Source organism: Lepidochelys olivacea, assembly GCF_965140295.1.
Source record: "Lepidochelys olivacea isolate rLepOli2 genome assembly, chromosome: 26".
Lineage (NCBI taxonomy): Eukaryota > Metazoa > Chordata > Testudines > Cheloniidae > Lepidochelys > Lepidochelys olivacea.
Window position 1 is genome coordinate 1,429,983 of NC_140436.1, and position 144,179 is coordinate 1,574,161.

Genomic DNA, 144,179 nt, shown 5'->3' on the forward strand with positions numbered 1-144,179 from the left:
CTAATTCTGGGTGCTAAGCACTTGAAAATGTGTCCCATGCTGTTGTTCCTGTTTTTTGACTGGCTCTCTCCCAAGTTCCCTGGGAGATTCCAAGCCAGTTGCCTGAATACATCTGACATGAATACTTGTGATCTTGTGCAAAAGCACATTTGCACAAGTATTTACGATCCTTCCCCTTTCTGCGAACAAAATGGTGCTTGCACAGATTATAGAAAGCAAAAAGTAAACACAAGTAAATACATGTGAACACCCTCAAAATAAATTATTTTATTTTATTCAAATGAGACAAAGAGGATGAGGTTTTTCTTTTATTGGACCAACTTCTGTTGGCGAGAGAGAGACAAGCTTTTGAGCTACACAAAACTTTTCTTCAGGCCTGGGAAAGGTGCTCAGGGTGTCACAGCTAAACACACGATTACACAGATAGTTTAACACAAGGAGTTAGGGCATATTCTAAACGTATGTCTACACAGCAAAGACAAAGTGGCCAGCTTTTCAGAAGGGGTCAGCACGTTGGGTCCTGAGGCCTTTTAAAACGACTCGGGCTCGTGGGGCCCAGGCTAACGGGATGTTTCATTGCTGTGCAGATGTCTGAGCTCAGGCTGGACCCCTAGCTCTGGGACCTTCCCACTCTGCAGGGTCCTAGATCCCGGGCGTCAGCCCAAGCCCAGACGTCTACCCAGCAATGAAACAGCCCTGCAGGCCGAGGTGGCTAGCACAGGCCAGCTGAGGGTGTCTAGTTGCTCTGTAGATACATGCACCCTAAGAGACCAGTCTAACTCCTTGTGCTAAGTTACCCATTTGATCTTGTATTTAGCTGTGATCCTCTGAGCACCTTTCCGAGGCCTGAAGAAGAGCTCTGTGTAGCTCGAAAGCCTGTCCCTCTCACCAACAGAAGTTGGTCCAATAAAAGATATCACCTCCCCCACCTTGTCTCTTTAATATCCTGGGATTGACACAGCTACAACTCCGCTGTTGTTCGTATAAACGTGTGTAACAAAGAGTTAGACCTCCCAATCTGTGCTTTTTCATTAGTCTAGCCAATGAGTTTGTCTCTTCTAATTATTCTCTGCTTTCCACTCCCTTCTCTGCTGGAAAGCGCTGGTTGATGTCTGTTAGTATTTCAGACACTGGGCTGGTCACACTTAGCAGGAACGTCTGTGGGTTCTGCTCTCTTAAGCAAGGCTCCGATCAGCGTTCTCACGGAGGTGGCCACTTTCTGCTGGATTTCTCTTTCAATATTTCCACATGCAGCACAGAAATGGCATTTTTCACAGGCGCGCTCAGACTACCCCTGCCAACTCTTTTTTCCTTTTTCTTTCTGGCTACTTTGCAGCGATTAAAACGTTCCATGGCCTATTTTTAGATCAGGCCATCTTTTGCAGACCTTGTGACGGCACGAAGGCCTGGGTCTGAAACAGCCCTGTTTTCTACGAGCAAAGTCACATGGGAGCGGATCATGTGGGCACTCCTGATATAGCTATAGAATCTGGAGCCTTTTCTCTTTTCGCCCATAGCTGATAGGTTTTGTTGCCACTACGGCTTACTATCCCTCTCTCCAAAGGGACAGGTTTCAGAGTAACAGCCGTGTTAGTCTGTATTCGCAAAAAGAAAAGGAGTACTTGTGGCACCTTAGAGACTAACCAATTTATTTGAGCATGAGCTTTCGTGAGTTACAGCTCACTTCATCGGATGCATGCCGTGGAAACTGTAGCAGACTTTATATATACACAGAGAATATGAAAAAATACCTCCTCCCACCCCACTGTCCAGCTGGTAATAGCTTATCTAAAGTGATCACCATATGGCCCACCTGGTGATCACTTTAGATAAGCTATTACCAGCTGGACAGTGGGGTGGGAGGAGGTATTTTTTCATATTCTCTGTGTATATATAAAGTCTGCTACAGTTTCCACGGCATGCATCCGATGAAGTGAGCTGTAACTCACGAAAGCTCATGCTCAAATAAATTGGTTAGTCTCTAAGGTGCCACAAGTCCTCCTTTTCTTTCTCCAAAGGGAGTTTGTGTATCTACATATAACTGATCAATGATCCCATAGTGGCACCAAGCCTCAGAGCCCCCAGCTCCCCCTTCTCCAGCCACTGGGGGTGAGGGAAGCAGAACAGAAACTCCCTGATGAGGGTGTTGCGCCAGCCCCCTGGAGCAGCAAAAACTTCCTCAGCAACAGCTGGGATCTGCAGCAGGGCAGGGAGAAGCCCAGCCAGAGCCCCCTGCCTCCCTCAGCACTCTCAGAGGTGGCTGCCCCTCTGGAGACATCAGGTCGAAACTCCCCATTTCCCCTTCCTCCCCCCATGGATTGGCAGAAACAGAACTTGGGGGGGAGGGGGAGGCATTGGAACCTTTCTCAGCAATAATCAGGAGGAGCAGCAGGGGCAGGCAGGGCAAATCCCAGCTGGTGTGGCCTACTTTCTCCTTCCACTTTCCCCAGGCCATCCTCGCCCCTGGGGCACCATAGGAATTGCCAGGCTGGATCAGACTCGCGGTCCAGCTAGCTCGGTATCCGGTCTGCGTGTGACAGTGGTCAGCGCCAGATGCTCCAGAGGAAGGCACAAGAACCCCACAGTCAGCAGATGTGCAATCCGTCCCCATCCAAACTCCTAATAGACATTAGCTTAAGCCTTAAAGCAAGAGATTTTATATCCCGTCCAAATTTTTTATTAACATTAACTGTTATAACTCTGGATAGTCTTGTTAGCCATAGAAGTGTTCAGTTCCTCTTTGAATCTTGCTCAGTTCTTGGCCTCAATGGCATCATGTGCAGTCAGCTCCACAGTTAAGTATGTGTTGTGTTAAAACATTTTCTTTTCTCACTTTTGCATTTGCCACTTTTCAGTGTCGGTGCATGTCGCCTTGTCTTGAGTTCTGAGGCAGGGAGACTCAGCAGACTTCACTACAGTCTGAGCTCTGGACATGATTTTCTGTTGGCCCCATACTCTATTCCCAGCCTCCCTTCCCCTGCCTTCCAATATTATTATTAATGGCTTCCCGCCATTAGTATTACTGATTATTTGTATGAGTATAGCACCACCAAGCCCCAGTCATGGACCAGAACCCCACTGTGCTGGGCGCTGCACAAACACAGAACAAAAAGACAGTCCCTGCCCCAAAGAACTTACAGTCTAAGACTAAGACGAGACAACAGCTGGATACAGACAAAGTACGAGGAAACAATGCGACACTCTTGGACAGCAGTCCAGCTTACCCTCTCGCCTTTCTCTCTCTCCCCTTCCTTGTTTTTTTCTTTGCTCCTACTCACTTGCCCCTTTACCTTATCCCAGTCCCACCATACAATAACTATGACAATACAATAGATACAATTCACAAAGAAAAGAGAAATGTAGCTAAGCAAACTTACTGCCATTCCAGTAGTGCCGACTCCAAAATGTTCACAAGTCATAAGTCCGCTTTCACTTGAAAATCATGAATCAGTGCTCCCCCACCATGAGATTGGCTTAAATATGATGGGATTTTAAACAATAATAAATGAGTGTGTGTGGGGGGGGTCTGTTTGTTTGTCTGCTTGTGTCTTTAGGGTTCAAGTTTTCAAGCTTTCCCCCACAATCATGATGTCTAGAAATGTCCCCCCTTTTAAACAGCAGCTGAGATTCTAAGATAATAACATGACTCCAGGAGCTAGGGCTTTAATACAATCCCCAAAATCACAAGTGTTGGCACCCCTGCCATTCTCCCCCAGTCACTCTGTTTGCACATTGTGCTGCTTATCTCCACCATGGGTCGGCTGTTTATCTCTTAACACTGTAAGCTTTTCAGGGCAAGGCCTGCACGGGCCTATGGGTTTGTGCATCACCCAGCACAATGGGGCCCCTGATCCCAATAGGGCATTAAGTGTTACCACAATATAATAGATAATAATGGCCACATGCTGCATGCAGAACACACCCTTCATTATGGGTTCAAAGGCACAGTATGGTGGGAAGAGGAAAAGCGAGATCTCCCAGCAGGGCTGATTGTAATAAGCAGAAGCTGAATTAGTCACCATGAAAGTTTAATCTCTTTAGTCTCTGTGGACACACAAAGTGCTACTTGTTCAGGGCTGTGTAGCTCATATGTCCACGTAACATGCGCTTAGAACTGATGCTTCAAGCTCCTTGCGACGAAGAGCGTCAGCTCTATGGAGCCATCTGGCTCTGGCTGGGTGGGGTGCACAGCAGAGTCACATCCTCCAATGCAGCATACGGTGATGGGTGTGCCCAGAGCAGACTCAGGGGCCATGATTAGTTCATACCCAGGTCTGGGTATATTTATAGTCTAGCCCAGGCCCACAGCTATACAATCAGGGAAAGATAAACCCATCCTCAAAATCCTTGAGTAAACCTGAAAGAACATCCAGCTCTGCATAGGGTTGGCAAGTCGGGGGGTTAAGGGGCATAACCCCAGTGAGACTCACCTCCCTGGCAATACCCAAGGCCTTTGCTGTCCATGGCTGACATTTGTCCTTTTTATTGATTCGTTCTAGAGGCAGGATGTCCAGTGGTTAGGGTACTAGCCTAGGACTTGGGAGACCTGGCTCCAGTTCCCTGCTCTGCCAGAGACTCCCTGTGTGATCTTGGGCAGCTCTATAAACTGTGTCCACGCTGTGGGTACTTTGCTGGCACACTATATGGTCTAGCACTTCTCATATAGACCTGGCCTGAGTGAGCTCCTAGTTGCCAGGGAGGATAGGGAAGCAACTTACTCAGGACCGGTTATATTGGTAGCTTATGGCTTAGCTGTGAAATGAAAAGCAGTATCTTTGAATGTGCTTTTCAACTGCAGAGTTTATTTGACTTACGTCTGGCTTGGTCTCTTGAGATTTAAACAGAAAACAATCTGAGACCCTCTGACTCTAGTGCAAAAAGAAATTAGGGCAAACGTATCAGCTGCTAAACGGTTAGTTTTAACAACATCCAGCATCACAGTATTACAGCTAGCAGGTACGCTGGTTTAACAGCTACTGGTGTATTTCACATTTCCTTTATTGTTGTAACAGCTGAGCTTTCGTAATGAAAAGCATGACACTGCACGGCATCACGTCACAGGGAACTCAACAGCAATTTACCAACAACAGCCACTGCAATGAAAATGGGATAGTGAAACTGTGTTGAATCCCCTGCGTTCCTTGTCCCAGCGCTGGAGCCTCTCTGGGGCCCATTGCAGTCATCACTGAAACAGCATTCCAGGGTGGCCCCGCTCGCACTCCTGTACCAAGCCTGGTCACAGAAGGACTTGTAGGAACAAGACTTAATGACACTATCTGAAAAGAAACACACGCGTATAGGCTGTTACATATTGTCATGGCAGTAGGCTACTGGATTGAACAAACTCTTTTTTCCTGGGTTAAGCTGATATGTCAAGTCCCATCACTGAGTAAGCTAGAGATCTCCTTTATGCTTGAGAAGTGGAGTAAAAATGTCGCCTTCCCTGCTCCCAGAACTGATTCTCTGCCAGGAGATATATCAGCTGAGACAGTTGAACAGCCATGCAGAACTGCACAGTGAGCCTGGGGAATAATCCACAGAACTGATATGGGTTCAAAGCCCTCCAGAATCAACTCTCAGCCAACCCACTATGCAGTAGGTGGCGAAGTATTGTTCACAGCCACACTGCTTGAAAGGCCAAAGCTAGACAGCGAACCAGTGGCAGAGCCCGGGTTAGAATTCCGGCCCATCTGCCTTCCAACTCTGTGCTCTCTGCTCCACACCGCACTGCTGTCCCTCAGCTCCTGGGCTGGAGGGAACTCGGTCTTTCTGGTGTCAGACTGTTGTTTCTGGAGGACCAGAACAGCGCATTGTAAAAAGGACTTTCTCCAGGGCAGAAAATTCTTGCTGTGTATCTCAGACCACATGTGATTCTTTCACAGGATGTCAGTGCCCTGTGCACTCACTGCTGAAAGCAGAGAATGCCACCAATACCCACAGCAGCTGCTACTTCTTAGCCAGAAGTCAGCATCAGAGCTGCGACTGTGGGCAACAATTATGGAAACTGCTGGGAAAAATCCCAGTTGCACAAGAAGCAAAACGTTTTGGAGTTTTGCCTTAATTTTATCTTTACTGTTTCCTACAAACCAACAGGTGATTGCACACAATCAAGACCAGCACATCTCTGCTTGGGATACAATTATGAAAATGCATAGGATATGGAATTCTTCACTGAATGGAGTTTCCCCAGAAGAAAATCTAGGGGAAGATGGTGAGATTTTACTTTTGACCAAATTCCCATGAAAATATCAGTTCCTGCACACAGACATTCTCCAAGTGATCATTTTCCCCAGCTGTCCTCTGGTGACCTTCAGAAATTCCTATGGCTTTTAGGCTGCTTTCATGCCAAAGGATTGGAAACATCACCACTTGAATTAAACTGTACATATTTCTGCATAAGCCAGCAAAAAATAAATACATTCATTTCTTCTGCTCAGACTATTTATGTTTTCATAACTGGAAAGGAATCTCCTTGAGCCTGGACTATTTTACGTATTTTATTTATTCACCTTTATGCTTTCCTGGAGCTCTCATTGCTGTACTCTCTGAGCTCCTCGGATATACTAATGGAGTTTTCTGCACATCTCTCAAGAAATACTTTCTCCATTAAACTGAGCCACAGCAAGGGTAAGGCCCCGATTCTCCAATGTACTGAGGTACTTAAATATCTTTAAGTATCTGGGCCTACGTGACTTGCTGAAGGTCCAGCAGTGAATCTGTGACAGAGATTAGAATGGGGCCCAGCTTCTCTGAGTTCCTTACCTGCAAGCCAGCCCATCCTTCCTCTGACTGGTTCGTTGAGCTAACAGTGTTGCTTGATTTGAATGGCTCCTGACAAAGGCAAGTCCCAGTGGAATGGTATCATATTGACAAAAGCACCTTGTTTTTATGCATGGTTCAGTAATGGGAAGTTTTTTAAAGAGCCAGGCTAATTAGCCATTGGTAAGCCTATTTACCGAGGGATGTGGTGGATTTTTTGTCACTTGGAGTCTAAATCAAAATGGACATCTCTCTAAAGGAGGGGCTCTCGCTCAGCCAGAAGGTCTGAGCTGGATGCAGGAGCCACTGGGTACAATTCTCTGGCTCGTGCTATGCAGGAAGTCAGCCAAGATGTTCAGAACTGGTCCCTTGGGGCATTAAAAATCTCTGAATCTGTGAGTTTTGGCTCAGCGTAAATGAACCCGCTGATTCAATGCAGATCAGACCTCATCCTTGTTAAAGCTGAGCTGTGAACTAACCACAACACACTTTTACTACCTATAAGCAGGCTCACCATTCTCCTTACTTACCCTGTGCAGTGAACAGAGTCTAAGGCCCCTGCTGAGCACTCTGCTTACTCCCTCCCGGCCTATGAAGCCATGTTAGCTGTTAGGTCATTAACACTTCACTATATTGCTTCTTAGTGGAAATAAAGTCAAACCAATTCCAGGGATGTTTCTGGCAAGTCTGCTTAGCCCCAGGAGACTGGTTGGCTGTTTGCTGTCGCATTTCAGCAGATTTCTCCAGCCTGAACATTGACAGCAGCTAGACATCTATTTAGATGTCTCACACAGGATCTATGGACTTCCAGGATGGCCCAGGACCCAGGACTGCTGTTTTCCATTTGGCCTTCACTGTGACTTTTACTCAAAAGCTTGGAAGCCTTTGCTGAGTCCTTCCTGCCCGGCTGCCGGCGCTGAACTCCCAGTACCACAGGAGCAGGAGAAACACGTGCAGGCTCTGCCAAGCCTCAGTTCTTTGATCTTGCAATCTGGACGAACCCTCCTGCTAGGACTGCCTCTGACAAGCCCTTTCTGTGCATCAGCTCCCCTCTCAGCAGCAGACTCTGGACATTTGCGGAGAATGCCCTTGGGGAAAGTGCTGCGTCTTTTCCTGGAACCAACTGAAATCTAAAACGGACATTTTAAAAATAAACTCCTTGCTGGGGAAGGTTTCCCCATCTCCGTTTCTGAGCTCTTCCTCCTTGGGTTCTGCCGGGGACCCTTTCTCCTCTATAGCATGTATCCATTATTCTACCTTCTGCTCATTTTTTGGGGACTATTTTTTCTCTGCCCAGAGTCATCCCCATTCTCAGTCACCTTTGCTGGCCTCCTAACCGCATCCCCCCAGTTCTCCCACCTCCATCTACTGCTACCTACTCCCCTCCTTCTCAGCACTGTCTGCCCCTCCCATCTTACTCCAAATCCAATTCAGAATTGCTCTAATGGCTTTGGAAACACTCTCTGCCTCACTCCAACTCACTTCTTCAAGCCTGGATCCATCACCCCGCCTTCCTAGCTCTCCCCAGGTGATGACTGAATGCTCCTTCATGTCCCTAAACCTCGCTCCTCTTCCTCCAAGACACTGTCTTTTCCTCTTAAAGTCTCTTTTCTCTTTAGCTTGCGGCTGACTTTTTTAAAGAAGTAATTGATGCTGCTGCGTGTGAAGTGTTATGTTCCTGGTATACGCACATGGAGAAGTGAGATAAAAACAGAAATGCTCTTGCTGGAAGGTTGCAATGTAACATGACTTTATGTCTTAGAATTCAGAACAATAACACACAAGAAGCCACAAGACAACAACACACAAGAGCACACAAGAGAGAGACAAAGCAAGCTACTCCCTAAAACACAGAGGCACAACTCACTCCACCATACCTTAGGTGGTAAGGCCCAGATCTCACCTGTCCCTGCAGATCCCAAGCCTGTAAGCAGGCCCAGAACCCGCCCGACACCTGGCAATTTAAAATGATAGCCTACACTTATAACAGAGTTTTCGATACACCACATAAAGGTCACATTGTAGGAAAACTGTGCGCTGTGGAGCCTTTTGGGCCTGACTGTGGGCTTGCTCCCCTAGACGCTATTCACTAGCGATTGCTTTGTACTTGTCGACAGGGACTTACCTGTTGCAACGATGGTGGAGCAGGCATCTGCATAGTGAGGGCAGCCGTGGGATCCCTGCTGGTTGCAGTCATCCTCATTCGATGCAATGCAGCTGTGGCACTTGAGAGCCTTCCCTTGGCAAAAAGGACAAGAGATGAGCGTGAGTGGAATTGTGTTGCATGTCCTTCAGGCCCAGCCTGCTTTGTGTTGCTTTTCTGATCAAACAGCAAAAGTATGTGTGAGGGTTGTAATGTAATACTATCAGGTGAATGCACCACTGGTTGACAGCCCATACTCAAAGTATAGTTATCCATAGTTCACTGTCCAACTGGGAGTTTCTCTTTCGTGTGGTGCTGAAGGGGTCTGTACTGGGTCCTGCACTATTCAATATTTTCATAAATATCTCAGATAATGGAGTAGAAAGTACACTTATAAAATGTGCTGATGACTCAAAGCTGGGAGGGGTTGCAAGCACTTTGAAGGACAGGGTTAGAATTCAAAACGACCTTGATAAATGGGAGACTCAGTCTGAATTCAGCATGATGAAATTCAATAAAGACGAGTGCAAAGTACTTCACCTAGGAAGAAAAAATCAAATGCACAGCTACAAAATGGGGAGTAACTGGCTAGGTAGTCATACTGCTGAAAAGGATCTGGTGGTTGTAGCGGGTCAGAAATTGAAAATGAGCCAACCATGTGATGCAGCTATGAAAAAAAGCTAATATTCTGGAGTGTATTAGTAGGAATGTTGTATGTAAGACAAGGGAGGGAATCGTCCCGTGCTACTTGGCACTGATGAGGCCTCAGCTGGAGGACTGTATTTAATTCTGGGCAGCACACTTTAGGAAAGATGTGGACAAATTGGAGGGAGTTCAGAGGTTAGCAACAAAAATGATAAAAAGCTCAGAAAACCTGACCAATGAGGAAAGGTTAAAAAACTGGCCATGTTTAGTCTTGAGAAAAGACAACTGAGAGTGGACCTGTTAACAGTCTTCAAATATGTTAAGGGTTGTTCTAAAGAGGACGGGGATCAATTGTTCTCATGTCCACTGAAGGTAGGACAAGAAGTGACGGCCTATTACTGCAGCAAAGGCGACTGAGGTTAGGAAAGGTTTCAGAGTAGCAGCCGTGTTAGTCTGTATTCGCAAAAAGAAAAGGAGGACTTGTGGCACCTTAGAGACTAACCACTTTATTTGAGCACAAGCTTTTGTGAGCTACAGCTCATGATGCATCTGAGGAAGTGAGCTGTAGCTCACGAAAGCTTATGCTCAAATAAATTGGTGAGTCTCTAAGGTGCCACTAGTCCTCCTGCTCTTTTTGAGGTTAGGAAAAACTCTCTAACTCTCAGGGGAGTTATGCTCTGGAACAGGTGGTGGAATCCCCAGCACTGGGGCTGGATTTGATGCCCTTGCAAGGGCCCTTCCAGCCCTACATTTCTATAATTTGATTTGAATGTCTCCCACTGCAGTGAATTTATGCGATAACCTCGTTATCACACAGAACTGTGCCCATAGTAAAGACAATTCTCTCTGCTATGTGACATGCTTGATTCTGTCAGTCAGTGATTGATTGGGAGGAAACACCTGACTGGTGCTTGAGCTAATTAACTGTAGCTTTTCTTTGCAGAACCCATCAAAGGTGCTGCTCTCAGGAAGCAGTAAAGGGGAGAGAGTATGAAAGATCATTTATAGCACTATAGCAGGCCGTGTGGTCCAGTAGATAAGGGCCTGGCCCAGGAGTCAGGAGATGTGGGTGACCTTGAGCATGTCACTTCACCTCCCTCTGTGCCTCACCTTGTGTGCGCGAGGGGGAGTGCTTTGAGCATTGTGGGTGGACAGCTCTAGATGAGAGCCAAGTCTCTCTCACACATGCAAAATATATTCAAATAAGCTTCCAGAAGTGACTCCAGCTGATGAAAGCAAAGCTAAATCAGACTCCCCGTTCCTTCCCAGTTCTTGTGCTGCAAAGTCTTCCTGACGTTACTCTTTCCCCTATTCCCTTAATCTTACAAATCACCAAAAAGAACATTTTAATTAAAAAATTAAAATACCCATTTATAACTCTCCATGGCCTTTGTGACAAATTCCGCTCTGATGCAACTGTTTATGGTTGCGTTTTCAGATACCACGGCAACAGGCCCGATATACAAACCTGAACAGCACAGACACCCTTGCAACCAGCAGTTTTACCCGGAAAATCACGGCACAGGAATTGCTGTGATGATGCCGTGGCCTCGGCTGCTCTCATAGGAGAGTAATAGCTGTAAGGAACGATTGAGCAGGGGCACTGGTGCAGTTCTGGTTTCCAACGCAAGCGCCATGCTATGGGAAAGGCCCAAACGCTACACAGGAGCCTGAAGATATGGGTTAATCCAGCCTGTTAGTATATAAGCATGTCAACTTGGACTCCAACACTGGGGAGGCCCGTCCATTACTCTAACACATCTCTATGAGCTCCTGGGGCAACCCTCCCATGCATCACTCTCAGGCTTTTACATGGTGCCTTCCAAACAGCAGAGAAGAAAGCCTTGTGCTAGAGTAGGACGTGCCATGGGTTGAGGCTCTCTGCTTGGAGAATAGGAACAAAGTCCCTCCATGCTTCACCCAGCAATCGGTGGTGCTCTGGCTGCAGCTTCTCTGACCTCACACCCCCACAGGGGCTCTAACCACCACCTCCAGAGTATTCTCAGCTCCTGCCAGCTGTGCACACAGCAGCGTGTTTGGAAATTAAATCCATAACCCCAGGGTTGGCCCAACCCCGGCCACGCTGGCATGAGGCTCTACGGCATGCACACTGGACATGGCGTGCGTTTGAATGAATGAAGCTCTGTTGCACGTAGCACCTTGCCTATAAGCTGCATCCCAGTGGGCTGTACAGGACGGGATTAAACACAAGGGTACCAGACAAAGTGAACGGAGGATGTGATGTTAAGAGGCAAGGCACAACGATGGCCTTTCGATTTTGCGATGAAGAGGGCCTGGAGAGTTGATGAGGTGACAGATAAGGAAAATAGCCTTGTTGGCTGGCTGGGGGTTCCATTTATCTGGCGCGATAATGTCAATAGCAGCTATTTGACCCACTCCTTTCCCTGCGGAGTATCACCTGACACAGACCCGCTGAGAAGGTGTTAACATGTTTGTGTCACTTGGGGACGACAATAGACTTTAAAGCACAACACTGGTTTACAACACCTGCAGACCAAAAACCTCAACAAAAACTCGAGAATCCCGTTTGTGTCTAAACCTTGGTATCTACGGGCGTTTGATATTGAATCCTCCCTACCGAGATATCATGTATGTGGTCGGCTGCGCCTCATGTCCGTACCCACGTTCTCAGCAGAACAGAGCCCTCTCGTGGCCAGAAAAAGAGCTCCGGGTACCACTGGGAGAGCAGCTGGGTTTGAATAATCTTGGCTGCCTATTTTGTTGTTGCTGATGATGTATTACAAGGGTCACCTCAAAGGAAGTGAGGGACTGGATTTCAAAAGGGAAACAGGACAGTAAAGGGGCCAAATGACAGTCAACACTTGCCAGATTCCAGTTCATGAAGCCCTGGCCCATTCCCTGTGGTGCCATGCAGGGCGGGCGAGTCCTGAAAACCCAACACTTCTGCGTGGAACCACGTGGAGGATTGGTGGTGCCGCCCTCCTGTGCAATGAGCACCCTCTCTGTCGGGGAGCAATTCCGTAGTCAGTGGGAGCTTGACTTGTGTAAAGACCGAGTCAATATTGAGTATGGACATCAGGATTTGGCCTTATAGGCTTGGATATGCCCCTGACCTGTGCATCTGACTGTATACTGGCCCCTGTATATGCACTGCCTTCCCCTCCCCTGGCATGTGCACCTGGCTGTATCCTGCCTCCTCACCCCCCAGTATATGAACAGCTGGATACTACACCCCCCACCGGTATAGGCATAGTTCTATGCTGGCCCCACATACTGCACAGATCTCAACCTCTCCTGTCAGAGAGAGGAGAACGTTTTAAAATATCAGCCATTGCAAATCACAACATTTCTACAACTTAGTGCACAACACGAACAGCCGTTATGGCAGTAACAAGTTTCCATCTGCAGTCCCAGCCATCCCTCCTGAACACTGCGGTGTGAATCTGGTTGCATTTACAGAGGCTCTTGCCTCATTGCTTTAAGGTGTCACCCACTTGCAAACCAAACAGCTCCTTGGTTTCTGAGTATCTAATTGTATCTCCCCAAGACGTCATTGTAGAGCTTCTCCGAGCCCACCAAGATGACTGCCAGCCCAGGCTAGGGAGGCAGAATGAGGCTTCCAATCTTCCATCGGAGAAGTGGTCAGAAAAGACTCCCCGCCATCACTGCCTGAATGGGAAGGGAGCTGGCAGGAAGAGAGAACTCTTGACAGGGGCCTTTCCTGCTGGGAGGAGAAAACATCCTTGGAAAAGGTTCAGAACAGCCTCTAGTGAATGAATAAAAGACGCCAGCATCTGTCCTGTGAGGTTGTCTAACAGCTAGACTTACCCTCCAGCCTTGTTGCCTTTGGTTCTGCCGAGAAGCAAGTCATAAGGCTGCACTCGACTATAGGAGCCGTAAGTCTACGTAACACATGGCATGGCACCGTCATCAGCAAAACAACTTCTCTGCCTCCCTGCTTCAAAGTAGCTTTTCAAAGGACTGATACCAAAGAGCTACGTTTTAACTTGCAACCAACATCCTGGCAGTGAAAACGTCACCCTAATCAGGGAACAACTTGGATGATCCAGATCTCCAAAACACAAGGAACCAGCCATCTCTCTTGGGAGAAGCTAGTTCTGGAGTTTCCATATGGTGCAATGTGGATTTTACGCCTGCATTGAAGAGGAAAGTGTGAAGGGAGGTTATTTCCCTTTGAGCCCTCTCCGAAAGAGAAGCCACTTTCCTCTGAATGAAAGTGAATTCTCTGCTGGGGAAGAAACGCACTGTCCGACAGGTGAGGTATTATGCTCTACAGAGATGAAACAACAGGACATAAGACAGATAGATAAGCTGGCAGATAATAAGCAGTGCAAAGTTATGCCAAGAGCTGTTTCTTCTACCATCAATTTCCACTACATGGCACTTACTTTCTGCTGCCAGGCACATGAAGATGACCAGTGCCAGGAGGGTCTTCATAGCAGACATTTCCTGGAGTCTCTGGAACGTTCAGGACAGTTTCTGGTTTGTATTAAGGTCTTCCAAGTAATCTGCCAGAGTGATGGGCTCAGCTGTCCAAGGATAACATACTTAGTGCACAATCTGTGGTTAATACCTTCTTAGCCACATAGGACAGGAGGCAGAATCCAAGGGCACTGCCAGACCTGCATACAGGGAAGGGTTGAGTGTAGGCTGTACTCTGGGCATCTCAAGGCATAACTTAGTTTTCAAGGATTTTTTTATCCTGTGAAAGAATGAATCAGGAACAGTCAGTGACTTACTTAATGCACCACGGGTGGCTTTGGAGGGACCTCAGTTTTAGCAAAGCACCTGACCACAATATTCTTCCATCAATTTAGACGTAAGCTCCTTAGGGCAGAAACTTTGTCTTCATGCCTGTCAGTATAGTGTCTAGTACAGGTAGCACTATACAAAAGACAAATGACAATGATATGCCTGGCTTAGAGGAGTACCCCTGTCCCTGTCACTTCTAACCTCTAGAAAGCACAATTCAGATACTTCTCCTTTGAGTGAGTAAGCATTTGGTGAAATCAGGCTCATTTAGATGAGCGAGGTCTATCTCCAAATCACTTCTTATAATCACTATGAAAAACAATCCCACAGGCAGGAACTGAAAGCTAGGTTCCCTACTTTATCGGGGTTACCCCTGGATCAAGGGTCAGAATAACACATGCCGAAAGACGCAGCATTGTTTAGTGGTTCATGCAGGCAATTATGAGACAGACTACTCACAAGCGAATCCTGTACCACTGGGACCTTGGCCAAGCTCAAATAATGTGGCTGTGTGTCTCAGTTTTCCCACCTGTTCAAAGAAAAGGGGGAACAGTGACACTGCCCTACCCTTGCCAAAGCATTCTGGGATCCTCACACAGAGAGGAAAAGTATCAATGATCATTTATTTAAATCCCTTTAACATGCACCTCCCCATTGCTCTGGCTGCATGTACGAGATTTACTACCCAGCTCCAGCAAACTACACAGGCTTGTTTCCAATCTGGGGAAGTCTAATGCAAAGGATCCAGTTGTTTCTCAGATGGGGGAGACGGGGGTACAGGACTCAGAATGGCAGGGCTTTGGGCAGTTCAGCAATTGTACACACTACTGAAATGTTCTTCTTCCCTTAGAGAGCTGTGTCCTGGCAAGGTGAACTGAGCTGCTGGAAATACAGCATGGAAGCAACCTGGTGGGGCACGGTACAATGTTCCACTCGTTTTTGCGTACAGAATGCTTCTCAGCTTCTGGAAAACACTGACGTTGCAGTGGGTTTTTAAAACGCTGGTAAAGCTCGATCTACGGTGCTAAAAAAGGAACCCACCTCCTCCCATTTGCTGCAGCTCAGGCTGGACACAGGTCTCCCATTCCCAAATCCCCCACCTCCATTTACTTTGAAACTCCCCCAGCCTGAGGGTTATCAGTGATGAATATTAACACTGAGCATTTACATTGTGCAATGCTTCCTTGTCCTTCACGGCCCCGCGGTCAGCCTGGGAAACACCTGCCTTTTTACAGATGGAGAAGCTAAAGAGGAGAGGTTAAGTGATTTATCTAAGTCCATCAAGGGAATCGGCGTCAGAGCTGGGATTACAACTGAATCCTGTCTCCTGATGTACGACAACTCTCTATTCACCCTTCTGCAGCCAGCCCACCCGCCCAAAGTCTATGCCACCATGTGAACCCACAAAATAAGGGGAACATCCCCTCAAATTACTATGAAACTATAAAGCACGTGACCTAAGGGCACTGGAAATTAATCAATTTTTAAATTAATTTTGGGTGCATTTTATAGTCCATAAAAGCCAGTCTCAGGATTTGATTTTGATCACACTTGCACTGGTCTAAATCAGGAGTAACTGCATTGAAATCAATGGAGTGACACCTAACCCTGTGTAAATGAGGTCAGAATCAGGTCCTCAATACACATACAATAAACATGATTTCTGATACAGGAAAAGCATCCTAGAATGGTAAATACAGTTTTTATTCAGGCAATGAAACATGGAAAAAATATATTAGTAATCATTATTATAATCTCATTTGTGTGAGTATAACTCTTACAAATATTTACCTGACATATAAAAGGGAAATTATTGTACATATAAAATTTATGCAGATGGCAGTTACATACACTGTACAAAGCAATCCTGATAGTAGTCAACGCAAAGAGTTCTTCTTCCTGCCTCTGGGAGGGAAGAGACTGCACGAGGGATGCAGTGGAAACAGATTTGCAGTCAGGATGGTCATTAATTGGCACTTTACTGCAGACAAGAGATCTATTGCAAATGTACACTTGTAGATGGCAACATTAATAATTTTACAGGCAGGCAACTTTGACAGTTAAAAGGGATGGTGCAATTCTACTGGAAAAAAGAGAGAGATCATGCTTTGAACTTGGTGCATGGCCATTTGCAAGTTTCCGGGTATTAGCGATACATCTTGGCTTGTTCATCAGGGAAGGAGTTTTGTGTTCACAAGACACTTGTAAAAATTACTCAGCAAAGCTCGAGTATTGCCATTATCTCCCTGTACAGAGAACAGCAGCAACTTTCAGATCTTCCTGCAAATGCTGCTGAACAGCAAAAGATGGAGCGGCATCTTTGCAGACCTGAATAGAAGGGTCTTCAGATGATGAGCCAGTCTAGACCAAAGCTTTGCTTCTGGGTCTGGACACTATAAAGCAGCATACAAGATAAAACAGTCTCACTGATTTAAAGTTCCATACATCTTCCATTATATATAACTATAACCATTATATATGTAACTATAACCATATTATAGTTAATAAATCATTCCTTAGGAATCTCATTTGCCCAAATTCTAAGGGCATGCTGAGAGGCACAGAAATGGAACAACACTCAGATGATAGACACAGTGAAAGTGCAATCACTGGACTCTGGGGAACAGATACAAATGGGAAAATGCTCTCAACTCAGATTACTACTGATGGGGAGGAGGAGCTCTCTGCAGAACTGTCTTGCATTTCAGCTCTCTTACCTTTGGATGAGCAGGAGGTTTGTTAAAGATTTACTTTGTAATTTGCAAGCTACAGTTCTATAGAGATACTGAGACTCATGACTGTATTTTATGGAGTGGTGTTCTCTGGAGTTTAATAAAACCTCTCTGCAAGGACGCATCATCTCAGAGCAACGGAGCAAAACCTCAGAGAGAGACAGCTCCCTCCAAACATGCTACAATTTGAGGAATCAGTCTCCCTGAGCCCTAATGTGCTGCATCTCCAGACTTTAGCCCTCAATAAGCAAACCTTTCCTGCTTTTCGCTTCTCTTAACACAGGTGGGAGTGAACATGAGTGGCATAGTATGGGGCATCATATCTGAGGGCAGAGATCACATCAAACGACTATTCATAACAAAGGAAGAGTGCACTAATGGACATAATTTAAATTTTTTTATGTGGATTTTTTTGGGGATGAGGAGAATCTGTGCTGTAACTCAAACATAAAAGGGGTTTTTATTAAACATGCTTTATTAAGAAAGCTCTTCTCAGTTCTGTGGCAATCTCTTGTTTATTCTTAGGCTTTTCTAATTGGGTAGTAGAATAATGTTTTACAAAACCTCAGATTTGGTTCTGGAGCTGCCAGGCAGGTTTTCAATGCCATTTGGTTACTATCTAAACCAGTGGTTCCCAAACTAGGGGCGCCGCTTGTTCAGGGAAAGCCCCTGGAGGGCCGGACCCGTTTGTTTACCTGCCGCGTCGGCAGGTTCGGCCGATCGCAGCTCCCACTGGCTACGGTTTGCTGCTCCAGGCCAATGGGGGCTGTGGGAAGGGCGGCCAGCATGTCCCTCGGCCCACACCGCTTCCTGCAGCTCCCATTGGCTGAGAACAGCAAACTGCAGCCACTGGGAGCTGCGATCGGCTGAACCTGTGGACGCGGCAGGTAAACAAACCGGCCCGGCCCGCCAGAGGCTTTCCGTGAACAAGCAGCGGCCCTAGTTTGGGAACCACTGATCTAAACTCTGCTACAACACGGACACTGTTTGCAGAAAGCAGCTCAGCCCAGGATCCTGGCTACTCTTTTATAACCATGTCTATGAACGGCTTTACTGAAAACTCAACATTTTGAGCATGTTGGGTGAAATTCACACCTGTGCAGAGGACTAGCCCACTCAGTACTACTCAAGTCTCACCACAATCCTAATATGCGACATGAGTGGAGCATGGATCTTGTGCTGGAATTTTGCCCATTGTTACTAGGGGAGAGTTAAATGGATCCTGATAAAATAAAAAACAACCTGAAATTAGCGCCCAACTCAAAACTAACCCAAATTAACGAATAACTTATTTTGGGACCTGAAAAATACCTGATAACTCTCCTTCCCCACACAACTTTTTTTCCTCTACTTTTTACCCATCCCTGCTGGGGCTGGAAGTGGAGATGCCGAGCTCCTCCCAGAATGGTTGCTCTCAAATCTGCAGACCCCAGAGGTTCAGAGCTGCATCTCAATGTTTGACTTTTTTCCTAAACAGAACCTTTGGGGGCTCACCCTTCATTCATCTATTTGCCATCATCCACTTGTAGTAACATCTAGCTACCACCTGCCAAGAAAGATTTATTATTATTCAAGAATCACAACACGATTTAGGTGCGTTCTGGAAAGGGCTAACCTGGAAACGAGTGAGCTAAAGAGAATGGTCCTACTTCAGTCTGGCCACACCTAAACTATGGTATAACTTAGGGACAATCAATTATTTTTTGTCAAGGTCCAAAATTTCTTGGTTAAGGTATAGTCAAGGTCTAGACTCCAGAGAAAATATTTTTAAAAATAACAATAATAATGATAATAAATAAATTAAAAGATTCTGGCATCCGTTCTAAAGCATCCGGCCATCCGGATTTGGCTACCTCTGGTGTAACCTGATCACTGAGGTTGACAGGAAGAGGAGCGTCATGGCCGCATGCTCTCCTTTGTGGTTGGCTCACGTACTGCCTGGACAGAGGTGACCCATCTCCCTCTGAAGATTATCTGACCCAAGCTTTCCTACCAACATGCTTGAGAGCTGTGTAACTACTGCACATGGGGGAACAGCACAGGAACGGGGGGTTTCCCTTCCTGCCACCACAGAGAGCTCAATATTCGCAAAAAAGCTGGGGGTCCATATCCCACCAAGGGAACTACCCCTGGGCTAATTTCGGAGGGACCTTCTCCAGTGCACAGAAGGACACTACTTTAAAAGGGGGCATGCTAGACTGTTCCCATTAGCTCGTCATGTACTAGGGGCAGGTTGTCACCATCTTGGTCTTGTTAAATGTATAATAATGATCTCTATACAGAATACATTTCATAAAGTATATTTTAGAACTATGGCTCATACAGAAAGACGTGTGCTCTGCATGCTCCATGTTAGGAACCAGAAAATAGAATGGTTTGATTTTGTTATGAAATGGTAGCAGCCAAAAGGATTGCTAAACTTTTATATCTGCCACTAGCGAGGGCTCAGCTCCAAAACAGCAAATCCTTCCCTGGTTTGATACTTCACCACTATCCACCCAGGACTTTAAAATAGGACCCACTGGCCCCACACCTGTTGTCTAGCACAGCCCATGGTTTGTTCTGGAGTGGTGTCTGAAGGTCAGGACTGGTTTGCACAAAACCTCAGACAAATGGTTCCAAAGCATAATTCCCTGACCAAGAGAAATTAGTACGGACAGAGCAGTTCATACAGCTTGTGAGCATCACTGCTGTCAGGCTGGGGGTACTGCACCCCAGTGAATACCACATGGATGAGACCAGCTGCAACTCTGCAGGGTGGGAAAGCACTGCCAATGCGCAAACAGGTAAAACTCATTGCTAATGTTGGCTCATGCAACAGTATTCAAGTAAGGTACAAAAACAATCTACATACAGTTAAATATATGTCACCCTGCAGAACTTCTGGGTCTCTACTGCAGTATGAAAGGTGCTTCAGCAATTCTGCATTGGTGCAAATAAAGGGAAAATGCACACTACAGTTCCACTGAGTGGTTTGCTTGCATAGCTAGTATGATTCGGTTTCCTGCCCATTTGGACCTGCGAGTTTATTTAATAGCGGTTTGCAGCAGACTTTGCTTGTACTAGTTTCTGATTCTTTTAGTATTCGAAAAACTGCAAAGGCATTTCTCAGAGCAAGACACGGTCCAGAGCATTTTGCATCGTTTTAAATGGCATTCTGTATTGACTTGGAGAAAAGGATTTTAGGATATTCACCATATGCATAAATTAGGGCCTGCTCCCTTTCTTCTGCAGTCCCCAAAGGGAGAGGTCACTCCTCTAATCTCACAGCAGCATTTTGAACCAATAGCAAAGAGTTTTGCTTTGCATATTTTGAATTACTATTAAAATACTAATAATAAATATCAGGAAATGATGGTGCTAGAGGGCAGCACGGGGAAGTGGTACAACCCCAAGAGGAGCTGTATGAAGTATGTTACCAAATATGCACGCACACCTGTCTGGACGGAAGATCCAGGTGTGCAGCTGTGAGGAAGGACCTACCAAGGCTGAAGAGAGAGAACAGAAAGCCCTAGTGCAAGGACAATAAAGTGCACTGACCAAGGGTACCTCTGAACTGCAATCTGAGGCGTGACTGCAGCTCAGGCTGACATGGCTAAAGATAACGATGTAGATACGGCAGTACAAGCACACCAGGGTACCTACGTGCATTGCTGAAGGCCATGCTGCTGCATCTACATTGCTATTTTTACCCATGCTAGCGCAGGTATGTCTACCTGAAGGGCAATCACACCTCAGATTGCAGTGTAGACATACCCAGAGAGACACTTGGGCTTCCCTCCCCAGCTGCTGGCAGGTCATGGGATCAGGACTTGCTATGACATGTTACATGAATATACACTTGGATCAGCATATCAGAAATTAATCAAACCACTTTCAGGCAAACCATTTCACCTGTAGGATTAACCAATTAATCAAAACCACATGCTGTGGACGCCAGGGTGTGTGTGTGGGATGAAACTGAGCTGAGCCCTAAAAACCTGGGGCTGCAAACCCTTTGAAACGATCAGACTAGAACCCTTTGGGACACTTTGCCTCTGGGGTGATGGGATCCTGCTGCCAAGTGGGGCAGGAAGCTGTGCGCATGTGCTTTTCTCTGCTCAGGGGAGATTATTCCTGGAGAATAAGGCAAGGTGCTCAACATTACAAAAAAAACAGCCAAGTGCAGAGTGTTGGACAAAGGGTGGCGAGGCTCAGTCAGTCTTTCCCATCTTTGCAATCAGCTCGTCACAGATCTTGGTCAACTCTTCAATTTCTTGGTTCTGAAAGACAAACGGTCACATGGAGATGAAGAGCTGAAGTTCCCCGATGGCCACGTGTAACCAGTGAGTGATCAATTCCTGCCCCTTTTCCCACCAGTAATACAAATAAATCATCATCATCATAAAAGGGAAGGCACGGCCCCTCGGGGGGAGGGGGGAAAGGGAGGCAGAGCCAATCTGCTTCTACTGCTGACTCTCTGCAGGGCCTGGCATGCTATCGCGTGGCGTGCTGGGGCCAATGAGACTGCTCTGCAGTTGGCATTGTAGATCAGGGCATTCACTTCTGCAAACAGGATTATGGCTACTAATCCCTCTGTAACGCCATCCACTGCATTTCTAAAGCAGCTATCCTTGTAGTATGCAGGCACTCTGGCATGTGCCAGCTGAGTGAACGGCAGAGAAGCATGTAGAAAAAGAGATTCACTATCCACGCTGATCCCCAGGAGATCTGCTCCCTAGAACGATGCCGGGAATCCGCATTCCAAGATAGTCCTGCAGGATCTGCTGTTTAGGCTGATGCTGGGGGATCCTAATCACAAACTATCGCTCTCTGGCTCTAACTGCCCACAAGCTCAGGTGACCCAGGCCCCTGTCTAGGAGCACAGTCCTGATACAGCTCAAGGCGAGTATCAGCTGGGACACACACTCTATGGTGCATGGGGGTTTAACAGCCGCATGGAGACACCCCGGTTATCATTTATCGTCTGGATTTCATGTCCCCAAGTGGACAGTGCAGCTTGAAATGCAGCTGTTCCCCATAGCCACAGCAATAGTTCAGTGTGATGGTAAGTGGATAACAGGCAGAGATTTCAAGAACAGAATTTATATTCCTCCCCTCCTCACTCTGCCTGGCTCCGGGCTAGATTTTCTAAGACCCTCTCTCTCACGCCACCTGTGATCTGAGGAATGATCCCAAGATCAGCAGGAGACACTTTAATGGCAACTGTTTCCACTGAAATCAATAGCTAAACCAACAACGGGGGCGGTGCCCGAAGGGCCTTTACCTTCTGTTGGAGGGCTCTCTCCAGTGATTCCACCTTCATCTGCTCTTTGCGTAGCCCAGCATGGAGAGCTGCACTCTCAGCTTTTGCTTTTGTGCGCACCTGAGCAATTTCTTCATTGGCTCTGCATTGGGGTTGAGAGAGAGAGAGTGCGAATATTTATCGCATTGGCCACAGCCCCACAGAGTAACATGACACAGTACCACAGCGTGCAGTTATCTAAACACCTAACAGAGCAAAGGATAAAGTCACCTATTAAAGCAGCCAGTAACAGCTGCAGTTGCTGGGCTGGCTCCAGTTCTCCTCCATGCTTATGAGCAATAGATTCTGAGGCTGTGTCTACATGGGGAAGTTGCAATGGTTTAACTTAAATTGGCTTTTAAACTGGTTTATTTAAGATGGGGCAAACCCCTGTGTGGACACACTGCTTTCAGTTTCAGAGCAACTTTTCTTGGGGTAGCTTAAGTCAACTGCAACAGGTTTAAGATGAACCAAAATAAGCTCCTTATACCAAAATCAGACTGTCGACACAGGGGTTTGACTGGTTTAACTACATCTGTTTAAATTCACACCTTAAGTCAAACCAGTGCTATTTTCTCATGTAGCCAAGCCCTGAGTGATGGGTAGGGGTTCTCTGCCTTCCCGCTTTAAGACCAAGAGGCCCCAGTGTCCCTGATATTCTCTGCCTCTGGACTTTAGGAAAGCCAGTCAGCATGTGCTGCCCCGTGATAACACTTTAAGTAGTAAGGATATCTCATCAAAATAATTGCCAATAATATTGTAAATAACTGGCTGCTTTAGGACCATTCTTAACTCACAATCTCCAATATTATAAGAGTGCAGTATCATCCAGGCCTCCTCACTATAAAAACACAAATGATAAGAAAGGTAGATTTGCAAACTCTGTTATGCAGATTGCTTTAGCCTGCAGGAGTTCAAATTCCTCTAAACAATGAGCAGGACCCTTCTCAAGGTTACAGATTCTTTCAAAGACTCTGGTCTGAATCTAATTTTTTATTTCTAAACCTGGCTGAAAGACTGAAATTAAAACTCATTCTTGTGTCTCCCAAAGTTCCAGACTCAGTCTTCATTCTCCAGAGCCCACATCTGGGATTCTTACTTGTCTAATTTTTCTTCTGCATGGATTTTCAGGGCTTGATACCGCTGCTCTTCCTGTTTGACCCGGGCTAAGTAATCCTGAGCACATTTTTTCAGAGCTTCTTCATTCTGGAAGATAAAAATTGCAAAAACAATGGTGACTAATTTGAAGCGGAGTTGAGCATGTCACAACTACAAAACTGACACCCAGATGGAAATTGAGGTTCACAACTTGGAAGTATTTTTTATTCTTCTGACAGATTGCTCATTTATGCTATGACCTTTTACTCTGATAATGTAAACAGGAGTCAGACCCAGTGTTTTTATAATGCCTTGCCTTTGCTCCAGCCCTTTGCTTGGATCCCTCTGCTACTTCTGATGTCTATTGTTCACAGAGTACAGGGAGAATGTGACTGTAAAATCTATAAAGAGGAACAGGCTCCCTGCTGCGATCAGCTCCAGCAGCTCTTATCACTGGCTTCCTGTGACATTTACAGCCAAGACAGGTACCCTGCTTATTCATCACAATGTTGACATATAAACAGGAGCACCAGAAACATCCTTCAACTGAGGGCAAGGAGTAGAGCTGGGCAATTTTTTGACTTGTTTTTGGTGAAAAATGAAGATTTGGTGACATTAAAACAATTTGCAAATTTGTGTCCATTTTGCCAGATTGTTTCAAATGAAAAAAATTAAAACATTTAGTTTCAACATTTTAAAAATAAACCATCTTGGTGTTTTTATTTGAAATGACTTTTAGCTTAGAAATGTCCTTTAATTTTATTATAAAAAATGCTCCGTATCAAACCAAAACATTCTGGTCAACCCGAAATGAATTTTTGTTACTTTCTGATTTGCTGAAAATTTCAAAAAATTTCATTTTCCATTTAACCCAAAACAATTCCGTCCTCTCCCCCCCCCCCCCGCAAGAAATCTTTGCCTTGCCAGTGTATTGAGAAATCTGTTATTTGCCCAACTCTACCGAGGAGCATTGATTCAAAGAGGCGTTGGGGACATAAGACGACCAGAGCAGTATTGGACAAGAAACAGTAATATCCTGTGTGCTTCTATAACCCCTTAACCAGAAACCATCGGACAGGACATCACACAGGCAGCACAGGAGGTACAACAAGGAAGAGGAAAGACCAAGAGAGTAAAGGACCTTCTTAAATCCTTCCAGAATGCCCTTCAGGTTCTCGTATCTCCGAAACAGATCCGACAGGGACCTTTCTACAGAGTTCAGGTCCGCCAGGGCCTGTTCCTTTTCCATTGTGAGCTGCTGAAGACTCTTCTGGGAGGCCATGTTTGTCCTCTGTTCATCTTCTGTGAATTAGAAGTAAATTATATTTACATCAAAACTCTCCTTTTCTGAAATGGAGACTGTTGCAGCCAAGGCCCCGCGGGGGGTCATTGCTCCAAATTGCCACGTGACAGCCCTGGCTTGGGTTCCAAGTGGGAGGGACTCTCAGGAGCAAGCAGGGATGAAAGCACAGCTGGCATTACTGTAGCGATCCTCACTGGCCAACTTGGGATGTTGCTGATGGCTCTTCCAGAGGAGCGTCTGTCAGCCTACCTTGGCTGGACCATACATCGTCGCAGTGCAAAGCCGGGGCGGGTGGGGGGGGTGTCTAATGGAGAGGAACCTCAGGGCTATGGGAACACGTGGAACCTCCCACTTAGAAAACCTCACGGTCATTTGTCAGGACGGAGTGAAGCTGGTCAGGGCAGGTGGTGGAGTGGGAATAAGGGATTCTGCTGCACGCTCCTTATGGAGGCCAGTCCTGGTTGTAACAGCAGATGGGCACTGAACTAGGGGAAGCTGATGAAACTGGGTACATTTTTCTCTGTGTTGTTACTGTGATCAGCATCCCACAAGCCATCCCGAGGCCACCAACTTCCTTACGCTAGTGACGGCTGCCACCCAGAGAGACCTTACCTATCATCTGGGCAATGGTCTTTTCATATTCAGCCACGATTTTCCTAGAACGAAAGGGGACAGGAGACATTTACATACAGTCTGGGGTTTTGTTTTTATCTGTGAAGCTCTGTTGCTGGCAAACAGAAGCTGGTACGCTGTTGCCAAGCACACTTCTTAAGGCTTTGGGAAACAAAATGACACCAGTCAGTTCCAGAGGCAGCCTGTGTGCACAGTCTGAAACTGTATGTATGTACTTTCCCCAGTATGCATCCGATGAAATGAGCTGTAGCTCACGAAAGCTTATGGTCAAATAAATTGGTTAGTCTCTAAGGTGCCACAAGTACTCCTTTTCTTTTTGCGAATACAGACTAACACAGCTGTTACTCTGAAACCTGTATGTGTAGTCACAGTCTAGATTATAGTTCTGATTCCTCTCAATCACCTCCTCTCTTCTCCAGTAATATCTGCCTTCAGCTTCCACCCAGCTGACCTGGCCTTCCCCTGGGCTCTCAGACATGCACAGTTAATAGGATTTTACTCTTGCTGCAAAGAAAATGACAGACTTGTTACAGTCTGAGCATGATGAGCTCATGGCTTGTAACATGTTCCATCCTGAGCATGGCTATCCATGTTATCTTATTACCACCAAAGCTAACTAAACCACAAGAGTTACAAAAGAAGAGAAGCATGAGCAGCATTTCAGTACCAAGCAATTCAGCACCCCAAAATCAACAGCTTTGCTTCAATATACCCCAGTGGCTGCAGGGAAAGTCCCCCAAGAGTCAGGCGTGATTTGATCTGTAGCTCTGTGTGGAAATGCTAGAGGATAACATGGGGGGTGAACACCTAATTGCTCAGACCTGCTGCAGATTTTTACCTCATTTCCAAGACTTCTTGTCGGCTCTCTTCATATTTTTTCTTCCATTCATTTGCTTCCATCTCCTTAGTGATTATCTGCATTGTAAAGGAAACAAAATGCAAACTCTAACTCTCTACCCCCAGGCATTCATGGGCTGTCTTCCGGGATGTGGAGCCCTACAACCTAAGCTCAGCTTCAGACTGTGAACTGGGAATGCCATAGAGTCAGAGACATTAAATCCAATCACTAGCAATGCAAACCCCTAACATTTTGATATTAGCTGAAGAAAGCTCTTTAGAAGATTACCAGCAATGGGCAAAGATTTAATCTAGATTCCACTGCTGGCTCAAAACATTCAGAGCCTCTAATTGCAAACGTTTATGAAGCATTTCTGCTGAAAATTACATGCTTATGTCACTTGAAAAATAATTTTAAGTGGCAAACTTGAGGCATGAGGAGATGATTGCCCCAAAGCCTGCCACCGCATATCAACACAGGTGCTCAGCCGGGGGTGTTTTATGTAAGGAACCTGTGCAGATCTTAGGTAAATTCATGGCTATAAAACTCTCCCTTTTTGGAGTCTCGCTTTTGCCACAAGACGATGGAAATGTGAGAATGGTGGGGATCTGCTGCTATCTTCTTTGCAGGCACCTTCCGCGTGCTAGGAGAATTGCTGGCCAAACAGTGGGAGGGGACCCAAGAGGAACAGAAAGATTACAAACTACAAAGATTCTCCAGCACTTGATGCTTTAAAATCCAGACTGGATGCCTTTCTGGAAGGTGTGCTTTAGCCAGACACAAGATTCTGGGCTCAATACAGGGTAATGGGGTGAAATTGTAATGTCCTGTGCTATACAGGAGGTCAGACTAGATCTACTGTTCCCTTCTAGCCTTAAACTCTAAAAACCTATGAATTATCCATCCCCTGTCGCACCGTGTCCACTGAGAATGTCACCCTGCAGCATCTCTGCCTCTCTGGGAGGCTAGCTCCCACATCCTGGATACACCTGTGATGCGGTGCACGTGGGGCAGCAGAGGTTATATTATTAGTATGTCGCAGTCCCTAGAGGCCCCAGTGGAGATCAGGGCCTCCTGGTGCTGGCTGCTTCACAAACACGGACTGAGATGAATTCCTGCTCCGGGTGTACACATTTTACTGCCCTGAGCAGGCACCAGCCCTGACAGTGCTGAGTCACCATTACCTCCTCTCTTATTAAAGTGAGCACGGCTGTTTTGTCAGATTCACTGAGGCAAACGCTTTCCAGAGGACTTTCACTTCCACTCGCTCTGGTCGTCATGGCTTTGTCCTTTGAGCACTGTCCAGAATCGCCCTGCGGTGACAAGAATTACCGCTCAATGATACATTCGATCTGCAGCTTTTCTGCCCAGCTGCCTGTATTTGGGGTATGTCTCCACATTCTCAAGTCCTTCCTCCAGGCGCCCACCCATCCTGTATTTGTACATTGAAAATTCAGAGGCCCGTCTCCATTGTGGGAAGGAAACAGTGCAGTGTCTGGTCTGGGTACAAGCCCTATCACTCCGGTGACGCCCAGTCCCCTTCAGGTCTCATTGTCTATTGAGCCAGTTCCACCCTCTGTTGAGGCTGGATGTGTGGTTCCCTCCAAAGTCACTTGAAAATGCAGCTTCCATGGGAGAGTGAGGTGGTGTCCTCCTCTGGATGCATGCTCTAGGAGGAGCAGGAGCTCACAGGATGTGTGCACGGTGAAAGGAAAACGGGCCCCAAGGGAAGTCTCTTCCTAATGCACCTGACGGGCAAAGGTTTGAGTCCCTTCCAGGTCAGCCTGGCCTCTGTCTCTAAGCTACCACCCGTTATAAATCCAATAAACTTTGAGTCCTGAATAGGATGCTACATTAAAACCAAACGTAGAAAGGACAGAAAGCCCATTTCCCAGGGCCTATATCAGACAGTTTCTAATGAAGATGCTGCCAGAGTCAGATCCCACAATACCATCACGATCCCTTTGCTACATGCCCTGTGCTGCTACCCATTTAAAACAGCTCCAGGCATGTGAGCTTTGCTAAGTGTTGTTAATTGCAGCAGCCTATGTCAGGGCCTGCAGGGGACAGCGTATCCTGTGCCAGTCACCTCCCATTTAATGCAAGATTCGCTACAGCCGGCAGCAGTTGTATAGACGTTTGCTCAGCCTGGGTTATTTTGCTGGGCTTCACAGGTGGTTCTAGGGTCAGACAGCCTTCACGCAGGGAGCAGTGTCGATTGTCTGTCTCCACAGAGCAGCCATCTAGCTGACACCCCGTGCAGACAGGGTCCAATCATTGCCTCCCTGATCAGGCACAGATCACCCTCCCCTTCCCTCTGGCCAGCGGGATATTTAACATGCTTCCTTAGACCAGGAGGTCATTGGGTAGGGCTGTTACAGTCTGTGTTCTCTGGAACGCTTGCTGCATATTCTCTGACCAACTACCCAAAGCAGCCTCATCCGGGACACACGCCATGAAAACCAAAAGTCTCTCTTGCCAGAGAGAACTTCTATCTAGTCTCCTAAAATGTCCTTTTCTTAATTTTCTGCCACTAATCCTAGCTACACTCGCTTCCCAGTTAGCTGCTTGGCCACAGGCCATAAACAGAGAAGCGTTATACTGAGGAGCTAGTCAAGATTTGTGCAGCATTTTGTAAATGAAAAGCACCCTTTCTCTGAGCAGTAAGTTCTAGTGGTTTTCAGTACCAAGCCAGACGCAGAATCTCGCTTGGTTTGTGAGGGTGAAAGTTCTTATCGTGCAGCACAGTGGCAGGTGAGTGAATACAGCACCGGAATGGGAGCGGCGGCTGCTCTCAGCACAAATGCTCTTAGACCGCAAGCCGGTGCAGGTGGAAAATCTCTCTTTAACGCCACCCCTGCCCAGGCCCATGCAGCGCACCAGCAGACGAGCTCCCTGGGAGTAACAGCTCTCGGTGTAGCTTGGAGACTCCCCACGGACACCCAACACTAGGGCACACGCTCCTGAGCACTCAGCAAGTAACAATCCCCCATGTTCTCCCATCCCAGAATCAGCTGCTCCCCTTCCTGCCAACCTCCCAGTTCCAAGGAAGAAACAAGCTGCCCTGGACACGGACCGTGACTTGTCTGGCTGAGCGGAGGGTCTCCCTCTCGTGTGGCCGAACCCCCCCGAGCCCTGCATGCCCATGTCCACCCCAGAGCCTCCCTGTATCGACTAGTGCGCATTCCACTGAACCCTTAGAACGGCCGCAGGGCTCTGGAGACCTGAGCTGGGAATCCCCACAGAAAGCAAGTACCTTCCCCTTGCTTTGCTTTACTAACGTCCTTGGGAGGCTTAGGGTTGTTAAAGCTGGCGTTAATCTCATTGTCGTCTGCCTGCCACCTTCCTCTCTGAGCTGGCGTAGCACGTCCCCTTGCCCACAGCTCTGCTGCAGTAGGGAAGGGATTTTATCTTCACGCCGGTCACCACTCCGACACTGCTGCCAGGCTCCCAACAGTGCTGCTGGGCACGAGGCTAAAAGAGCAGGACACAGAGCGACTGATGGGAGGACACGGCGTTTCATCATCAGCAGCAGTGCTCTCCGTCTCACCAGGGCTGTGTGACCGCCTCCCCATTTCGGCGGACACCATCCTGGCTGTAGGGAGGGAGCAATCGAGCTGGCTTCCAGAAGCAGAGTTTGGGGCCCTTTTCGATAGGGCAAGAGAGCTCACTTCCCCGTCGCTATTCACTGTGACTGGTTCCAGAGAGGCACAGGATTTTTATTCGCTCCACCCGTCTGTGTTTTCTTTTGCTCACTTTTCCTCTCTTCTCCCATCCCCGGCAGCCCCAGGGGCAGACGCTGCTGCGGCACGCTACAGGCCAGTCCAAGGCTCAAGACCACGTCAGCTCCATGCATCGCCCAGCAGAGGGAGCCATGCATGCAGCACAGAGGGGGTCGTGCATGCAAGAGGGGGTCATGCATGCAGCCCATCGGGACAGCAGACTATCTGTGCGTTGAGGGGCATGTCTGGCAGCTTCCCACCAGCTTTTAAAAGAGCCTCTTGCAACATGAATTCAATTCATGTTGCAAGGGGATTACACTGCCGGTCTGAGAGAGTCCACAAGAGCGTGATACCACCTGCCAATCTCCCCGGGCACATGGCAAGGGGAAGGCAGCTGGTAAGGACACAGAGACAGTCCGCAGGCAAACACAGCAGCTGTCACTGCCAGCACCTCACAGCCACCGTCTGTCCCTGCGGAGAGTTACTGCGGCTGTCGGGCTGCATTGCCTGCTCTTCAACACAGGCTTCCACGTGATGGGGACAAGACTCTCCCTTGTCACTGGTCTGGTCCCCCGACTTCCCTTCCACTTCATTCCAGTTGTAAAGCTTCATATCTGGGCATCTTAAAAATGCTCCGACAGCACCTGCATATGTCTCCACTGCTCATCTGACTCTGGGGACCATGAACATCCACTTGTTCATCGCTCAGTCCTGACCATGTGTGGCTCACACTCCCACCTGTCGGGATTCCTGGGTGTACAAAGTACCATCCCCTCTGCCGACTGTTCGCGTGCCCCTGCCTGTCCTCGCCTACCTTCCTATTCCAGCATCATCCCATCCGCCTGCCTGGACAAGGCTTCAGGCCGCAAGCACAGAAGGAAGGCCTCTCTCTAGAGTGCACTTCAGGGGCTGCTGTGAAATCAGGATTGGTTAAATCCCCAGTTCACAATTTTAAATACATTAGCTCCCAAAGCAGCTTCTCCTGAGGTGCTTTCAGAAAGACTTCTCACCACTGTGAGGCTGATCCAGAGGCCACATGGCCATTTCTGCAGTGCCCTGAAGGATTCAGGCCTGTATCAAGGAATGTGGGATATTAGCAGTCAGAGAGCAGGGATTTGGGGTGATCACTTAGTATATTCAGCATAGTCTCCCACTTTTCACTGTGTATGCAAGTGTCTCAATATGCTGGCAGAGGCCCAGCTCGTACTCACAAAGAGCACTTCTTACTCATGCAAACAGCCCTGCTCAAGTCAAGGAATGTGAGTAAGGGCTGAAGAATCAGACCCGTAGGGAATCACAGTGTTTCATGGGGGGTCACTGGCACAGGAGAAGCCACGGGAGGTCAGAGTAAAGGTGAAGCTGCACTTACCAGGGTGCTGCTGGGCCCATCCTTCTCCTTCTGTTTGGATGTTTCTTTTTCGAACCCTAAAACACAGGGCACAAGGTGTTACAGCTGCCTTGAGAGCATGACTGTCACCCCAGCCCAGAGATTTGCTGGAATAGAAGAGTTTAAGGCCATCTCTTCCAGTCCCCGAGGCTCAGGATCCCAGGCTCTGCGGGGTTCCTGTCCTTACACGGATGGACACTTTTATTTTGGGTCAGCATATGGTCTGTCTGTTTTCCTCACACACAGGGAAAGCCTGCCCAGGGGGACCCTGGCAGCAGCAAAGGAGGAGTTACCAGCACCTGCTTTCCACAGGAGCTGGCAAAGTATGGGGAAGACAAAGCAGCAGCTCTGTGTAGGTACCGGTGCCAAACCATACTGATATTGAATAGGGGCCCCAGGGAGGATCACAGCTCACAGCAGGAATGAGACTCAGGAGACCCAAATCCAGCTCCTCACCTTGGACAAACCAATCTATCCTGTGCCTCAGTTCCCCATTCGTACAATGGGGATGAATGATACCTCCCTACTGCATTCGTGCTGTGGGGATACAAGCCATTAATGACCAGGAGGCACTCAGATACTGCGGTGAGGGGGCCATACAACTCCCTAGATAAGCTGCGCTAGGTGCTGTACAAATACACATGAAGATGAGATCTCGAACTTTTCCTGTTTTCTAACAGGATTTACTTGAGTGTCTACAATCACAGTCATTATCCATGTACTTTGTAAACTTTGGGGTGTTCTTTGGGATCCTTTGGCTTGGGAAGTGTCAAATCAACGTAACAGAGAATCACAGAGATGTAGGGCTGGAAGGGAGCTCGATAGGTCATCTAGTCCAGTCCCCTGCACTGAGGCAGGACCAAGTGTTATCTATCCTGGCAGGTGTTTATCCAACCGGTTCTTGTCATGGATTGTTCTAACATATTATTAGAATTAATAGTCCCTACAGGATAAGGTGACATGCCGCATAGCTAGCAACTGCCCACCCTGAGAGCTCTGGGTCAGGCACAGAGGTTTTGCTCCAGCCCATGGCACAAGACAGGAGTAATGGACGGGCACAAAGGAGATCAGAGTTAAGGCGAAACCCATCACGTGATGGAGCTTAGAAGGGATGAACTGCTTCACTCCTTCAACATCCTTTGCAGGCCAGTCTGGAGAGAGGTCCTTCAGGAGGCAAGGTGGTGCAAATCTCACTCTTTGGGTATGAGACTTACTCCCTAGCATGCTCACTCACTCTCACACACGATCCTAAGCTTCTCTCACTCGTTTTAAGTAAATATATAGAGATTTAAAATATTTTTACTCAGGCACTGCAAGAGACAACAATAAGCTTGGAAAGACACTTCCCAAGCTTGTGTACTGTGGTAACCATGGAGACTACAGGCCCTTGTGCGATATGTGTGCGAGAAGACAGAGGAGGCTAGGTGGGGGGAAGGGTGCGGGGTTGCGTGTGTGAATAGTGGACGGTCGAAAAAATAGGAGTTTGCCCAAAAAACGAGTAGGAATTGATCAAAAGTTTGTGGGTTCTGCAAAGTACAGTTCCAAATTTAAACTGCATTGAGCAAATTCAGTTTGCTCTCCAACCATCCAGGTTTTTGTTCCACCCAGCAAACAGTTGTTTTGATTAAAATCCACTGGTTTGCACGGCAAATAGAATTCTCACGCACCCTAGCCTTTAGTGTGAATTAGGACAATGAAGCGTTTCCTATGCAATATTAAGCAGTGTACATTTTAAAACAAACTATTAAGTGCTGGTTGGATTAAACACCTGGACTATTGGATGTCACCAAGGACCAAAGACGAGAATCCCTGTCTTAAGCAATGACCTAGCACACGTCCTGGAAAGTGTCACTCTTTGGCCTTGACCCTCACTCTTAAGCACAGCCAGCCCTTGGCATCTCTGTACAGGGCTGGTGTCCATCTGCTCGATGGGGGTGGGGATAAAGAGATCCACATAAGTGCAATCAAGGGAGTGAGGACTCTTCCCCTCCAAACGAAAATCACTGGCCCGCTCCCAACAGGGGCACCCAAGAACAAGAGTGGCAGGAAAGCGGTGGGCTTGCTGATTCAGTGTTACCCACCCTGCAGGGCTTCCCTTCTGTTGCACTCAGAGCAAAGAGGGGAACAACTCCCCCCCCCACACACACACACTTTTGTGGCCATGCCGCAACGTGCCTTTATCCTTGACAGGTGCCATTCACACCACTCTCCTCGGCTGCTGGCTCCTGACCCTGGACAGGGACAAGTCATTTTCAGTGAACCTCCCAAGTTTCGAATTCACCCCCATCTACATCATATTGTTGGTAAATGTAGGGAGACTGTAGGACATTTGAAAAAGAAATAGAGCAGTTGGGAGTCAGGACCAGCCTTGACCAAATTTTTCCTCTGGTGTGTGTTCACAGGTTTCCTCTGGCTTCGCATGCCCCAAGGCACACGTCCCCTCACTGTGCTTTGGCCTCAGAGCCAGCTCTGTCCGAATAAGCATTTAAGGGCCGGGTTTTTCCCCACCTTTGTGCTTGACAAGACGCTGCCCTGATGGCCCCTTTTCTCCATCACCACTTACAGTAGCAATGCTGGGCGGTTTCCTGGAGGAGGGAGGGAGGTGCCCACCATGCCTTCGTCCCCCATATTCTCCCCTGCTGCTATTGCCACTTGGAGGCACCATCACACGCCAAGAGGTGGAAGGGCAATTTCAGTCCCCCAGGGTGCTGCTTCTGAGCAGTTTTGACCACAGCCCCTGACCTTTCCAGAACTACACTCAGTGTGGCGTGTGTACAGGATCCTCTTGCAGCTTTCCCCCGCTCTCCGTCTCCACAATCTGGATTTGCACAACCATCAGCAACAAACGTGAGGCTGAACACTGACTGGGTGCAAGATCCTTCACTCCCTACGTGCTACCAAACAGGTTAATAGATTCTGCAGCCAGAAAAGACCACTGTGCCCCTCCAATCTGAATTCCTGTATAACACAGGCCATAGGATGGCCCTGAATTCATTCCTAACTAAAGCAGATCTTTTAGGAAAACGTCCAATCTTGATTTAGAAATGCCAGTGATAGAGAATCCACCACAACCCTTGGTAAATTCATTCCATTGGGTTAATTACTGGTGCTGTGTTCCACCTCAGAGGTGTCTGCATTTCAGTGATGGTTGAAATGGCTCACATGTATATAGTGTTTGTAAAGTGGAGGGATCATTTGGGATGAAAGGCTGTTGATATTGCAGGTGGTGACAAGCAACAGCTGTTCCCCCCACTCTGAATAACACAAATATAAGCCTCACACCAACTGGGGCTGATGATCTGTCAACAGAGTGGTTCATGTGTCCCTTTCTATTCTCACCAGCAGCAGAGGAGAGTAGACAAAAGCTGTCTCCTCCAGTAACTGATGTCTGAGTATATCCTGCAACTCTAAAGGACTGCAGTATATAAATTACGAGCCCTATGTTCCTAAATTACACTTTGGTGCTCTGTGAATGTGACTGGCTCTTCACTCACTAATAAGGCAAAAGCAAATGTACCATCAGAATACAAGGACGACGGAAAGCAGGAAGTAAAGAGCCCACTCTCCACTGCTACAAATTCTGGTTCATTTTCTCCACTTGGTCTATTGTTATTTTTTATTGTCTAGATTTCCAGTAGGCCTGATTCTGCATTGCCCTGCACCGTGGCCAATCTCTTCCCTCAATGGAAAGTGAGTGCAGAATGCAACGAAATCAGAATGATGGGAAAGGTGTAAGTTTTGCACTGTGACACATGGCTACCCAAGGAGCAAGGCGCTGGGGAATCAGGCCCTGCGAGTCTACAAGAACAAATGTGTGAAATAAAAGCTTTTCTCCTTATCCCACGAAACCTTTATTTCCCTGGAATACTCAATAACTCGTGGCTCAGTTAATTATCAACGGTGACCACCCGTGTAGAGAGAAGTAAGAATTCTCTCTTCCAGGAAATATGCCCACAGAGACTATTACAGCTTTTTCTCACATTTCAGGAGAAATGATTAATGTGTAAGAAACAAAACTGGCCAGGAGATGGCTGTAAATTTTCAGTGTGGCAGTTTTTGCCATTCTCACCTGCAACTTTGACATTGATTTAACATCACCCTTGCTGACTTTTAATGATTTCAGAATGGATTGGCTGGAGCTGCAAATTCAATAGAAGACAAAATACCGCCACGACTGTTTCTACAGACCTTGCTTAGCAAATCCAAATGTCCTTACAGGCACGTATCCAGAACAGTTTTCATTTATATGATTCTTTAATATACAGATCTACATGATCTAGTAGACAGGTCCTGGAACTAAAATCTAGGCACATCCAAGTTCTAGTCTAACCCAAATTAATGTGTGACCTTAGGCAAGTCAGCTTAACCAGTCTGTGTCTCAGTGTCCTCACCCGTAAAATGAAGAGAATACCTTGAGGGACTACCTATCTTATTGGGCTGTGTGAGGACTAGTTAACATTTGAATAATGCTTTGAACACAAAGTTGCTCACGCTTCTTCTAATTACCATTACTAAATATCAGTCCACAAGTTACCGACTCTCAGTCTCCCCACACTCACGCTGGGCAGGTGTCAAAAAGCAGAAAAGCACACATAGGAACTGATTTTTGATTCACATTTGATTGTTCTGAAAGAGCACAAGCCGGTTTGCAGCTTGACAAAAGGCTGGTCCCACTTCACCGCATTGGATTCATGTGACAAAACAGACTCATGGCTTAGACAGGGAATTTGCAGAAGCAGCAAGGCACCAGCAGAACCAGCATCATGGGAGAGGGGACTGTTTGTGATCCTGGATTTATTCTGCACATCCACTGTCTGAGCCAGTTTCAGTCAGTGGCGATGGAGATGAACTTTCTAATGTAATGCCATCAGCTTCTATATAGCACTAAAATAAAAAGGGCCTACATAAAAACAACCTACAATCACTGATTTTTCATAATGTAAATAATACAGATGAGCAATTTGAGCCTTTAACTAGAACATACTGTAGCTTCCTGCCCAATTAATGTAAATAAGATGTGGGATGCTGCTGCTCAAATGGCTCTGTTTGCTGTTAGAGGTTATTTTGAGGTCACTTGGATTTCATAGAATATCAGGGTTGGAAGGGACCTCAGGAGGTCATCTAGTCCAACCCCCTGCTCAAAGCAGGACCAATCCCCAATTAAATCATCCCAGCCAGGGCTTTGTCAAGCCTGACCTTAAAAACTTCTAAGGAAGGAGATTCTACCACCTCCCTAGGTAACGCATTCCAGTATTTCACCACCCTCCTAGTGAAAAAGTTTTTCCTAATATCCAACCTAAACCTCCCCCACTGCAACTTGAAACCATTACTCCTTGTCCTGTCCTCTTCTACCACTGAGAATAGTCTGGAACCATCCTCTCTGGAACCACCTCTCAGGTAGTTGAAAGCAGCTATCAAATCCCCCCTCATTCTTCTCTTCTGCAGACTAAACAATCCCAGTTCCCTCAGCCTCTCCTCATAAGTCATGTGTTCCAGACCCCTAATCATTTTTGTTGCCCTTCGCTGGACTCTCTCCAATTTATCCACATCCTTCTTGTAGTGTGGGGCCCAAAACTGGACACAGTACTCCAGATGAGGCCTCACCAATGTTGAACAGAGGGGGACAATCACGTCCCTCGATCTGCTCGCTATGCCCCTACTTATACATCCCAAAATGCCATTGGCCTTCTTGGCAACAAGGGCACACTGCTGACTCATATCCAGCTTCTCGTCCACTGTCACCCCTAGGTCCTTTTCCACAGAACTGCTGCCTAGCCATTTGGTCCCTAGTCTGTAGCTGTGCATTGGGTTCTTCCGTCCTAAGTGCAGGACCCTGCACTTATCCTTATTGAACCTCATCAGATTTCTTTTGGCCCAATCCTCCAATTTGTCTAGGTCCCTCTGAATCCTATCCCTGCCCTCCAGCATATTTACCACTCCTCCCAGTTTAGTATCATCCACAAATTTGCTGAGAGTGCAATCCACACCATCCTCCAGATCATTTATGAAGATATTGAACAAAACCGGCCCAAGTACATTGTACAAAACCAGCATGTACATTTCTGAGTGTACATGCTGTATGTCTATAGATTTAGAGAGAGAGAGAGAAATAGAGATATGCTTCCATACCTGCTTCTGAGGATGAAAACGCATGATTTATGGTAGACACGGGAACATTGGAACATTCAAAGTACTCCAGGTCGTCTTCTGGCTCACCTTTCACCTCTGGCCCGGATGGTTTCTGACTGGAGGATGTAGATGCCAGCTTCTCTTCGTCAGTAGCGTGACCATCACAATTTGCAATGTCTGGGATTTTTGAGATCAGTGCTCCTTCATCCTGTGGGATCAAGGCAGGCAATTCAGCAGGGCTAAACTAATCCATAGGGATCAGACAAATACGTCATCAGAACAGCCAACGGAAAACAACAGAAAACTCGTCAAGTGGGCAAGCGGCTCCTATCGGCATCTCAGGAAGGTTTTGGAAGACAGAAACACATGGCAGAGAGGAATGGACAAAATCCATTAAACGGTGTGATCACAAAACCTGGCACCTCACCACTGCCCCAGAAATGGACAAGGGACACTTTCAAGGCATTGCCCCGGTTCCGACACAGAAATGTAGAGTCCATGATTTCATTTATTGGCCGAAAAACTTAGCAGGGCAGGGAGGGGAAGGATTATTGGATAGTTGCACATAAAACATCTCCATCGTGGATTCTTCCAGCTCCTCCTCATGTTGTTTACCTCCTCCCAGAAGCCAGGATTTGGGGATGTTGAGAGAGATTTTCATCGGAGAAGGGGGATGTAGTACAAACTAGTGTTCTCAGGGATGTCTGCTGGCTGGTTCTGGGGTGTTACAGGTAAATAAATATCAGTTTAAAGCTAAGCCCCCCCCCAAGCTCTTCTCATGATTATGTCCCCCCTACATCAGACCAGTAACAGGAAAGACAACCCCAAATCAGGACTGCAAATCCTCCTCCTTCTCAACATGCTCACTTCCCACACACAAGCGCCTGCTGGCCTCTGAAGAACACAGGTGAGTGCCATTTGCTTAAATGTACCTGAGTGCAAACATCCAGGACCAGGGATTGCATCTCATATTTCTTCACCTTGCAGCCACTCCTGCAACAAGAAAGAGAGACAGATTCAGTCCCGGCTTTGCTGTTCTCATCAGGAGGAGGACAGGTGGAAGGAGAAGCATGTGCAGAGATAGGCTGAAGCAAATGAAGGGCAGCATTGCACTCTGCTGATTGGACAGGTCCAAGCACTTATTAGGAAAATATTATGGCAAAGCAAGTTCTAAAAACAAAACAAAAAAACAACCCAAACCAACCAACCGTTGTGTTCTTCAGAATATTTATTCCTCTGCAAAGGTAAAGCCCAGAGGAAGCATCTCCAGTCAGCTCTCGCCTGCTGATGGAGAGGATTACAACCAACAATGAGCTTGGTAAGCAAGGTTTCTCTTACTAGGTCATTGCCCTGAATCTCTAAAGCTTTATCTGGAGATATTATCCAGGGGTTTAACATACACGTTGGCCTTCTGGCAGGATGAACAGTTTCAACAAAGAGACCCTCCACAAGCACCAGAGCACATCTTCTGAAGCCATGTGTTACTCTGTTCTATCTACCTTGCGGCTCCACATGGCTCTCATCTCCACAGTATCCATGCCTTTTCTAGGCAAGTCAGATCTGCATAGCCAGGCCCGAACAGACTTTATGGGGGTCTTCTGCTCTTCTCCTTTCCCTCGTTGCAGTACACTCTGCTTGGTTTGAAAGGCAGAATCATTTCGTTCCTTTGTATTTTAATTATCTATCCAGCGACGGTGAAAACGATGTCTCAAAGAGGAGGGTGCTGCAGCATGCCCTAAAGGCTAAGCTCAGGGTGACTCTGAGCTCTTCTTGTGGCTCATTCCAGATATGGATCCCCTCAAATGAGAAATGCTTCATCTCCAGCTCTCGGGCATTTAGTTCTGGGTTTTGCAAGCTGCACTATCCATAGTAACTCCTGGATGGAGATGTGGTTATATCCGTATCTGGGTCTTAACACACTGATGGCCAAGGCCTTGAATTAACTCTGGAAGCAGACCAGGAACCAGTGGAGAGACCACACCATGGGGTGGTGCGTGGGGTGGTGCGTGTTCCCAATTGTCAGCCCATTGAGGAGCTGGGTAGCTGCATTCTGCCCAATCTACATTAAAATCCACATTCAGCGAGTGTGGCTTCACTTTCCCACCAGGTTGTATCCTTGCTTTAGGCCCTGCACTGAGCTTTGCTTGGGTTAAGGGTCTGTTTTTCTTTGGACTCCATGCTGATTCATTTCAACCAATGTGTTAAACAAATTTAGCAGACAGCACTGATCCAGAGCCAGATCCAGCAGAAAATACCACGGGCTTTCTGAACTGCACAGTCAAACATGCAGGATCTGAGAGGCACTATCCTCATTCTGGCATTTGGCAAAACAGACTGGCCATGTCCCATGGAACTGGAGCATGCCCCAAGGGAAGTGGAGGCAGGAGTCTCTGGGGCACAAGAGGAAATGGAGGCACCTGCCTTGCAGCAGGATAACATGCACAAGTGCATTCATCTCTCTCACACAGCACAGGAAGTCATGGTTCACCATCCTGGCGGGGAGTAATGGTTCACCACCACCTCACTGCCTCAGTTAGCAACCTGTTGTTCCAGCCCTTGGTTTTTGGTTCTCCAGAGGACAAACAGTTGCCGAGCTTAAAGACAGATCTTGTGAGGGTCCATTACAGACATTTATAGGAAGGCTCACTGCCTCCAGCTTTCTCAATGCTCCTTACCAGCAATTCTGCAATGGTGAAGTATGAAAAGATTTGCACTGAGGCCCTACTCCATAATCATCCCCTTCTCCTCCCCTCAGTTCACTCTCAAATTGCTCTGTTCTGTTTTTGTGCCTCTGCCCACATGCACACGCTCCATGCAGGGGTCGCTCGTGCTCCTACAGCGCACAATGAAATCTGTTATACGCTGTGTCTGTGGGGGAACCTGATCTGGAGGCTACCATTCACACCTGTGTCTGCCTCAAAACCCCACTCAACTTCACTCTTCTCCGTAAGATTCGAACGCAAGCAGTTGAATCTCAGGTCCAGTGGGGCTTGGCAGATTGCTCTCTCCTTAGGTGCAGAAGTGGGCCACCATGCGACCTGCTGGGGAGAGGGTTCTCATACCATCTGGTAGCCAGTCTGATCAGAGTACCCTATCCCCTGGTTCGCTATCCACAAGCTGCAGGGGAAGGAGAAGAACCAGGCTAAGCTGCTCTCAGCCGCAGCTTGCTTACACACATCCCACTAGCCAGCTGAGTTTTGCTTCTCTCTGCTAGACACATTTGTGCTCTTCTGTTGTTCTTCTAATCCTGGAGCATGAATATAAAGTGACCTGCTTCTGTAACCTCCAGGGCTTTAAGTCAGCAAACCCTGAGGCTGCCAGACTCAACGGGGATATGGGACTACACAAACTAGGGAATGCAGGTCATGAAATACCCTCTTTCTACAGTGTATTGAGTGCCAGTACTTAGGACTCAAACTAAAGCAAAGAAGGTTGTATTCAGCTCAGGAAAATGCCTGGTAAATGGATTCCTAAATATGTGTACAATAGGAAGATCCCTAGTTCATAATCCTGATTGAAAAACTAAACAAAACACCAATAGTACAGAACGGCTGGTCAGTTTTCAGTCTGAAGGCAAATGCCAACGCTTGCATTCAGTTTTGTTGAACACTGTCCAGTATTGTACATACTGTAACTGACCCTTTCTGTGCTGGCATCCCCAACTGAGAACTACGCAGACAATAAAGGCATAAAAGGGGTGACATAATGTAAATAAACTAAGTCTCCCGTTCCAGCTAGTTCTGAATTTCCCTAAATCTACTAGCATAATGTACATGAATCCTATCTCCACTGCTGCTCTTCGGAGTGGGTGATGGCGGATGTTAGACAGTCACGAGTAAGATGAGTCCCCCTGTTCCAGGAAAGTAAAAGGACCCTAGAAATCTGGTGTCGTGCGATCTCTGTTGCTCTCTTCCTTACTACAGGAAAGCACAGGGAAAAGTGCCGCACTTCCACAGAGACAACACAAGGGAAAACACAGCAAGGGGGAAAATACTTTCCTACAAGAACACACAATATTTCACTGGTCTGTTGTGGCCGGGGTGCTCATGCAGAGTGCTGCAGCGTACATGACGAGTTTGTTATGGTCAGGCTGATCTCACATGCAGGCTGAGCGCACCGGTTTGTTACAGTAGGGGGCTGATGCTTGCCGGGGTGGCACACGCTGGTTTACTATTGTAAGGGTTTGTGATGGGTCCAGATGTGGCTTAGCCAGGTGAGGGACAATACCCCAGCGTATTTAAGTCTAACTGGCTGCCCTTGGCTACCCTAACCAGGCTTTTGGGGCTCAGTTAAAATAGGTAGACAATCAAAAAGGTGTTGCCCCAAGGTGAGAGCTGTAAACTAGGCGTGCAGACAGCTGCCCCCTGACCAGTCACTCAGTAGAATTAACCAGAAGAATGGTTTTGTGCCGTCAATGTTTCAGTCCAACAAAGGCAGGATTCTCTCCCCACTTGCAGCCAGCCCGGGCCCAAATGCCAGCTAGCTAGCTCAGACTTTTCAGGGCACGTCCCGCTGACGGTGTGGGGTGTCATTCATCATGGCCAGGTCCTGAACAGGCTGCCTGATGTTCTAACCTAACCCTAAGATAACGAGACAAGGCACTGGACTGGCAGGCAGAAAACCTGGGCCTTATCCCCGGCTCTGCCACCGACCTGCGGTAAGACTTTACGTTACTTCTGTTTTCTGTTTCTCCTGTTACCCTTTGACTGTCCCGTCTATTTAGATGGTAAAATCTCGGAGGCAGGGATTGTCTCTTACCATGTGTCTGTGCAGCAGATAACAGAACAGAGCCCTGATCTTGGCTGGGCTCTGGGTGGTACTGCAGTACAAATCATTAACTTTAATCTCTGCACTGAGTGTTCAGTCTCCACACTGCCTAGAGAAAGGCGTTTTACCTTCTCCTTGCCCATCACTGGATAGGGCCAGTAATAGTTAATAAATAATGCTAATACTTCCCTTGTTGAAGGATGCTATTCTTTGCAATTGATTTTTATTTATTTTATTGTGCAGGAGAATTGCACTGAGCCAGGTAAACCCTCCCCAAGCCCTAAAGACATGACCACAGGAAGTTATGAAAAAGAAACGTTTCAGAGTAGCAGCCTGTAGTAGTAGACTAAGTAGTAGACTAGACAGAGTAGTCTGTATCTGCAAAAAGAACAGGAGGACTTGTGGCACCTTAGAGACTAACCAATTTATTTGAGCATAAGCTTTCGTGAGCTACAGCTCACTTCATCGGATGCATACCGTGGAAAATACAGTGGGGAGATTTATATACATACAGAACATGAAACAATGAGTGTTACCATACACACTGTAACGAGAATGATCAGGTAAGGTGAGGTATTACCAGCAGGAGAGCGTGTGCGTGTGCGCGTGCGTGCGTGTGTCTTTTGTAGTGATAATCAAGGTGAGCCATTTCCAGCAGTTGACAAGAACTTGTTGAAAGAATCTGTTAGTCTCTAAGGTGCCACCAGTACTCCTTTTCTTTTTATGAAAAAGGAAGTTAGGTTTTGAGTCCCTGGGCTCCTGGAGGCCTCTGTGAAGCTATTGTCTCCTGCCCTTGGAGCCACTCCTTCAGTATACGCTGCCTGCCTCACTACTTTACAAAGACTAGTCACATGGGGAGACATCCCCCCAGGGGAAAGATTCACCTGCAGGACAAAAACCACATTTGTCTCTACAATGTATGGATCCAGGAGAAGAGCCCCCTAACCCAGTGGTTCTCAAGCAGGGGTATGCATACCCCTGGGGGTCCATCCACTCAGCTAGATATTTCCCTAGTTTGACAACAGGCTACATAAAAAACCCTAGAAAAGCCAGTACAAACTAAAATTTCATACAGACCATGCCTGGTTTATCCTGCTCTATATACGATACACTGCAATGTAAGGACAATAGTTCTATTCCAATTGATCTATTTCATAATCACATGGTATAATTGCAGTAACAGTGTGCCGTGGAACTTTTGTTTTTTAACGTCTGATTTTGTTTTTAAGTGAGGCGAACCTTGGGATAGGCAAATCCAGCCTCCTGAAAGGGGTACAGTTGTCTGAAAAAACTGAGAGCCTCTGGCCTCACCAACACATTGATTTCATACCCTTTTACGTCATCCAAACACACTGGAAGTTGACATGCCATGGGAGCAAGCACAGACACACACCTGCAGTACCACCGCCGTCTCCCTTTCTCATTCCTTTGCACACAGCCCATCGCAAGGCTAAGCTCTCTGATGAATAAGGTCTGAGAGAGGTGAACACGAGTCAGACAACGGAACTCAAAAGGTAGGAAGGAGCCTGCATGCCATGGAGAGAAGAGGGATTGGAGAATGCTAACAAACAATAGAAACAAATAAAGAAAACAGAAGAGAGTACTTACAACAGAAAACAGAGAAATTTCACTTGTTCAGTAGTCCTGATGCATCAAATAATAGACAGGAAAGAGACAGACAGATGGAGAAAAAAAAAAGCACATGAAAAGACCTGGATATTATCTCTCATTTGAATAAATGTAAAGAGTTGCACAGTTCTCTTTCTTGGGGAGGAGCATGCAGACAGGAGACAGTCCAATTCAGTGTTTATTATTATTGGAGAAGAAATGAACATTCATGCAAAAATCCAAAACCCCAGGGACCCAGGTGCCTGGAGCAGCCTACTCTGCTCCTAAATAAGGAAGAGATGGAACCTGAAACTTTAAGTGATATTCCATTGTCTCCTAACTCTTAACCACTTCAGAGTCAAACACAGACGAGCACAGGAGTTTAACAGATCCACATAGATTCCTTCCAAGATATTTCTGAAAGATGTCAGAGAGACCAGGTCATTCAGGTTTGCCAGGTTTTCTCCATTCTCTCTCAGTTAAAATCCATCCTCCAGGTTTCCCCCCTCACTAAAAATTTCACCTGGACAACATGTGAGCAGAATGGCAGCTTGTTTCATTTTTAATGTCAATTCAAGCACAAACTGTGTGCTTCCTACACTTCCCCATTTAACCTGTTTCCTGCCTCTCCTTTCGCTGCTGGTTCCACCTGTCCCTTTGGCCATGTGAATGTCAGTTAATAATTACAAGAAAAAGGCCCAAATATTTAGTGGGAAATGACTCTCTTACACAATAATCCTTTCTGCCTTCCTGCCTGTTCACAGGCTACATATTGGGGTTATATCAAAAGATTAAACAGTATTGCGACATTTTGTTTCTGGTGTTTTGTATGTTGCAACTTCAAACTCTGGGGCTCAAGTCACCTGGAGACATCAAGAAGGCCCAGACCCTGCTCGGAAGAAACCTGAGACACAACAGGTGAAAGGCTTACAGTGACATATGCACTCCCAGAGAGTGGATACAATTCAGCCTGCATTCCCAGTTGGCACTGTGAAACCTCAGTACTTACATGACCATTTTAAATAGCATGCTTTAAGAACTAAATATGTATTTAAAGAATCCCACATGTACATGTACCAAAATAGTCCTGCAAGGGAAGGCAAACTGCATATGCTGTCTGGGCAGATGTGATACAGCCAACAGAACAAATGGCCTGACTGTTTAACCGTACTTCTCTTCATTAGCTATGAAAGAGGAAGTTCCAGGAAGACCTGAAAACAGTTTTAGCAATACGTGATGAAACAGACATCCATTTGCATTGAGTGGAAGAACTACAGATCCCGCGGTGCACCCGCAGTTGGAAAGCCCCTTTTTGCCCAACCCGCAAAACAAATCCTGAATGTGAATAAACCATTTAACAGCAGGTGATTTTAAACTTCATACACTGGAACCTCAACCACCTGTTCTCTCTACCACGCCAGGATCACAGGTGATTCTTGCGACCAGGTCCCACTAAGAGTTGTTACTTGCTATGCAGCACTAGCTGGTAGCTGAGTCTCTAGGCTACTTGGCTGTTGTGACTAACACATGCACTGCTGAGTGTATTTGGCTTTCTCATCCTGTCAATTCATGAAGAACCACTGGATGAGAAAAAAAAAGAAAAGATACAGCACCTTTGTGCAAATACAACAGGGCAGGAACAAAATGTAGAATCTGGCTGCCTGCCGTAGGTGTCTATCTTGCAGCTCATTCACCAGCAAGACTAGCTTAGATGAGAACAACGTGGCAGGAAACGAACATTGCTGCAATTACTCCCAAGGCATCTGGGAAACAAACAAGCAGGCTGCCATCCCACAAAGCAAACCTCCGGCTGCCTGACCCCGCAGAGAGCACAAAAAGCAGCAAACCCAGCACGCGGCATCACTCACGTTATCAAGCGTGACTTGGCCTTCTTTGGAGAGGCTTTGCCTATCGTCAGCTCCTCGCCCTGAACCTCCAGGGTCTGAGACTCCAGGATTTCATTGAGATTGTTATCAGCTGTGGGGCAGGAGTCAGCAGCTGTGCTAGCTAAGCTCTTGGTGGGTTTAAAAGGATCCACTGAGTCAAAGTTGTTGGGGTCAAAATGATAGGAAGCTTTTGGGAGGGGTGGGGAGTTCTGCAAGTTCGAGCTGCTGCCAAAAGGGTTGAAGTTAGGATCATCCCACTGACTGGGATCCACCGGGTACAAGGCTTTGGGGAGAGGCACCTCTGCTGAAGCCTCTTCCGGGCCATCAGCACTCATAGGTTTGTTACCAGCTTCTCTTTGTCGTCTCGGAGTTAGTTTGCTGGCAGGTTTCCTGCCGATTTTCTTGGGCAGGGCTTTCTTGACCTCTCCGTTCTCCGCCCCATCTGTAAAATCAAATTCCAGCTTCAGAGCATGGCCCCTGGACTCCTCAGCCAACTCCACCCCCGAATCATTGGTATCACTGTTTGAAGCCATGAAGGTTTGCTGAGCTGCAGGAGGAGAGTTTTGTATTTTGGAACCTCCCATCACAAAGGGATTTATTTTCTCATCATACTCAGCTAGATTGAACTGGTAAGATGCTTTGGGGACAGGGATGCCCTCCGTGACGGTTTCCGTTTCTGAGGTCTCTCCAGCTGTTTTCTTCCTAAGGGAAGATGGTTTCACTTTCTTGAGCTTGCTCTTGCTTGGCACTGACTCCAGGGCAAAAGTTTCAGCCTTTGGCTCAGCATCAGCCAACCCTTCGAGAGTGACAACCATGTCTTCTTCTGACATCACCCACGCTTGGGTAGCTGTGGGTACATTGGATGACAAAGTCTGGTCTGGAGCCGACACTACTGAAGATGGAGAATCAGTTTCTTTTGTGAGTGCTGAAGAAATACCCAAAGGCGGCTCTGCTTCTGGTGCAACTCGTGTCACGGATGAATCTTCATCAAGTTTGCAGTCAGTTTCTGCTTTAGAATTCTTGTCACCTTGACGAACTGCAAGAGGCGATTGCACCTCATCCTCGGAGTGCTTCTGGGGTACATATGTCTCAGAAATTTCAGCTACCAGCTGTTCATCATCTTCACGTAATTCTAAAATAGATAAAAGCAGCTATTAAAACCATGCCTGCTCTACAGCATTCTAGCATATTCTGCACCTAGACATCAGCTGAATGGGTTATGGATTGGCTTCCCTACGATCTTCCTCTTCTCAAAGCTGCTCCAAGATTCACAGACACAAAGATCAATGTATGTATTTAGATTTATAATTTATCCCCAGCTGCAGATACGTTCTGTAGAGTTTAAAGTACACAATCCAGAATCTGAAGGTCACCATATGAGAGAGAATGCCCACACACAGACCATAGCTACTCACCTACCAACAAACCTATAACGTCCTCTCCCTATGACCCACTACCACCCTTATGCCCAAGAAGAAAGATTGGCTTTGCAACTTGATTGGAAAGTCAACAAGTCTGAGTTGCAGAGGACCCCTAGCTAGGACTGGTCAGATAGTGTTGATTGCGACTCCCAAGTATAAAATCTAGGTTGTAAATGTAGAATAAAACAACAAAATGCATTATTGCCCACCGAGATGGGAAGTAAAAAAGACAAATCAGTCTAAAGCAACCACAACTTGAGAAAACAACCTAGAAGTTCATTTGAAATAACATAATTTTACTTTATTTCACAGATAGCGGCAAAAGGGGCAGGTCTCTAGGAGGGGCAGGTGATGTTGGGATAAGTGTTAGTACAGATATTGTTATATTTTGTCATTGAGCTAATATGTGACAGGGAATTTTTTCAAGTCCTGCTACAAATGCGCACCTTGTGCCACGCTGTTATTCCACAGCCCTAGCTTGACACCGATGAAGTGGCTTGTTCAAAAGAACGTGAGAAGGAGCAGCTATGTAATTTGCCATTTGGACACAGCCAGTTAACAATGCTACCAGCAGCCGTCTCATAAGCTCCAGGCCTTTTCCCACATCTTTACTTCCCATCCCAATGAAGGGAAGTGTCCTGTCAGCCGAAGAGGAGTATACTGCCTTCAGCCTCAGCACCATTTCACCCAAGTCCGTGGGATTTACACGAAGGCTGGTTACACTGTTCCAGTGTTCAACGATATCTGCTTGAAGGCCCCATTTCATTGCCAAAAAGCTGTCTCGTGGCCTCAGTGTAAGAAAATTAGTCTCGGGGTTTAAAGGACAAATTACAGGCTGCAGCCTGAGTTGCAGGGGCAGCTGTGCAGAGACGGACGGTGCTATGGTGATTTGACTGCGAGTGCACATCTGGGTGTCCATACTTCACCGAAAGGAGGGGGGTTAACTGCAGGTAGTGTATGTACACAGTTATTTACTTTTGTACAGTTCCACTTTGAGCAGTAAATGAGTGAGGCACCCAATTCCCTACGCCCCTTTGAAAGCCTCAACCTCGTGTCTCTCCTCTAAGGCAGCCTTTGCTGGGTGAATGCAGATTTCAGGCAAAAAAACAAAAACAACAAAACAAACAAAAAACAACCCGAGGAAAGAGAGCACCCTAAAGTCTGTAACATAAACTCAGTTTTTGCAGTGCAGTCTGTGCACGCCCAGCCCACAAAAGCACCGTGTAACTTTCGTGCTGGGTTGGTCTCACGATATTCAGCTGAGATATTCTGAGTAAGTTTCCCAGGCCTGAAGAAGAGCTCGGTGTAAGCTCGGAAGCTTGTCTCTCTCGCCAACAGAGATCAGTCCAATAAAAGATCTTACCTCCCCCACCTTGCCTGCATTTCAGCATTCCTGCAGGTGAAGGTGCTGTTCACGGCAGCCAGGCTGAGCCTTGAGATGATGGTCCCAACTTTAACAACTCCCATGGATTCCAGTCCTCTCTCGGCTCTACAGACACTCCTAAAAGTATCCTGCGAACTTACAGGGAAGCTCTGAACATGATGCAGACCAAGGAAAATCCCTTTGTCTGTAGGTCTCTAATCTCCAGCAATGACCAGTGTGTAACCACTACACCCGCCTTCCTGCAGAGTGAACGGTGCTATGCAACTCCCCCGCCCACTCCAGCACACGGAAAAGCCACGAGGCCTGAATTTGTCACAGTGTCGCCAGCAAGGGGGATGCTTGTTTAGGTGAGGCACCACCCGCCCTGAGTAAGGGTGGCTGGATCAGGCACACAGTAAGCATTGAAAGGTTTCCTAAGGACTCGTATGCTGAGCCCCACGGCGAAGCAGCTGGTCTGACAACAGCTCTGCTCACTTCTGACATCCCTGTGTTTGCTCTCCAGAAACTGTCTTATTAATTCTGACAAGCACAGCAACCACTTGGGGGCTCATCAGCCACCAAAGAGCCCTCCTGTTGCGTAACGCTCCTGAGATCAGTGTGGTGATGCTGTGCCCCTTCTGGGGGGGGGCTGATCCAAACCAGGAAGCCAAGCTAAGCTGAATTGTCTTAACCTTTCACGTGCTGTCATTTATTTTATGCTCCCATTCCCCTTTGAAGGATTCTCTATCTTCTTGATCGTCATCTTCCTGGGAACTGGCTGTGATCTCAGAAACACGGGGCAGTCCCCTAACAAGTCAGGTACTGGGGAAGGTGATTATCTGAAGACAGTTTTTGCAAATATTAAAATGCTGTGTCTGAATCAGCAAAGGAGACGTGATCAGTCAGTAGGTTCTCCAGTTAGTATTTTAAACGTCTGCTATAGCTGGTTCTCTTTTGTTTACCCAAAATACATGGCTCACGTCACCGAGATGTATAAATGTGAGACGCCACAGTGCAGTGAAAGCAGACAAGCGTATATGCTTGAGGGGAAAAAATACAGAAAGCAGGGTCTGTTAGAAGAACAGAGGGTGTGTTCAAAATGATAGATTTAGCTCACAACCAACCAACCCAGGAATATCTCTGAGTTTTTCTAGAAGATTCTCTCTCCCCATCCCTGGAATGTTGCCTAATCTCATTCTCATGGCAGCTAGCCCCCTCTGCAGAAATCCTGTCTACGTGTTCATATCATGCTCAACACTATGCTATCCGAGACCCTTAATCATGGATCCTGACCCACGATTTAATCACTGCCGGCCACAACTACTGCAGTTCCCTCCCTCCGTTAGTCTTCCTAAATCCTTTACTTTTTAACCTTTTCCTCTCTTTCAGGGGATCCTCAACTGCTCAGACACCTTGAAAACGACAGCCGTCAAGTGTCTAAGCGCAGAAGGGACCATACTGCTGTGAGCTGGGCTGGGAAGGAGGGAGCAGGGAGGGAGAAATGCCCTGGGTAATGAAATAATGTAATGAAAGCCCATCCTCAACTCTTCTGCATGCCTCTTGCATTTTGGCAAGGGGCATTTGGCCAGATTTCCCAGTACTCAGCACCCATAATTGAAGTCAGAGTTTTGAGTGCTCATCTCCCATTGTAACCCCTACCCCAAATGTCCCGGATGCCTCTGAAAAATCTGTCCTTGGCTGTGGTGTGCAGAGCTTGTCTGAAAATCTGTAATAGCACAGGAGACTTCAAGGCACAGCGCTAGTCCTGGGAAGCCCCTTTTCTACAGCCAGTACAATGGCCTATGATTTGGTCTCTGACCAGCCCGTGTAAGTGCATCATGTCTGAAATAATGCAACTGTTAATACACTTTCACAAGGGGGATATGAATTATGGTAGGCAGGGCAGCCCACCTGACCTGCTAAACACCAAAGCACTCATCTTCGTAAGGACTTTATGTCTATCAAAGTGAGTTTGTTACTGTTCCATATTTTCTGGCTACCGAGTGCATTATGGATCAGCAAAAGAAGATAAACATGGAGCAGAGAAATATCCACATTCCTGCACTAATCCAGGATGCTGAACCAAGCCTGACTCAGCTGGTGGCTTCTGATTTGCATAATTGATCCTCAATATGCTAAAAACCATGGAAATGAAGCATGAAGGACGGTCTGCACCCCAGGCTGGGGAGGGAATGTTCTCCGCTAGAAACTACCTTCCTGCCCCTGTGAAATATATTACCAAACACAACCACAATGAGACGACCTTTGTGAAGCCGTGACTGTGTAGCTCTTCAAGCCAGCACTGGGGAGGGTCTTCCTCCCACTTGTTAACAGGATAACCCTTGTTAAAGCCCACAGTACTTTACTATGCCTGTTGTACGATACAGTGTTTCAGGCTACTGCTGTGGTACCTGTTCCTAAGGGATGATCTGATCCTGAAATTAAAGGGACACAGGACAGCCACATTGTATACCCTGGGGCAGTGCATTCTCCTCGTAGCTAGTGTGCTGACAGCCATAAACTTAAATCAGTCTAAATTCATCTACCTTGAGTAACTAAAAGAACATGCTACTCCATTTCCACGGAGGTCGCCTCTCTGACCTCTGCTGTGACCCACCCCCCCGTGTGAGAGTCGGTTTGGGCTCTGCGTATGAAGGACACTTTGGTTACCATCATTTTGAGCTTGGATGTTGAGATTGGCTGGGCTCTCTCATAAGAAATACTGGTGAACTGACTCTTCTGGGAAGGCACCTTGATTTTGTAATTTGCTCCCTACTGATGCCCGCCAGAGTCCAGACTTGCTCACCCTGCAGGCTGTGGCAGAGCCCACCTTTTCCCCACGCACGTGGGGAGCTGGGTTATACTGGAAACAGGAGGTGTGCATTAAGGACATTGACGGGCTTGCGGCAAATTCCAAATGGCAAGAGATGATCACCGCAAGGCACTGATCGTCTGGGTGGAGGACTGTCTTAACTTGATGGGAGGGACAGCGGTCACTAAAACCTAAACAACTGCAGAAACAAACGAATGCAGGGCTGGGGTCAGAGTCCCCAGCAATCGCAGGGCAACAGGGGATGCAGTGCTGGGTCTGGGGAACACCCCATGTAATAGAGAAAAGCCAGTGGGGCAGTAAAGAGCCACCTTATCTATGCAGTCAAAATCCCCTCTTCACAGTCCCCGAATGCGCATGCCACCCTGCCTCTGAGGTAATCCTGGATTCCAGCTGCGTGGTCTGGCTACCTTGTTAATACCCCGCAGGGGACAGCGGGTATTGGCTGTCTACAGTAAGGCGGCAGACGATCCTTGTACACACAGCACGTACCCCCTCAGCTGTGTGAGGCCTGCAAAGGCAGAGTATGGCTCGGGGCCCTTCAGAACTTGCCCACTCTGACAGCAGCTTTGACTCTCACCCTGCTCCTCTCCACCGTGTGTCTGAGGGGGTGTGAGGCTCCGTGCTGATTATGTGATAAGATTATTATACACGCCATCGGTTTTCCCACATCATGGCCAGGCTGTACACAGCCCACAGTCCCCTGGTGGATCCTAGGCCCAGCCAAACTGCCTCGGGGTGTGCTGGCTTATCCACAAAGCCCTGTAGCTGGGAGGAGGCTGGGATGGGTAACCATTGCTCACCCAAACAGCGCTGTGTAAGCACAGGGAGCCCGGGAGTTTGCAAATGCCCCTCGCCACAAGTGTCAAACAGCAACATTATCTCAAGCGTGGGGGCAGTTTGCTGCCATGAGCCATCGGGAAGGCCATTCACCATGGCGGGTTCCCCTGCGCAGGATGCATACAGGCGTACTGTTCTGTAGGGTGTTGGCTGCATAGTTCAAATTCCCCTGTGTAGCCAGTTCATGGCCAGAGCTCACCTCCTCCCGCCCAGGGGCCCACCCTCTGCAGAGAATCAGTCAGAGGCCAGGGGAGAGGATTAGCCTAAAGAGTTTTGAAATGAGAAGATGTTCCAACAACAACAAAGCCCAGCAGCCCCGATCCAGGCACTGCTCAGTGCAAGAGACCTCTGCTAAGCTCCCAGCACCAGCCAGTTTCTCTGTTCTGTTTCCATTGATTTGATCTGGGGCAGGGGAGGGAATAAAAAACTAGTCTCCCAACACTTCATACCTGGCTGTGCAAACTGGGCCAAATTCATCCCTCTGGCTTTACTAGCCACTATGCAAACCCACTGCAGCCTAATCTGCCTACCCAGTGGACAGCTCCTCCCCCAACCTGGCAGCTGCTCTTCCTCCTCCCTGCATTTCCTTTGACTCCAACGTGCTGGCTGATCAGTGGCCAGAAGAATGACATGCGTTTTTTACGAACAATTACACAGGATGCAAAATGCAAGTGACCCACAGGGCCTTCCCTGCACTCCGGAGAAGAGTCTCTGCAGCAGCAGACGCACGTTCCTGGCAGTCCGTCTACCCACACCTCTCCCCCCCCACCCCCAGCTAGCCGGGAATGAGCCATCCCAATTGCTGCAGTAAATGCAAGCTATGCCTTTAGGGAATGCTTTCCAGCACTGCCCGTGCATGGAACAGGGATGGCGCGTGCTGCTCTGCTCCTGACTCGGAGGCGCCTCAGAGGCCTGGGTGTGCATTTACATTCCGATGAAGTGAGCTGTAGCTCACGAAAGCTCATGCTCAAATAAATTGGTTAGTCTCTAAGGTGCCACAAGTCCTCCTTTTCTTTTTGCGGATACAGACTAACACGGCTGCTACTCTGAAACATTCCAAAGAGAGTCTCTTCTGCTGCACAGCCAGCCCCACGCCGCGGCCGCGTGAGTCATGTTTGGAGAATGTGCGTGTGGGCTGTGCAAAGCCCACCACGCTCCCCGTCCCTCATGTGGGCACAGCAGAAGAGCCCCAGTGCGGCACACTCAGCCGATGCTCCTCTAAGCCCAGCTGCTTCACCAGCCCGACTGCGTCGTGCTGGTTTGTATTTAAACTCTACCAAACGCTCCAAAGTGACTTGGAAGGAAACAATTTTACGATTGACTCCCACGTGAGCCAGGTGGCGGCGAACACTGACCCGCTGAATGCGGCCAGACCATGACTCCTTGGGGCAACTCTTCGTGCTGGCTCCTTTGAACGTGAAAAGGGCACCCTAACTCTTCTGTACAGCACATCAGAGCCACGGCCATTCCCCGCAGCCCCAGAGTGGAAACAGGCCATGCCATTCCCTGTGGCTCTGGAATCCACTGCAGGCCTGGTCACTTTCACATTGCAAGGCAAGATGAATCGTTTTGTTCAGGCTTTTCACCCACTGTAGATGGTGAAGCCTCCTGCGGCAGTCAGACCCACAGCTTGGGAGAAAGGCTAGTTTTGGGATTGAGGCATGGAGCTGAAATCCAGGAGATGTGGGGCCGGACTCTCCACTGCCCTGCACCTTGGAAACTGGTTGCAGAATGCTGCCATTCTGACTTGAGACCATTCCATACCCCCACTGCACTGGTGCAAATCACTGCACAAGGTGCTGGGCAGTGGAGAACTGGGCCCCTGCGGTTTATCTCCAGCTCTGCCATTGACTTCCTCCGTGACCTCCGGCAATTCATTTCCACTCTCGGAGCCTCAGCTTTACCATCTGCAAAACGCAGCCCCGATACTCCCCTAGCTCAGGGGCATAAGGGCTGGAACAGTTTGTATAGTGGGCCATTGAACCAAACTGTAAACCCTGTATATGATGGGAACCACTTCAAGCCAGGGGGTGCTACCACACCCCCAGCACCCCTAGTTCCAGCACCCACGATCACTCAGACGGTGAGGCTTAATGCATTGGGGTTTGGCAAAGCACTCTGAGGCCCCCGCGATGGAAGGTGATATCGAACTGTAAAGCGTTTTGTAAAGCAGGGTTTCCCCACCTTTTTGATACCAGGGACCCGCTTGCTGCCTTCCTAAACGGTGTCAGAGAGACTGGTGCCAGTCCATGGACCGGCCGTTGGGAGACACTGATGTAAAGGATTGGCTGTGGGGGTGGTGAATGCTGTGCACATGCCTAGCAAGGCCGCGGCAGTGGTCCTGTCAGGGTAATTGGTTTGCAGGAGGGAACTGGTGAGCAGGTTCCCTGTTTTATACTCTCTTGAACAGAATGTACACAGAGGGCACTGCAGTGGTGGCCACCTTATACACACATATAATAACACTAGTACCCGCTGGTCTAGGGAATGAAATACACCTACTGACTAACCCAAGCACAGCCCGAACATCCTATCCTCTGCCCTGTCCAAATGAGTCCATAAAAACTGGCAGCAGCAACACGCTGCAAAGACCTTGTTCCCTTTTTATTCTACACATTCCAGCCAAATGAACCAGCAATGATTCCCCACAGCCCTGCATGCCAAGTGCCTAGCAGAACAACCCTTTACTATCTATAGCCTTTACATTTGACTCATTCTTTGTGTGCTCCATGTATCACACATGTCCCTCTTCTTTGGCTGGGCTCAGACACAGAGCGAGCACAGGATATTTGGACTGCAGACTCAGCTCATACTTTTAAAGCTAGACTTTTCTCTGCTGTTTTTTCACTGTTGTTTAACAGACACTGGTCTGTTTTAAGTCTATTTTGCTGTTAAGCATTAGGATACTTGTGAATGGTGCTTTACAAACCAACCAGTGATAATGCTGTTAATATACAGTATAACATGAGCTTGAATCACGGGTAACAGAAGTAAATGCTGGTGAGAGCTGCTACAATCCAGGATCTGTTTTTAGTCCTTCTGCTTAATTCCTTGTGAAAAATAACTCTCTAGCAGAGAGGGAGGAGGTGTCTTTAGAGAGAATAGGGCAGAATTAGGGTCTCTCTAGTCCTGGATGATAAAGAAAAAGAGTTAAGAAAAGATTTTGTGCGGGAAGAGAGAATGAGCGCAGTGGCCTGGCCTGAAAGTGAGTGGGACGTTCTGTATCTCTGACTGTGAACATGCAGGGTACAATGTATCTATCCTAGTTCGACTGTCTGTGCAACAGGCCTCCCCCGTTCAGTGCTTTTGTCCTTACAGGTTTCATAACCTAATTTTATTTCTACATACTGATGATATCACAATTTTATGTGGATAAATGAGTTTCTATTCCCACTAACGCATCTCAGTACTGGGAACGGCCGTGGCATGTCTGTGCATGCAGCTTTTACGGACAGCAGCCATTTCCCAAACACTCTGGGCACCCTGATCTTGCTATCCCCGATACCTCTGTTGTTTAAACACTGATAAGCAATCATTAAACTGGACTGATTCCTGATTATTGTATCGATGACAACTACCACAGCTCTTGAGCGCCAGGCCACTCGCATGCAGACTGTGCTAAGTACACTTCCCTCCCAGCCTCCCAGGGAACCAAGATGCATTGTTATGAGGAGGGTTTAATGTCTGCATTAGCCAAAGATCCAGTAGTCTTATATCCCAGGAAGTCGTCTGAGCATAGTACATGCATCATGAGAGGCCTCACTCCATCGTTTCAAGAGCCAAGTATGTCACAGAAACTTTGCTGGAGGGCAATGGATGAAGCCTCTTGGAAACACAGGCTATTTTTCAGCTGCAATGTTCAATGTTGCATCCGATGAAGTGAGCCGTAGCTCACGAAAGCTTATGCTCAAATAAATTGGTTAGTCTCTCAGGTGCCACGAGTCCTCCTGTTCTTTTTTGCAAATACAGACTAACACGGCTGCTACGCTGAACAATGTTCAATGTGATACTAAGAGCTTGTCCGAAGAGAGACAGTGACTGCTTCCACTGCCGCATACCTGTGCCTGTCTCACTCCACCAGCAGTTCCGAATTGCTCCCTGGCCAAGAGTTCCAGAGACCCGAGCCCAGGTGGCTGGAGTTGGGTTTGTGCTTTCTAATGGATCTATTTCATCTAGAGCCCGAGGCAGACACAGCGGGCAGCAGCTGAACTCAGCGGAGACTACATTCATCCTGAATCGGTTCCCCAGCACCCTGCCCCGCTGATGTGATCTGCCAGTGTGAAACTGTCACGGACACTGAAGATAAAGAAAGGGACAAGCTTGCCAGGAGCCTTCCTTGCAAGGTGACCTTCCAACAAGACCTTGGTCTATGTGCCACCCATGAGGAGCTGGCTCTAGCAGCCAGTGTCAAAACCGCTCCTGTTTACCAGCAGCAGCACCGGTATGTCGCTCGCCCCTGACATTCAGCTGTCAGGGAATGAGAGCATAAACGCAACACGTCCTAGACAGTGCAGCTGGTTACCCTGCCTTCTCAGCAGCCCTAGCCCCATGCCCTGCAGTAGGGCCCAGGAACACTGCAGCCTTTGTCTGGGATACCATGAGGAGCCCGTTCATTTGCGCACTGAGTTTTGGCCTAGGCAGTAGTTTTCAGGAATAGTTCTTCCCAGGAAAATCAGGGGCAAAATGCAGTTCTCGGAGATATTTAACATGTTGAAGTGTCTCCCTGGAGACTTGTGCCATGTGCTTCCTTGAGCCAGAGTCTTTGTAGAGATGATCAGAAACCCGGCAAGGAAAATCTCCTGAGAAATCCCACCCTCTACGCCCCAGAACATCAGCCTACAAACGGAGTAACCTTTGGCTTTTCTAAAAAGCAAAGGATTGCCCTGCTAGCCCTTGGCAGTAAGAGTGGCCTCCCTGCCCGAACCTCTCCGCTGAGGCAAACAAACAGCACCTGCTGCCGGTCTAGCTGGACTAGCACTAGGGTCTCTGCCCCAGCAACAACAGGAGACCAGGTTCACTAACGATGGATGGTCCCTCTACTGAAAAGGCCTGGCAGCAGATCCCAGCGCTGACTGCATTCACCTGGTACTGTGGTCCGATGGTGGGCTGGAGTACAGGGCACATCACAGTAAGGAGCAGCTCCAACTCTTGAGCTCTGAAGTGAGTTGTAGCTCATGATTAAATTTGTTAGTCTCTAAGGTGTCACAAGTCCTCCTGTTCTTATAGCCAAGAATGTTTCCACCAGTCTCAGCGCCCCACTGGCTGAAACAACAACCTAATGGAACAGAGGTAATCAGCTGCAACTCGAGGGAGGTAAATTACAAACCCAGCATAAACAGACTGAGCAATCAGCAAACGCCTGTGAGCGAAACACCAGGGCAACGAGTCCCTGTTGGGTGAAGAAGGGCAGAGACTAGATCAGGTCACCAAGCCAGCACTATGTGCCCAGTGAGAGTGGCTAGTCCCAATGTACGCTGTGTCCCCAGCTACCCTCTCACCCAGAGACACTGCACTGGGCTTTTCCTACCCTCCTGCATATGGCCTTGGAGGTCTACAAGTCACCATGCTCTGACATGATTCAATCACCTGCCCTGCAGATTGGATGGATGAGTAGGGTGCGGGGGGAGGTCCCACAGAATCCTTTTCATCGATAGCCTTCCACATTCTTTACAAAGCCACCACACTGCAACAAGAAGTAGATGTAGACACAGGAACTGACAACAGCACCCAGTCTGGGCACTAACCCTGGGGGCATTAACTCTGATTTCCACTTAGAAACTCAATCCGGGAGTGTGAAGGGCTAACAGGGCTGGCTAGCACTCAGCATTGTGCAGGGAGGGAGTGTGTGGGAGAGAGCAGATGACTGGAATGAGATATATGGTATCACTAACTGCATCATGGGATCCTGGTTGACCGCAGCCATAGAGACACGAGAACCTGACTGGGCAATGAAGCCCTTGGTTCTCTGCAGCTCTCACTGGCTGTTTCTTTAACAACGAGGATCAGAGATTTTAAGTTTCTAAAATTTTAACAGCGACCATACTGGGAAGAACTATGAAAAACTGTTAGTGCATGCAGGAGAGGTATGCACATTTCAACCCCTTCTAGGGCCAGCATTTTAACAGAGGTAAATTCAGATAGGATTCCTGGCATTCAGAACTAACATGGCTGTTACTCTTTTGCAGTATATTCAACCTACGGTTTTCTGTCAGAGCAGTGGATTCTGACTATTTCTGCACACAATTTATATGCAGTACCATCCGCACAGCGTGAGGTTCCTTGTAGAGCTCTGCCAATGCCCTTCCATGCGGGCCGGTAGGTGCCCCTTCTGTTTCAGTGCGAATTCCCCAAGCCCCACCCCAGCTCTGCCAGTACACCTCAGCCATCACCTGGTTTTCTAGATCTGGGCTTACAATGCACAGCCTATCATGTCAGATTGTCCAGCTGTGGTTCTGTTACCTGGACACATGCCCAAGAGCAATTAAATTGAGACACCCAAATCCACTTAATCAATCAGTCCCAGATGTCCAGAGGTCAACTCCTGTTCATCTCCGCACTGTGCCACTGACATTATAAAATCCCCTTTACCCAGGCAACAAAATCTCAGCTTCAGACAGTAATGAGGAACGGTTGAGGGATGAAACATCGCATCAGCTACTGTGAAAGAGGGCAGAGTTGTGCCATCACAAAGGGCCTGCCTGCTCTACAGCACCCATCAATCAGCTGACTGTCAAGTGACTCCCCGAGCCAACAAGAGACATATTTACCCCGGCAGGGTTTTCAGGAAGAAGTCAGGGAGGGCGCTTCGAAAAAGAAGAGTCTGAAAATACCCTTTGCTCCCTTCCATTAGACCGAGCAGCTTCTGGCTGCATGCTGTGGTCTCCACTGGGCCGCGGGAAAAAGCCTCAGCCCCTCGGGGTAACTCACAAAACCGGCTCTCTAGACATCTTTGCCATATTGCCACATTCCTGCTGGTTCTTTATCGCTGCTCCAGGGGTAGCGGGTGGGTGTGACCAACTATTGCAAAACAGCCTGATTATAACTGCGCACCGCGAGGGCGCAAGCTGGGGAATCGAACTGACTCAGTCACATGTCAGTGCAACCCTTGGCCCCTCAAAACTGTCCAATAAATCAACATTTCACTCAACTTAAAATGGCCCTTTGCAGCAGGTGCATAGCCCTGAGCATCTGCATTTAAACTATCCTGCCCAGGAACTGCAAACGCCTGGCAAGCATTATTCAAGAAAACAACTTCCCCTCCCCAGCCCCACCCTGTTTTCTGCATCCAAAGCAAAATAAAATGAGACCAGAAAAGATGCATGCCATCTCTTTACCTTGGGTCCTGGCCTCGGCCACATCCAATCCCAGCGATGGGTCACAGATCTCCTTTACAGGTGACCGGATTGGGGTTTCTGCTTCAGGGGTCTCAAAATTGCCTTCAGAATCCGAGCTGCCAAGGAGGGGAAAAGAATGAAGAATTACCACTTTCAAGGCTAGCTCTGAAGTGCTTCACAGACGTTCCCTAAATATCCAACCAGACTGGATTCCAGCTCCCAGGCGACCAGCAAATCAACCGATCCGCAGATGACATCCCATGGCTGGGAGTGATTCATTCCCAGCACACCATGCTAACGAATGGAAAAGGTAGAGGAGGTGAAACCATGTTACAGTCAATTCCCCTTGAAACTTCCCTTCCAGCCTCCCTCCCCCAGATGCCCATCTATCAGAGATTAGTCACATAGCACCATTACACTTTGGTCCCTTTTGCACAGATTGTTTTTACGTGAAAACACACACCAGCTATCTCAGCATGGGTCAGTGACCCCTGGGACATGGCACCTCCGACTGGAGTCCCTTCCTCTAAAGCTCCAGCTGGATGTTGGGAAGTTCAGAAAATAAGCCTTTACCTGCGTGTTTCATGTCTGCTAGCATTTGCACTGAGACGAGAGAGCGCCATGTCAGAGCAGCTGCCGGGGCCTGCAGGACTGCTCTGCCACAACTCCCTTCCCCTACCATTGCTGCATCTCCGTGGGACTAAGGGTGCCCGAAATCCACGACGCTGAACGTTTCCGAAAAGGAGTGCAGGTCCCAGGATGCTGGGAATTAATAATGCTAACGCTACACACTGTGTCTAGGGAGCCGAAGGGAAGGGCAGAATTAGCAAAGGCAGATGCAAATGCTGAACATTCAATGCACTGAATAGCCAACAAGCTCTTGAGGGAGAAGCTGACAAGCAGGGCAGATGCAGTACATGGGACTTCACCCAGCCACAGCAGAGCATGTTGTCCCTGGAAGGAGGCATCCTGCTATGAATGCCATTACACGTGCGAGTCAGCGGGGACTGGAGATTAACGGGACTGTGACAAGTTCAAAGGCCGAGTCCTCGCACGGCAGAGGGATGCTGCATACTTGCCTGAAACTCAATGATTTGGTCTCTGCCTGCGAGTCGTCCTCCTCTATTTCTTGATCTGCCCCGCCATCCTCACCGTCACCAGCACCCCCCCCTCGCACAGCAGACCACGTCCACTTGGCCCACTGGACTGGGGAGAGGATCTGCCAGGGGCTAAACGCCATGAGAACAGCTTTCCCGGCTCCGGGCTTCTTTTCAAAATGGAGGGAAACGGTGACAAACGCCTGTAAATATTTCTAGCTGAGGCACGGATGTGGTTAAAAGTGAACCATCGGATCCCCGCTCTCGGCAGCTTCCTCTGGGGCAGGCTGCCTGCAGAGACGCTTCCAGATGCTGCGCGCCCCTGTCGCCGAGACTTAAACAGCGGCGCTGACTTGCATTTCCGAACAACGGCAACGGAAAGGAGCGACTTGTCCCAGGTTTCCAAGGCGCGGCACAAACCCGTGTCAGCAGAACCTGCTCCCCCGCCTCAGCCGCCTGCGCTCCATCTGAGCCCCCTGGCTGCTGGAATCAGCTGGCTGCCAGAGAGCAGCCTGCTCCTTCTCCAATGAGCCGCCCCCTCGGGCCGTACTACTCTGGCTGGCAGGGAGGATGCCTGGCTCTGCGCCTCCCACCCTCGCCGCCCGGGAAGCGCATTTCCCCTGCGGCTTGGAGACTGGTTGTGACCCATTTGCGGGGTGAAGCGAGCAGACTTCAGGCTTGCTAAGTTAAAAACACCAAGGGGAGAGGAGAATTCAGAGTAATTTCCCACCCCGCCATGCCATGGCAACAGAGCATCCGCTCTGGGAGTGAGTAACCACTGCCTTTGATTCTGTCACTGTTTATCCTCCCTCCGGCTCGCTCCAGCGCAGATCTCCTTAGGATCCCAGCTCTTCCAGGTACATGGTAGCTGCACTCAGAGCCCCCCCAGGGCACGTCGAGGAATCTCAGGCTCCTCTCACAGTGGCTCTATTTATCAGGGCACCCAGGGGGTCAGACGCAGTTTGAGGAGAGATGCTGCAGCCGATAGAGCTGCCTTGTATTTTTTCATGCTGTTGTTGAGATGAACTTTCATTCCCGCCCCCTGCTCCTCGCTTTCCCTTCTGCTTTTGCTGGGGTTTCTGTCGAGCAGGCGTTTCTGAAGCGAGGTGGCTGACTTGTTAACCATCAGATCCTCTGCATTTCTGACGGGTGGGGGGAGCAGCTGGGCTTCCCGGTTCTCTTTTCACCATGCGGCATGTTTGCAGCTTTGCAGTTCCACTCTGATAGCATCTGACACCCATGTTGCAATGGTGTAGAATGAGTGCCCAAAGGCAGAGGAGGATTGGTCCCACGGAGCGGGATTCTCCTCTCACTCGCACCAGTCTAACTCCGCTGAAGTACACCTCGTTTACACCAGTGTGGGGCAGGTGACTCAGCCCCGGGCACTGTCTGTGTCCTGCCATGATGCAGCGGGAGGAACCTGATGAGCCCAGAGAGCCCTGCCACTCATCGCCAACACAGAGCACTTGTGGGCAAGGGAGTTTCCTCCTCTACCCAGACCTGTAGACACTGTGGGCAAACAGCACACCTGGCTTTATGGAGGCCACTCTCCCAGACAGGAGTCCCCACCCCCCACCTTCTGCAGGACATGAGGTTTCCCACCCCAGAGGCAGCACAGACCTCTGGGCCTGGTACAGCCACTGTGACTGCATGTCCTGCTCCAATGTGGGACCTCACTGGTTTTTTGAGACGCGATTGGCATTTTAACCACCTCTGGGCAGCATAACAACTACAGAGCCTCAGCAGGCTCTGCGTCTCTCGGACATGCCAAAGAAAACACGGTTCTGCTGCACAGGAGTGTTAGGGTGGCCCACTTAAAAGAGGTGAAGGTGTCTGATATCTAAAGAGCACAATTCATCCCCCCACCCTCTTGCCAGCCACCAGACAGATACTGTCTCCCCCTTTGTACATGCCTAGTCATTGGGAATAGCAGTAGGGGCGAGGTCAGCCTGGCAGCTGTCTCTGGGCTTGCAAGATTACACGGGGTGCTGACCCTCAGCCATATGCCTGAGCACAGCCCCAGCCCTGCACTTGTTGGCCAAACAAAGAGAAGAGGGTATATTGGCCACGGGCTATTTCTGGGGTTCTGCACTGTGCCCAGAGGGAAAGAACAGCCTGGTGGTCTTACTATCCAAACCACCAGCATGCACTGTGCCACCTCTTCAGAAAGCAGACACTCCCCCCTCCACCCTAAAGGGTCACCAGCACGTGGGTAGAGCAGGGAGCTGGGCAGTGGTATCTGAACAGTAACTGGGGCAAACCCCTGCCCGAGACACTTTCCCGGGAAATTCTGGCTCCATTAGCTTGGGTTGATATTTGAGGCTTCTAAACCCTCCCTGGAGGAGCCTTCCCAGGGCAAACCATTTATTTATTAAAGAAAGGTGTTTTTAAAGAGCTCTCAGCCTCACCTTGTGATGTGACCAAATTCCCTGCAAAAATAAGCTCAGTCAGTAAACACTAGTCAGGTGATAACTCTCCATAAACAAATGCCTCCAAAGCAGTCCCTTGGGAATCTTCCCATAAAGCGGGATCAGGCTCTAAGAGTCATCAGAGCTTGGACAGACTGTCCTGAGTTCATTACTTCCCACGCATCAGCGAGAGGAGGACCAGGTTTCCGACACCTCCCGGATGCACAAAGTGCCTGGGTGGAATGCATAGGAATTTGGCAGCAGGTTTGTTACAAACGCTGGCGTTATCAGCTTTGAGCCAATTGCTGCTCAGACAATTTCAGCCTTCCAGAGCAGAATGTTTGCAGATGAAGATCCAAGCTCCGGGCTGAAATCTTTGCATTACCTTGGAGGGAAAAGGTTTGTGTTTCAGAGTTGACTTATCCACCTTCTTCCCCTGCCACTTCCAGAAACATTCTGGGCAAAAAGAAAAGGAGTACTTGTGGCACCTTAGAGACTAACCAATTTATTTGAGCATAAGCTTTCGTGAGCTACAGCTCACTTCATTGGATGCATACTATGGAAAGTGTAATCCGACGAAGTGAGCTTTAGCTCACGAAAGCTTATGCTCAAATAAATTGGTTAGTCTCTAAGGTGCCACAAGTCCTCCTTTTCTTTTTGCGAATACAGACTAACACGGCTGTTACTCTGAATTCTGGGCAAAGGGATGACAATTGGAACAAAAGCTGCGAAACTCAGCTCAGTGAAATGCACAGAAGTAATACTGGCCTTGAACAATTCTGCACAGTGTGCATGTGACAGGCCACAATCACAGACAGTGTGCAACTATTCTGTAAATTAGCAACTAATTGCAATCGTTAGGAATGCTTTCACATGAGCATAGGAATCGCGATACCAGATCAGACCAGTGGTGTGTCCAGTAGTGACTGTTTCTAACATTGGCCAGCATCAGATGTTCAAAGGAAGGTGCTGGAAACCCCACTGTGGAGAACTGTCAAATAACATCCCCAAAGCGGCCCCATTGTGCTAGGCACTCTGTGAACATAGAGTAAAAGACAGTCCCTGCCCTGAAGAGTTTACACTCTAAATATACAAGACAAGCAAAGGATGGGAGGGGGAACAGAGGTGAAGGAACTTGTTCAAAGTCATGCAGCAAGGCCAGAAATAGAACCAGGTCTCCTGACTCGCAGTCCTGTGCCCTGTTCACTGGGCTACACTGCTTGAGCCTGAATAAATTTACCCTCCCAACACTCCTGTGATGTAGGACAGTGTAATTATCTGGCTACGGGCCACAGTGAAAGCTGAGGCAGGAGGACATTGCACTGCTAATAACTGCAGTGCCGATGTGGGAGGTGCTGCTTGGATGTGTAGAGAGCCGTGCAGGGTATATACCCTGTGGGGTCAGGTGTGCAGGGTGCTCGGCTCGCCTAAGCTGTGGCTCACCATCTACACAGCTATTTATAGCCTTGCTAGCTGAGTGTGCAGCTTCTGTTCTCTGCATGCTCCCTCGAGTGTTGACATACCAGAGGAGTTAAGTGACTTGTTCAAAGTCACACAGGAAATCAGTGGCAGATTCAAGAATAGAACCTAAGCACCCTGACTCTCAGCACCAGGCTTTAATGCCACTACCATCCTCCCTGCTGGCTGGTTGTGATCGGAATAGAAATCAGTTGGTTTCCCCTGTGGTGTGTGCACTTCTGGGCTGCAGAGTACATGCTGAGTTTTGGGGAAGATCTTTACAGAAGCTGATTTTGAGAGATGTGATGATGTTGCATTAATAGCCTTGTAGTGCTGCACACTATAATCTGAACACTGCCTCCCCTGCATCACTGTTTACCCAAGGACCTAGCTAGCGCGACTGCATTGCTGCATTTACAAATAGCACATGGCAACTCGGATTTTGCCAGTGGCTCTGATGAGAAAGATGACAATGCGAACAATGAAGAAGTAAAGATGGCCGGGCTGTCGGCAGTAGGAACACAAGTCCATCTCTGCTGCAAAGAGGAAGTATGTGGCTCAGCAAATTTCTATAAACCTCCACTTGTTGGACGGGGATCAGAGACATGTGAGCCAATCAGGAGGAGGAAATTAACAGCATCCTTCTATTGTGAAGGCTGCACAATCAGTACTGCCAAGAAAGGAGCCTCCCGTCACCACAGGAGAGGAAGCCGGCAGGGATGAGGGTGGTGAAACCAAACTGTAACACTTCAGAGGCACTGTAAGAGACATCAGGCAGGGGGACAAGCTTTGTACATGCAGTGCCTGAGGGCGTGAAGATACCAGGGATGGTTTACAAGCAGAGTCAGCATCCACTTGCCATTTATTTATGATAGACAATTAAGAAAACAACCCGAACCAACCCCAGCCTGTCAATAATGCTGGTGTACACAGAGCAACACCCAAGTGAAGGAGCACACAGCTAGAAGGAAACTGGATTTTGACATGCACCTTCAGCATCACCAACTGCCGAATGTTGCTCAGCACCATCAGCAGGTGTGATCCACCGGAGCAAAGAGAAGAGAGAATCTGCTGGTTTCAAAGGTGTCTTCCACAAGCCACTGAGCCCACGACGAGATCCGAGGGGACACAGGCAGTTTGCAGCCTGTGCCTGGCCTACCCATCGAGCAGCACCAGTGATTTTTATTCACTGTAATGCAGTATGCTACTGGACTAGGGCCTTAGGGTGCTAGGGGCTGTACAAATACATGGCAGCATTAGAAAGAGTGTGGTGATGCATAGCCTAGGATTACGCAGCCCAAGTCTGCACCCGGGCTCACTCAGTGCCTCCATCTGGAGCTCCCCACTTCATAGGTGCACACCGAGCCGTCCTTACCTCCCGCATCACACCATCCAAGGTCTTATGGTGCCCTACCCTCCAGAGTTTGTCCCTGGCTATTTTCTGAAGGGAAGATCTTCAGGACTGTTGTGTCATAGATACTATGCATGGCGAGATCAACGTCAGACTCCTCTTGCCTTTGGAGTTGAAGGAATAACTCCACTGCCACTCGTGATGCGTTGGTCAGAGCGAGCAGCATCCTGGTCAGCAGTGCGGGATCCATTCCTGCAGCCCGAGGAGGCAGGGCGCCCCGTATGCAAACCGTTGAAAGATGGTGCCAAACACGGACGGAAGCACCGGGATTGCTGGGATGCGAAGCAACGCACCACGGGGCTTTGGGACTGGACCCAGGATGCCCCGCAACCCCCTCCACCTTCCCACAAGTCTTCGCGGCAAAAGAGAAAGGGGTGCTCTGTGGGATAGCTGCCCAGAGTGCACCGCTCCAAATAGCACTGCACGTGCCTCAAGCGTGAACACTCTGCTGTGCAAGGAGCTGTCAGTGTGCGCACACAACCGCAGTTTTCCTTTGGCGCTCTCTGAGCGGCGCTGTCCTGTCGGTGCTGTCACTCTGCCAGCGTAGGCGGGCCCTGAGAGCAGAGGTCAGCCCTGTCCTCACACTGTACCTGAGCCTTCTGCCGTGAAGTTTCCTGTGGGCTTCGGTGATGTGCCGAGCCCCAGGCAAGGCAGGGCAGAAGATTCGGATCACAGTCACTCTGATTCAGCCGTTCCTGTGCCCTGCTGGGTCCTGCAAACCAATGACTCTCCTGGCTAGCTTGGTTATTACTTTTTAATGAAGGTATAAAAACCAGAGGCTGTTTCCACCCAGCAGCAAAGCTCTGCGGAGGTTTAATATCCACCTATTTAAAGCTCAGCTCCCTGGCTCTCTCTGTTCACAGCCTCCTCACTTGGCACTTTGCTTCGCCAACTACTGTTAGAACAACTCTCTTATTTGTTCCTTCCACATTACAAACACTGAGCTCCATTCCCCCCAAGGTGCCCTGTCAATCGGGTCACTGCAAATGTAATTCCAGTGTCACTATTACTACATCGCTGTCTGCAAGGCTATCCTTTGGTGTCCGCTTTGAGGGAGGCAGAAAAGCATAAATATTTCACGGACCAACCTGTTCGGTTTTAAAGGTCAGTCTAAACTGACCCTCAATGGATGCAGCTTTCAGACTATTATTGCGTACTTTAACCAGACTTTGCTGGCTCTGCCTTATCCCTTCCTGAGACCTTTCTTTAAAGTGCTCAACACCAGTTAACACCAGTCTCCAAAGGGGCAGCCGTGACTCCCGTCAGCACATGGTGAGCTCCAGAAGCAGCGTTCCTGAATCGCAAATGAATCACTACATTTGGAGCATGTTCCAAGAGGCCTGTGCAGATCAGTGGCTCCAGAGGGAGGGTATTTTAGAGTGTGTCCTGCATTTTGTGCTCCTGCCTGGCTTTCAAGTGCTTTTGAGTTTCTACTTCTGGACGGACGGCAGTACTTGCAGGAGGAAGCCCCTTTCAGCCCTCTTCCCAGCCTCAGCTTGCTCCCCTCGTTCTACAGTGGGTTCTATTTAAAAACCCAACACAACATCACTGCTCCAACTAAATGAACAAAATGCATTTTTCCCTTTTGTATTTTGCAAGTGAGAAAGGCGACAGCCCAAATGCCTTGGAGAGCAAATCTGTCTTGAGGGCTTGGCACAGGTGCCACATGGGCATCAGCAAAGCAGCTTCATTCACACTGCTCCACCCTAAACTAGAAGGATCCTGTCTCTGAAGGCAAGAGGGAAATGGTCTCCATGGCCCATTCAGCCACCAGCCCCTCTGCTAAGGCTGCCAACAGCCAGATTACTTAGTTCCAGTTCTTCATGCACAGATTTGCAGGCATGAACAGATGATGGTCCAGTCTGATCTCTCCAGTGGTTACGATGGTAGCTGGGTGATGGAGCAGGAGTGCATCCACCGACTGGCTGCTGAACAGCATTCAGACTGTGATGAATTTGGATTGGGACCAGTAATTCGGAGGTGAAAAGGCTCAATGTCTCCTCACCAGCCAGTCAGTCTCCCCTGAAATGTCACTAGTTGCCTTATTAACCTGCTCAGGGACACAAGCCTGTCTTTCGCCTCTCAACACATCTGCCAACCTTTTGCTTGAAGGATCATCCAGCCTCTTACTGCTCCAGCAAATCTCATGTCCCTGTTGATGACTGGGGTTGCAGCGTTTGTGCAGACTCCATTCCAGCTGCTTTCGGGAAGGAAGTGGAGAGTGTACAATGCAGAGCATGAATCCCTTGTTCTGTGACAGCAGCTGCACGTACCAAAAGGCTCGGAAATCATCTCTAAATTCGTACCTTGCCCTGGCTTTTCTAACAGGAAAAGTCTCTCTGTTGTCATAGAATCATAGAAACGAAGGGACCTCCAGAGGCCATCCCGGCGCTGAGGCAGGACCCAGTAACCCTAGACCATCCCTGACAGGTGTCTCTCCAACCTGTTCCTAAAAACCTCCAGTGACGGGGATTCCACCGCCTCCCTCGGTAACCTGTTCCAGCGCTTAATTATCCTTAGCCTTAGAAAGATATTCCTAATATCTGACCTAAATCTCCTTTGCTGCAAACCGGGCCAGTTATTTCTTGTCCTACCCGCAATGAACATGGAGTGAACACCATCCTCTTGATAACTTTTTCATACCCCCTCCCCTCCTCCAACTTTCTCTGCTCTGGACTACACATGGTCAGTTCTTTCAACCCTTCTTCACGGGTCACGTTTTCTAAACTTCTTATTTTTGTTGCTGTCCTCTGGACTCTCTCCAGTTTGTCCACCTCTTTTAAACTGAGGTGAGCGTGAACAAGGTATTTTACACACAGCACCACCTAGTGGTTGAACAGTACAGTACAGTTTAACATTGCACGACACAGAGAAGCAGGAACGGAGCATGGAGAATGGGGTCTTTTCTCTCCCCTGGTGGCTGCTCAAAGACTCCTAGACCCTAAGATCAGAAGGGACCATTCATGATCATCTAGTCTGACCTCGAGCACATAGCAGGCCACACAACCTTGTCCACCCACTCCTGTAGTAGACCCATAACCTCTGGCTGAGTAACTGAATACCTCAAATTATTATTTAAAGATGTCAAGTTACAGAGAATCCACCATTTACACTAGTTTAAACCTGCAAGTGCCTCACGCTCCATGCTGCAGAGGAAGGCGAAAAACTCCCAGGGTCTCTGCCAATCTGACCTGGAGGAAAATTCCTTCCTGACCCCAAATATGACCCTCAGTTGGACCCTGGGCTGTGGGCAAGGCTCCAGGTTAAGGCTCATGGATTGCTGGGGGAGCAAATCCATCGCTGAATTTTACAAACACGAAATAAAGCCTGTTACAAACAGGGGCCAAAGCCCCAGCTGCTGCCAAGGAGCACACAGCACAGACAACGGGTACTGGGGGACTGCATGTAAAGGTGGCATAACACTCATACTTACATTGCTCCCACCCCAGATGGGTCCCCTGGCACGTGTTAAAGTGGTCTCAGGGTTATTATGCAGGCTGACAGTCGCCAAAAATGACATAAAGAATGGCTATACTGGGTCAGACCAATGGTCCATCTAGCCCAGTGTCCTGTCTTCCGGCAGTGGCAGGTGCCAGATGCTTCAGAGGGAATGAACAGAACAGGGCAATTATCAGGTGAGCTATCTCCTGTTGTCCAGTCCCAGCTTCTCACAGTCAGAGTTTTAGGGACACCCAGAGCATGAGGTTGTGTTCCTGACCTTCTTGGCTTATTGCCATTGATGGACCTATCCTCCAGGAATGTATCTAATTCTTTTTTGAACCAAGTTATACTTTTGACCTTCACAGCATCCCCTGGCAACAACTTCCACAGGTTGACTGTGTGCTGGGTGAAGAAATATTTCCTTGTGTTTGGTTTAAACCTGCTGCCTAATCATTTCATTGGGTGACCCCTGGTTCTTGTGTTAGGTGAAAGGGTAAACAACACTTCCTTCTTCTCTTTCTCCAAACCATCTCTGATTTTATGGACCTCTACCATATCCCGCCTGAGTTGCCTCTTTTCTAAGCTGAAAAGTCCCAGTCTTTTTAATCTCTCCTCATACGGAAGCTGTTCCATCCCCTAAACACTTTTGTTGCCCTTCTCTGTACCTTTTCCAGCTCTAATATGTTTTTTTCTGAGATGGGTCTGCAGACCAGAACTGCAGGCAGTATTCCAGGGGAGGGCGTACGTACCATGGACTGATATAGTGGCATGATGATATTTTCTGGCATCTGAGGAAAGCCGTGCTCACACTCCCTTTGTTCACGGATGGTGATGGCGTAAGAGCTTCTCCAGAGACTCAACACACCCAGGGGAACCCCCTTCCTTACGCTGGGGTGATCCTCCCAGACACACCAGCCCAATGGCCAGTTCCCTCCAGCAGCACCACACTCAAGAATCAGGCCCCAGAGCTTTGCATTCCTCAAATCCTTCTGCAGCTGGCAGCCTATGAACACTCTGTGCAGGACAGTAAAATAATCATCATCATGATATCATTTCTTCAGCGGCCCCTGCTCCCTAGCCAGGAGCAGGTATCTCACCGTGCAGTCTGTAATGCACCCACCACTTTGCTACATTTGCAGCCTATGGACCCAGCTCTGCAAACCTGTACGGCCAAGAGTAGCCCTCATTGAAGCAGCGACTCTGCTGTGCTCAGTGGGGCTGTGTGAATGAATAAGGCTACTCATGGATAAGGGTCAGGCCACAGGACATTATTTCCTTCAGCAACTGATTGCTGCAGTCTTCTTCCTCCGGGAAGGCAGCTGGAAATGCAAGTCTAAAACCTGACCCAGCATGACCAGTGTTTGTCATAGTTTAACCTGAGATGCCCTGGGTTGGAGAAAGCAGCGTGTCTGGAATATGTATTTTGGTCCCAGTGTGCCATCTCTAGGAAGGTATACCTCTTGTTTTGATCTTTTTCAGGAGATGCACTGTAAGTCGTCAGTGGATTAGTTTCTGGTGAACGCATGGCCAGTGGTCCATGGCCATCATTTGTACTTGTCATCAGATTTTCCTTTTTCTCCTTCAGCTGTTCAGCTGACTGAGAAAGATTTCATTTTAACAGTTCTGTAACTTTGCAGCCTTCAGTTAATTGGTTCCATTGTACTGAATTTTCTCCAGCTGTGATTAATGCCAAACTGGCAATTGCAGAAACTCCACTTTATAGAATACACTTCATTACCAATAAACAACTGTATAAACCTCCTGGTTTTCTGCACGAAGGCTGAACAACCCCAGAGCCCATGGTTTGGGTCAGTGAACTTTAGGAACTTCTCCTGCACAAGAAGTTATGCGATCAAAGTTAACTCTTAGGAGTCCGGTTCAGAAAATTACCAGTTTAGACAACTGAAAAGGCTCTGCTCTGCCCTGGAAAATGTGCCAAAGCAGAGCAGGGAGATTGGGGTGGGTACATCTCCACAGCCCGCGGCAATGAGTCCCAGAACCTGGGATGACAGACTCAGGTTTGTGGGGCGCACTAAAAGCAGCTGTGTAGATGTGGTGGCTGGGGCACTGAAGCTCACCCCGTCTCCAGGATTCAGAGTCCAAACATCCCCACATTTACGTTTCGTGCCGCAGCGCAAGCCCTGAGATTTGCTGCCGCAGGCTTCCGTTCACTGTGTAGGCGTAACCAGGGTGTGCACAGAGCTGGGGTGAACTCCAGAACATCCTGGGGGCAGTTCACTACGGGTGAAGCTCGTTCCTGTATAGAAGGGCCATGCGCCACTTAAACCCTATGCTGAGGGCCTAAGTAGGATTTCGATGGTGCAAAGAGCTTGTCTCGCTGTGCTACACGAGCATCAGCTCCATCTTCACCCCCCGACAGCCTGGCTCTCCAGGAAGATGTTTTGCCTCAAGAGTAGTAGCGCACCCCAGAGACAGAGCCTTGCTAATGAAATCCCTGTTCCTGGGCTCAGATGTTTCCTCCTCTCTGGGCAGCCAGGCTCTGCACGGAGGCTGCCCACACAGACAGCGGCTTTATCCTCAGCGAATGGCCCCATTTCCACAATGTGTCCAGTCTCCGATCAGAGGCCGATGCCAGCGTGTGAGCGTATTGCCTAAGGCCTCTCCGTGCCAAGGATGAACAGACACAGTTCACATGGCAGCCCTACGCTCACGGCTCTTCAGCCAGAGGCTGTTCACCTAGGCCAGGTTTCCCTGGATTCGCTCTGCACTTTTCGCAGAAGTTCAGCTCTAGTGAGGACAAAACAAAAACATCAGCGGCTCATGAAATGCTGCTGGCAGCATTGCACGGCCCTTTTGCGGGTGGTCTGGGTGCAGAGGCCAAGGCTGGAGGGAATTCCTCTCTCACACCAGAGCTGGCCCCTCCAGATGAGGGCAGACACCGTGGGGTGGCTGGCCTCTTCCCTCGCTTGCCCGTCAGGAGCCCAGCATGTTCCTGGGCAAATGGTTGGGCTCAGAGATTGCTTTTACCACAGCACTCTCGGTCAGGAACTGGAAGGGGCTACTCCAGTGCACCGAACTGGCCCAGTAACCTGGGCAGGAGGTCAGGTACATTGACATTTCCCTGGCCCTAAAATGATGAGTTGCCCCTTACCCTGGAGAGCTCCAAGCACACAACGTGAAGCTCTCTGTAGATGGGAGCATGGCCAAGAGGCCGTAACACGTGTGCTGTTGTTCCACAAAATCCTGAGAAGGTCCTTTCCCCACTTCCTTATCTGAGATGTCAGTGTTGCCAGCTCTCAGGAGCCTCCTGAGAGTAGGAGTTTTCCTAACAGCCCCAGTGCCTGAATTCACAGGGAGAACAAGAGAATGTCAACCTTCCTTTAAAAAATAAAGTAAGTTTCTAGCCTTCCTGGTTGCAGAGAGAAACCTGAAAACATGACTCCTGATGGCTCCAACAGCAGGAGGTAACCAAACAAACCCCATGATTTTATTAATTATTATTATTCTCTAAATCTCAGGATTGTGGGGGCCTGACTCAGGATTTCTGAGCTCCGGAGGGATACTGAACACTGCATCCGATCCTCTGCCCAACCCCACCCACATGCAGGTGCCGGTGCAACCCAGATGCCAGCCCAGCTGTTGCTACGGTGATGCTGTTATCTGTGGGTAACGGGGAACAAAAGTCTCCGATTTTCCCGGTAGGTGCCGGGGACTGGGGTACCCTGCAGTTTACACGAGGTCACAGCTGAGCGACTGTCATTTAAATGCTGATGAAAGGAGTCCTTCATCTTAGCAGCGGGGCTGAATGGGGAGAGCACATGAGAAATCAGTGACGGGTCGCTTTGGTCTGGGAGGATTGTTGGCGTGGGAGCTGCCAGCACTGGCCGCACATTCACCAGGCAGGCTTCCTCCAACTGCTCTGCCATTCAGATCAGTGGTGACCTGAAAGGACCCATTAGCTGAGCCCTGATCACCCCACCGCTGAGACTGTCAAGTGTAAGTGTGGTGCCAATGTACTAATTAATGGCGTTCAGTAGATTTACGGCAGCTGCAGAGGTGAGACCTAGGTTCCCTCTACGCTGCACGGAGCTGCCTATTGAGCCCCGCGCAGGGGCTCAGGGCTGCGGCGGGGAGAGGCGCCTCTCCCTGCCGATCCAAGCATGGACCTGCTGCACCTCTCCCCGCCAGCCACAGCCAGGGAGAGACACCCCTCCCCTGGCCCCAACCCAGCCCCGGGCATCTTTCCCCCCCAGCCCAGGTGCTGCTGTGGGGAGAGAGAGCCAGGGGGAGTCCTCTCTCCCTGCCATAGCCCCTGGGCACCCCAGAGATCTCACCCCCAGCCAGAGCCCGCACCCCAACCCTCTGCCCCAGCCCTGAGCCCCTCATCCCTGGCCCCACCCCGGAGCCCTCCCCACATCCCCCACACCCCAGTCCTCTGCCCCAAACCTGAGCCCCCCTTGGCCCCATCCCCACCACATGAATTTTGTTATGTGCACCAATAGGAAGATGATGTGTCATATATCACTTCCCTATTGGTGCACGTAACAAAATTCATTCTGCACATGGGTGGGAAAAATTAGAGGGAACACCAGGTGAGACTCCTAAACTCAGTTCTCAGACAGCTGCAGATCAGATCTGGACTCTGTTCCCTGGCCTGCGCTTGACTCCGATAATGGCTTTTGTTAGTACTGACTTGCCAGTTTCAGACTGAGAACTGAAAGAACAGAGAACCAACATATGGCCAAAGGTGAAACTCAGGACACAGCAAGTTATAGCACTGAGGGGATCAGAGACACTTTCAATCAAAGATTTGTCCATAACTGGTTCTTACATAAATCACCCAAGGTGCACAATACATTCCAAACATTCCATTTAAACAGTTGTGTGAGGATATATTTACTTTACAGTGTGCGAGGGGTTTCACAGGACAAACAGGAAAAGGCTGGATTTTGTGCCATGTTGCTGTATTTATCGTCAGGTGGGTTTTTTTCTGTTTTAAAATGGGTATCTTTATCATAGTAGAATCATTTATTAAAAGCATGTAAATAAACATGGTCTTTATCACTCCATTGCAAAAAAGCAAACCTTTGGGAATGGTCTTAGAAGAGAATTATTCACGGGAGGAAAAAGCTATTCCAGTGACAGGTGCTATAGAAAGCACTGGATAGACAGATACATAGAAGGTTTTATAACAAAATTTCCTGACTTCTGTTGCGACACCAAAGAGATGAATGTTGGATAACTCCTGTCTGCCACTCACCTACAGATAGTAGAGAGAAAATTTAAGGAAAGGCTTAATATAGTCCTTTTACTGACAATCTGCCTAGTCTAGATAAGCAGCACGGACCTAGGAAAGAGTGAGTAATGGAAATATTCAGAAGGCTACTAGGAAACAAGAATAAAGATGGAAAAAAAGACCAAATGTATCTCATGAAAAACATTCTGCAAGCAGGAAGGGGAGAAGGAATAAGACAAAGAAAATCAGGGAAATAAAGAGAAATGACTTAGGGGAGGGAAAGGTTAAAAAGTCAGGAAAGGAGAGATGGCCATCGGTTCATAGTCTGCAGTGAAATCACCATGTGTTCTGATAATCTTACATGGTAGATGTGGTTGGGCTGGGTCATTGCTTGGATGGGAGACCTCAGAAGAACTGACCGGGAAAACCGAGAAGTCTGCTGCTTGCCAGGGGCTAAGATTCGTGATGTGACGGAGAGACTGACGAGACTCATCAAGCCCTCGGATCGCTACCCCTTCCTGCTTCTCCACGTGGGCACCAATGATACTGCCAAGAATGACCTTGAGCGGATCACTGCGGACTATGTGGCTCTAGGAAGAAGAATAAAGGAGTTGGAGGCGCAAGTGGTGTTCTCGTCCATCCTCCCCGTGGAAGGAAAAGGCCTAGGTAGGGAGCGTCGAATCGTGGAAGTCAACGAATGGCTACGCAGATGGTGCCGGAGAGAAGGCTTTGGTTTCTTTGACCATGGGATGGTGTTCCATGAAGGAGGAGTGCTGGGTAGAGACGGGCTCCATCTTACGAAGAGAGGGAAGAGCATCTTTGCCAGCAGGCTGGCTAACCTAGTGAGGAGGGCTTTAAACTAGGTTCACCGGGGGAAGGAGACCAAAGCCCTGAGGTAAGTGGGAAAGCGGGATACCGGGAGGAAGCACAGGCAGCAATGTCTGTGAGGGGAGGGCTCCTGCCTCATACTGGCAATGAGGGGCGATCAACAGGTTATCTCAAGTGCTTATATACAAATGCACAAAGCCTTGGAAACAAGCAGGGAGAACTGGAGGTCCTGGTGATGTCAAGGAACTATGACGTGATCGGAATAACAGAGACTTGGTGGGATAACTCATATGACTGGAGTACTGTCATGGATGGTTATAAACTGTTCAGGAAGGACAGGCAGGGCAGAAAAGGTGGGGGAGTAGCACTGTATGTAAGGGAGCAGTATGACTGCTCAGAGCTCCGGTACGAAACTGCAGAAAAACCTGAGTGTCTCTGGATTAAGTTTAGAAGTGTGTGCAACAAGAGTGATGTAGTGGTGGGAGTCTGCTATAGACCACCGGACCAGGGGGATGAGGTGGATGAGGCTTTCTTCCGGCAGCTCACGGAAGCTACTAGATCGCATGCCCTGATTCTCATGGGTGACTTTAATTTTCCTGATATCTGCTGGGAGAGCAATACAGCGGTGCATAGACAATCCAGGAAGTTTTTGGAAAGCGTAGGGGACAATTTCCTGGCGCAAGTGCTAGAGGAGCCAACTAGGGGGGGTGCTTTTCTTGACCTGCTGCTCACAAACCGGGTAGAATTAGTGGGGGAAGCAAAAGTGGATGGGAATCTGGGAGGCAGTGACCATGAGTTGGTTGAGTTCAGGATCCTGACGCAGGGAACAAAGGTAAGCAGCAGGATACGGACCCTGGACTTCAGGAAAGCAGACTTCGACTCCCTCAGGGAACGGATGGCCAGGATCCCCTGGGGGACTAACTTGAAGGGGAAAGGAGTCCAGGAGAGCTGGCTGTATTTCAAGGAATCCCTGTTGAGGTTACAGGGACAAACCATCCCGATGAGTCGAAAGAATAGTAAATATGGCAGGCGACCAACTTGGCTTAATGGTGAAATCCTAGCGGATCTTAAACATAAAAAAGAAGCTTACAAGAAGTGGAAGGTTGGACATATGACCAGGGAAGAGTATAAAAATATTGCTCGGGCATGTAGGAATGTTATCAGGAGGGCCAAATCGCACCTGGAGCTGCAGCTAGCCAGAGATGTCAAGAGTAACAAGAAGGGTTTCTTCAGGTATGTTGGCAACAAGAAGAAAGCCAAGGAATGTGTGGGCCCCTTACTGAATGAGGGAGGCAACCTAGTGACAGAGGATGTGGAAAAAGCTAATGTACTCAATGCTTTTTTTGCCTCTGTTTTCACTAACAAGGTCAGCTCCCAGACTGCTGCGCTGGGCATCACAAAATGCGGAAGAGATGGCCAGCCCTCTGTGGAGATAGAGGCGGTTAGGGACTATTTAGAAAAGCTGGACGTGCACAAGTCCATGGGGCCGGACGAGTTGCATCCGAGAGTGCTGAAGGAATTGGCGGCTGTGATTGCAGAGCCACTGGCCATTATCTTTGAAAACTTGTGGCGAACCGGGGAAGTCCCGGATGACTGGAAAAAGGCTAATGTAGTGCCAATCTTTAAAAAAGGGAAGAAGGAGGATCCTGGGAACTACAGGCCAGTCAGCCTCACCTCAGTCCCTGGAAAAATCATGGAGCAGGTCCTCAAAGAATCAATCCTGAAGCACTTGCATGAGAGGAAAGTGATCAGGAACAGCCAGCATGGATTCACCAAGGGAAGGTCATGCCTGACTAATCTAATCGCCTTTTATGATGAGATTACTGGTTCTGTGGATGAAGGGAAAGCAGTGGATGTATTGTTTCTTGACTTTAGCAAAGCTTTTGACACGGTCTCCCATAGTATTCTTGTCAGCAAGTTAAGGAAGTATGGGCTGGATGAATGCACTATAAGGTGGGTAGAAAGCTGGCTAAATTGTCGGGCTCAACGGGTAGTGATCAATGGCTCCATGTCTAGTTGGCAGCCGGTATCAAGTGGAGTGCCCCAAGGGTCGGTCCTGGGGCCGGTTTTATTCAATATCTTCATAAATGATCTGGAGGATGGTGTGGATTGCACTCTCAGCAAATTTGCGGATGATACTAAACTGGGAGGAGTGGTAGATACGCTGGAGGGGAGGGATAGGATACAGAAGGACCTAGACCAATTGGAAGATTGGGCCAAAAGGAATCTGATGAGGTTCAATAAGGATAAGTGCAGGGTCCTGCACTTAGGACGGAAGAACCCAATGCACAGCTACAGACTAGGGACCGAATGGCTAGGCAGCAGTTCTGCAGAAAAGGACCTAGGGGTGACAGTGGACGAGAAGCTGGATATGAGTCAGCAGTGTGCCCTTGTTGCCAAGAAGGCCAATGGCATTTTGGGATGTATAAGTAGGGGCATAGCGAGCAGATCGAGGGACGTGATCGTTCCCCTCTATTCAACATTGGTGAGGCCTCATCTGGAGTACTGTGTCCAGTTTTGGGCCCCACACTTCAAGAAGGATGTGGATAAATTGGAGACAGTCCAGCGAAGGGCAACAAAAATGATTAGGGGACTGGAACACATGAGTTATGAGGAGAGGCTGAGGGAGCTGGGATTGTTTAGCCTGCAGAAGAGAAGAATGAGGGGGGATTTGATAGCTGCTTTCAACTACCTGAAAGGGGGTTCCAAAGAGGATGGCTCTAGACTGTTCTCAATGGTAGCAGATGACAGAACGAGGAGTAATGGTCTCAAGTTGCAGTGGGGGAGGTTTAGATTGGATATTAGGAAAAACTTTTTCACTAAGAGGGTGGTGAAACACTGGAATGCGTTACCTAGGGAGGTGGTAGAATCTCCTTCCTTAGAGGTTTTTAAGGTCAGGCTTGACAAAGCCCTGGCTGGGATGATTTAACTGGGAATTGGTCCTGCTTTGAGCAGGGGGTTGGACTAGATGACCTTCTGGGGTCCCTTCCAACCCTGATATTCTATGATTCTATGATTCTATGATTCTAACTCCTAAGAGCTGCAAGAAGAACAATGTTTTGGTGATTCAGCAAGGAGCCCTCTGCCCTGTGAGGCTGTGCCCTGCCTTGGTGCTTTCAGAGATGTAAAACTAAGGTCCTGCCCACCTGCAGTCATGAAGATCATTTTATATTGTGTAAAAGCAGGGATATCAGTCCCAATGGTGTGGAAAAATTTCAGCTCAGACGCATTGCTAATTTTCCCCCAGCACTCTTCACTTCCTGCCCTGAGCTGCTGTGTGATGTTGACACTGAACAACTGCTGTGACCCACCCCAGATGTGGGTGAAATGACCCCTCTGTATCTCTCCTCTACCACTCAGCAGGGATGTGAGATGTCTTTCAGTAATGTATGGACGCATTCTGCCACTGCTTCCTGGGCAGAAGGCAGGAAGGCGCTAGCAGGAGAATGAGGTCTTTGCCATGTTTTGGTTCATCTTGGAAAGGGAATAATTCTTGAACAGCTTCATCAGTCCTGTTGTTCTTACCAGTATCCTGCAAATCCAGTCCACACTGGATAAGTGTACTGGTAACATGGGCTTTGTCGTGAAGGATGGAGGAATCATAGAAATGGAGGATGGCAAGAGACCTCGAGAGGTCATCTAATCCAGTCCCCTGCACTGAGGCAGGACTACGTATTATCTAGACCATCCCTGACAGGTGTTTGTCCAACCGGCTCTTAAAAATCTACAATGTGGAGATTCCACAACCTCCCTAGGCAATTTATTCCAGTGCTTAACCACCCTGAAAGGAAGATTTCCTAATGTCCAACCTAATCCTCCCTTGCTGCAATTTAAGCCCATTGCTTCTTGTCCTGTCCTCAGTGGATAAGGAGAACAATTTATCACCCTCCTCTTTACAACAACTTTTTATGTACTTGAAGATTATGATCATGTCCCCCTCCCCCTCAATCTTCTCGTTCCAGACTAAATAAACCCATTTCTTTCCATCATTCCTCAGAGATCATGTTTTCTAGAGCTCTAATCACTTTTGTTGCTCTACTCTGGACTTTCTTCAATTTGTCCACTTCTTTCCTGAACTGGACACAATACTCCACTTGAGGCCTTATCAGTGCTCAGAAGAGTGGAAGAATTACCGGTACTTCTTGTGTCTTGCTTACAATGTTCTTGCTAATACATCCCAGAATGATGTTTGCTTTTTTTGCAACTGTATTATATTGTTGACCCACGTTTAATTTGTGATCTACTATAACCCCTGGATCCTTTTCTACAGTAGTCCTTTCTAAGCAGTCATTTTCCATTTTGTTTTTGTGCAATTGATTATTACTTCCTAAGCATAGTACTTTGCATTTGTCCTTACTGAATTTCATACTGTTTGTTTCAGACCAGTTCTCCAGTTTGTCAAGATCATTTTTAATTCTATCCTGTCCTACAAAGTGCTTGCAACCCCTCCCATCTTGGTATCATCCACAAACATTATGAGTGTACTCTATGCAATTAACCAAACATTTATGAAGATATGGAATAGAACCAGACCAAGGACAGGTCCCTGTGGGGCCCCACTCGACGTGTCTTTCCAGCTTGATTTTGAACCTCTGAACTATTTTCTCAATGTGCTTTTCAAGCCAGTTGTGTATCAACCTTATAGTAGGTTCGTCTAGGCTATATTTCTTCAGTTTGTTTATGAGAGGGTCATGAGAGGCAGTATCAAAAGCTTTACTAAAGTTAAGATATATCACATCTACTGCCCTCCCACACCCCTCCATCCACAAGGCTTGTTACCTGTCAAAGAAGGATATTAGGTTGGCTTGACGAGATTTATTCTTAACAAATCCATGTTGGCTTTTATGTATCACCTTAGACTTGCTTCCCATGGACTCTTACCTACCAGTACTACGAGTTTCCTAAAGTCTGCCTTCTTCAAGTCCATTGTCTTTATTTTGCTGTTTTCCCTCCTGCCATTCCTTAGAATCATGAACTCTTCTCATTTCATGATCATTTCACCCATGCTGCCTTCTGCCTTCAAATTCTCAACCAGTTCCTCCCTGTTTGTCAGAACCTAATCTAGAAAGCCTCTCCCTTAATTGTTTTCTCCACTTTCTGTAATGAAAAGTTGTCTCCAATACATTCCACAAACTTGTTGGATAATCTGGGCCCTGCTGTATTATTTTCCCATCAGAGGTCTGAGCAGTTGAATTCCCTCATCACCACCAAATCCTGTGTTTTGGATTATTTTTGACAGTTGTTTAAAAAAAAAGCCCCAACCACCTTTGCTGCCTGGTCAGATGGTCTATAGAAGACATCTACCATGATATCAGCCTTGTCTTTTACCTTTACCCAGAGACTTTCAGCAGGTCTGCATCCCACTCCTATCTCAACCTCAGTGCAAGAGTTTATATCTTTGATATACAAGACAATATCTCCTCCTGAACAAGCTCTATCCCCACAGGTGCTGACTTTTCAAAGTGCCAGGGAATGGGGGTGCTCGACCCCCCCCCAGCTCCGCCCCCACTCCACCTGTTCCCCCAAGGCCCCACCCCTGCCCCGCCTCTTCCTGCCCAGTTCTGCCCCCTCCTCCGAGTGCGCCACGCCCTTGCTCCTCACTGCTCGCAGCGGGCGGGAGGCAGAGGTGCTGATCTGCAGGGCCTGCTAGCGGGCAGGAGGTGCTGGGGGTGGGGAGCTGATGGGGGGTTGCCGGTGGGTGCTCAGCACCCAACATTTTTCCCCCATGGGTGCTCCAGCCCCGGAGCACCCATGGAGTCGGCGCCTGTGCCCTTCTATACCAATATACCAGATATATGAATTATCCCACCAAGTTTCTGTAATGCCAATTATGTTGTAATTGTTATTATTCACTAGTATTTCTAGTTCTTCCTATTTGTTCCCCACACGTAATCTCTTAAATTACTTTTCAGTGTATCTATTGGGAACGTCAGAAGCAATAACCACTAGAGGGCTCCCGAGGATGGCTTTTTCAAATGAAGATGACTGAGTGTAACACTTTGGCCCTCTCTTTCCATCACCCACTATAACGATCACTACAGGCATGTCTGGGATGCAGAGTACACGAGAGAAACAAGTTATTCCTCTTACGGTATAGCCAGCACTAGCCAATGGGTGTGAGGGAAAAGGCTTCAACACCCGTGTATGATTTCCTGCTTTGAGCACATTTCTCTAACTGGATAACTTTCACCCGTCAGAAAGCTCAAAGCAACTGCAATCACCGCAGAACTCCCTTCTCAGAGTGAGTTTAATTTAAAGTGAAAAGCGCTGGTTTGGCAACCCTGGAGAGTGAATTCCTCCATTTATCCAGGCAAGAACGGTGCCAGCTTGTCCACTGCACTGCCTGTGTCTGACCTTGAGGGACCACCTTGGGGAGTGAGACGGAAGCTCAGGCTGCAGGGCAGGCCCTTTCCACCGAGACTGCCAGCCGGGGGCGTTTGGGGGTGGACACCTGCCTAAGATGTCTAAGAGCAGCCAATCGCCACACCGAGGGCACCCAGCCGCTTCCAGGCTGGAATGCCTTTCATTCATTTCCTCCCTGCGCCAGCCTGGCGCCCTGAACTACACGCAAATCCCATCACTGAAACTCTCAGCCAGCCTACGTTCTAAGCACAAGAGTCTAAACATCTGCACTGTCCATTCCTGCGTTTTAGCTCCTTATCCAAAACTTTCTACCCTGGTCCTTTCAGCCTATAATTAGGCCTATTACTAAGCACCTCCTCAAGAGCGGAGTTGTGTTGTAACCATAGTTACATAACATTTTGCCGTTGCTAGGAAATGTGCCGGGGCGAGAAGCCCTGACGAAGCCCTGAGGAATTCTGTAAAGGCGTGCAGGATGGGAGTGCGCGGACAGCTGTGTTCAGGGGCATTCCTATCTAGCCCTCGCCCCGTCCCAATAGGATGGTCACGCAGCTGGGAAACTGCTTTCTCAGATACTTAACGTTTGCCAGCCAAGATCTCGAAAAGGGAATGAATATTCTGCAGGTGACCTCTGCGTCTATTTCTTTGATGAGAATTTCTGGCTGCAGAGAAAATGGCAAATAGAAGCCACAGCTGTTTTCTAGGTATAACGCCGTGGTGCATTTCAGCTATCACAGCAGTTCTCAAACTTTAGCAACCGATGACCCCCATTTTAATTTTAAAAAATTTTGCAGACCCCCATGCCCCGCGCTCAGCCCCAGGCCCTGCCCTCACTCCACCCCTTCCCCCAAGACCCCACCCCCACCTCTTCCCGCCTCTGCCCCACCTTGCCCTACCTCTTTCCTCCCCTCCCCCGAGTGTGCCCCATCCCCACGCCTCCCTCTTCCTCCCAGCTGTTCCACAGCGTGCAGGAGGCGCTGGGAGGGAGAGGGAGGAGTTGATCAGCCAGTCCGGTGGCCCTGGACATGACTTGCGGACCCAGTGAGAAACCCTGAGTGATCACAAACAGCAGCATGGTATGCACGGCTCCCCTCTCACTACTACCTGCCTCCACATGGAGGGAATGCCCAAGAGAGGCAGAGATTATTTTCCATGGGCCATGCAGCCCTTGAGATTGCCAACATGAGACATCAGAAGGTAACGAGGACTCTTTATCACAACTGATCTGGACATATTAATGGAGGCAGAAGGTTCCGTGTCTCATCCTTAGTCCCTTGGACTATCTGCTTCCCTTACTCTTAGCTTCATACGAGTTCAGTAATTGCTAAATCCTGACAAGGCATACCAACACAGCTAGTTCATCGTTTGGCAGTCTCTCAGGCAGAGTCTGGCAGCAACGCAGTATTAAGCTTCAAACCAAGTGCTTTCCAACTTGTAGGGTGTGAAACCTGGACCTGCTACAGGCATCACATTCCGCTCCTAGAGAAGTTCCACATACTCTGCCTCACACAGCACGATGAAGTTACCAATAATGAGGTTCTGAAACGTAGTCACTCTGCTGACACTCAAGTCATGCTCGTCACATCACAGTTACGCTGGGCTGGGCGTGTGCTGAACAACAAATTCAGTATTTGCCTTCTTCTCGCAATCAGCTGGTTGATAATGAAAATGTCAAGAGCAGAGAGAGATTCGGAGGAGAAGCAAAATCTTGGCTGGAGGTTTAAAGAGGCACAAGTGAGGCTTCAGGTTCAGTGAAAACGGATGTGTGTCAACTTTTCTGGCTGCTCCACAGATTATGATAACAGAAGGTCACTGGCTTAAATTAATGGCAGGTAAATTTAGACCAGACACGAGGAAATACTCTTTTATGCCGCATGTAGCCATCCTGTAGTGCTCCCTGCCACAGGAGTGAAGCACTGTACTACAGTGGAAATGCTAAAAAGGGACTCGGGATAATGTTATGACCAATAACAACCTGTGTCATTTGGATGGGTAAGATAAGGGTAATCAAATCACATGCTCCAGGATAGAAGCCGCCAGACAGCAGGAAGGAATCCTACAACTGATATACAACATTACATAATTGTTCTAGTATATTATGGCAGTTCGCCACTTTCCTCTAAGTTGTCAGGGTTAGGTCATTGCCAAGGGAGGATGAAGAACCTGTAGGACAGGTCTGCTCTTCTATGGGAAAGTTTGTGTGTTTCCGCAATGCGTATGAAAGACGCATTCTAAACATAGAGCATTTGACTCTGAGAAATCTAATGAATACTGCCCTGGAATTCGAGGCAGACAGAATGCAATTTCCTCCCTTCTAAACTCATTATTGCTACCCCCTCGTTGCCAGGAGACAGCAGGAATCTTAACTCAATGGGGCATACATGATGCCCAGGAGAACCCAGAAAGGAGGTACGAATTAAATGCTTCAGCCCATTGTTACTGTTCACTGTTCCCAGAGGTGACATTTGCCATTTATTGAGGTCCCATTGAGAGATCATTTTGAACAAAATGAATAGGTTGTCACTGCCAAGTTTTGTGAGCCCCAAAGGCCATCAACCAAGAAACAAACCAAGGGTACATTCTAAATATCTTCTCCCACCATTCTGTTACCAAGACATTTAAAAAATAATCACTAATGTTTATGTAGGACCTACACAACAAATGAATGTGCCTGCTGCTTCTGTTGATAAAGTTAACACACACAACTCACGCTGTGTCAAGGGATGTGATCGTTCTCCTCTATTCGACGTTGGTGAGGCCTCATCTGGAGTACTGTGTCCAGTTTTGGGCCCCACACTATAAGAAGGATGTGGAAAAATTGGAAAGAGTCCAGTGGAGGGCAACACTTAGTGGGCTGGAGCGCATGATTTATGAAGAGAGGCTGAGGGAACTGGGATTATTTAGTCTGCAGAAGAGAAAAATGAGGTGGGATTTGATAGCTGCTTTCAACTACCTGAAAGGGGGTTCCAAAGAGGATGGATCTAGACTGTTCTCAGTGGTACCAGATGACAGAACAAGGAGTAATGGTCTCAAGTTGCAGTGGGGGAGGTCTAGGTTGGATATAAGGAAACACTATTTCACAAGGAGGGTGGTGAAGCACTGGAATGGGTTACCTAGGGAGGTGGTGGAATCTCCTTCCTCAGAGGGTTTTAAGGTCAGGCTTGACAAAGCCCTGGCTGGGGTGATTTAGCTGGGGGTTGGTCCTGCTTTGAGCAGGGGGTTGGACTAGATGACCTCCTGAGGTCCCTTCCAACCCTGATCTTCTAGGATTCTGTGCTGACATTACTAGTGGAGGGATTAGAAGATGCAGTGTGGTCCAATGGTGAGGCTACAGCACTAGAATTCAGGAGAGCTGGGTTCAAATCCTGGTTTTACCACTGGTCTGCTGTATGAACCTGGGCAACTCTCTTTGTCTCTCTATATCTGTTTTTCCGCCCATGCTTTGTCGGCTAAGAATTAAGCTTTTCGTGGCAGGGACTGTACCTTCCTCTATATCTGTACAGTCCCTAGCACAATGTGGTCGTGATCCACTTAGGGTCTCTAGGCAGTTACTGAAACACAAACTGTACATTGACCTCATCCTAACAGCAGAGGGGAACAAAGTCAGGCTAATGTAAGGATTTTGGTTAGAATCACTGGTTCACAAATGGACAAAAGACAACAGCAGCAGTGACGGGGAACATGGCTACAAAAATTAGGTTACATTTGGAATTTTACAGACCGGGGGAGGGCCGGGGGGGCAGTTTGCCTAAGGTGATAGTGTCTCTCCCATGGACACCAGAGGCAGGAAGGTGCTGACAAGTCGTGATGATACAGTCACTACTCTCTGGCCCTCCCGGTCTTTTGTTTGCTCTCATTGCAGGATGGTTTGGGAACTGGGTAAATGCTCTAAAACTAGTTTTGCTGGCTGGCTCCAGACTCATCACAGAACTAGAATAAGAGGGCAGGTGTCTGAGTTACAGCATCAGGAGAACTCCATTTCAAGGATGATGAACTCCTCAGAGCACGCACCTTTGTCAAGCAAGATGCAGAGTTTGGGCGATCCATACATTTTTGTTATTAATACAGAATAATCATCAATAAGTCAATCTTGCCAAGATGGTGAAGACCCAGCACACAATCCTTAGAAAGCACAGAGAAGACCATCAGACTACCTAGAGACAGTCAGGCTACATCAGGTAAAATAAGCCAATAACTTTTCTTCCTAGGTCAGTACGATGTACCTTCCCATCATGTCTGCACCTTCCCTCATACACGGCTCCATCCTGATCAGTTTGCCAACCCAGCTCCTCTCCCTCCTGTAACAGTCACATGCATTTCATCTCATGCCAGGCCACTGTTATTTCTTTCTTCCGGTTACCAGCCTCTGGCTCTCAGCCCCCCAGACATTCTGTCTTGGATACTAGCAGTCATACTAATGGATTTGTTTTTATAATAAACTGTTGTGTCAGGCTTTACTCAGTTTGGCTGGCTTTTGTCACACCCATGGCTGTTTATTAAGCATCTTTTGCATCTTCCTAAGGGCTACAAAGCGATCAGCTGCCTTTCCATTGCTGTGGCATGTGCTTTCCTCTCAGGATTTTCTCACACACAGTGCTCGCTAATTTGTCTTCTAACACTGTCTCTAGCATTTATAGCAAACAATGGTGTGTTCTTCTGTTTGGGATCTCCCTCAATTCACATCCGAGAAAGCATTGTTTATGAGATACAGCAAAGACTTTAAAAGCTAGGACTTTGCTAACCCCCTCTCTGAATCCAGTGTTTGCTATGCAAAAAAGGACTGGCTTGTTAAATATTTACTACAGGTGAACACCTGCTTCAGGTGTGTCTCCCCTTCTCCAAAACCTGGCAGAGACATTAACACACTACAGTACACATATTGCATAAAATGAGCACTGTTTATCTAACTGCATAAGTAGGGCCCTACCAAATTCACAGCCCATTTTGGTCAATTTCATGGTCATAGGATTTTTAAGATCGTTAATTTCATGATTTCAGCTATTTAAATCTGAAATTTCAAGGTGCTGTAATTGTAGGGGTCCTGACCCAAAAAGAAGTGGGGGGGGGGGTGTCAAAAGTTTATTGCAGAGGGGGTTGTGGTACTGCTACCCTTCCTTCTGCCCTGCTGCTGGCGGGGTGCTGCCTTCAGAGCTGGGTGCCCAGCTAACAGCTGCCCCTCTCCAGCTGCCCGGCTCTGAAGGCAACGCAGAAGTAAGGGTGGCAATACCGCGACCCCCCTAAAATAATCTTGTGACCCTCCTGCAACTCCCTTTTGAGTCAGGACCACAACTTGAGAAACGCTGGTCTCCCCATGAAATCTGTATAGCATTGGTAAAAGCACACAAAAGATCAGTTTTCATGGAGGAGACCAGATTTCATGGTCCGTGATGGTTTTTCATGGTCATGAATTTGGTAGGGCCATATGCATAACCAAAGCCTTGACTTAATGCCTGGTGTATTCCACATGCCTCATGACTTAGCCCATGGGTATATTCTCATTTTAAATCTTTTTATAAAAGCAACAACATACTTTATAACATGCAGATATTCCAGGGGTGGGGAATGTAGCAGACAACTGGCTTATTCTTTTTAAAGTTTCTCTGAAAGTTGGATTTTATGATTGGCAGTATCTGTTCTTTCTTGCAGATCATTTACTAATGTGGTTTTGCCTCTGTTTATAGATTTCAAACTCTGCTGGCTGAGAACAGCGTTTTCTGGTCTTACAATGTACAAAACCAAGTCTTGGTAAAACTTCTGTGCTACCTTTTCTAGCCACAACTGACGGACAGCAGTGCTATATGGCAGGATCCTTTGGCTTAAAAGATAACGTTTTATTCTATAAAAGCCTGGGATCTCTTTGTGGGACTGTGATTTTATCTAGCTGAAAAGTTTCTGGATTATACTGAGAGGTGCTGAGTTGAACAGGCTTCTGTTCTGTTCCCATCGGTGAAACAAACAAACAAAAAGTCCCAGCAAGGCAGGGCTGTTTCTTGTGCCAAATCAGATTATTTCTTAAAGGCAAAGGCATTTTGAGGTCACACGTTTGAAAAATGGACCAGACTTCGTAGCTACTTTGAGAAAAAATGTATCAACCTCTCCCTCTCTATCCTAACTGGTCTAGCCTGCTCTGGTAACACCAATTTCCACTTGTTATAACCTGCTTTATACCCATGGGGTCACTTTATACCATTTCACTTTAATTATAAAGTTCACTCCTTGTGGTTTTCATTATGACTGGGAAATATAAACAAAATGGCAACTGTTGATTTTGACTTTAAACTTCAGATAAAATGGGAGCAGGACAGCATAACATAAGGATCTGGAAGCTGCAGTTTCATGGTTAGTAGCAGTATGAAACAAACACAGCACTCTATCAGGAAAGAGAAGGTGTCTCACCAATAACCACTCTAATAACTTCTTTCTAGCTTATACACACACTTGCAAACCATTTTTTTCCTGCACAAAACAGGTTTCGGAGCTTTGAATGTCAGCGTGTGAGTTCTTTCCCACATGAAAAGAATGAGCAGACACCAGAAGCATCTTATTTATGTGACTGTGTCATACTAAATAACTTCTTTTTTTTAAACAAACCACTAGAAAACTCTCTAGTTCCAAGAAGCCCCAACATAGAATATCAGGGTTGGAAGGGACCTCAGGAGATCATCTAGTCCAACCCCCTGCTCAAAGCAGGCACAATCCCCAATTTTTTTTTTTTTTTTTTTGCCCCAGATCCCTAAAGGGCCCCCTCAAGGATTGAACTCACAAGCGTGGGTTTAGCAGGCCAATGCTCAAACCACTGAGCTATCCCCTCTCAGACTTTGAGTCACTTTCTGCGGTCAGGGGAACCCAGACCCGCTCCCCTTCTGCCTGGCAGCGGCAGATCACACGCAGCTGGGTGGTTCCTGGGGAACATGGACAGGGGGCGAGTCACAACCCCCCCCCCATATGCCCAGCCAGAGCCACGCGGCACAAGCTCGCCCTGTCCTGCGCCCCGAGCCTCAGCCAGAGAGGGCAGGGAAGAGGAAAGGTCACGCAGGGCAGGTGCTGAGAGTTGGGGTTATTGGGGTCCCGCGCCCCTGCGAGTGGAACCCCGAGTGTTGCGCCTTCGCCCCCCCGGGACTTGCCTGGTCTCCTCGCGCCCCGGGGGTCTCTGCCCAGCCGCCGGCTCCTTCTGCTTGTGGCTCTGCGCCCCTCCCATGGTGCCTGCTCCCCGCCGGGCTGGCGGCTGCAGTCCCCAGCCCCGGGGCGGCCGGGAAGCGCCCGAGCGGCGCGGCGCGGGGGCAGAGACCCGGCCCGGGCTCGGCTGGGGGCGCCCCGGGAGCGCGGTGCCCGGTGCTCCCGGTGCAGGGCGCGGCTCCTCCGGCAGCGCTCGGACTCTCCAGCCCGCCCGGGAGAGAGCAGCTGCTGCCGCGGGGAGGGGCGGGGGTGAGGATGTGAGTGGGGGGGGGGTTGCATGGAGGGGATGCCCTGCAGAGGGGGCAGCCGGGGGGGGGTGAGGATGTGAGTGGGGGGGGGGTTGCATGGAGGGGGTGCCCTGCAGAGGGGGCAGCCGGGGGGGCTGAGGATGTGAGTGTGGGGGGGTTGCATGGAGGGGGTGCCCTGCAGAGGGGGCAGCCGGGGGGGCTGAGGATGTGAGTTTGGGGGGGTTGCATGGAGGGGGTGCCCTGCAGAGGGGGCAGCCGGGGGGGCTGAGGATGTGAGTTTGGGGGGGTTGCATGGAGGGGGTGCCCTGCAGAGGGGGCAGCCGGGGAGGGGTGAGGATGTGAATGTGGGGGGGGTTGCATGGAGGGGGTGCCTTGCAGAGGGGGCAGTGCGTGTGGGGGGGCATGGAGGGGGGTGAGGATGCCCTGCAGAGGGGGCAGTGTGTGGAGGGGTGGATGAAGGGCAGGGAGAGGATGCTCTGCAGCAGAGGGCAGTAAATTTGCATGGGTGGAGAGGAGTGCCTGCAGCAGGGAGCTGGGGGGACGGGTGCCCTCCCTGCAATCCCTGAATCTTCTATTTCAGTGTGAGATTAGGACATTTCACCCTCCGTTCAGATTTCACTGCGGAGAAGTGTGTGTCTGACACTGCGCAGAATGGGAGTCGGACATCTTGGGGGCTCAGCAAAAGAGACCTCGCTCAGCCAGGAGGGGAAAGCCTGCAGGCCCGAGGGCTTACAGCATTTTGTGGGTGTGCCCCTTCTGCATTGTTTAAAGGAGCAGGCTGCAGTATACTGCCCATGCACAGACACCTGCCCCTGTTACTGACACACAGAATTCCTCCAGACAGGTCCCAAGCTCCCTGGGTGTTGAGTCCGGGCCGAAGCTGATGTTTTACATTCACATTCCTTGCCCCAGTAAAAAAAGAATGAGAACTAAACCCCAGCAAGCTGGTGACATACCATTTTTCCTTGCTCACTATCTCTGAATTATCACAATGTCAAACATCCCAAACAAACTCAACTAGCCGGTGTCCGGGATGGGGGGTTGTCATTTTCAGTCAGCTCTGAGGGGCAGATTTTCAAAAGTGCCGAGGTCCGTTCTTCCTTTCCTAGGTGCAGCTGCACCTACAGTTGAAGGGTGGGTGCAAATCTGGGTGCTTGCAGCTCTCGCTCCCTGACTGTGGGTGCAACTCAAGCTGCTGGAGCTGCAGGTGCTCTGATTTCAATTCATTCTGCAGGTACAAAGTGCGAAGGAAGGGCAGGCCTGAGCCCTGTTGCCTATTTACTCACACCCGTCTAGCGGTGGGGGGATAGAATCAGAGTGCACCTGCACCCTCGCAACAGTCCTGTAACAAAGCCCTGGTTCCACGGGGCGCACAATACTTTTGTCCAAGGTGGAGAGAAACAAACCTTTTACAAAGATGCCAATTGCACCCTCAGAACAGCAAACAGCCCAACAGAAAATACCAGCACATGGTTTAAAATGCTCCAATTGTAACAAAAGCAGCTGAGTTTTCAAAAAAGCCTTCCTACAATCTGGACAGCATCTCTCACACTCAGGCATGGGAGACTTTCATCCATATAAACCTGGCCTATAACGAATTCTTGTACTAACAAACGACTGAAACAAATTGTAGTGAGTGCTTGGGACCCAACTATGTACTTCCAATGCCAGAAACTCTCCCAGAGAAGCCTGTGGCTGTTTTTATGCATAAAAGACATGGCATGGGACCCGTGGTGATGGTCTTACACCAGGAAGAGATGGCAGCTATTGTAATATGAGGCGTACACCTACAGCTATATTTTAAAATTATGTTGGTAAATGCATCGTTATAAGAAACGAACATGGTACGGGAAGCGGGGGAGGGATAGCTCAGTGGTTTGAGCATTGGCCTGCTAAACCCAGGGTTGTGAGTTCAATCCTTGAGGGGGCCATTTAGGGATCTGGGGCAACAATTGGGGATTGGTCCTGCTTTGAGCAGGGGGTTGGACTAGATGACCTCCTGAGCTCCCTTCCAACCCTGATATTCTATGATTCTAAGGGGATGCTGACAAGATCCCGTTTTCTGGCAGATTTGCGAATGAGCCTTCAGCTCTCCCTGTTTGTGTACAGAGTGCATGACTTGTTGCAGTTGGTATGTAGTGGTTACTGGGCAATCGTCAACCATTCTTCAGCACTAGTGATTTTCATTTTTATTAACGATGACAAGCTGTAATCTGGATGTGCCTCTATGGTTAAAATAACAGCCACATATCGGTGTAATAATATGGAGTTATATCCTATTTTATTGAACTAAACATTACCATGCAAAGCTGTAATTGGAGATGGAGTATTTTACCTTTTGCATAGAAATCACAATCATTTGCACTTTTCTAGAGCCTTTTATCTGAGGATATCATTGACCTTCACAGTCATTAAGCCAGATCTTCTGCTGGTATAAATCACCATAGCTCCACCGAACTCAATGGAGCTACAGATTCACCCAAGTGGAGGATCTAGCCCATCGTGTCTAGTCCATCTATCTGTCAGGTGCCCATCACTGTGTTATCTGGTCACATTAATTAATCAACCCTCTCAGATCCTCTGTAAGCAGCTGTTAGCCCCATTCCACAGTAAGAAGCTGAGGCACAGACTTGCCCAAGATCATGCTGCAAGACAGTAGCAGACCCACAGACAATATCCAGGAGTCACGATTCCCAGAGGTTCGGACTCCAAGCTCCGAACTAGACACACTTCCCTGCTCTCACCACTAAATCCATGTGCTGCCATTGTATTGTAGTGGTGCAGAAGATCCAACACTGTCTGCATTTAACTATATTACTCTCGTCCATAACATTAATGATACCGCAGCGATAGTCTGATATCAAAGTACCAGTATCCAGAGACATGAATCAAGTCCCATCGTGTTTATGTTGGAATTGGCTATTTTCCAGGGTTGTTGGGTTTTTTTGTGAATTTGAGGGCTGTACCCTTCTTATTTGTAATATGCTAAAGTGTACACTGGCAAAATGGCAAAGGCCATCGAAATCCCATCTACGCAGCAGGACATGTCCCAAGACCAGGGTTCTTAATGTTGCATTTTAGGAACAGACAAACATTTTTGTATGTAACAATTGCCAAATCTGATTCACAGCTGCTGAAAAATAATCTCCTCTTGAGTTTGTGTCAAGAGCAATCACAGGCTCAGTGGCTCTTATCTGGGGCAATCAGGAACCCAATCAAGGAATCCCTGATGAGGCAAATATTTCCATCAGCGCTGTGTTTCCCTGAAAATAGCCTCTACTCCTGGAGAAAACCATTCCACAGGAATGCTGCAAAGGATCTGGGGGTTACTGTGGATAACAAATTGAATATGAGCCAATAATGTGACACATTTGTGAAAAAGACGAATATAATTCTGGGCTGCATTTAGCAGGAGTGTTTTATGTAAGACACGGGAGGTAACTGTCCTGCTCTATTCAGTACTGGTGAGGCCTCAGCTGGAGGACTCTGTCCAGGTCTGGGTGCCCCACTTAAGGAAAGATGTGGATAAACTGGAGGGAGTTCAGAGGAGAGCAACAAAAATGATAAAAGGTTTAGAAAACCTGACCTATGAGGAAAGGTTAAAAAACTGGCCATGTTTAGTCTTGAGAAAAGACGACGAGTGGGGGTGGGGAACCAGAGGGCTGGTATACAGAGGATGGAGAGGTCATACAGGAAGTAATGGGCTTAACCTGCAGCAAGGAAGATTGAGGTTAGATTTTAGGAAAAACTGCCTAACTCTAAGGGTAGCTAAGCTCTGGATCAGGCTTTCAAGGGAGGTTGTGGAATCCCTACCATTGGGGGTTTTTAAGAACAGGTTGGACAAACACCTGTCAGGGGTGGTCTAGGGTTACTTGGTCCTGCCTTGGCCCTTGGCCTGGTCTTGATGATCAGCATTTGAAACACATAGATGACGACATCGCGGCTTGAAGTTTTTCATTTGAACATTCCTTTTTTTTTTTGGGTGACAAAAAGTGGCCTTTTTGACAACAAGAAAACGTCTATGGCCAATTCTGGGCATTTTTATAAAAAAAAATGAAAACTCAAAGACTGAAAACTTTTCAGTTTGGGGATTTTACTTTTTTGTTTGACAAAAACCCAAACATTTTCAAAGAAAAATGTCAACACAAAGGAAAACTCTTTTCTGTTTTCTTTTAAATTTCTTCCCACAGGAACAAAAAATCATCTCACCACAGCTCTATTGCTGGGTTGTTTCCTTGGGGGTTCGTCTGATGCGGTAAAATACTCCTTACTCATTTGGATGAGCCCTGCACTGCACGTACTCTCGTATCCACACAACACTGAAAGATGCCAGATGTTGTCCACATAAATAAAGACCCAGAATTTCTCCCTTCTGCATGCAAAGGGATCACAGACTACAGCATTTAGGATGGTTCTAATCACAGGAGCACGAAAACCATCCCAAATTCCCCAGAGTCTAAAGAAATTATTTTAGACAAGGGAAAATTACCTTCTGTGGTTCAGCTCTTTTCAGGGAAAAGTCTAATGGTCTGGAGGCTCCTGCTGCCCTGAGTATCACCCAGAAGAAAGCCAAGTCAGGTGAAAGCCACTGCAGTAGGTCTCCCACCCGAGTGCACGTTTAGGATGTGGCTAAAGCCAGCTGACATGTGCAGTGTCCCCTGCCAATGGCTGAGCAGTGCAAGCGGTTCCCAAGGCCTCCTTGACATGCAGGGGCATTGTCTGGGTTACTTATCAGTGGTAACTCCCAAAGAGTGGCCTCCAGCCATCCGAGGCACTTATTGTTCATCTCATTCAAGGATTTGATGGGTGGGGTGGGCTAATAACCCAAACAGCCATTTGTCCCTGAACAATCAAGAGCAGGGCTCAGAGAATAGCCTGGAAAAAGCTCCCTTAAGAGCCTAGTGGACAGCACAGCGACTGCTAAAGGGACATGGCAGGATAGTGTGTGAAGGACTGATCGCACTGGTGCAGCTGTTAGGCCACCCCTTGCTGTCTGCACTGGCAGTGAGATGATGCTGAATAGCGTGGCTCTTAGCCAAGCTCAGAGCAAGTGCAGGCATTTTGGTGGAGTGAAAGCCAAGGTGCTGCTGGATGAAGCTGTCCCTGGGGACACGGGGTGCTTTGTAGACTGGCTAGATGGTAGCCCGTGGAATGTTCTAATGTAGGCAAGGTTGAAGAGAGGACCTGACAGGCTCTTTACGGGCGAACACCTGCCTTCCGGTTACCCTGCAGGAGGGAAACCCTCGCAGTAAAACAGAGCTGAGAGCAGCCTTCCTTCAAGTGTGCCAGAGGTCTGGGTGTGCCCAGCTGCAGCAGGGGAAGCGCAGAGCCCTGATCTCAGGTCTCGGCAGGCAAGTGAAGAGGCAATGATTTTTGATGCCGTTGTTTTTACCTGCCACTTTTAAGCCTACACTTATTGTACATTATGCTTCTCAGCTGGGATCTTAAAGAACTGTTTTGTCTTGTCAGTTCCTGTAGCGTGTAGGTTTCAGAGGAGCAGCCGTGTTAGTCTGTATTCACAAAAAGAACAGGAGGACTTGTGGCACCTTAGAGACTAACCAATTTATTTGAGCATGAGCTTTCGTGAGCGACAGTTCAATCCCCCAACTAACTAAACTTTGCATCCGATGAAGTGAGCTGTAGCTCACGAAAGCTCATGCTCAAATAAATTGGTTAGTCTCTAAGGTGCCACAAGTCCTCCTTTTCTTTTTGTAGTGTGTAGGATAGGCACTTTAATAGCTTGTAAGCCCTCTGGTGGTGGTACCTGTATTCTTTGTGTTAGAGGCAGTCTCGATGTAGCTAAACTGCATGTTTGTATTTACTTAGTAAACACAGTTACTGCATATATATTTGGTTGTGCAAACAGTAAAAGAAACAACAACTCCCCTGGGCTGAGATCAGAAAAGATGCTCCCCCTGACACTGACCCTCCCTAGATATGAGCTGGGGAGGGGAGGGGGGGAATGCAAGCAGAGTGTTTTCCAGTGGGTCTTTAGCCCAGGAGGTCTGTGCTGCTCATTGTGGGCACCTTAATCCAGCACCTTCAGGGCCAGATTTCCAAGTGCTCCTCACCCACTACCGGAGCCAGATTTTCTAAAGGGCTCAGCAGCCAACGTGCAGCCAATGTGCTGAGCTCTACTGAAAGTCTGGCCCCGATGTTGGTGCTGAACCTTACTGAAAAGTCCAGCCTTCCAATGTCATGTGCCCAGATGCCACATTTCTGGGAGCATCACACTAATCAAATAAGTAGTAACATGTTTTTAAGCCCTGAGATTTTGGATAGACTCCATAGAACACAGTGACCCCGGAGCCAGGCTTTGCCAGAGGGTAGCGTTGCTGGGCTCGGGAATCATGAACACCAGGATGGGCATTCACTGCTCCCTGCATTATTTCTGTCTCTTTCACTTTGCAGTTGTGGGGTAAGTATTGTCTCTGCCTCACCCACGGGTCTGACTAATACGGAAACAGCTGGAAACAGTTTGACATTCACAAGGAGCTGGTCTTTGCTCATAGTCATAACAGATCCTTGCACTGACGTGGTGGGAAGGAAAGTTACAAGGGCAGTGCCCTGAGACAGGCAGGACTCCTGTGGGCCAACAGAGCTCTTTAATTTTGCTGCCTCTGATTTTAAAATAACTCCCAGCAGCTATTTTCGTTTAAAATAGCTTTTAAAATGCTGCTGTTTTCTGCCTCTGTAAAGCCCAACATGCCTGCAGATGCAAAACACTACCATAACTGGCTGCATTTCAACTCAACCCTGCCACCTTGCCTCCCCAAGCAGACTGAAGATGGCTTTTTGGCTCCTGACCTCACTGCAGGGCTGTGGTGTTCTCTCCAGGCTTCAGTGATTTATCTCACAGATGTGCCTTCACCAGGCATCATGAGACAGGGAGTGCTGCCAAGCTGCAAGAATTCAATATTTCCTAAGAAATCGGTCCTGTCAAAACAGCCACCTGACCTTAAAGGGTGAATCCTCCCATAACACATAGGGGCCATCAGTGGCTCGCTCCTTCGCTAGATGGGCTGCCATGCAGCCACTGTCAAATGGAGCCAACACTCATGCAGCATGTGTGCATTGGCAAATGAACCTCGGTGGTGTGGGAAGGGGCCAGGCTGTTCTGTACCGGACGCTGAACGAGCGAAGGGGACATGCATGCTGTGTCAGCCTGCATGTGGGCAGAGCTCTTCCGGGGGTCTAATTACGGGGCTCAGGGCTATTTCAGTCACATCTGCAGACACAGTGCGCCGCTGGCAAAGGGGCCTCTCCATGCTACTGATAAACAAGTTCCCCCGTCACTGTGCTACTGTCAGATATTGAAGTGAGCTGTAGCTCACGAAAGCTCATGCTCAAATAAATTCGTTAGTCTCTAAGGTGCCACAAGTCCTCCTGTTCTTTTTGCGAATACAGACTAACACGGCTGTTACTCTGAAACCTGTCAGATATCGTCACACACACACACACACGTGCATTCACACACTCACACGCTTCCTAGGCTGACAATTATTGAGCCGTTCGTGAGAGAAAAGAGGGCTCTCGACCCCAAGAATCTAAATACTACGCTCTCTCATATCCCCTCACCCGTCGCTAGCTCTCAAAGCACTTGACAAACGTTAATTAAGCCTCCCAGCCCGCAGTGAAGTGGGCCAGGATTATTGTCCCGTTTTTCAGATGGGGAAGGTGCAGACGCAGTGAGGTGAGATGACTTGTCCACTCGATAACACTCCTCCCAGAGTCTGGAAATGAGCACAGGTCTGAGAGTCAGGACACCTGGCTTCATTTCCAAGCTGTGGAAGGTATCACAGGACCTGTAATGGCCATGCACAGCAAACAAGCCCTTGGCTATTCAGGCCCAGCTGAAAGCATTGAAGACTGGCTCCCGATGCTGTGTATTGCATGCCAGTAAACCAGTTTCCCAGAGGGAAGCGACTGGCTGTCCTCGGGATCATCCAGAGGCAGAAACACAGCAGGCCTGTCCTGCAGAGAAACTTAGACAACCGCCGACCTTGCTTACGCAGCAGCCAGACGCGGTGCCTGAGCACAGAGAGCACTGGGAATCTACTTACTCAAAAGGCTGCAGAGAAATCCACCGCGGAGTCCCTGCTCCTTCCCGTGAAGTTCAGAACAGCTTCCTGCCGTCGGCCGCAGCCCCACAGCCCTCGGGCACCCTCAGGACCGACGTGCGTGAGCCGGCCTGTGTAGCGGCTGCTGCCAGCAAAGAAACAGCTGGTAATAATTAGTCAGAATCTAATTCCATGAAAAGTTCTATGTGCCTGGAAAAAGAGTGCACCAAGCCCTTGCCTGCTGCCCTGGGGCTCAGGTTTTATGTTTTGTTTCTGGGGAACATGACTAAGGCTGTGTCTGGCTGTCACAGGGAGTCTGGCTTAAATGCCTCCTTGGAGCCTCCGGATTCCTCGTTGAATGCTACACAGGCTCCAAACCTGCTCCAAGCACAGCACTTGTGGGGGCTGACGGGGACAGCAGACAGTGCTGCTGCAGAGGCTTTACTGCCGTTAGGAGGCTCTGCCTCCCAGCTGTCTCACACCCTACCTTGCCTACGTGAGAACATACAAACGGCCAGACTGGGTCTGGCCAAAGGTCCATCTAGCCCAGTAGCCTGTCTGCTGACAGTGGCCAGTGCCAGGTGCCCCAGAGGGAATGAACAGAACAGGGAATCACCAAGTGATCCATCCCATCACCCATTCCCAGCTTCTGGCAAACAGAGGCTAGGGACACCATCCCTGCCCATCCTGGCTAATAGCCATTGGTGGACTTATCCTCCATGAACTTATCTAGTTCTTTTTTGAACCCTGTTATAGTCTTGGCCTTCACGCCATCCTCCGGCAAGGAGTTCCACAGGTTGACTGTGCTTTGTGTGAAGAAATACTTCCTTTTGTTTGTTTTAAATGGGCTGCCTATTAATTTCATTTGGTGACCCCTAGTTCTTGTGTTATGAGAAGGTTTAAATAACACTTCTTTATTTACTTTCTCCACACCAGTCATGATTTTATAGACCTCAATCATATCCCCCCTTAGTCGTCTCTTTTCCTAGCTGAAAAGTCCCAGTTTTATTAATCTCTCCTCATATGGCTGCAGTTCCCATACCCCTAATAATTTTTGTTGCCCTGTTCTGAACATTTTCCAATATATCTTTTTTGAGATGGGGCAACCACATCTGCACGCAATATTCAAGATGTGGGCGTACCATGAATTTATATAAAGCCAACATGGGAACATGCAGCATTCTTGGCTACCTGAAGCAGCCTCTGAGAGAAGGGATGCTGAGCCGGGACCCCTGAGGGTTAGGTGCTGAGGGTTACTAGGCAGAAGCTAAAAACATCACTAACTTTAAGGGAGACCTTTGTGTCTGGAGAAAGGTTACTGTCCCCTGACTTCCATGGGCAGAGAGGTCCCTGCACATTGCCCTGCTTCTTGATTATCGGAAGCATCTGTGTGGTGTGAACACGAGTTGTCTCCCTTGCACGGACCAGCTGCTCCCCCTTAGCAATGCCAACAGTGTCATGATGAAGATCTTGGAGGGGGGCTCCAGGTAACTGCACAGACCCCAAGCAGTGAGGGTGGCTGAAAGTCCGTGGCTGTATCTCATGGCTAGGTTCCTGTTGAGCCAGAAGGCCACAGGGAGGTTGTTGGTTGCCACAGGTGTCTTAGGGCTGTTGGGCCCAGTGCTATAAGAGGAGAGCGTCGAAGCGCTCTGTCAGAGACACTGACCTTTCGGAGAGATGTCCCGTCTTCCTATCTCTGATGGGTACCCAATGGTGACCCCATGGGCTGGGGAGAAGGCTGCACTGTTCCAGGTGTTGCCTTTCAGAGGCGGAAGGTCCTTCCTGTTCATCCCCAGTGCTGGCAGGGCCGGCAGATGTTAAAATTCTCAGGGTACTTTGGGAAAAGAGAGCGGGATAGCTCCAGTGTCCCACCCCATTCCCGCCCTTCCTCAGGATCTATGCGCAGGGCTGGGGGTGAGCGCAGGATGTCTGCTACATTGGCTTGCATTGTTGGATCATATTAAAGAAGGTCTGTATTAAAATCACAAATGAGTTTGATTCCCCAGAGTTTAAATTCCAGGGTATTACTAATTAAGAGGTCTCTTGGTTTTTGGTGCTGTTTCTCTCCCTCTCTGTGTGAAACTTGCAAGCTGCTAATTGTGTTAGTACATTCTAAGACAGAGTCTGTTCTCAAAGCAATTCACACAGAGAGACTCAAAGCAATACTCTGTAACAACAGAAACAGCACCCAGAGACTCCCCGCCCTTTTGTTGTATTAACAATTGTGATTAAAATAGAGATAGAGGATGTATATGGATGGATGCTTGGTGTGGATAACAACTGAATGATCAGGGAGGTGCCAGCCTAAGAATCCAGTGTCCATCGGCTGAAGGTGTCAAATGGAAATAACCAGAGGACCCCCGGGGGGCAGACTGGAATCCACCCAACAGCCTCAAGAATGGGAGAACCAAAGAACAAGATAACATCTGGCAGCACGGAGCCGTCAGGAATGTGCCATCTGCCGATTGATTCGGCAACAGCATGATGAAGCAATTCCCATAGACTGACATAGGAAGAAATTCCTATAAAAATGGATTCTAGAAAGTGAGAACTTTGGGGTCTGATTCTGCAAACCAACTTCCAGGAGCATCAGATGTGCATCTGACGAGGCCCTGCTCCCTCCTCGTGTCCAGGCCACCTGGCCAGCGGCTTGGCATGAGCAACTCTAAGGCTGGTAACTGTGATAACAACCTTGCAGAACCTGTGTGTGTGTGTATGAATGAATGTGTGAATAAATATGAGATAGAATGGAATGTTATAACTAGAACTAACTGCTTACTATGATTCTTTCTGTATTCACAATAAATGTGGTATTTTGCCTTTTTCCCTTTAATAAGATCCTGCTGGTTTTTAATTTATTGGTATAACAGCATGGCCCCTGCACTGCCAGCACCAGCTCACCCCTGCACAGGGCTCCCTGGGGGTCAGGAACATGATAGGTGCTGGAGAAAACCCAACCAGCTCTGCTCTCCTTCTGGGAGAAAGGGAAGGGGTCTGGGATCAGGGGGCGTTGGCTCGTGGGGATGTTACTGGATGCCCCAATCTCTGCCTGGCTAAGAATGGAAACTTTAGTTCTCTAACACTTGAAAGCAGCCTTCACTCACAGCCCTGGCTGCAGCTGCCTCATGACAGCCCTGCGCAGCGTCTCTTCCCCGCAGCGCCTTGCTACAGCACCCTTCCAGCGGCTCTCCCCCGCATCAGCCCACCCACAATCCATGCACCCAAGTTCCCAAGGCACTTCAAAGGAGCACCCAGGCAATCGGAGTCTGCGGTGCAGGAGGGTCTGAGCAACTCTCTTCCACCAGGAGCCGGCGGTTCTAGGAGCCCGTTCCCCATTCCGAGGAGGAAAATACCCATTTCCAAGGGCAAGGGGACAATCCCACTGCTGTGAGCAACATGACCTCATGAATAAATAAAGCAATTCTCCATCACAGCAGCTACCTCTCAGCCCTGTGATGGGGCCACAACCACCTCCCCTCCCAGTCAGGCCAGGCCCCATCCTGCTCATGCCAGAGTCAATAGGATCCGTGCCACTGGTTTCCCCAGGAGCAGGACTATGCCCCAACTCTTCTCCTAGGAGTAGGCAAAGGTGCAGGGAAAGTAACCCCGGCTGAAGCTTGAATTGCTGCCAGCCCCTTTCCCCCACAGTCTGATGAGAAAGCTCCAAGAGCTCCCTTTCCTTCCCTACCTTTCCAGCTGCTGGCTTCTCCCGGGTTTCTTTGGTGCTTCGACTCTCACTGCACTACCTGCCTCTTGCTTCTTGGAAAGCAGCGAGCAAGCCCTGCACCGGGAAGGGACTGTGGGGAAGGAAGGGGATGGCCAGCAGCAGAGCGGGACAGACGGGGGGGGGGGATATCTTTCCGAAGGCTACGAGCTAAAAGGAAAAGGATGTTTTGTAATATTTGGCCAGCACTTTGCAGGCAGAGAGAGGAAATCAGCCATGCCCTAGGGAGCGCAGAGGCAGACCGCTCTGGCCGAGGCTTACAGATCAGCAGCTCCCGAGCTTGCCTGCAGTTTAAAGCCCTGTTCAGACCTTGTATCTTACTCTCGTCCCCCCGCCCCCATTAATTATTTTTTTTAGCAGAGGCCCCATTGGCGTCATGCCATAAAAATGTGCTTGTGGGATACTTGGCAGGCAGGGCCTCTCCCCAGGGGAGAATTTCTCCTCTTACAGAAAAGACGGGTCACATGTTCACCAGCCTCTGGCCGGTGAGGGGAAATAGGAGGGTTTTCTGCGTAGGCTTTCCTGATGAGTTTCTACAACTCACACAAAGCTGGGAGAGGAGAATCTGGTCCTGGTGAAAGGTGCATGATTTGATGGGCAGCCTGGGAGGCGGAGGTGCCTCGGTCCAGCCCGGGTATCAACGCTGCAGACCTGGCCTCTGCTGCCCCACCAATGGGCCTCAGGGAGCGAGGGGGAGTGGGGTCTGCTCAGCCTTTGGTCTCTTGGCTGAGCCTACCAGCAAACGGGGTAGCAGATCTCTAACTGGGGGAAGGGGTTCCTGAGGCGATGAATCCCCAGGGTGGGCTGTTTGTGGTTGCTGACCCCTGCCAAGTGTGTGCAGTTGTGTCTAGCTTGCTGCCAGGCTCCTTGTGCCAGGAGGGCAAGGGGCTCCATGGTGCAGAGGAGTCACCCAAGAACGGGGGAACTGGAGAGCTGGCATAGTTTGTCTGCTCCCGGCTCCTCTCCGCCAGCACATGACACCGTCTGGCCCACCCCCACCTCCCCTCACTCAGTCCAGGGTCTCCAGATGCTGCCCCACCCACCCATTGGCTGGGCTCCCCATCAATGGTGCAGGCCCCTGGACTCCCGCCAGCCTGTAGGCCAGCATCAGGGCAAGTTACTCCAGAGAGACGGAGCCAAGCTCCGGGCTGGTGTCAGTGGTGGAGCTGATGGAGTGGCACTGGCTCCTAGCAGGTCCGAACTTGGCCCGTTACTGATAACCGTGGTAGGGCTTGAAAGGGGTCTGAGACAGACAGAGGCAGGCATGCTCCCAAGGGAGTCAGGATGACACTGTCACTGCTTCTCTGCCTTAGGGCATGAGCTGGGAAGCTCAGGGAAGGACTCCCCACCAGGGGAACATGTCCCACGCTGGCCCGCTGAGTTATGGGTTGCTCTGATTACTACCTGGGGTAGCAGCAGCCAGTGTCTGCCAGGCACTTTCCAAACACGTCAGGACAGTCCCTGCCCCCAGGGGCCCACGACGGGTGGCGGCCAGTAAATGGCAGCACAGCAAAGAACAGCCGAGTGGGACCTGCTGCCTTCGCCAGCCCTGCCTCTCAGCTGCGAGACAAGCAGGGAGCTAAGGGATCGGTTCTCAGTGTTATGGCAGCACCCAGGGCCCCCTGCCAGGTTAGGACCCCACTGGGCTGGGCTCTGCCCAGACTGACAGCAAGAGACCCTGCACTCGACCTTGGAAAAAAGCGCACTCTGGGGGTGTGCGTTTCTGAAGGGGAGGAGTCAGGGTTCCCCAAACAGGGCTCAGGGCCCGCCCTTTCGGGGCACGTCTGCACTAGGAGCAAGGTGGGTGCTCACCTCATATTAAACTGACATTAGGTCAAATCCTAGTGAACACAAGGCAGTTTGTGGTTCTCCCAAGAGTTCGCAGGTTGAGGTAAAGTCTACAGGGGAGCCTAGGGCTTATCTGGAGCTGCGAACTCATGGGAAAATCCACAACCTGGATTTTACCTGGTGTCAGTTACACGTTCACTACCAGGAGGTTAGAGCCTTGTACCCTAGTGAAGACAAGGCCTGGGTAGATGCTCCCCCAGCGGGTGGGTGGGGGGTTTGAGGGGGGGTTACTTGTTCTGCTTGCTCTTCTGAGGTTTCCCCACAAGGTGGCAGCATTATTATTCCAAAAGGTATCCCTGACCGAAGACTGGCCCGTTTCCCGCAGGGGAGGGCTGAGTTCTGAACAGCCCCTGAAGATCCCCAGTTCAACAGGGCTGGGCTGGCTCCGCAGCGCCCAGTCACTCGTGGAATGAACTCCCGCTCTCCCATAGTTCCAGGGCCCTGTGCAGGGATCTCCGGCTGGTGGAACGGGCATTTCCTGGACCGAGACCAACACTACAGGATCTCTTAGCAGTAATAGAAAATCCCCAAGCCAGAGCTGGAGCCACATAAGCATCGATTAAGAATGAGTGCCCTGGGCCGTCGGCTCTTTCTGTGAGGGTGCTGCAGGATGGCTTGGCTTCCACACTCATTGTCCCCTTTGCAACGTTAGCCTATTGTTGTTATTTGTCTTGTGGCAGTACCTGGGAACCTCAGTCAAGGACCAGGGCCCCCTTCTGCTGAGCACGGAACAACAGAATGTAACAAAATAAACAGCCCCAGACACACTATTGCCAGCCCCAAATGTGAAAAAATTCATGGGTCAGGTCCTTACTTTTTGAATGAAAGTGGAGAGTCTCATGTAGTCACAGACTCCCGCAGGTGCAGCTCGAAAAAAGACCCCACATACTGTGACACTCAGTCAGGCCACACCTACCTTTCCTCTCTCATTTGCTGCTGAGAAGTCAGCTGTGTCTCCCCTGGGCCCCCGACATCAGCCACTTGTTAAACTTTCAAATGAGCACCTTCGCGCTCTCTCCCACATCGTAAATATCTGCAAAGCTACCTCACGAGCCACCTTCAAACGCTCCTCTACTGTGCTGACTACATAAAACGTGACAATCATGAGGTCATTCTTTCCTAACCTTCCCAGTCTGTGTATCCAGCGCGTCTCGTGTCTTCTGCTTACTTTTGTACGCTCCTTGGGGCAGGGACCGTCTTTTTGTTCTGTCTTTGTATAGCACCAGAGGGGCCCGGACTAGCGCCTAGGAGCCTTCTCATAAGATAAATAATCAACCATCATCACAGGCAACACTGAAGACAGGAGTCAACAGGTGAACAAAAGAGACAAACAAGATGGGAGGCTGGGGGGATAAGACAAGTCGACCAAAGTTTCAGCCCCCGAAGTGAGTATTTCCGAGATCTGCGAGCACGTGAAACAAAGCGTTTTGCCACTTCGGCTCTTTTAGTCTATTGTGAACGGATATGCTACAGGCCACTCAGCACAATCTGGCAGGCGGAGAGTGCCCAAGGACCAGGCTGGGGGGTGCGGGGAGAGCAAGGGATCAAAGGCGATTTCACACTTCTTAATGCTCACAGCGTTTCCCTTCAGAACTGCCCCTCCGAGCTGTGCGCAAAGCAGGGTGATTAATAGGGCTCGGTTCCCATCTGGGCAGTGCAGGCTCCCAAAGCCCTGCAGAGGCAGAGAGTGCCAGGAGCCTGCAGAGGGAGCGCAAGGAAAGGAAATGAAGGAAGATGGGTCCGCAGAGCAGCCATTTCAGCTTGGCAAGGAAAGCTGCTGTGGGTGGAGAAGGGGAAGAACCGCCCGTGGGGGCGTGGGGTTATTGCTTTGGAAGGAGTGAGAGGAGGGGGTGGGGGAGAGAGGCTGCTTGGAATGGGCCACACACACTGGGGGGCATATTTTTTTCAATCAGGTTCCATAAACATGAGATGAACTGAGCTCCCCTGGAAGTTGCTCTTTCCAGATTCATATTCTCTCTCTCTCTCTCTCGTGGAATGGGGGCAAGAAGGCTGCACTTGGCAGGGGGTGGGGGTGGTTCAAAGCTGCTCTTCTCACTACAGCTGCTAGGAAAAAGGGGAGGGGGATAGTGCATGGGAGAGGAGTCTGCATCCTCTGGCATAGCCTTCCAGTCACACCACGCCACCCCCCAGGAGACATAACCTGCTCTGCCATCCTATGGCCTCGCTCTGCTTCCAGCACTATCTGCAGAACCTTTCACAGGTGGGCTCTGTCGGCGGAGGGGCGCTCGGTCACCCCACCTCACGCTCCGCCACACAGGCTTTCACAGCAGCTGGAATAAAACACACCACTCTGCCTCGGTTGGAAGAGGCTCTCGTTCATCCATGCCCTGGTGGCCACATCCTGACAACAGCTCTGTCTACCGTAGAGTGCCCGTCACAACGGCATCGAAGCGCCTGCCACATCAGAAAAGTAACCCAGGCTCCTTAGTCAGTGGCGCCCGCAGACGTAGACACGTTACACACAGCACATACCATGGGGGGACGGGACAAAAGAGGAAGTTTGCCCTGGGCCCCCAGGTGCGAAAGTCCCCAGACTGAGTGGCATTACACCTTGCATCTTGGGCTGCAGTGCTGCTCCCAGAGGCCCCTCCGTCACAGGGAAGGAGCAGCTGGCCCAAACCTGAGTGGTGCCAGGCTAAGTTACAGTGAGAGTGGTTCTGCGAAGAATGCCCGAGGGTGCCCTACCTAAGTTAAGGAGAGGGTACTTTGGCATGTGTGTAACAAAACAGGTGAGCACTCCCCCTGAATTCATTGGAACGACCCGGCGGCTGAAAGTCACAGATAGGCTTAAGTATCCTCTTGAACTGCACGCTAATTCTTCCCACTTTACCCAGATAAAAGCTCTTCCTGCAAGTCAAAGGAGGAGCACCAGCCCACACCAGCTGAGGATCGGGGCCACGGAGCGCGTGCATTGCCAGTGAGGGGAGCAGAGCTGGGCTCAAGAGTGTGGATTGTTAGCCAGAAACTGCATGTTAAACACAAAACTGGTTTGGACGACCCAGGGTGTAGGTTAGCAGCCCTGTGTGTGGAGCGTCTGTATGGACGGCCAGCACTAGCCTCACCCAGGTGCTGCCCCGGCCTGCCCCTACAGCACCGGCATTTAGCTGCTAAGCTAGCTCGAGCCAGGAGAGGGAGGGGGCGTATCTTCCAGCAAGTCTCCCCGTATGGTCCCTTCAGCAGAGGGCAGTGGTGTGTGCACGTGTTTGCTTAATTACTGGCTGGCCTCCAGCACCTAGAACGTCATCCCCAATCTTGCTCTTTCTTTTCATCTGAAACTTCCTGTTATTTATCATTTTCATTCTTTACCTCTTCAGCAGTGCAGAAAATTGGCACTTAATTTGCCCTGGGAGCCAATGCTTGGTAGATTAATTGACCCTTGTTGAATCCCCCATGTAACGTCTCGGTTAGTAAGCTCAGACTTGTGCCACATTCATTTCCTGTTCACTCATTGTCTTATCTGCCCATTCAAGAGACCTTATTTGAGTTCAGCTCAGAGCCAAGAGTCCCGGAGAAAAAACCCAGCTGCTGGGGATGACGGGCTGAGAGAGGCCTGAAATACACAGCTTTGCAGGCTTCAGTGGAGCTGGCTTTCCAAACAGGCTTTCCTGCAACCTCAGGTCATTCACTGTCTCCAGGGAGCAACAGTTTGCGCATCACCCAAGCACTTGTGAAGCCCTGACTCCCTGCAGGGGAGAGCTGAGCTGCTCAGAATGCCCCCTCCCTGCGAGCTGCACTCAGACCAGTCTGAGCGTCTTTCTCTTCTGTTCCTCTGTGAACTGCCCAGCAGACAAATCTAATAACTGCCACATTTCAGTGAACTGCCTTTGGAATAACAGATCCCAGAGTAATGTAATTACCAGGGCCGCCCACGCGTTCAGCAGGAATCGCTCCAAACTCAGAGCATCCTGCCACAATCCTGACTTTCCCAGTCATTTCCAAGGGCTGGTCCCAGTTGTTTGCCTTTGTGCGTGCTGCAAAGACCTTACAGCGAGCGTGCTGTTTTAGGCTGGGGGAGTGCAGACTGTGTGGAGCAGTGAGCACAAAACTTGCACTAAAAGCAAATGCATAGCCATCACCCAAACACACTCTCGGCTTAGCTCCATTTTCCTCTTTGCATCATTTGGGACAATTCAGAGCCTAATACAACTCCATGTGTGGCTCATGACTCAGGCAGAGCTGTATTAGGACCAGGGGCTAGCAGCAGACTACGATTTTCCAGGAGAATTGGGGCATTGTAGTATGTCGTGGAAAGACCGAATTCTTAGTTCTTGGGATTTCTGGAAAAGGCCCCTTAAATGACAAGTGCATCTCTCTGAAAGCTCCGGAGACTTTTCATACTGTTTATTTGTTAGAGGTGCACTTACTAAATCAGTGATTGTATTGCTAAATATACACCATACTGCACACAGGATAGGTCGCAAGCTGCAGGAACATTGCTCTGGTGCCATCAATTCTATACTGTGCATCCTGAATGTTGCATGAAGAGAGCGTTTTTTGGACTGAATATGTTACTACTCACTGTGCATAGGACCCTGGAGTCCTTCCAACAGTGGGAGTACAATGAGTTTTTATCTGCTGCTTTGGAGTTTGTATCCATGCCTAAAGCGTGCCAGCTGGGAGCATGTTGGGACCAGATTCATATGCCTGGAGTAATGGAAGAGACACTTCAAGGAGTGACTGGAAAGCTAGAACCCAAAGCTCAGTGACAGAGCTGCATCTGTAGCTGCTCGAATCTCTCTTGCCAAATGATCACAACTTCCAGATCCTCCTTTTAACTTTCACTTGTCCCATGAATTTGCTTCACTGAGTTTTCATGACTTGGGTTCTGCACGCCAAATGGAATCCTGCAGCATGTGTGCCTTGCTGGATGGGCTCCAGCTGCAAGCAGCTAATCCATTTTTATAGCTGAGAGCAGGTGTCTCCGGCGCCACAAGGAGCTTCTTTAAACATCAGCCTTTTCCTTTGGCTATACAAGCTGGGCATGCATGGAGGCCTCCGTGACTACTCCATGTCTGAGAACACCAAAAATGCCCTTCTGGTGTTCAACACAGCCCCGCGCCATCATCTCTTACACAGCCCAGTCTGGGCAGAGTGGCTTTCCCAGGTGGTACTGATGAGCGGGTGAGAAATTTGACAATCTATGGAACTAAACTCTGGCGTTCAGATGGCTCCAGAGTGGCTGGACTGTATGCACCAAGTCAGAGAGACAGAGGTCTCTGTTACATACCATGACTTAAGATCTTTTTAGGCTCTGGGTTACGCTGCACATAAAAAATTAAGTGCTGGATCAGAGCAGTGAGTGGCCCCGGGGAATTCATGCAGCAGTCCCAGGGCCTTTGGGCGAACAGAACGTCCGGGCAGCGGCCACGGGGTCTGCCTGGCGATAGAAGATGTGGTGAGGAGGGTGTGCAGGTTGTGTGTAGTTAGATGCCTTTTTGTTCCTAGCATAAGTCTGTTGAGAGGTGGGTGTGCGCTGGCAACCCGCTGTGAGCATGGCCACTGCTGCTGGGTGAAAGGCTGACTGGTTTGGGGGAGCTCTCTCTTCCATTTCAATCTCTCTGTCCCAGACTGAGGAGCTGGGACTGCAGACGCCATCCTGACTCGCTCGCTCCCTAGAACAACCAGAGCCTGAGACGGAGCCAGAATTTACCAATGCACATTGCCAAAGAGCCGCAGCAAGAGGTCAGCAGCCCCCCTTCACTCCCCCCACTCCAACCTGCAGCGCCTCCTGTCCGCCGGCAGCCCCACCTATCAGTGCCTCCCCTCCCTCCCCACGCCTCCCGCTATCGGCCCTTACACGGTGCGCAGGAGGCTCTGGTGGGGAGGGGGAGGAGTGAGGGCTTGGCAGGCTTGAGGGAGTGGGGGGTGGGGAAGAGGTGGAGGGGGGCAGGGTCTGGGGCAGAGCCGGGGGCTGAGCCGCGAGCACCCCCCGGCACAGTGGGAAGTTGGCGCCTGTAGCTCCAGCCCCGGAGTCGGTGCCTGTGCAAGGAGCTGCATATTGACCTCTGAAGAGCCGCACGGGGCTCCGGAGCCCCAGGTTGGCCACCCCGGCCCTAGAAGGAAACAAGCGCTTAGAGGAAGCGTTCCAGCTCACGCCGGGGCAACCTGCTGCTTGCTTGCTTTTCCTCTGGCTGGAAAACACACTGGGATGAGGTTTGGCTCTTAGAAACCAACGTCGCCAGAGAAATACATGGGATACAGAATTGGAGTGGGCAGGCCAGTGGAGAAAAGCCCCCAAGAGGGGGAGGGGAGCGGGCCGCTTTGCAGGACAAATAGGAATCACTGCAAATATCAGCAAAGAAAAATAACCCAGGGGGTCCAGGGCATGACCTGGGGCTGCCCTGAGCATTGTGGTTAGTGGTAAGAACTGCAGAAGCAACCTGTCCTGAAGGTGAACGGCAGGATGGAAGGGGACTAGCTGGCTACACAGAGTTCCTCCAGAAGGATTAGAGCCCTTCCTCTCACCTCCCCTGGCCCTGCGATCGCACTCAAAGAACAAACTTCTGTCAAAGTCTACGGGCAGAACCATGGGTACTTCCTCATCCATCTCTACTAGTTCAAGGTCCTTCTGCACTTAACCGTACCCCACTGCAACAATCTGGCTTCATATACCTACTTTTTTCATGCATTGTGAGCACAAAACCTGTTGAGGAACAATGTGATTTTGGGACATGCACCCATTATTCCCTACGGCTCTTAGTCTGCTCTCACACTGCACCACCCCAGCTTCATCCTCACCCACAGCAACACAAATCTGGTTGTATAAAAAACTGGAAAGCTGCCTATTTTGCAGGAGAACGTGCCTGTCCCTTAGCATGGGAAAGAGGAAGGAGTCATCTGCCAAAGCAGACCTCAAAGGAGAGGAGATGGAGAGCCAGTGCTACCCAAAGGAGATCAACTTGAAGGGACAAAATGAGCAGCATGGAGAGCTCATTTTAAAACAACGAGTAAAACGCATCCCGGTTGTGACTCCACTGACAGCCCTGGCCCAAGGGCTGTGTGATTTTAACTAGAAAGGTTTACGTGTTGTGTTCACTTGCAGGAGTTGCCCAGGGTATCCCGGCGTGTTGCCAGTAAGAAGCTTCGCTGCCCTAGGATTTGGAAGGGGATACGATGTTTCATGGAACGAGGCTGGAGAACTCCGGCCGGGGGGCTGGAGCCAGGAGGAACACTAATGGAGCTGACATGCCATGGAGATTCTCGCCACGAACAGGAACAGGAAAACTCCATGCTGGATGGCACTGTCAGGGCCCAGAAGTAGGAAGGGAAACAAGACTCTGGGAAGGGTTTCTCCTCGAGCTTGAGGTCTGCTCGGCAGAGGAGAAAAGGGGTTTGAAACTCTTCCTGGAACGGACTCATCACACTAATAAATCCATCTGGGGACCATGAGAAATTGGATGAAACTGTGGAGAAGAGAGCCAAGTCTGGGACTCTCTTTTCGAAACAACACCCGAAAGGGCAAATTCATGGGTCGATCCATGGTGCTTCGACCAAACCCAGCAAGGGGGGCAATGGCAGAGCAAGGCCAGTGGGCAGAAGCAAGACTGGGTATTGGGGATGGAGTGGGGCAGTACTGGCTGCTATCTGAGCCCTCTGCTTGGACTAGTTCTTCTCACCTGTGCCAACCTGTCCCCATTCCAAAGATCACCTCCCCTTGTCACTTAGCTGAAGGCACCAGTCCCCTCCTGCCCCATCTAGCTCTGCTCGGTCACCCTCAGACTAACAGGTTTCAGAGTAGCAGCCGTGTTAGTCTGTATTCGCAAAAAGAAAAAGGAGGACTTGTGGCACCTTAGCGACTAACCAATTTATTTGAGCATGAGCTTTCGTGAGCTACAGCTCACTTCATCGGATGGCAATAGAGCAGGCATGGTATAGCCGTCTGGGCACAGGGTAGGGCCAGTAACTCTTACGAGAACTCCCTCTCTGACCTTGGACATTTCATGTGCCTGTAGATGAACGAGCTCCTCAGAACAGAGAACGTCTCCCTCTTTCTGTGTCTAAAGCACAGACTAAATTTATAGCACCATATACATGTTCGTTATTAATATTTGCGGTCTTTACATATACTATAACAGTAGCCAATAAGCCCTGGACTGTGACTCAGGAATCCTGCCATTGGCCTGCTGGGTGACCTGGGCCCAGTCATAGCACTGCTCTGTGCCTCAGTTTCCCCATCTGTAAAAGAAAGATAATGATACTGGCCTGCTCTGTAAAGTGCCTTGAGATCTACAGATGACAAGTGCTGTAGAAGAGCTCAGTTTTATTATTATAACTGTGACCCAGCTCAGGCACGGCCAGAAAGAGAATCGTCACCTGGGCAAAATGCCTTTCTGTCTGTGAGAGCTGCTGAGTAAAAGGCCAAAAGGTGTGTGCTTGGCATTTTAAAACCACAGCAGTGTGGGCAAGGACCCTTGGGTCAGTCCCACAGGAGCCATTGGTTCTCTGTGAATAATCCAACAGAGGGGACTTTGTCTCCATGGATCCTGCGGGGCACCTCTTCCTAGTGAATCAAATAAGAATGTGATTTTTAGCAGTTTATTAGTCGCCTAGAAGCCACCAGTCTCTCCTGTGACTAGGCCTTCACCTAGTCATTGGGACACTCGGCAGGGCAAACTCATAAACGCTAAATAAAATAAAGAAATACCAACCGCCCTCTAAATTCACGTGGGGGGGGGGGCGGGGCGCAGAAATCAACTCTATCCTGACGCCAGCTGTAAGTGCCTGGCTTTCTGGAAGAGCTATAACCACAGGCCTTTCCTGTTGTGCTGAGCGCAGCGGTTTATGGGAGGACTTGGAGAGAGGCTTCCGTGGAGATGGGCCTCAATACAGCAGGAGCAGCCTTTAGCCAAGGAGTAGCTGTGTAAGAGGCCACCAGGCTAACATGGATGAGACAAAGAACTAAAGCTTGCTTTTGCCACCCTGAATTTTTCTCTTCCACAAATCACAGTTTAAAATACTGTTCTCCAAAATGAGTGGCTGGCCAGATCCTGCACTTGTGTTGCAGTGAAAATATTTCTTTTACTCAGACCCTGCCTGGGTTTGAATAGAAGTCAGTTTCTGCTTTGTGTGCCATGCTGTATATTCAAATTACAACTTTTTCTGGCACGCAATGTAAATTTCAAATGCCTCTTTTAAGACCGAAGCGTTGTGCTGCCAAGGAAGTGCTGTTTCAGCTGCGTTTTTTCCCAAGGCACCAGTTTTATCCCAGTGGATGGTTAATTTCACCACAGGTGCGCGTCTGTCCCCCAGGCCCATTCCAATAGCTCGCTGGCACCATCTGTTATTGAAGGTTGAACCTTTCACCTTCATGGCACAAACTGCAAGGCATAAATCGTGTCTGTGTGCGCTAGGCTCGGTGTGTGCCTGGCCTGGCTTGTATAAATGCTCTCGAGAAGAGCATTACCTGCTCTGGGATTCCACAGTCCCAATGTTTCTCCAGAGGGGTGTTCGAGACCTGTGGTATTAAACAGCATGTGGCTTCAGATCCCACCTGTAAAGCGTTTTTAGTTCTGTGTGTAATGTTCTGTCCTTCAATATGGCATCGTGGTAATGGGGGTCATCGAAATATCTAAGATTAGATCATTGGTTCCATGGGGCCGGTTCTCCTCTCACTTATGCTGGTGTAAATCAGGAGTAAGGTCAGTTGTGTCAACAGAGTTCCTCTGAGTAAGGAAGAGGAGCCAGGCCCTGTGCATGCAGCCTCTGGGGCGTTACGTTTTGCCATGCTTTAAGGTAGCTGGTTTTTCTCTAAATTTCCACGTAAATCTCAGGATGCGGTTGGCCTTGTCCCTGTGCCAGGACTGCCTTCAACAGCAATCTCTTGAGAGGCTAATTTGAATTTAGGAAAGGAAACTGAAGAATTTCCTTTTCTTGCTTCAGGGCAGAGCAAATAATGGGGCCTTTATTCCCTGATAATTAACTTGCTTTTTACATGGCTTTAACTTTGCTCCAGCTCCAGCCTTCGATGTGAAAAGAAGCCTGTTACAGGAATCCTGGCACGGAATGACTTCCCCCATGAATTCTAGAAGAGCGTGATAACTGCAGAGACGCAGCGATACGTTTCCAGAGTGAGAGGACTGGCTCCAGGGAGCGCTTTCCAAACAGGCAGCGGAGCGTGTTCCACTGGTGGGCCCGGAGAAAGGGGTTCGGACGTTATAAAAGGCACACCCAGTAATACCACTATTGTTACGCTGGATAAACAGTCGGCAATAGAGGGCAAGCATTCCGAGTCTTCATTCCGGCATAAAACACAAACCTTACGCCAAATACCACTCCCAGCCGCAGCAGCCCAGCCCCCTTGATTTCAATGGGGTTGCACCAGTGTAACTGGACCTGTCTGCACCAAGGGCATTGAGGTCTGACACCAGCTCAGTGACCTTCTCTGGTGTCTAGGGGGCAGGTACCAGTCTGATAAAAACTGCTATATTTATAGGGCCCTATGCGGGCAGCATCAGCAGAGAGGCCAAATGTGAATGTGATGCATCCGATGACGTGAGCTGTAGCTCACGAAAGCTTATGCTCAAATAAACTGATTAGTCTCTAAGGTGCCACAAGTACTCCTTTTCTTTTTGCAAATGTGAATAAACTCCCTTCGTGCCCTTCCAGGGAAGAGGCAAGGCTCTGGCAGGGGACAGCTTGCGTGGCAGGGAAGTCTGTAGCTAGTCAGTCGTCACCACTCCCACCCCGGCACAGGCCAAGGAGCGGGACAGAGAGTGACCATCTTTGCCTCTCCCAGGTTTCTCCCATTCTTATGGGGATTCCTGCAGGATGGTTGGGCTGGGGGTAGGGGGACTGGTTTTGCCCCCCTTTAAAACTGTATGAAAGCTAAAAAGGCTGGATCAACCAGCATTTTCAAAATGCACAGTGTGAGTGCGCGCGCGTGCCGGGGTGGCCTATCCTGGCTGGCTTTACCACCACCTGGCGGAGCAGAGCAGAGGGGACGGGGCGCGGGGGAGGAGAGACACTTGTTGATTTTTAATAACTGCCAAAGAGGTGGAGCAGCAGCAGCAGAGAGCGTATCAAGGGGGAACTACGTGCCAGGGAAAATGGAGCTTTTGTGCACCCACCGTCCTCGAGGGCTGGAGCCCAGAGTGGAGGGAGACGGTGGCCCAGCTGCCTACAGCTGGGATTCTCTTAGAGGTATTCAGTCATCAGCTCAGACACTTACCTTCCCCTCCCCACCAAAGTCATATTTATCCTGCCACAGCACCTAGGAGCTCTGAGACCTGCTGGCACTCACCCTCCGAGCCTCCTCACACCTACTCCCATGCCCCCGCCCCTGAACACAGCTGCTGCGGGGCCCGTTTGGCCGTCACAGGTCAGAGCCCCGAGACAAAGTTTTGCAAAACGCCATTGAAATTGGCATGCTGCTTCAGTGAGAAAAGGACCCAGCAAAGCCCAGCGAACCTCCAGCACAACACTTTGGGGGAGAGCTTCAGAGGCTTATTTGTCACGCGAAGGCAGGAAATGATGTATCCCTCTTTAAAACATCTCCGTTCAGCTGCCTTGCCATCAGATGCCGAGATGAAGTTCCTTCCCACTCCTGCCGTATGAACAATAACCCTCCCCCACATCTTCTGCGAAGAGCAGGGCCCTATGAACAACGCGAGAGGCGATTACATGAAGTCCAAGAAGAGCCATCTGTTACTGGAGTGTTTTATGTGGTGTCAGAAGCTACAGAAACTTTCCACAGATACAAGTAGCACATCTGCCTCACCCTGCAACCTGCCTGACAAACCTGTCCTGAATCAGCTAGACGGAGCCGCCAGGCATGGGTCGTGCCTCAGGCTTAGGGAACGTGGACGCTGGCCCCTCCAGAGCCCAGAATCGCAGCGCCAGACCCTCTGCTCTGCTAACCTGAGTTCGCTCTTGCGAGCAGTGCCAAGACGTGCAGGGCGCCAGACCGCCAGCTGGTCGGAATGGACACAGCGCTCCAGCCATGTCCGTGGAGTCACTTGGAAAAACAATTGGCATTTTTCAAACCAGCTCACAGAAAATTGTGAAAAATCTATTTTTCCTTCAAAATCGTCTGCAAATTTTTTTTTTTTTGGCGCAAAAGGACAAAATTAAAAAGTGATTAAAAACAAAACAAACCCCTAAAGAGCTTTTGATTTCTGGGTTTTTGATGAAACACCCCCCCCCCCAAATTTCAGCCAAAACTGGAATATTTTGGTTTGGTCAAAAAATTTTCACTGGAAAAGTGTTTGAGATAAAATTTCAGCCGGTTCTAGAGTCATGCTGATCTACACCAGCAGAGGAGCTGCCCAGAGTTAGCTTCAGTCGCCAGCTGGAGCTTTCATTTTTATAGGGAAGCCCATCAGAGATGTCAAAATCATCTTTACCCACCCCCCTTCACCCCGCAAAAACCTAGCATAGGAGGCATTTGGGGAGGGGCTGCAAATTAGAGAAGCCCTGAGACTGCTCTAACTTTCACCAGGGGCCAAACTACCTCAGGATTGGGGGAAGGGAATAAAGGTGAGCAGCTGCCCACCAATGATCTAGCCCCTTTTATCTTCAGGGGTAAAAAAGTCCTATTACATCATCTAGTTTATTGCCCAGATGGGACAGGATTGTTCCCTATTGTACAAACACGAGTGTTTTGTCCAGTCTAGGTTTAAAATCCAAAGTGATGTGGCTTGCACCACTGCTTCCTTGGGGAGACTGTTCTGCAGACCAACAGATCATGCTCTCAGCAAGTTTCTGTCCTGGGTTGAAGTCTCTTTGGCGTGGGAGAACCTGGATCCTATTACAGATCACTTAAGTAACTTTGGCTAACTTCATTTAATTAAATCAGTTTCCCTCCTATTCCAAAGCCATCAAACCACCACTGAACTCCCAGGCTCACTGTGAAAATTAATTAAAAGAAATGCTATCTTGGAAAGGACAGAAGAAGCAGCGTCTCAGTTGTAAGGAACAAATCCAAGATGCAAGAATGTGTTCTCTAAGGCTTCCATTCAGCAAAGCACTTAAATGTTAAGCACGTGCTTAAATACTTTGCTAAATCAGGTCCTCAAAATACACATGGAAGGCAAGTGTAAAAGTAATGTATGGCAGGGAGTTGCTGATTTTCATATAGAATAATAATATTAATGGCTGGCTAGGAAAGAGGATGGTCTCTCCTTGTTGAGGTTAGAATTTCCTCCTCCAGGAAAAAATAAAATGGAGTAGAAAAAGATTCCTATAGATCCTCCGAGACTGGCAGCGAGATCACAAAACAACAGTTCTGCCTACGATTTGCAAAGGGAACCTTCACTAAATGGGTAAATTCAACTACAAGAGCAATCAGGACAACTGCAGCCTGGTTGCTGAGGAACTCCAGAGCAGGATACTGACAATGCACCGAAACACACAGAGATTCTGCCCATTTTAGCATCAGGACGCCAAAGAATGTTACTGTAATGGACACACATAGTGAAAGAGGGACTCTTCCCCCTAAGTGGAAATGGCAAATCTGAGGAACATAAGAACTACCATGCTGGGTCAGCCCAGTGGTCCATCTTGCCCAGTATCATGTCTCTAGCAGAGGCCAGTACCAGAGCTTCAGGGCAGGTGTACAGAACAGGGCAATTGTCTTCCCCTCCTGGCAGTCAGAGGTTTAGGTTCATCCTGAGTGAGGTGTTATATCCCTGACCGTCTTGGCTCATAGTCATTGATGGACCTATTCTCCATGAACTCATATAATTCTGTTTTGAACCCAGTTTTACTTTTGGCCTTCACAATATCCCCTGGCAACAAGTTTGACAGGTTTGTTGGGCATTGTGTGAAAAAGTATTTCCTTTTGTTTGCAATTCCACCAGCAGCCTATTAATTTCATTGGGTCACCTCTGCTTTTTGTATTGTGGGAAAGGATAAACAACACTTCTCTATTCACTTTCTCCACACCAGTCACTATTTTATAGACCTCTATCATATCCTCACTTAGTCGTCTCTTTTCCAAGATAAGCAGCCCTAATCTCTCCAACACCACTTTCTACAAGCCATTACCCTCTGATCCCACTGAGAGTTACCAAAAGAAACTACAGCATTTGCTCAAGAACAAATCCGCACAGACACACCCCTGGAATCCCGACCTGGGATATTCTATCTACTACCCAAGATCCATAAACCTGGAAATCCTGGACGCCCCATCATCTCAGGCATTGGCACCCTGACAGCAGGATTGTCTGGCTATGTAGACTCCCTCCTCAGGCCCTACGCTACCAGCACTCCCAGATACCTTCGAGACACCACTGACTTCCTGAGGAAACTACAATCCATCGGTGATCTTCCTGATAACACCATCCTGGCCACTATGGATGTAGAAGCCCTCTACACCAACATTCCACACAAAGATGGACTACAAGCCGTCAAGAACACTATCCCCGATAATGTCACGGCTAACCTGGTGGCTGAACTTTGTGACTTTGTCCTTACCCATAACTATTTCACATTTGGGGACAATGTATACCTTCAGATCAGCGGCACTGCTATGGGTACCCGCATGGCCCCACAGTATGCCAACATTTTTATGGCTGATTTAGAACAACGCTTCCTCAGCTCTCGTCCCCTAAAGCCCCTACTCTACTTGCGCTATATTGATGACATCTTCATCATCTGGACCCATGGAAAAGAAGCCCTTGAGGAATTCCACCATGATTTCAACAATTTCCATCCCACCATCAACCTCCCTGGTCCAGTCCACACAAGAGATCCGCTTCCTGGACACTACAGTGCTAATAAACGATGGTCACATAAACACCACCCTATACCGGAAACCTACTGACCGCTATTCCTACCTACATGCCTCCAGCTTTCACCCTGACCACACCACACGATCCATCGTCTACAGCCAAGCTCTGCGATACAACCGCATTTGCTCCAACCCCTCAGACAGAGACAAACACCTACAAGATCTCTATCAAGCATTCTTACAACTACAATACCACCTGCGGAAGTGAAGAAACAGATTGATAGAGCCAGAAGAGTACCCAGAAGTCACCTACTACAGGACAGGCCTAACAAAGAAAATAACAGAACGCCTCTAGCTGTCATGTTCAGCCCCCAACTAAAACCCCTCCAACGCATTATTAAGGATTTACAACCGATCCTGAAGGATGACCCAACACTCTCACAAATCTTGGGAGACAGGCCAGTCCTTGCCTACAGACAGCCCCCCAACCTGAAGCAAATACTCACCAACAACCACATACCACACAACAGAACCACTAACCCAGGAACCTATCCTTGCAACAAAGCCCGTTGCCAACTGTGTCCACATATCTATTCAGGGGACACCATCACAGGGCCTAATAACATCAGCCACACTATCAGAGGCTCGTTCACCTGCACATCCACCAATGTGATATATGCATCATGTGCCAGCAATGCCCCTCTGCCATGTACATTGGTCAAACTGGACAGTCTCTATGTAAAAGAATAAATGGACACAAATCAGATATCAAGAATGATAACATTCATAAACCAGTCGGAGAACACTTCAATCTCTCTGGTCACACGATTACAGACATGAAAGTTGTGATATTACAACAAAAAAACTTCAAATCCAGACTCCAGGGAGAAACTGTTGAATTGGAATTCATTTGCAAATTTGATACTATTAACTTAGGTTTGAATAGAGACTGGGAGTGGCTAAGTCATTATGCAAGGTAACCTATTTCCCCTTGTTTTTTCCTACACCCCCCCCCAGACGTTCTTGTTAAACCCTGGATTTGTGCTGGAAATGGCCCACCTTGATTATCATACACATTGTAAGGAGAGTGATCACTTTAGATAAGCTATTACCAGCAGGAGACTGGGGTGGGAGGAGGTATTTTTTCATGCTTTGTGTGTGTATATAAAAAGATCTTCTACACTTTCCACAGTATGCATCCGATGAAGTGAGCTGTAGCTCACGAAAGCTTATGCTCAAATACATTGGTTAGTCTCTAAGGTGCCACAAGTCCTCCTTTTCTTTTTCCTAATCTCTTTGTATAGAAGCTGTTCCATACCCTTGATCATCTTTGCTATCCTTCTCTGAATCTTTTCCAGTTCCACTATGTGCTTTATGGGATGGAGAGAACAGAAACACACACAGTATTCAAGGTGCAGGCATACCATGGAGTTATATAGTGGCATTATGATTTTTCCTGTCTCTCTTAGCAGTTCCTAACAGTCTCTCAGCCTTTTTGACTGCTGGTGCACACGGAGCTGAAGTTTTCAGAGAACTATCCTCGATGACTCCAAGGAAATATGGGCTTTGGAGATAAATGAAGAAGATGCAAATAGGCCTATGGACCCTAGAAATTAACTCCAGATCCGTTTTGTCTGACCCTACAGCAGCAACAGGCTGCCTGATAAACCCAAAGCAGAGCCTTCTCCTCCAATGCCTGCCATTCACAACAGGCTAGTCTGAAAAATATGTGGGCTGGTGCTTTGCCAAAGAGGGGTTGATTAGACTGTGAAATTCAGGGTTTCACAGCTGACCAAACTACTCAAAAAGCTCAACAGTCATTTCTTCCCATTCAGAGAGAGAGTTACCATCTCCTGGTTCCAAAGCCATGGCAAATGCAAAGCAATTCCAAGTATTCACCCCTCCGTTTACTGCTGGGAATGCAGAGAGCAGTGGCAACCAGCAGATCTCAACTAAGGACTTGGCTTTTGAGGGGAAGGAGACAAAACGGCTTGCTGGGCTCTGCAGAGCCTTCTTGTACAAGAGCACTCTACTTGTAGCTCATAGAAAACGTTCCCGTAGCTGGTGCTCAAGACTATGTAGCATAGATTCTGGGTTTGGAAGTGCCCATAAAGTTTGCAGTTGTTGTGATCTGTAAGTGGCTTCCTTTGAGTTGTTCTATCACCTTCCAACAAAAAGGTCCTGGGCTCAAAAGTATTCCAGGTGCCAGTGAGGAAAGACATCGCCACCTGCTGGCAGCTTCTTGGCCTGTGTAAAATGAGTTCCATTCCCAGTGCTTCTTCTGTGAAATGGGTGCACTCTCACCTTTGGCACGAATTGTTCCTTGAACTGGCAATCTCAACAGAGAGGCCAATGACTGAATGGGCCAATGGAGGCAGAGCTCCCTGGTCTGGCCCACTGGGATCCCTACAAGGTAAGGTTAAGGGACATTAGCAAAGATTCGGGGGAGGGGACAAGTGAGCATTTCCGCTCCTTGTATTGCGTCCTATTCTGTTAATAAGTCATTAGAGCAGGAGACTGCAGCCCCAGGAGAAGCAATAAGACACTTTTCACTAACACCAGCTACAAAGGATATTCACCAAAACAGCTCTAACATATGCCTGCTGTCATTATCATGAATAATCATTTGTATTACAGGAGCACAGAGACCCTAACTCAGATCAGGATCCCATCATGCTCGGTGCTCTACAGACACGTCAGATGGCCCTCCTCCTGAAGGCCTTACAATCTACATAGAGGAGACTGAAAAGGGGTGGGAGAAAGGAAGGATTAGCTCTGCTTTATAGGTGGGGAGCTGGGACATAGAGTGAGGTGGGGCCAGATTTCCAAGTGCTCACCACCCCATTAGGCACCCAATCAGTGGCTCACCCAAGGTGACACAGGGACAGCTACAGCAGAGTTGGGAACTGAGCCCAGAACTCCTGAGTCCTGGCCCAGTGCCTGAGCCACAAGCCTAGCTTCCCTCTCCCTTTATGTGATTGGATGATGAATGGACCCACGTGGGAGCAGCTGGAGTTCTCTCCTATTGACCGGGAGTTCCCTTTGCTCATGCTCTCCCTTGACACAGGAATAGAGACTGGGTCAGTGGGGTCTGGGGGTGGGAAGCAAAGTGCTACTGGCAACCTGCAAAGAGAAGCAGGAAAGTGGAAATGTGCCAGGCAAGAGACTTGTGGGTAATCTCTCTCGCAGGGTCACCAGAGGGAGAGGAACAGGAGCCAACCCCTGCTGAAGAGAGAAATGTATTGTGCACTCAGCAGGAAAACCGGCAACTGCTCGACCTGCCGCAAGATTCCAGCCTGTTTCAAGGGACTCTCTCTCATACTGACGTTTCTCTGCTCCTGCGGTCGTGGGCTCAGGGCCGTAAGCTTTGGAATGAGCGTTATGAAGAGGGAGATGCTCCTAGGTTAGCTGGGGTTCGGGATGTTGAGCTCACTTCAGTTTCCTGTTTGTAGACAATACTAAGTGGAGTTATTTGGCCGGTGGAGTTCCCTTAAAATATCTTCTCTTAGGGATGAAATGATTCAATGTGCATGTGCCTTTTATTAAGCAAAAGCCCTGGCAGCAGAGCTCAGCTGATAGGACAATGACTTCACACAACCTCTACCCCTCCCCCAGCATTACTTAACATTGTAACTTCTATTGGCTGCAGTGTGCATCCATCTGCAAAAACACATTAAGGAGAGAGAGCAAGAGAGAGAGGTTGGCAGCTGACTGCAAAGTTATTCCCTTGAGTGTTACTTACCTGACTTTAACCAGATGCTGTTTATCAGCCTGAGTGTATGCTACATGCCCAGCGTGACAACGACAGGAGAAATACAAGAAATACTTGTTATGCTCTGGGCTTATTCCCCCACCCCACCCCAATATCATCCTAGGACCGGATATACAAGTTCCAGGAGAGGAATGTGTGTCCCTGGAGTCCCAAGTCAAATCTGGAATTCATGTATTCTGTAGATGTACTTTATTACATACAGGCATCAAGAAAGGTTTTGGAATTATCGTACTGGAGAGCTGGATTGTGTAGTTAAGGCTTGAACGTAAGGGATCATTTTAGACCTGTAATGCAACCTGTGAGCCCCATGGAGAATGAGGAGGAATACTTTGGCTTCAGGTTTTTTTTTCCCCTTTATACATCCAGGCAGTTGGTTCTGCTCCAAAGCCCTTTGAAGTCAAAGGAAGGACTCCAGTGGGATCTGGACGAACCCTATGAGGCTTGATCGGGCTCCCATTAAAATCAATGGCAAAACTCTCTGTCTTCAATAGGAGGGATCGGAGTTCTGGAATGCAGCAAGCCTGGCTCGCCAGGAGGTAACTAAGGGGTGGTGTGCGCGCCCGTGAACTTCACCAACGGGGGGACAAACATCCAACAAGAGCATTTGTGCCAGAGCAAAACTGGGGCTGTGACATTAGCTTCCTGAAACCAGGAAGACTAACAATACCCTCTAGCGAGGACATTGTAGAGGAGAGCGCATGGGGCTGTTGTGAATAGTCCAGACTGGAGCCCTCCGAAGCTAGTGCCGCAGGGGCTCGGTAGCAAAGAGCGTGTACAAACAGATAGGATATCCATGGCCAGGCCTGGGTTTGTCTGGGTGTGACCATGTGCATCTCCTTTATAGTTCCTGCACTCGTCTTACTGCCCCTGTCATTAGCTGCTCTACCATGCCACAGTCTGGACTCTCCTGCGAGAATTCACTCCAGACACCACGCTCTTCACTGCTCAGCAAGCAAACATTTTCCATGCCTGGGAAGCAGAGACTGACCAAGTAATATTCTGACCCATTGAGGCTAGACAGTGGTAAGCGAGAGCAGGCAGAATTCATCCCTTCCTATCAGGCAGCTGTACAGAGTGAAGAGGACGCTGAATTCCAGGCAGCTTTGCATTAGGCAAAGAGGTAAGAGCAACTCGTGATCTGATAGATCAAAGAAGGGGCTGAGACAGGCAGGTTCCAGGGGCTGGAGTGAACTTGTGTGTGTATATGTAGGGCAGAGAGAGAATGGTCGATGGGTATGAAGGATGAAAGCTGGAAGACCAGAGTCTATTCTCCTTCCAGGCCCTCTGTGGCCCATGTCCCTGTGCCTCGGTCCCATCCTGCAGAAGCAGTTTTGCACTTCACACATTGTTCTGTAACTCTCTCTTCACTGTGGACATGTGGTAAGCTACTGCGGAGTGCTGCACAGATGAGCCCTCTGGCTCTGGATCCTGGCTGACTCACTAAGCTTTCTGGATTATTGTCTCAATTATGTGGGGCATAAAGAACGGTTTGTAATGGCCCCTCGAGAGGCCACCAGAGGAAAGCAAGGGGATGGTTTTCATGTTTTCCAAGCTCTGTGAAAGCACGAAGTGGAGGCTAGGTCTCCAGTACCAGTTGCAGGCTGTAGCCTCACCATGCAGAGCTCTGCTGAGGGCGGGGCTGCTCAAGTGGGCCACTCAGCACAAAATTCACCCTTTTACCCACCAGATTATTAAAGGTCTGGAGACCCAGCAGCTTATTCTCGTCTATAAATTGTTCTGAGAAGTTCAGGCCATAGAATCTCTGTAAATAAGGATACTTAGCACTGACCTACACCTCCCGCCTCCCAGCTTTTCATCCATGGACCTCACAGGGCTTTGCACAGGCCGGTGAGCATTATTAGCCCCATTGTAGCGATGGGGAAATGGAGGCACAGAAAGACGGTGACAGAGCAGGGAACAGAACTCACAAGCTCTTGGCTTCCCATCTGGTGACCCACTGCTTCCTACAGCAACTCATACAAGTGCGAAAGAACTATCAGAAGACGACAACTAAATTTTTTTGACTCAGCAACTTCCTCTGGATTATTACCCTGGGAGTTGTGGGTGGTGTTTCTTGTCTGAGCTTGAAACTGGAGTTTAATTTTGCAAAACTCTTAGGGCCTGATTCTCATTCACACTAACCACTCCGGCAGCATACAGGGGCCTTAAAGTGAGAGTTACATTTACACTCACTTTTACACTTCTGCTTTACACCACTACTGCTGTGTGCTAGCAGTTGAAGCATAAGTGAGAATAGGCTCTTAGCTGCTTTCTAAGTTCGGTAAAGCTGATGCACACAGGGGCCTGAGTACCTGGTGGGCTGGGCCAAAGCCGCATGGAGAATTTTAAAAACGAGAGAAATTTTGACCTGCATCACTAACTGAACGGGGACCAAGTGGAGGGAGGGGGAAGGAGGGAGCAGAACAGGCGCTTTGGAACTATTTTTATGGTGGGGGGGTGCTGAAAGCAGAAGCCATGCATTTGGTTGTTATTACCACTTCCAGCCAGGAGGTGCTACCGCACCCCCAGTACCCCTAGTTCCAGCACCCCAGGAGCAGAACGTTGCTGTGTTCAGCACGTGTGAGAGGGCGGGAAGCGGCATTCTGAACATAGACACCGAGATCAGAGATACCGAGTCAGTGGGACCTGGGTGAAAGCCAGGCCTGTGCTGATGTCTGTAGAGCTGGGGCCTGCAGAGACGGAGAGGAGGGAGTTACAGAAGTCGGGGCAAGAGGGGTTCAGCGCATGGTGATGATCCAGCCTGAGTGAGGTTCTGCCGTCACTGCCAGAAGAGGTGGTTTTAGAGTGAGGTAACTGTAGCTATCCCTCGGTGAAATGCTAGGAGACACGGTGACCCGGCTAGTTTTCACCACAGTACAGCAAGGTGAGATCAGTCATGGGCCCTGCTGTAGAGAGCCCCCGCCTCTTTTAGCGCAGAAGACGTAGCCCAAGCATTGGGGACTTGTGGAGGTGAGAGAGAGAGAGAAATGGGGTGTGTTTGAATTAAATCCTGATACCTCTAGAGGGAATCTCAGAGGAACCAGATCACAGCCCACTGGACTCACAAGCACACTGTCTGCACACTTAACCTGGCCTCTGACCTGGGTTTAGGCCCAGCCTCCCCTACCATCCACACAGAGAAACCTCTGATCTGGGTATGGAGATGCCTTCACCCTGGGCTACTTTACCCAACCAGGGGGTAGGGGAGAGGGGATGCTCCCACAGGGTAGGCTAAGCCAGACCCGGGTGCCAATCACCCGGGTTAGCTGCAGTGAAGATGGATTCTAAGCCTCTTTCGGCACGCTGGGCTCTGGCATCCAAGGCCATGTTTCCTTGGGTTGCGCTCAGCCCCTCACCCTTGCTCATTATGCAGTGGTTAACCTCACTGCAGCTTGAAGCTGGCTGCCCAGGCTCCTGCTAGTCAACACAGAGCTGAAGAAGGGGTTTGTCTCCGGTGCAGTGTTTTTATTCAGCAGGCTATGCACCGTCGGCGAAGGAGGCCACCACTCCCGCTGACCTGACTTCCAGGAATCCGACACATCCCCTGGGCGGAAAACACTGTCCACATGTTTACAAGGTCTCAACCCAGGAGATGAGCTAAAACCACCGGAAAGGCTGTCCACTCCCTCACGTCAGACACCACAGTCCTCCACTTCCTCTCCGATCCGGGAGCCAGGCATTTTTCACTCCCACTTGCTCCGTTTTCCACCCAGTTTCTGGCTGGGGCTGTATGGCAAAAAGCAAAGGCAGCAGCTGGGTTCCGGTGCCTGGAAGCTGGGCATGGCCACCACATTCTGCGGGGCACAGCTGCGGCTGGCTGAGGCCGTTTGTTTTGGCAGCAGGGACAAGGCTAATGTGGTCAGAGCAGTGCAGGGGCTGCTCCTCCTGTGCATTCCTGGGGTGCAAAGTCACCCCAGAGAGGGTGAGGAAGGCCATGACCCACCCCCCATACACACAGACCCCAGAGGGTTTGTGCCTCAGGGGATCCACCTCCATTCCCTTTGGTTTGGGATTATAGGTTCCTCCTCCCACCATCTGAGGCACAGTTCCTTCTGCAGCTCTGGCCCACTACAAGCTGCTGCCCAAAAATCTCATTGATCCCCACAGCTGCACTCACTGCTGGAAGGAGGGCCACACTCAGAGGAAGTCTAGACGATGCCCTAGTTAGGGACAAGCCAGTCTGTCAGTGCTAGGGATGTCAGCATGGAAACAGGGACCTTGCTTTCCTAAGAGGTCCAACTGCTCCTGCTGCATCCCCACAGGGCATTGGATTCCTGCCCGTGAGGTCATACGTGTCTCAGGCATGTGGGGGGGAGGGGGGTCAGTCCCCAAATTCATATGGAGGGTCAGTGCTGGGCCTTCCCACCATGCATAAGGATGCTAAAGCAGAGGCAAAATTAGGGGCAGTTTTTTGCCAGGTACGCTAGTTACGACTGTAATAATTTCCAAAGACTGAGCATTACGTGAAGGCACAAGGACCCACCAGGATCTGAGATGCAGTCTTTGTGACTGGACACAAAAGCTATGTCTACACTACACTAGAACACCCGCAGCAGAGGGAGGGGTCCCAGAATCTGGGCTGCAGCCCAAACCTAGATGTCCACACTGAAATTGTATAGCCCCGCAGCCTGAACCGGCTGACATGGGCCAGCTGCAGGTGTTTCATTGCACCGTGGACATAACCAAAGAAACCCCAGCAAGAGAAAGGCTACTCAGTAATGCAGCAACGAGAGCCTGTGATGTACCCTGCGTGCCCACAGCCCAGCCACTGCGCCCCCACCTTGAGAAGGGCAGGGGCGTGTGCTACTTTTCTTTACGTTCCTTTAGCAGCGTCATTTATTTTTAACTGCACTGTGCTCCCCCAGGCCGCAGGGCAAAGCTGGGGAGCTAACAGGAGCACTGGGTATTTCCTCGTCCCGCTGCCCGCAGAAAACTCAGTTGGTTTTGAGAAAAATAGAATTGATTTCGCCAGCCACAGCTAGGCAGCGGCCACTGGGGAAAGTTACGTGGGCTCTGCACACATGTGCCACCTGGGGCTGCTTTAACAGTGCCAGCGAACACGTGAGCACAAGGAAGGCTGTGGGCAGTGGCCTTCTGAGTGGTGAGGCGAGCCCTGGGCGCTGGGCCAGCGGAGGAGTCACCCTCAGTTTCTCACAGGAAGGATGGGTGAGGGACTTGCTGAGGGACTCCTGGCCTCCCAGCACTTGGACACTACCTGCCTTCCGTGCGTTTTCTTCCTTGATTGGGGATTTGGTCTTTTGCCTTTTTATGGCACACAAACAGCTTCCCACCTGTCTCCCCAAGCCTAATATTTGAGCATTTGACATGCTGCTCCTTTGCTTGCTCAGTGTCCAAATTTTCCAGAAGCTGGGAATGGGCGACGGGATGGATCACTTGATGATTCCCTGTTCTGTTCTTTCCCTCTGGGGCACCTGGCATTGGCCACTGTTGGAAGACAGGATCCTGGATGGACCTTGGGTCTGACCCAGTATGGCTATTCTTATGTTCTTACTGGCTCCCTTTTACTGCCACGATGCCTTTACCCAGTATCTCTCTAGGGACCACTGCTCAGTGCAGGGACTCTCCTGCCTGGCCGTTCCAGGTCAGTGTTCTTCCTTTCCCAATCTGCCCCCCTCCAGAGGCCCCTACTCTCAGGGTGGACAAGAAGGGTAGAGCCTTATACACTGGGGCTCAGAACCCAAACAACAGAGCGCCCTGCCGTGGAAGGGAAGCATCTGCAGCTAGGGAGTCTCCTGCCCAGCAGTCCAGACTGGAAAATGCATCTTTTGCTAGGGAGACAGAAGCATTCTTCCATCAACCAATCTGCATCTACACCAGGGGTTAGCTGGGCATTGCTACCATGCTCAGCCCAGGGTGTGGACTTTGCACCCCACCCCCCCAAGCACCAGAGCTATGTCAACCTAAGTTTTAAGGGTAGAGCAGGCCTAAGTGACTGCAAAGGGGGTCTAAGCCCTGGTCTACACTAGGACTTTAGGTCGAATTTAGCAACGTTAAATCGATTTAAACCTGCACCCGTCCACACAGTGAAGCCCTTTATTTCGACTTAAAGGGCTCTTAAAATCGATTTCCTTACTCCACCCCTGACAAGTGGATTAGCGCTTAAATCGACGTTCCCAGCTCGAATTTGGGGTACTGTGGACACAATTCGATGGTATTGGCCTCCGGGAGCTATCCCAGAGTGCTCCATTCTGACCGCTCTGGACAGCACTCTCAACTCAGATGCACTGGCCAGGTAGACAGGAAAAGAACCGCGAACTTTTGAATCTCATTTCCTGTTTGGCCAGCGTGGCAAGCTGCAGGTGACCATGCAGAGCTCATCAGCACAGGTGACCATGATGGAGTCCCAGAATCGCAAAAGAGCTCCAGCATGGACCGAACGGGAGGTACGGGATCTGATCGCTGTTTGGGGAGAGGAATCCGTGCTATCAGAACTCCGTTCCAGTTTTCGAAATGCCAAAACCTTTGTGAAAATCTCCCAGGGCATGAAGGACAGAGGCCATAACAGGGACCCGAAGCAGTGCCGCGTGAAACTGAAGGAGCTGAGGCAAGCCTACCAGAAAACCAGAGAGGCGAACAGCTGCTCTGGGTCAGAGCCCCAAACATGCCGCTTCTATGATGAGCTGCATGCCATTTTAGGGGGTTCAGCCACCACTACCCCAGCCGTGTTGTTTGACTCCTTCAATGGAGATGGAGGCAATACGGAAGCAGGTTTTGGGGACGAAGAAGATGAGGAGGAGGAGGAGGTTGTAGATAGCTCACAGCAAGCAAGCGGAGAAACCGGTTTTCCCGACAGCCAGGAACTGTTTCTCACCCTAGACCTGGAGCCAGTACCCCCCGAACCCACCCAAGGCTGCCTCCTGGACCCAGCAGGCGGAGAAGGGACCTCTGGTGAGTGTACCTTTTAAAATGCTATACATGGTTTAAAAGCAAGCATGTGAAAGGATTACTTTGCCCTGGCATTTGCGGTTCTCCTAGATGTAGTCCTAAAGCCTTTGCAAAAGGTTTCTGGGGAGGGCAGCCTTATTTCGTCCTTCATGGTAGGACACTTTTATCACTCCAGGCCAGTAACACATACTCGGGAATCACTGTAGAACAAAGCATTGCAGTGTATGTTTGCTGGCATTCAACCAAAATCCGTTCTTTCTCTCTCTGTGTTATCCTCAGGAGAGTGAGATATAATTCATGGTCACCTGGTTGAAATAGGGTGCTTTTCTTCAGGGACACTCAGTATAGCCCATTCCTGCTGGGCTGTTTGCCTGTGGCTGAACAGAAATGTTCCCCGCTGTTAGCCACAGGGAGGGGGGAAGGTTGAGGGGGTAGTCACACGGTGGGAGGAGGCAAAATGCGACCTTGTAACGAAAGCACATGTGCTATATATGTAATGTTAACAGCAAGGTTTACCCTGAAAGACTGTAGCGACTGTTTTATAAAATGTGTCTTTTTAAATACCGCTGTCCCTTTTTTTTTCTCCACCAGCTGCATGTGTTTCAATGATCACAGGATCTTCTCCTTCCCAGAGGCGAGTGAAGCTTAGAAAGAAAAAAAAACGCACTCGCGATGAAATGTTCTCCGAGCTCATGCTGTCCTCCCACACTGACAGAGCACAGACGAATGCGTGGAGGCAAATAATGTCAGAGTGCAGGAAAGCACAAAATGACCGGGAGGAGAGGTGGAGGGCTGAAGAGAGTAAGTGGCGGGCTGAAGACAGGGCTGAAGCTCAAATGTGGCGGCAGCGTGATGAGAGGAGGCAGGATTCAATGCTGAGGCTGCTGCAGGACCAAACCAGAATGCTCCAGTGTATGGTTGAGCTGCAGCAAAGGCAGCTGGAGCACAGACTGCCACTGCTGCCCCTCTGTAACCAACCGCCCTCCTCCCCAAGTTCCATAGCCTCCACACCCAGACGCCCAAGAACGCGGTGGGGGGGCCTCCGGCCAACCAGCCACTCCACAACAGAGGATTGCCCAAAAAAAAGAAGGCTGTCATTCAATAAATTTTAAAGTTGTAAACTTTTAAAGTGCTGTGCTTAAAGTGCTGTGTGGCATTTTCCTTCCCTCCTCCACCACCCCTCCTGGGATACCTTGGTAGTCATCTCCCTATTTGTGTGATGAATGAATAACGAATGCATGACTGTGAAGCAGCAATGACTTTATTGCCTCTGCAAGCGGTGATTAAAGGGAGGAGGGGAGGGTGGTTAGCTTACAGGGAAGTAGAGTGAACCAAGGGGCGGGGGGTTTCATCAAGGAGAAACAAACAGAACTTTCACACTGTAGCCTGGCCAGTCATGAAACTGGTTTTCAAAGCTTCTCTGATGCGTACCGCGCCCTCCTGAGCTCTTCTAACCGCCCTGGTGTCTGGCTGCGCATAACCAGCAGCCAGGCGATTTGCCTCAATCTCCCACCCCGCCATAAACGTCTCCCCCTTACTCTCACAGATATTGTGGAGCACACAGCAAGCAGTAATAACAGTGGGAATATTGGTTTCGCTGAGGTCTAAGTGAGTCAGTAAACTGCGCCAGCGCGCCTTTAAACGTCCAAATGCACATTCTACCACCGTTCTGCACTTGCTCAGCCTGTAGTTGAACAGCTCCTGACCACTGTCCAGGCTGCCTGTGTATGGCTTCATGAGCCATGGCATTAAGGGGTAGGCTGGGTCCCCAAGGATACATATAGGCATTTCAACATCCCCAACAGTTATTTTCTGGTCTGGGAATAAAGTCCCTTCCTGCAGCTTTTGAAACAGACCAGAGTTTCTGAAGATGCGAGTGTCATGCACCTTTCCCGGCCATCCCACGTTGATGTTGGTGAAACGTCCCTTGTGATCCACCAGAGCTTGCAGCACTATCGAAAAGTACCCCTTGCGGTTTATGTACTCGCCGGCTTGGTGCTCTGGTGCCAAGATAGGGATATGGGTTCCGTCTATAGCCCCACCACAGTTAGGGAATCCCATTGCAGCAAAGCCATCCACTATGACCTGCACATTTCCCAGGGTCACTACCCTTGATATCAGCAGATCTTTGATTGCGTGAGCTACTTGCATCACAGCAGCCCCCACAGTAGATTTGCCCACTCCAAATTGATTCCCAACTGACCGGTAGCTGTCTGGCGTTGCAAGCTTCCACAGGGCTATCGCCACTCGCTTCTCAACTGTGAGGGCTGCTCTCATCCTGGTATTCATGCGCTTCAGGGCAGGGGAAAGCAAGTCACAAAGTTCCATGAAAGTGCCCTTACGCATGCGAAAGTTTCGCAGCCACTGGGAATCGTCCCAGACCTGCAACACTATGCGGTCCCACCAGTCTGTGCTTGTTTCCCGAGCCCAGAATCGGCGTTCCTCAGCATGAACCTGCCCCATTAGCACCATGATGCATGCATTGGCAGGGCCCATGCTTTCAGAGAAATCTGTGTCCATGTCCTGATCACTCATGGGACCGCGCTGACGTCGCCTCCTCGCCCGGTATCGCGTTGCCATGTTCTGGTGCTGCATATACTGCTGGATAATGCGTGTGGTGGTTGATGTGCTCCTAATTGCCAAAATGAGCTCAGCGGCCTCCATGCTTGCCTTGGTATGGCGTCCGCACAGAAAAAAGGCGCGGAACGATTGTCTGCCGTTGCTCTGACGGAGGGAGGGGCGACTGACGACACGGCTTACAGGGTTGGCTTCAGGGAGCTAAAATCAACAAAGGGTGTGCCTGTACATCAAGGAGTATTTCAGGCAGGACTGCACGGAGGGTTCCAATAAGAAATGGTGCACCAAAGTTATCGTTGTTATTGGAACAAGGAGGTTAGCCTGGCCTCTGATTGATACATGGCTAGATTAACCTCGCTGCGCCTTCTCTGTGACTGACTGCAGTGTGATCTAGACAGGGGAGGAGGAAAATGAGTACAAAACAAATCTGGTCTATTTCTTGTTCTGACCCACTCCATCTATCCTTTACATCTTTGGCTGGCAGCAGACAAAAAAGGCGCGAAATGATTGTCTGCCCTTGCTTTCACGGGGGGAGGGAGGGTGGGAACGGGGTCCTGACGATATGTACCCAGAACCACCCGCGACAATGTTTTAGCCCCATCAGGCATTGGGATATCAACCCAGAATTCCAATGGGCAGCGGAGACTGCGGGAACTGTGGGATAGCTACCCACAGTGCAACGCTCCAGAAGTCGACGCTTGCCTCGGTACTGTGGAAGCGCTCCGCCGAGTTAATGCACTTAATGCACTTAGAGCATTTTCTGTGGGGACACACACACTCGAATATATAAAACTGATTTCAAAAAAACCGACTTCTATAAATTCGACCTAATTTCGTAGTGTAGACATACCCTAAGTTAGCACGGGGCCAGAGCGTGATAGACTCACCCCAGCGATTCAGCCTTGTGAGCAAGGGTGGGCTATGAAAGCGGGCTATGGGCTTTTAGTCACACAGTAGGGTTCCATTTATAAACTGTGTATGAAGAGTTAATAAATTATCAGCAGATGTTATAAGCATGTTACAGACATGAGTTGTGCATGCTATGAATGCTTAAAAGTAATGGTTACTACAATGGGGGTGATTTAGACCATTACGGATCAGAGGGTGTTTGGCTTGATGTCTCTGATGCCCCAGCCAGGTGCAGTTTGCTTGGATAGATTGACCCAGAACTCAGTGAATTTGGTTCTAAAGGGGTGGAAAGACACTCAGGTAGATACCCCAGTTTCTTCAGGCCTCACTAGGGCACGGCCAGTGCATGATATAAACCACTGGGAAAGATGGAACAATGAACGATGGCTTTGCCTGCTAAAATGCTCCAGGCACGTTTCTGGCATGCTTTCGTTTCTCACGGCAATTCATAGCAACTCGGGGAGGAACATCCCCAGAAGCTGGAGAGGGTGACAGATCACAAACAGTGCAGAGGCCTGCTACTGACTCACTCAGTAACATTGATCTGCCTCTCGCAGGTCATCAGCAGCGTGTATCGTACTAACACATGCCCGTGAATCAATTTGCTGGTGACAGGATGCTCCGTTCACAGCATCCAAGGAGATAAAATTTTGTTCCAGGGACTAGACAGCCCAACCTCCCCCTCAGTGCCCTGGGGGCTGCTTGGATAAGGAGCGTCTCGTTCATACTCATCTAGCCCACCCCTGCCCCTCGCTATATGCGGAGGATTCCACTCACTCCAGTTTCTCACCCATTCTGAGACCTATTGACTCAACATCTATCCTTCCGCCCACTCACTCCCAGCACGGCTGCTGTCCAGAGCCTTCTCCTCTGCTGCTCCCATCATCCCTGCGAAACCCCTCTGCCTGCACTCTCCAACTCATGCCAAATCTCATCTGACAACAGACAGAGTTCTGCTCTTGCAAAGATCTGCCTATGTTGGTATGTGCCCCTTTGCATGTCTTTCTACACGTATGTGTGGGGATACGTATGGGTGTGCCTGCACGGGTAGGCGTGTCAGGGTGCATACCCAAGCAAGTTGCCCCCTGGCAGGTTTCAGATCACAGCACTCACCAAGAGCCTCTCTCCACGATGGGGGCACGTTTCCGGAAACAGCTGCTTGCTTTCAAAGTCTGCTGGCTCCAGCGATGCTGGGGTCACATCCACTTGGCTCTGGAGGCTCCCATCACTCACTGGCTGCGTCTTTGCCCTGTTGGGTTTCTCTCAGCTGGAGGATGGTGGAGGGGCCAGCTCTGTAGCAGAGACCCACACTCTATCTTTTGCTTTTCCAGCAGTGTTCACAATAGCCCTCATTTCCCTGCTTTTCCCTGTGCTTGCTGCAGCCTCAGACCCAGCTCTGACTCTACCCCTGGGAGATGGTTTTATCCCTCAAGAAGCCATTTTCTTCCTTCCCTGTTTTGGGCTCTTCATTCACTATCCAACTTCCACAGGCCCAGCTTGGCTGTGTGCCCGTCACCCACACACCTCTTCTGCCTGCTTCCCACAGCTGGGGCACATCAAGGCAGGATCCTAATATAATCAGGGGTCAGAGCTGTGCTTCCTTTAGACTCATCTCTCCAGTTCCTGTAACCTCCCTACAGGGAAAACCAGACAGGAGGCGGTGGTATAACATACAATAACCTGAGCTAGGCCCTGCCTCCCTCATTCTGCAGAGCTCTCAGGCTGCTAGATTGGCCCTGGGGGAAAGGTCCTGTCTTCACCAGAGTGTTTTACCTGGAGTTAATTGATTGCCAGTTAACTCAAGGTGGGTAACACCTTTGCAAAGGCTAGTTTGGACACACCCAGGCTACAAACACTGGTGGTTAACCTGCATTGATCTCTAGGAAAAAACAGAAACCTGTATGTACTAGAGCAAACCTTTGGGGAATGTCCAGATTATGTTGTGGTTGGTCCTGCTTTGAGCAGGGGGTTGGACTAGATGACCTCCTGAGGTCCCTTCCAACCCTGATCTTCTAGGATTCTATGTGTTAACTAGCTTGAGTTAACTGACAATCACTAACTCCAGGTAAAACTCACCATTGTAGCCATACCTTAGGGCACCTCAGTGGTGCAGTATCATCACTTCCCCGGAACAGAGATGGTGTGGTCCAGTGAATAGGGTCTTTGACCTGTTGTGCACCTTATGGTAACCTACATCACCTGTATTTTCCCTTATATTCTCTCCCCCCGTCTCTGGGGATGGGGCTGTCTCTTGCTAGGTGTTTGTACAGTGCCCAGCACAAGGTCTACTATAACACAACTGATAGTACCAAAGAGGACACTAGGCTAAGCAGGCTGGCTGAAGGACACCCCAATGGACTCCCCTCTTTACCTTCGCTTTCCTTCTCACTACTTCTCAGTGCTGCTGTATCCATAGGCTGCTTTACTGTTGGGAATCAGTGCATGTTTCCCTCACTGGCTTTCCTTGGCAATCATGAGTAAATTGCACATTTGGGGTTGGGGAGGGCTGTGAAATCGCAGGTACAATGGAATCCTTGTGCATTTACCCGCCTGTGTCCCATGAAACGCCCTTATGCGCTTTGCTGGGTCTCAGCTAACAGGTGGAGCAAAGTAATCAAGGGGGTAGCGAGAGAGCTTGTGAAAAATGCTCTGTTCTATCTCCTTGCCTCCCAGCTCCAACGGGCGGCTGTGTAAACTACGTTACTATTAAAGTCTGCTGGCACAAGGTAAAGCAGTCTCTGTGCACCAGCTAGCACACGGGTATTAATTAGCGGGAAAACATAAAGATGAAATTAAACACAATCTACGGTATGTGCAGTCTATCCGATGCTCCCTCTGGGAGCTGGGCCAAGCACTCAGAGCTTTACTCTTTCATAAATACATTGCTAGGAAAATGCATTATCTTCTGAACGCTTTGAGTGCATTTAGATTTCACAGCACAATAATACCAAACTCCTGCTGCATTTTAAAGATCCATCCCAGTCACTGACAGGCCCAATGAGACTTAAATAGCTGCCCTGAAAGGAAAGAGGGAGATGTTCTCGTCATAACTCTAGGGAAACCTTAAATCAAATACAGCCAGGATCTGATGGGTTCTTTTAGCAGGAAGAGAGGTGCAGCATCTAACAAATGCAGCCAGACCCCTAGCAATGAAGAAGACAACACCTCCCCTGCCAGAAAAGAGCCAACAAGCTCTTCTCATTTATAGAGCTGGTTTCTTCATGCTCAGGATTCTCCAAAGAGAACAGTGAGGAAGGAGGATCATTACACCAGGAAACGATACTGTCTTAGGAGAGTGATGGAGTCATTTAGTTTGCTGGAGGGATGATCATCTCTGATCAAAATCTGATAAAAGGGTCCTCAGCACCCTCCCATCTTGGTGCCTTGCATGGAAACCCTCTCCTAGACTAGACCTGAACTAGATGACCCGGGCAAGTCATGTCATTGTTCTGTGCCTCAGTTTCTGCACTGATAAAATGGGAATAAAGATACTGACCTCATTTGCAAAGAGCTTTGAGATCAGCTGGTGAAACATGCTAGATAAGAACTAGAGATTAATATGATTAGATACTTGGGCTGCTTTTGAACCTTCAGTTTCTTCTGAAGAAACCTATTGGTTTTTGGTGACTTCCACAGACTTGAAGGGAGACTGACTCACCAGTGAGGGACATACCCATCTTGTCATTCTGGTTTACTATCTGTGTTCTAATAGTGCTAAGGGGTCCCCCAGATGAGATCGGGCCCCTATGTGCTAGACATTCCTGTAGTAAGAGACAGTCCCTGCCCCAAAGAGCTTACAATTGAAACAGAGAAAGGCAGTCTCCTTTTACTCCTGGGGATTTGAGGCACAGAAAGATTATGGGCTAGATGTTCAAGAGATCTCAGATTGCGGGCGCCTCATTTCCTTTGAAAATCTTGCCACACGCGTCAGAACAGGAGCAGAGGATGTTTGAAAAGCCTATGACTTGCTCATGTGAGAGAGAGCCAGGGATTTAACCTGTGTCTCCTGAGTACTCGGAGAATGTTTTAACCACAAGGTCGTCTCTCTTGTCTATGCCATCTTCCCTCCACACCAATGTCTGTACAGCTCTGAGTACGCCATTTGCATTACAACTTGCAAAGTGCTTTGGGATAAAAGGCTCTGTGTAAATAATGACCTTTATCTGAGAAAGGCACACCCATGGCAGGACAGAGAGAGCAGTGCAACTGTCCAATAGCCAGGATCTCTGTGTCTTTTCCAAGCATACTGGTCACCATGTCAATGACTGGTGTAGCGAGGCAGTGCACGGTAGCATGGCTTGACCTGGCTAACGCCTTTGGATCCATGCCCCACCACCACATCTCTGCCATGCTCCAGGAGTTTGGGATGCCAGAGAACTTCCTCCGTGTGATCGGAGAGGTGTATGAGGGATGCAGCACCACCATTCGCTCGGTCGAAGGGGAGACCGCCAAGATCCCGATTCGGAGCGGAGTTAAGCAGGGCTGTCCCCTCAGCCACATCATCTTTAACCTTGCCATGGAGCCGTTGCTGCGAGTGATCTCCAATGGTGCCGACGGCTTCAACCTCCACGGTGAGAGGGTGAGCGTCCTGGCTTATGCGGATGACCTGGTCCTGACCACGGACGACCCAGAGAACCTCCAACGTATGCTAGATGCCACCAGTTGAGCTGCCGATTGGATGGGGCTCCGCTTCAATGCAAAGAAGTGCGCATCTGTCCACATCGACGGCAGCAAAAGGGACTCGGTGCAGACAACAGGGTTCGAGATCCAGGGCGAGCCCATCATCCCCCCGGCAGAGGGGCAGATGTACCAGCACCTCGGCACGCCGATGGGTTTCTGTGTCCGGCAGACACCCGAGGACACCATCCAGGAGATCTTGCAGGATGCCACCAAGATCGATGCCTCCCTGCTAGCACCATGGCAGAAGATAAACGCCCTGAACACCTTCTTGATCCCCTGCATCTCGTGCGTCCTAAGGGGATCTGCCGTCGTGAAGGTACCCCTCAACAAGGCAGACAAGATCTTCCGGCAGTTGGTGAATAAGTGGCTGTTCCTTCCCCAGAGAGCCAGCAACGAGCTGGTGTATATCGCCCACAGGCATGGCGGTGCCAATGTCCCCCGCATGGGTGACCTGTGTGACATTGCAGTGATCACCCACGCCTTCCGCCTGCTGACGTGTCCTGACGCCATGGTAAGGAACATTGCAGCAAACGTCCTCCATGACGCAACAAAGAAGCGGATTGGCAGAGCCCCCTCCACCCAAGACACCGCCAGCTTCCTGAGCGGTTCCCTGCATGGCGAATTCGGACGGGACGGGCGCGACATCGCTTCACTGTGGTCCCGTGCTTGCAATGCCACGCGTCGCCTGGGGAAGCGCATCGGCTGTCGCTGGGAGTGGTGCGAGGAGCGCCAGGAGCTGGGAGTCCTGGGGCCGCAGATCAGGTCTGAGGACAACACCATCGTCACCCTGAGTGCCAGGGGCCTGCTGGAGAGGACCCTGAAGGCGGCCATCCACTCGCTGTACATGGAAGCCCTGAAGCGTAAACCGGACCAGGGTAAAGCCTTCGAACTGACCGGCAAGTGGGACGCCAGCAACCACTTCCTCGCCGGGGGCGGCTTCACCCGTTTCACCAACTGGTGGTTCATCCACCGCGCCCGGCTCAACTGCGTCCCGCTCAACGGAGCCGTCTGCCACGGGAACCGAGACAAGCGTCGCAGGAAGTGCGGCTACTCCAACGAGACCCTGCCTGGCAGCTGTGCCCCAACGCCATCCAGAACCGCCTGGCGAAAGCCATCGCACCGCGCCTGGGGGAGGTCGCTGTGAACTGAGCCATCCCCGGGACTGACAGCCAGTTGCAACCTGATGTGGTAGCCACCCACGAGGCCCAGAAAAAGATCATCCTCGTCGACATCACGGTCTCCTTCGAGAACAGGACCCCGGCCTTCCGCGAAGCCTGGGCTCGTAAACTGGAAAAATACGCCTCCCGGCCCACAGCCTGAGAGCGAAGGGCTGCGAGGTGCAGATGGATGCCCTGATCGTCGGAGCCCTGGGCGCCTGGGACCCCTGCAACGAGCGTGTGCTGCGGACCTGTGGGATCGGTCAACGCTACGCACGGCTCATGCGGCACCTCATGGTCTTGGACACCATCCGATGGTCCCGGGACATCTACATCGAACACATCACCGGCCACCGACAGCACCAGGAGGTGTGAGCCGGTACGACATCGTGCATCCGCTATGGGAAGGGACTGAGAGACTTTTTCCATTGGACCATATGAACTGGAACCATAAACTCACTGAACATTAAATCCCACCAAATGAGGGTAGATCCATCCCTATCATCGTATCCGCTCATTATACTCCACACCTGAACATAGCCATTGTACGGACAACATACCCCCATATCTCAATGTCTGTACTTTGACCCGTTAAACTTTTACCCCCAATCGGGGAGATTGCAGATTATGTATTCCTTACGCCACCCGTTCCTAAACCGAATTTCGCATCCCTTGATAATCTGTACCTTATTCCCTGATAACCAGAAACTTCTATGCTTAAACTCTGTACAATTTTCTTTTTCCTTCAACATTATCTTAATAAAATTATTAATTCTGTGGAGTATGGTATTTGAGCGTAGACTGAGCTGCACTGGGGTAGCTTTCAAATATACACTGGTAAAAGGTACAAAGACTCGTTTGGGCTGGAGTCCAGAGAGCAGACTTGATGAAGGAAATAAAGACCTTTACACTGAGATTCCCATCTCATGAAGCTGTACACTTCTCAAAGAATGCTGCTTCTCCACTAACTTTTGGATGTCAGTAAGCGCCAAACGTCTCCACTCCCATTCCAACACAGCAAACCCCATCGGAAGAACTTCTCGTCTTCAAAGTGCTTTACCAAGATGAACTGATCCTCTCAAGCCCCCAGTGCAGGAGGTACATGGGTATAATTATTATTGTTAGCAATGGCTCAAGGCACAAAGCATAGAACCAACTTCCCTGAAGTTCAGGGACATTCTGATGGGGCCCGGGGCTTTGTTTTCATCCACTGTAGAAACTGGGCCAGCTTCAAAACTCTGAATCCAGAATCAAATGTCCATGGTGTTTTGATCCACGATGTTGGTTGGAGCCCATCTCTAATTATTACTACCACAGTGTATAAGGGAGAAATTGAGGCTCAGAGAGGCAAAGTAACATGCCTAAAGGCACAGTGTGAGAGCAGGATTAGAACCCAGGAATTCCTGGCTCCCAGTCCTACATACAAAAAGAACAGGAGGACTTGTGGCACCTTAGAGACTAACCAATTTATTTGAGCATAAGCTTTTGTGAGCTACAGCTCACTTCATCGGATGAATTCATCATTGCATCCGATGAAGTGAGCTGCAGCTCACGAAAGCTTATGCTCAGATAAATTGGTTAGTCTCTAAGGTGCCACAAGTCCTCCTGTTCTTTTTGCGAATACAGACTAACACGGCTGCTACTCTGAAACCAGTCCTACATACAGACCATCATGTGACACTTTTCTCTAAAGGACATTGGCCACACTCCTATTTGGCTGACAATCCACTGCTGTTCCTTTTCAATCACTGCTGTTTGCTGGGGGATACACGTACAGAGAGAGGCTCTTCCCTGATTTATCCAGTGATGTCACAGATCACAATTCTTCCTGACATCACACTGTCCTCTTGGAAACAAACATCATGGTATCACAAGTACAGGGCTGTGGCCCATCCGAACAAGGCAGGGACTGATTCGGGAACAAATTGCTTCCCCTTTGCTTACCTCAAAGTTCAGCGATGCTGCCTCAGCAGCTGCAGGGGAAGTTCAGGACGACAGGATGGGGTTGCATACTATATTCCATCACTGCGAGGGGGCTGAGCTTCTTCGCTGACAAATCCCACCAGCACCAGCCTTAACTTTGAATTTCTTGCTTTGGCTCACTTTAAAGAGTGTCTAACCAATCATTCACTCTTCCTGCCTAGAGCCAGGCCCATAGGCAGCTGGGACTGAGTCAGCAACACCGTTAGCCAGTGACCTGAGGTACGCATCCTTAACAATGTTCCCAGGAATTGCCACCAAGGACCTCACCCCGGCCACACCATGCCACAGTTTGGCTAGTGAGTCCTGCAGGTCACTGTTATCTGTCAGACATAGCAGGCTCACAGCGTTGGCTGCTAGGGTCCCTGGCAGGAAGTGACGATGGTCTAGGCTTTACCGTTTTCCCTTTAAACATTAAAACACTGACAAGTTCAGGACAGAAGAACTAACAGCCATTTGTTCTGGTTATTGCTGCGAGCCTTGGAGCCAGATGTGACATTGACATGGCACATCTGGCCTGGTTTTTGGTTTCCATTGCGGAGTTTACCACATCCACCCCAGCCTGCTGGCAACGAAGAGGCTCACATCTGGAAGTAATTGCAGTTGTCACACTTCAAGGAGATACTGTACCACAGAGAAGAAAATTCGATACCAGCGGAGTGGACTCCTCTAGCTTGTCTCCAGATTTCAGACATACACAGGCAGGGACAATGTCCCTGGCTGGGCTCTGAATTCACCAGGGTGCTGGGCCTCACCTGAGCGAGGCAGCATGCTCTCAGCCTTACTCATCTCAGGAAGAATTGAGTAGAGCTGGGCAAAAAAATTCTACCAAAGCTTTTTTGGGGTGAAATATGCAGATCTGGTGACACCAAAACACTTTGTGAACTTGTGTTGATTTTGCTGAATTGTTTCAGCTGAAAAAAAATCGGATAAAATTGAAATGTATTGTTTCAACATTTCCTGGGTGATGGGACTTCTGCTGAGAAATTTACTTAAATTTTATAGTTAGAAAATGTAAAAGGTAAAAAAATGCTCGATATCTAAACTAAACTCATTTTGTTTGACTTTCTGCTCTGCCGAAAAGTTTGAAAAACGTTGTTTTCGATTTGACCCAAAACATTTTTTCCCCCTCAGTCTTTTGGAATTGCCAACACCCAGAAAAATCCTTTATTCACCCAGCTCTACAACTGAGTTGAGCACCTCTCTGGATGGGGCTCTTCATAACAAAGGATTGGGCTCGGGCCTTGTCCACACTGGGAATTTAGCCAGTGGGGCGTAGCTGCACCAGTGCAAACACCTGGAGTTGACACAATTTATACCAGTGCAGGGCAATGAGCAAATAGAGCCACTGGTGTAACTACTGGTAGCTGAAATCCCAGCATCAAGAGAAAGGTACTGAGAACATGGCTTGTACATAGCAGCTTCCTGGCCAGCATCCATTCCCTGCCAGTGAGTCACTTTGGCTTCTAACCTAGTTATAATTAGGCCTGGGCAAACCGGTTCCGGCCAAAGGAGAAGAGACTCATCTGGCCATGTGGTCATAGCTGAGACTCATCCCCACTGGATGGCTGTTGGGTGGTTACTGGTCTCAGTCCATTTCCTGGTGGGCAGATGCTGGGACTCCATGCTGTCATCTCTAAGCCCCTGCCTTCCTATCCAGCACAGGCCGAGAGCAGCTGAAACTCATTCCTCTCTGACAGCCATGCCATGATCTAGGTGAGACAAATTGCTATTCTTCGTGCTGTTAGGACTGGACGAGTGTCCATCACTACACCTGACACCAATCTCTCCTTGCTGCTGGCAGCCAGACACCGCTACGGGTTTTTGTCCTTGCACTGTGTTACATAGGACATAGGAATTGTCAGACTGGATCAGACCAGAGCTTATCTACCCCAATGTTCTGTCACTTGCTAGTGTCAGCTGCTCCAGAGGAAGGTGCAAGAACCCTGCTGTAGGGCAGTGATGAGTTAATCTGCCCCAGGGGAAATTTCCTCCTGACCCCCAGTAGTTAGAAGGTGCTGCCTACCCTGCAGCAGGAGGGTTTATAACTTCCAAAAATCTCATGTATTTTTTAATACTGACTATAATAACTCTGGATGTTCTTTCTGTCCCCATAAATGTCTTATCCCTTTTTAAATCCTGCTAAGAACTTGGCTTCAATATCTTGTGGCAGTGAGTTCCACAGGATCATGGCACATTATAAAAATAATTATTTCCTTTTATCAGTTTTGAATTTTCCACCTTTTAGTTTCAGTGATTGTTTCCTGCTCTAAACAGGATCCCAGGGGCACATTCACCCACCACAGCATTGCTAGAGGGGGAGCTGCACTCAGCCCTTTACAGTAAGGAATAGTTTTAGCATTAGTTATTTCTAATTCATTCACGTTTATGAGCAACCTGACAATTTGGCAACTGCAGCAGGCCTGAGACTATATCAAACTCTAATAAAAACCTCATAAAGATCTATTAAACTCTGCCATCAGTCTGCTGTTAGAGAAGATTACATAGCTGGCCCATTAGTGGCAAGCTCTTCACTCAGCCATGCTGGCTGGAACATCTCAGTGACTTTAACATATATCTGTCTATCTATCTAATCGGATGCATGAAGTGAGCTGTAGCTCACGAAAGCTTATGCTCTAATACCTTTGTTAGTCTCTAAGGTGCCACAAGTCCTCCTGTTCTTTTTGCGGATACAGACTAACACAGCTGCTACTCTGAAACCTGTTTTTACAAAGTAATTGGATCAAAAACAATGGGCATCATGTAAAAATGAGGGCTCTAGGAAGACATGGGGAAGTGGGGTAGACGTTCTGTTTCAGACAAAAGGGGACAGACACATGGAATGAATTGTGGGAGGGCAAGTGAAAGAGGTGAGTGTAAATGAGTTCAAGAGAGCCTTATCCTAAGGCTGGATGCGGCTTAACTATCCACCATCCATTACAGCCAGGGCTGTCTCCTGCCTACCACATTGAAAATGTCGGGGCTAGATTATTGCCTTCCTGAGGCATCGGAGGTTCTGGGGGGAAGCACAAGAAGGGGAGATAAGAGATGGCCTTTCCCACTGCTGCCCCTCCAGTTTTTGTGATTTATTTGGGAGGGAATGAAGCAACAGACTGAAATAGGAGAAATGAAACAGCATCTGAAGGGAAATAAATATTGCCATTGTTAGTCTCGCCAATATACTCTCAATGGAGCAGAAAATTATTGGCCAGAAGTCCCAGGGTTTTGCAGCTTTCACATGGGAGGAGCAGGGGCTGTGTGTGTGTGTGTAGGGGGGATATAAAGAACTACAGGTGGCTGATATGATCTCAGACCTGCTGCATTTGTTGAGAATCCAGCTGCTCCTCTCCTGCTGGACAATTTGTTTCACTGAGTTAATTTGCATCCATTCTGCTCATGAGCCTCCTTCCCCCAGATGATGGGATTTCCCACGAGGTTAGCTGCAGATTTGACACAGTTTTAGAAGTTAGGGAGACATTTTGTGCTAAGAACCAGGTTTGTATTATGAGGCAAATGAAAGGAGGAAAGAATATTCTGGCTAATAGCAGAAGAGGGCCCTGAGGTGAGATCCTGATAGTAGCAATGGGTCTGTACCTATCTGAAAGAATGAACAAACCTTGTGGACGGAGGTCTTAGGTCAAGTCCAGGACCTTATTGCAAGTCCAGGGGAAATTACCTCGCCCATTGAATGCCAGCTGAGTGGTCAGACCAGTGGTGGCTTTTTTCCCTTTGATCCTCTGTAGCAATTGTCCAGCTGCTCTGACAACACTCGTGAGAGTGGTGCACGGCGTAAAGGCACGGGCTACCTCATTGGGCCTTGGTGCACAGCGCACTAGTCCTAAAGTAGCTTGTTCCTTTAGAATTGAGACAAACCTCTAATCTACACACTCACCAACAACTGCAGTGACACTCATTGCACCGCAGAGCAGAGGTTAAAGGCCCCAAGATCATGAATTCTGCCTGCACTGAACTCATCAAACCATGTTCCAAATGCAACAGAGCGCTAGAGAATATTTCCACGTTCCAACCTCCATCTTCCTGTAGGGACAGAAAGTGCAAATAATGAAACCTGGTGATTCTGGGATCTGGTTGCATTATGAGGAGGAAGGTCTGGGACCGCTATAGCCTTGGGATGCTCCTCCGTGATTATATCACAACTGGCATTTTCCACCAGAAGAGTCAGTTTGTCTTCCTTCAGGACAGTCCCCTGTGCACTCCTTACGAACAGGGCCCCGTGTGCTCTGCAGCCACAGAATTCACCTTTTGCTGCAGCATGACAATCCAGAACCTCACCTTTCATTTAAAAAAAAATGTTTCCAGCCCTTACGGTTGTGGAGATAACATTGAAAACATGAACCAAATGTCACTGATACAGTGACCTCTGAATCTGCAGATAACCTGAAATGATGGTCATAAGAGATGTGAACTGTCCCATTCATTCACACCGGTGTTAACTCTGAAACTTACAGATGACATTATAAGCATTGCTAATACAAAAATGCAGCATATCAAAAACTGAAAGTGGGGGATCAGCATAAAATAAATGGAATATATCAAAATACTGTATTGTACTGAGTGTTATTCATTTTCATATTAAGTGAAAATCTCCATTTAAAATTTATCTGAAGCTGCTGAAAAATTTCCACCAGATGCCACAGAATCCAGGGACCTTTCGGCAAAATACAGCTCCAGCACACAATGAAGTGCATGGGCATTAGCTTATTACAGCACCCCATTATTCTGAACAGTTACTGCTCTCCTGCAGGTGCTCTGCAT

General features: G+C 49.0%; 1 protein-coding gene across 4 annotated transcripts; it reads right to left on the minus strand.

Moving 5' to 3' along the window:
• Positions 1–15,985: 15,985 nt before the first annotated feature.
• TACC1 (transforming acidic coiled-coil containing protein 1) lies at positions 15,986–61,120 on the minus strand. 4 transcript variants are annotated; one of them, XM_084614916.1, is made up of 13 exons: positions 60,557–61,119; positions 59,478–59,593; positions 45,672–46,821; positions 38,361–38,421; positions 37,516–37,636; positions 31,282–31,337; positions 27,375–27,503; positions 26,191–26,267; positions 25,332–25,375; positions 24,558–24,718; positions 23,418–23,524; positions 22,301–22,421; positions 15,986–21,296 (listed from the first exon to the last, which is right to left on the minus strand). In XM_084614916.1, exons 1-13 carry the CDS (start codon positions 60,715–60,717, stop codon positions 21,228–21,230), a joined length of 2,373 nt encoding a protein of 790 aa, XP_084471042.1. In that variant the 5' UTR covers positions 60,718–61,119; the 3' UTR covers positions 15,986–21,227. The 4 variants fall into 4 exon arrangements, with proteins under 4 accessions (XP_084471042.1, XP_084471041.1, XP_084471044.1 ...); XM_084614915.1 differs by having other exon boundaries at positions 37,429–37,636; positions 60,557–61,118; XM_084614918.1 differs by lacking the exon at positions 27,375–27,503 and having other exon boundaries at positions 60,557–61,120.
• Positions 61,121–144,179: the final 83,059 nt, after the last annotated feature.

Excerpts from the sequence above, each read along its gene's own strand:
- TACC1 (XM_084614915.1), bottom strand. The coding sequence starts at position 60,717 with ATGGCGTTTAGCCCCTGGCAGATCCTCTCCCCAGTCCAGTGGGCCAAG. Across the intron at positions 26,268-27,374 it reads TCACTTTAATAAGAGAGGAG|ATAATCACTAAGGAGATGGA; the intron begins GTAATGGTGACT and ends TTTACAATGCAG. Across the intron at positions 21,297-22,300 it reads AGAGAGCCCTCCAACAGAAG|AACCAAGAAATTGAAGAGTT; the intron begins GTAAAGGCCCTT and ends TTTGTCTTTCAG.